Source organism: Schistocerca nitens, chromosome 1 (assembly GCF_023898315.1).
Source record: "Schistocerca nitens isolate TAMUIC-IGC-003100 chromosome 1, iqSchNite1.1, whole genome shotgun sequence".
Classification (NCBI taxonomy): Eukaryota; Metazoa; Arthropoda; class Insecta; order Orthoptera; family Acrididae; genus Schistocerca; species Schistocerca nitens.
The window spans coordinates 750,320,577-750,447,999 of NC_064614.1; the positions used below are offsets into that span (position 1 = coordinate 750,320,577).

Consider the following 127,423-nt stretch of genomic DNA (forward strand, 5'->3'; position numbering starts at 1 on the left):
TCAAACACATGGGGACCGCCCGGCGATTTGCCTTTACACAAACAACCTGTTCTCGGAATTGTTCATGCCATCGTCAAATGCTCTCTGCTGTAGGATAATCCAAGCCCTCCTAGTACGAAAGTCACGCTGAACAGTTACTATTGACCTGCACTGCGCAAAACGTAGAACACAAAAACGCTTTCTATTGTCCTGACACCATTTTTATTACAACTGAAGCGGGCGCTCACTGCTGCTGCCTAGCGGGAGCCATGTAAAACTCGAGAGTTTGCTGCTTCCAATAGTATGTTGTTCACGCACATATCTCAAATAATATAATAATCATTTTTTTTAAAATCGGATGATTCTTTTTGATACATCCTGTATATTCCAAAATCCTGCTACAAATCGACATTAATGACATGGATCTGTAATTCATCGGATTACTCGTATTTCCTTTCTTGAACTGGTCTCCCTTTCCGGCAATGACACAATTACAGTGTCATGGTCAAACCTCGAAGTTTATATTTCTTTTCCTGAACTTTAATTCCTTTCACAAATTTCTCTTTTCCTTTACTCCCAGCTCAATTCGCACACTGAATAACACCGGGAATTGCCTACAACCTTGTCTCACGCCCTTCTCAACAACTGCTTCACTTTAATGCCCCCCGACTCATAACTACCACCTGGTTTCTGTACAACTTGTAAATAGCCTTTCGCTCCCTACTTTTTGTCCCTGCTACCTTCAGAATTTCAAAGAGGGTATCCCAATCAATATTGTCAAAAGCTTTCTCTAAACAAAAATATCCCCTTCTTTAACCTATTCTCTAGGCTAAGTCGTAGGTCAGTGTTACCTCGCCTGTTCCAGCATTTATCCGGAACCGGAACTGACCTTCCCCAAAAGTCGGCTTCTACTAGTTTTTCCATCATTCTATAAATAACTGGTATCAGCATTTGGTCCATGACTTGTTATAACAAAATTACCTCTTCCAAAGCGACGCCAAACAGCGACGGGAGAGCCCGTAAGTCAAGGTATGTTGATTCCACACGACTGTTATTACGTCCTACTCACATGGCAAGCTGCATCTTGCTGACACAGCCTAAATACTGGACAATAATGGGAAAAATATACGGAATAAAATAACACTGAATGAAAAGTTATCGGGTTTTCAGCCGCGTCAAACGGCTAATATTCCACGAACTTTCGACTAAGCACTAAGTAGTATGACAAGCAGTGGGCTGCTGGTACACCATGTACACACTAGCTGTCGGATGTGACGTCACTGGTGCTCACGCGAGGCCCACGAGAAAGAATGGCCGTGGCTCGTACGTCACAGCACGTGACACTGCGGGTCTTACGAGTACGAGCAGCCGTTTCCGGCGGGGAGATAGTAAATATTTCAGACGAGTTTAATAATTCTTGACTCTGTTTTTAAATGCATGCAAGTTCTCGACAGCACACGACAAAATTAAGATCTTCAGTGGGTACTTTTCAGTTAAGTATTGATTTCCCATGGGCCCTGCACGGAGCCGAGCGTTCGCAAAATGTTGCGGACAAGCCGACTAATATGACGTCAGAAGTTCGTTGCAGGGCCGGTGTCCACGGCATCGCCATCTATGGTATGCGTTGACTCGGCGTCCGTTGTGCCCGCTTCGACCTAGCGAGCCCAGGATCCCACGCCGCGCTGAGCTGCAAGGCGCCGCCGCTATTTAGGGTGTTATCGATGGCTTCTTTAGTTACACGATGCTAGAAGTGAGAGTCATGTCAGAGGTTTCATCAAATTTGATCCGGTGACCGTTTTCTAAAGCATGCTCAGCGAAGCCGGATTTCGAAGGGCAGTATAGGAGCTTAAACATCTCATGCTCCTTCCTGCGTTGGTCTACAGAGCGAAGGAGATGCAGACACAAGTGCAATGTTTGCACATAAGAAGGTACTTAAATTCACACCTTCATCGCAGAGCATTCCTGTCCGTGAAATAATATGCGGATTCGTACAGGCAGTCCGCAAACTCGCTATTAAAACAGAGAATGATATACGGCGTGATACGAACCGTATTCTCACGAAAACAGTGGTACCAGCATCCACAATGATCAGGGCCGAGCGCAATGGAGTGCGCTCGCTGCGCAATGATTAAAGCACTATGGTCCTTCTCGCTGACAAGGCTATTCAGCCGTAAATATGGAATACGCGAACGACAATACGAAAATTTTCACGCTGCTGGACGAAGATACGGAATCTCCTACGTAACCAAACACTGAGAATAGTAAGAAAGAAAACTGAACTTTTCAAGCACTCTTCGATGGAAGAAAATGTGATCAAGAATCTTCTCCCTCAAGCACGTATACCACCGACTGCTTATGCTTTACTGAAGAATCACGTGGAAGGGACGTCCTTTCGCCTCACCGTATTCACCACTGGTTCACCGACATACAAGCTAGAAAAGTAGTTAGCCAGACTCGCCGCTCCACGTGTAGGACACTGTGAACATCATATTAAAAACTCCCGCAGCCGAATTAACAATCTTCGTCTTAGTGATGGTGACATTATGGTCAGTTTTGATGTGGTGGCGCTGTTTACTAATGTGTCTATCAAAGTATCCCAGTTCCCGTAAGTGACGTTGTCGAACTATTTAGGCACACTCCTAACACTTCTTATTTTCTGTACAACGGTCAGCATTACGGCCTTGAGATGGGAAGCCCGTTATCTCCAGTTGTTGCAAACCTCTTCACGGAGAATTTATAGGATATTGCCTTAGGCACGACATCATTGAAGCCTAGGTGTTTCTTCCTGTAGGTTGACGACACGTTCGTAATTTGGCCCCACCGATGTGAGAAACTTAATGAGTTCTTGGAACATCTCAGCAGCATTAACAGTAACACATAATTAACCATGGAAGTAGAAAAAGACAATGTACTGCCCCTCCTCAACATCATCGTTCGCCGCAAACGATAGAGATGCCTTGGCCACAGCGTCTATAGAAAACATACCGACCGCGACCTGCACTTGCACGCCATCATCCATCATCGACTGGCACAGAAGAACACAGTGTTACAAACATTGGTCCATCGTGCAAGAACGATTTCAGATGCCGATAACCTGGTCCAAGAGCTGAGCCACACATGCAGTGTCTTCAGTTACAGCTGTTACAACGTTAACCAAAAATCTGAAGTTATCGCAACCAAGATTTTCAATAAAACCAACGACGAGGAGCAGGAAAACAAACTTGCTTTCTTGCTGTTCTGTGGCTCCGTGTCAGGCAAGATTAGTCGCCTCCTGAAAAAGACACAAAATTAGATCGATCTTCAGGCCTCTGATAAAAATTCGCTAATTACTGAGACCAAGTAAATATGCAACAGATCTCAGAATATCTCTAGTCTGTATTGGGAGTGTGTCCAGTCTTGCGTTGGACAAACAGTATCTACTGTACAAGAAAGCAGGAAAGAGCATGAGATTTTTTATAGCCTACACCGAGAAGTCCAGTTCAGCTGAGAAAGCTTTAGAAAACGTTCACCGAATCAAATCTGGCGAAACCTCTGTCATGGCTCGCGCGAACGGCTGGGTACTTAAAGTAGCCATCGAAATAATAGTCACCGACAACATTCTTAATAGAGACGGCGGCCTGTAGCTAGGCGCGGCGTGGGATCCAGTGATGGCGTGGATGAAGCAGGCACCTCTAACGCAGAGTCAAATGGTTCAAATGGCTCTGAGCACTATGGGACTTAGTATCTGAGGTCATCAGTCCCCTAGAAAGGGATCAGTGATCATGATGTTGTCATTACGAGTATGGTTACGACAGTTAAAAAGTCGGCCAAAAAGGCTAGGACAGTTTTCTTACTAGAAAGAGCAGATAAGCAATTGTTAGCATCTCACTTAGTAAATGAATCGACTTCATTTACTTCCGGTACGATGGATGTGGAAGAATTATGGGCATATTTTAAGCACATTGTAAATCACGCATTGGACAAGTATGTGCCGAAAAAGTTGGTTAGGGACGGAAAAGACCCACCGTGGTTTAACAGCGCAATTCGGAGAATGCTCAGGAAGAAAAGACAGTTGCACTCGCGGTACAAGAAAGATTGGGAGAATGAGGAAAGGCAAAAGTTAGTAGAGATTCGTGCTGCTGTAAAAAGAGCGATGCGCGAAGCATACAACCACTACCACCGTCATACCTTAGCAAAAGATCTTGCAAAAAACCCAAGGAAATTCTGGTCTTACGTAAAATCGGTAAGCAGGTCGAAGGCTTCCATCCAGTCACTCACTGATCAGTCAGGCCTGGCAACGGAAGACAGAAAAATGAAAGCTGAAATTTTAAATTTAGCATTTGAGAAAACTTTCACGCAGGAGGATCGTACGAACATACCGCCGTTTGAGTCTCGTACAATTTCCCGTATGGAGGACATAGTGATGGGCATCCCTGGGGTTGTGAAACAGCTGAATGAGTTGAAAATAAATAAATCGCCAGGTCCTGATGGGATTCCAATTCGGTTGTACAGAGAGTACTCTACTGCATTGGCTCCTTATTTAGCTTGCATGTATCGCGAATCTCTTGTCCAACGTAAAGTCCTGAGCGACTGGAAAAAAGCGCAGGTGACGCCTGTATATAAGAAGGGTAGAAGGACGGATCCTCAAAATTACAGACCAATATCCTTAACATCGGTTTGTTGCAGGATTCTCTAACATATTCTCAGTTCGAATATAATGAATTTCCTTCAGCCAGAGAAGTTGCTGTCCATGCATCAGCACGGCTTTAGAAAGCATCGCTCCTGCGAAACGCAACTCGCCCTCACATCATATCTTGCGAACCATGGGTGAAGGGTATCAGACGGATGCCATATTCCTTGACTTCCGGAAAGCGTTTGACTCGGTGCCCCACTGCAGACTCCTAACTAAGGTACGAGCATAAGCGATTGGTTTCCAAATATGCGAGTGGCTCGAAGACTTCTTAAGTAATAGAACCCAGTACGTTGTCCTCGATGGTGAGTGTTCATCGAAGGTGAGGGTATCATCTGGAGTGCCCCAGGGAAGTGTGGTAGGTCCGCTGTTGTTTTCTTATTCTTATTCAAAATATACGGAATATTCTTATTCAAAATATACGGAAGTTTTACCTCATGTAATGTGATAAAATGTCATAATTTAGGCGTGTTAGATTAAGCTGTACGGAAGCGAAGACCGATTTACCCATCGGTGCGCAAAAAAGTTGCGGAGGCTGCTAGAACTAGCGGGATAAGGAACTGCGTAGGTAGACGGAAGCGGGTGCGGCCTGTGCTACGCGTAATTTGAGGACCGCTGTTTGCTGCGCACACAAAAAGCGCCGGAAGACGGTGGCTGCCCGCGGCCCGCGGCCGGCTGCTCGGAAAGTGAAGCCAGAACCTGTTCCCTATCTATAAATAGATCTCCCACCTGGCCATTACTCAGGAATGCAAATAGCCTCTTGGATTACGCCGCGCTCCCTCCTCCTCGCCTCGCTTTGCTTTATAATTGCGTGTAGCATGATCTACTATAAAGATGCGTCTGGCGTCCTTCCCCTCGATCGTCGTTTTTTTCCCCTCAACCCCTCCCCTCCATCGCGCCACGCTAGCCAATTAAACGGTGGCTGCCGAAGCCGACCAGCGACCTGAGGATAACACGGCTCTCGGGAAATTGGAGCCTCGGGTTCGTCGGCTTCCGTCGCGCTGTCAACGAGTTTGCTTCAGCGGATTACGAATAACATATGATAGGAAGAACATTAAGGTTTAACGTGACGTCGACTGAGAGGTCTACCACTAGCTCTGCTTGTGGGATGGACGCGAAAGTAAGTAGGCTGTATTCTTATCATAGGAATCATCCCGGTATCGATCTGTGGAAAACGATAACGTCTGACTCGCTATGTGCGTCTCCGTACTCGCGCGGTCAGCGCGACCGACTCTCGTGCGGGGGACCCGGGTACTATTACAGGTACAGTCGGGGATTTTTCCGTAGTGGGAGGACTGGCCGGGAGTGCACTCGGCCCCGTGATAGCAGTTGAGGGGCTACTTGATCGAGTACAAGCGGTTCCAAGGCCGGAGCATCGTCAACGACCAGGAGTGCGGTGTGCTGACCCCGGGCCCTGCATACCGCACCGATGATGGATGAATAGGGATGACAGAGTGGCCGGTCGACCATCACTTCAAGGCCTGATCGCGTTTATGTTGTGACGTTCCTGTCAACAGCCTTAGAGGCGCATTTTCAACGCCAGAGCTCAGTATGACACGAACGTCAGTTTCGGCAAGTGCACAGAGGTTGAACCAAATCAGTTAAAAGAAAGAGCTGGTCGAGAGAGTCCAAGGGGGTGTTAAGCAGCCTAGTCGGAAAGCGCTTTCTTCCTCAACGTACAGTGGCCTCTATCCAGGCGATGTATGAGTGTAGTGTCTGAAGTCTGACGTGTAGAGACTCTGTTGACTATAGATGTGTGTGTGTGTGTGTGTGTGTGTGTGTGTGTGTGTGTGTGTGTGTGCGGCTACCGAAACCCGCACGTGGGCGTAGATAAGTGCAAACGATTTCACAAACTGTAGTGAAACATGGTGTGGGAACCGACTGCCGGTTTTTGGACTTCGTTTACTCACGACCTGCTGGCGTACTGGCTGCGTGCTTGTATCAGTACTATCCTGCGTTGTATTGTATTGGGACTGATGAACACAGGATGCACGTAAGATCGGGCAACAAATTATGTTCGATCATATGTAAATGTGAGTAGCTTTTAATCATTTTGCGGCCGCTGTGGCCGAGCGGTTCTAGGCGCTTCAGTCCGGAACCGCGCGACTGCTACTGTCATAGGTTCGAATCCTGCCTCGGACATGGATGTGTGTGATGTCCTTAAGGTTAGTTAGGTTTAAGTAGTTCTAAGTTCTAGGCGACTGATGACCTCAGATGTTAAGTCCCATAGTGCTCAGAGACATTTGAACCATTTTAATCATTTTATGATGTATTCTACATCGTCTACTCCCACCTTCAGATTTTTAGTAAAATTTTTAATCTATAAATTATCGTGAAACAATGTTTATGTCTTGAAAGATTCTTTGATATGGTCCCTGGAATAGTCTGCAAATGCTCAGGGAGGCTAAATTGTTTAACAGCAGAAAATAAAATATAGAACGGAACTACACCGTACGTGGAACAATATCCTACAACCTAATCACCTATTGATGAGAAACCCCTCTCTTGTCCTCTTCTACAGAACGGTAACACTCCTTCCTGCTACATGTCCATCAGTGCTCCGCAAGGTGACGGTCTCTAGTGGAGGATACTTCTGGCACCAGTAACTGTTCCATTCGCGAATGACGCTTGGAAAGAATGATTGTCGGTAAGCCTCTTTGTTAGCTCTAATTTCTGAAACTTTCTCGTTGTTGTCATTTCGAGAGACGTTAGTGGGAGGAAAAAATATGTTGTCCGACTCTTCCTTGAAAGAACTCTCTCGAAATTTCAGTAGCAAACCACTCAGTAACGCACAACGCCTCTCTTGTACCGTCTGCCACAGGAGTTCGTTGAGCATCTCTCTAAGACTCTCCCGCGGGCCAAACGATTCTGTGACGAAACGAGCCGCTCTTCGGGTGATCTTTTCTATCTCTTCTATCACTCCTACAGTTAGGGTTCGCAGAGAGAAGAATCGGACGAACAAGCACCTTGTAAACCACTTCATTCGACGATGAGTTACATTTCCTCGATTTTATTCTTCTAACGAATCTCAGTCTGGCATCTGCTGTTCCTACTATTTGTTTTATGTGGCCATTCCACTTACGTTTGCTCCGGATAGATACTCCTAGATATTTTACGGTAGTTGTTGTTTCCAGCAATTTATCATCCTACACTACTGGCCATTAAAATTGCTACACCAAGAAGAAATGCAGATGATAAACGGGTATTCATTGAACAAATATATGACACTAGAACTGACATGTGATTACATTTTCAGGCAATTTTGGAGCACAGATCCTGAGAAATTAGTACCCAGAACAACCACCTCTGGCCGTAATAACGGCCTTGATACGCCTGGGCATTGAGTCAAACAGAACTTGGATGGCGTGTACAGGTACAGCTGTCCATGCAGCTTCAACAGGATACCACAGTTCATCAAGAGTAGTGACTGGCGTATCGTGACGAGCCACTTGCTCGGCCACCATTGACCAGACGTTTTCGGTTGGTGAGAGATCTGGAGAAAGTGTACAAGACCTGCAACATGCGGTTGTGCATTATCTTGCTGAAATGTAGGGTTTCGCAGGGATCGAATGAAGGGTAGAGCCACAGGTCGCTAACACATTTGAAATGTAGCGTCCACTGTTCAAAGTGCCGTCAATGCGAACAAGAGGTGACCGAGACGTGTAACCAATCGCACCCCATACCATCGCGCCGGGTGATACGTCAATATGGAGATGACGAATACACGCTTCCAATGTGCGTTCACCGCGATGTCGCCAAACACGGATGTGACCATCATGATGCTTTAAACAGAACCAGGATTTATCCGAAAAAAAGAAGTTTTGTTATTCGTACACCCAGGTTCGTCGTTGAGTACGCCGTCGCAGGCGCTCCTCTCTGTGATGCAGCGTCAAGGGTAACCGCAGCCATGGTCTCCGAGCTGATATCCCATGCTGCTGCAAGGGTCGTTCAGATGGTTGTTGTCTTCCAAACGTCCCCATCTGTTGACTCAGAGATCGAGACGTGGCTGCACGATCCGTTACATCCATGCGGATAAGATGCCTGTCACCTCGACTGCTAGTGATACGACGCCGTTGGGATCTAGCATGGCGTTCCGTATTACCCTCCTGAACCCACCGATTCCATATTCTGCTAACAGTCGTTGGATCTCGACCATCGCGATCAGCAATGTCGCGATACGATAAACCGCAATCGCGATAGGCTACAATCCGACCTATATCAAAGTCGTAAACGTGATGGTACGCATTTCTCCTCCTTACACGAGGCATCACTACAACGTTTCACCAGGCAACGCCGGTCAACTGCTGTTTGTGTATGAGAAATCGGTTGGAAACTTTTCTCATGTTAGCACGTTGTAGGTGTCGCCACCGGCGCCAACCTTGTGTGAATGCTCTGAATAGCTAATCATTTGCATATCACAGCATCTTCTTCCTGTCGGTTAAATTTCGCGTCTGTAGCACGTCATCTTCGTGGTGTAGCAATTTTAATTGCCAGTAGTGTATATACAAATGATATAGTAAAACATGTTGGAAGCTAAATAAAGCTTTTGAAGATGCAGTTGTCTGGATGAAGCTAGCAGCGCTAGAAGACTGTACAGATGTGTAGGAGGATCTGCAATGGACTCATGAACAGGGCAGGCACTGGTAGTTCACACCAAACGTTAACAAATGTAACTTATTGCGCATACAGAAGAAAAGATATCCATTGCTGCACAATTACACATATGATGATAAATATCTGGAAACAATAACTACCGTAAAATATCTAGGAGTATCTATCCGGAGCATACTTAAGTGGAATGACCGCATAAAACAAATAGTAGGAACAGCAGATGATTAGCTTTTCAGAGTATTCACACAAGGTTGGCGCCGGCGGCGACACCTACAACGTGCTGACATGAGGAAAGTTTCCAATCGATTTCTCATACACAAAGAGCAGTTGACCGGCGTTGCCTGGTGAAACGTTGTTGCGATGCCTCGTGTAAGGAGGAGAAATGCGACCGACTTTGATAAATGTCAGATTGTAGCCTATCGCGATTGCGGTTTATCGTATCGCGACGTTGCTGCTCGCGTTGGTCGAGATCCAATGGCTGTTAGCAGAATATGGAATCGGTGGGTTCAGGAGGGTAATACGGAACGCCGTGCTGGATCCCAACGGCTTCTTATCAGTAGCAGTCGAGATGACAGGCATCTTATCTGCATGGCTGTAATGGATCGTGCAGCCACGTCTCGATGCCTGAGTCAACAGATGGGGACGTTTGGTAGACAACCACCATCTGAACGACCCTTGCAGCAGCATGGGATATCAGCTCGGAGACCATGGCTGCGATTACCCTTGACGCTGCATCACAGAGAGGAGCGCCTGCGACGGCGTACTCAACGACGAACCTGGGTGCACGAATGACAAATCTTCTTTCTTTCGGATGAATCCAGGTTCTGTTTACAGCATCATGATGGTCGCATCCGTGTTTGGCGACATCGCGGTGAACGCACATTGGAAGCGTGTATTCGTCATCTCCATACTGACGTATCACCCGGCGTGATGGTATGAGGTGTCACTGGTTACACGTCTCGGTCACCTCTTGTTCACATTGACGGCGCTTTGAACAGTGGACGTTACATTTCAGATGTGTTACGACCCGTGGCTCTACCCTTCATTCGATCCCTTCGAAAGCCTACATTTCAGCAGGATAATGCATGACCGCATGTTGCAGGTCCTGTACGGGCTTTTCTGGACACAGAAAATGTTCGACTGCTGCCCTGACCAGCACATTCTCCAGATCTCTCACCAACTGAAAACGTCTGGTCAATGGTGGCCGAGCAACTGGCTCGTCACAATACGCCAGTCACTACTCTACATGGTGGTATCGTGTTGAAGCTGCATGGACAGCTGTACCTGTACACACCATCCAAGCTCTGTTTGACTCAATGCCCAGGCGTATCAAGGCCGTTTTTACGGCCAGAGTCGGTTGTTTTGTAATCATGTGTCAGTTCTAGTATAATATATTTGTCCAATGAATGCCCGTTTATCATCTGCATTTCTTCTCGGTGTAGCAACTTTAACGGCCAGTAGTGTAATATAAACAGTAACGATCATATCACAGTTCCTTGTGGTACTCCTGAAATTACATTTACGTCGGTCGATTTTTCCTTCAGAACAAGCGTGTGTGTACCGCAAAGTTAAAAGGCGTCCACGGTAAGAGTGTGTAGCAGTTGGCGCGGCGTGGCTGGACGCACAGTGTAGACGGCGGCGGCTACTGGAGTGGAGTGGAGTGGAGTGTCGGGGCGTCGCGCACGCAGGACGCGCACTTCCTGCCGGCTACGTGCATCCGCCGCCGCGCCGCTCCCACCGGCCGCAGACGCAGCGCCGCTATCATTCGTTAAACGCCACGCCACATCTTCCTGCGTCTTGACACTCTTGCCTACGTGTTACACTGGCTTCAAAAAATACGCCAGCTCTAACCGTTAAGACCATATTTGGCCGCCACACAGGCTCACAAGTGAGCGCTATCGGTATTAGCACCCACGGCATTAAACAACATTTATGACTATTTAAATCGAACAGGGCACACCCTTTCGGAATTCGAATCATATTTTTTGTTGACAATATCATGAGATAGGTGAAATACCTTCAGACTCTCTGGGAGCGACTGGCAAGTTTTCATGTACCACGACGACAATGGTGCATACTCAATTGGATCAGATCTGACTAGGGCAGGTACGGAGCATTGCTGCACCATTTAGGATGGAAGGCCTCACCTGTATGTTACTGCAGGCGGAGAGTAGCAAACTGTATATACTGTAGCACTTCAGTGTTCCTTCAGAGCATCAAAGGAACAGTGGAAGACCTTCACAGTTTATCTGTGGAGGCTTCTGACAGGATTTCAAACCTGGATTTAGAGCTATTACGAACTTGATATTGTGTGTATCTGTGTACAAATTTTTTCTCTTGTCATAATAAATGAATCATATCCTATTCGCCTATCCCTGCCCGCTATTCTAGTCGCTTGAACCAGTATCCAGCTACACGGGTGAGAGGGCCTTTCCTTCAACTTTGAGCTGATGATCCGGTATTTCCCTAATTCTCCTAAATGGTTCGTGGCCGGAGCCTACATGGCTGGCTTACAGGGAGACTAATTTCCTAATGAGCGCCGGTGTTTCCAATATCCGTTGCAGAAAAAGTTCCTGCCGGAAGGCAGCACATTGCCGAATCTCGGTAAGCAGGAGAAGGAAATGGCCAATGAAAACTTTTACATTCCGCTCACGACTCTCACTGGTTCAAAATCCTAGGTGTTACATAATTCCGTGGAGCGGTTTTGGCAGCTCGTGAAATCGAGAGGTCAGGCGGCACCATTTATGGGATTGTAGCGGCAAGTGGTTGGCCCTCTGGGGCAAAGTTTGTGCCTCAAACTGGTTGTCATTGCGGAAGTCTGGAGTTTTTAAGCTTGGGGACTGATGACCTTGGCCGTTAAGTCCCATAAGATTTCACACACATTTGAACTTTTTTTTTGTACCGGACTAGTGAGCTTCAACGTGTTCCGTAAAATGAGAGACGTCAGAACAGAGCGTCGAGCCATTACCTAGCGCAGATGGTGTTACATGTACGGTCTAGTCACGTTAATATGACGAGAGCCTATATTCGACGCCAACGTCCAATAACCACTCACATACAGCAAGTGGTAACAATAGCAGTGAGCGTATATAAAGCGTATTCGTCGGACGGGGAAAACAATGCAGTCGTTGTCGTAATGCGGATAGTAAGCGATTTATCTGACGTCCAAAAGAGCAGATCATTATGTTTCTGGCCAAGGGCGGAAGCATTTCTGAAATGGCTAACTTTGTAAACTGTGGCTGCTCCGTTCGGTCGATGAGACTGAGAACTACTGTACCATCCACCATACTCCCCGGACTTAAGTCTTTGTGACTTTGATTTGATTCCGAAGATGAAGGAACAACTTCGTGGCATTCGCTTCAGAACTGTTCCAGAGATTCGACAGGTAGTAGACCGCTCCATTCGCACCATCAACAGAACAGGCTCTGCTAACGCTGTACTACGCGTTCCACATCGCTGGCAACGGGTTCTACACAACGCTGGTGACTACTTTGAAGGCCAGTACCAGATACAAACATGTAACTCTTTTGTATCGGTTCTGAATAAATAGTTGCCACTATTGAAGTTCCAGCCCTCGTACAGTGTGCTCATTGAGCAACCAGTAAAGAAAACCAAACGCAAGTAAGCGAATTGCCGATGAGACTGTAATTCTCTTAGAGAAGGGAAGTACTTGGAAGAGGGTTGAACGGAATGGATAATGTCTTCAAAAAATGTTATGAGATGAACGTCACCAAAATAAAACAAGTATAATGAACATGGTTGAATTAAATCAGATGATGCTGATGGAATTATATTAGGAAATAAGATACTAAAAGGAGTAGAGGAGTTTAGCGACTTGAGCAGTAATATAACTGACAATGACCGAGGTAGAGAGGATATAAAAGACAGACTGGCAGTGGAAAAGAAAAGGTTTCTTGAAGAAAATAAATTTGTTAACGTCAAGTATAGTTTAGGACATCTTTTCTGAAGGTATTTGTCTGGAGTGTAGCCTTGTATGGAGTGAAATTTGGACGACTAACAGTTCAAACAAGAAGAGAATAGAAGCTTTTGAAATGTGGTGCTACAGAATAATGGTGAAAATTAGATTACTGTGTCGAATAAATAACGATGAGGTACTGAAACAAATTGGGAAAAATGAAGTTTATGGCACAAGTTACTAAAAATGGTTCAAATGGCTCTGAGGACTATGGGACTTAACATCTGAGGTCATCAGTCCCCTAGAAATTAGAACTACTTAAACCTAACCCAAGGACATCACACACATCCATGCGCGAGGCAGGATTCGAACCTGTGACCGTAGCAGTCGCGCGGTTCCAGACTGAAGCGCCTAGAACCGCTCGATCACAACGGCCGGCAGTTGACGAAAAGAAGGGATCGATAGACAGGATACCTCCTGATGAATGAAGGAATCGTTAATTCGGTGCTGGAGGAAAGTGTAGGGAGTAAATATTGTAGAGAGAGATCAAGGCTTGAATAAACTGGTCCAAATGGGTGTAGATTTGCCGGCCGGTGTGGCCGTGCGGTTCTAGGCGCTTCAGTCTGGAACCGCGTGGCCGCTACGGTCGCAGGTTCGAATCCTGCCTCGGGCATGGATGTGTGTGATGTCCTTAGGTTAGTTAGGTTTAAGTAGTTCTAAGTTCTAGGGGACTGATGACCACAGCTGTTAAGTCCCATAGTACTCAGAGCCATTTGAACCATTTTTGGGTGTAGATTGCAATAGTCATTCTGAGATGAAGAGGCTTGAACAGAATAGACTGCGTGGAGAGCTGCCTCAAATCAGTCTTTGGGCTGAAGATCACAACAGTGCCGCCATATAAACTTCTTCCCTAGCTCATATTTATCGTGAAACGCTTCCGCAGGGAACAGTCGTTTGTGACAGGAAAAGAGCAAAGGTCACTCATATTTACAAAAAGGGTAATGCATCTGGTGGATCCGTTGCAGTATCCTAGACCATAGACCAAGTGAAACCGTTCTTACGTTTCTATAAAAGAACCAGCACAGATTCGGAGAAAAACTGCTCGTGTGACCACACATTGCTTCATTCATACACGATATATTTCAAGCAATACGTGTAGTTGAACACGGTCTCCCTAGATTTCCGAGAGAGGTTCCGACATGATACCATGTCTTCGACAACCAACTAAATTACGATTCTGCAGAGTGTTTTCTCAAATATGTAACTGACTCAATTAATATCTGACTAATACAACTTCATACGCTATACTGGACGGCGAATGTTTACAGATACGAAAGTAAATGATACGAATAGCGGCATTTGCGGTGAAGAATGTTCAATATACGGTCGTCTGGATTACTTCACGCTAGAGGGACACATGCCTGGTACTAATAGCCTTGACCATTGTCAAAAAATTTTTATCTTCCAGTGGATGTACCTCCCTTGGAACACATTTCCGGCCGTATATCACCTGACTGTATTTGCTCCTTTTCGTCTCTCAGGGATTGGTTCTTGCGGTTTGTGTGCATTTAGCAAATTCATCCTGTATAAGACTTGGTAGAAAACGTTAGCTCCCCGAGCCTTTTGCAGACAGTGAAATTGTGTATTGGGACCTGGAACCATTGACATATGATGGTGATCAGTACTTAGTGCAAACGTTGGCATCTGACTAAATGCAATTACGCTGACGGACAAAAATTGCAACAGCAAAAAATAATTAGTTTAGAATAATCAAATTTCAGAAATACATTTGTATACGTAAGATATTTGATTAACATTGAAAAATCACAGGTTGATGTAAGCGCCAGATAAGCCATCACAAATGTGAAATGCTGGTACATGAATAAGCGGTGTAACCGCTAGAATGCAAACATGCAAACATGGGTGCATTGTCGTACTGGTGACGGATATCAGTTTGTAGGATGTAGTGCCATCCCTGTTGCACTTGGTCATTCAATACAAGGGTGGTTAATGGTGTTTGCGGATGACGCTGGGGTTGTCGTCTGATGTCTCGTATGTACTCGACGAGGCAGCTCTGGTGATGGAGCAAGCGATGGCAATATATCGGCATTCTATAGAGCATGTTGGGTTACAGCAGTGGTATGTGGGCGAGCAGGAGCAAAGCACAACCTACAGTGCTGTTCATGAATGGCAGCACAATAGTTAGAAGGATAACGACGAGTGTGGTCCTGCAATCATATGAAATTGCAACCCGGAATAAAAACTCCAGGTGTTGATCCAGTATGTCTAATACGCAGACAGGTTGGTTGCAGTCCCTCAAATGACCCTCATCACTGGTGCCGAGGCAGAACCAGCTTTCACCAGAAAATACATCTCCACCCTGCCCTCCAATGAGCTCACTTGACGTCACTGAAATCGCTTATAGTGGCGGTTTGGGGTCGGTTTAGTGCACGCTACACGGCGTCTTGTCGGAGCTGTCCTTGATATAACCTATTAGTAATAGTTGTGGTGCCAGCTGCTCTTCAGATTGCTGCTATTAGTGCAGTATCATTCGTCAGAGCCCATAGGCCGAACTCGTTGATCTTCCCTTTCCGTGGTGCCACGTGGCCATTCGGAGCGCAGTCTTCTTGTGATCGTACGTACCCTTGACCACCGGTGCCAGCAGTCATGTACAGTGGCTACATTCCTGCCAAGTCTTCCTGCAATCTCGCAGAAGGAACATCCAGCTTCTCGGAGCCTTATTGCCCGATCTCGTTCAATTACAGTGAGATGTTGTTAATGGCGTATTTGTCGCCTTACAGGCATTATTGACCAACATCAACTCACCACGTCCAAGCTTAAAGGTAACTAACACTAACGACCGTTACAGCGTGTATTTAAAGCAAATCTGATACGCACCCTCATTGTGACACTACTAGCCCCACTCTCATGCGACTGGCTAGAAATGTGAATAGAAACCATCTTCCAGATGTAGAAACACGCCTAGCAACCTCCGTTTATGTCGCACAACTCGTTCCTGGTGTTGAGATTATTTTTCCGTTCGTGTAAATGTAATGGGATGTAGTGCGCTTATGAGAACGAAACATCGTCTGACTACGGGATCGGCGGTCGGACACTGGAATCAGGCGCAACATTAAAGAATCTAGAAGTTTATGTACGTAATGATTTAAGGTGGAAAGGCCACACATATACATCGCAGGGAAGGTAGATGCTTAACTCAGATATAATAGAAAAATGCAGATAAGAATAATTCAAGAAAGAATGAGTAAGGTTCTTCAGCCTGGGATCCTTACGAATCGGTCTATCGGAAGGGAAAGAAATGACTAAAAGAAGAGCTGCACGATTCCTAACGTGTTCGCTTAATCATATAAGAGTATTACGGAAGTCCTCAACAAATTTCATGGAGAGATGCTGCAGTAGCGAAGATGTGCATCACAGAAATAAAAAAAGTGGTTCAAATGGCTCGAAGCACTATGGGACTTAACTTCTGAGGTCATCAGTCCCCTAGACTTAGAACTACTTAAACGTAACCAACCTAAGGACATCACACACATCCATGTCCGAGGCAGGATTCGAACCTACGACCGCCGTAGCAGCAGCGCGGTTCCGGACTGAAGCGCCTAGAACCGCTCGGCCATAGCGGCCGGCTCACAGAGATCCTTACTCGTATGATTCCGATCTCTCACGTTAGAAGATAAGCCGTGAAACATACTAATTTCTTCAACAAACAATTCTCGTCATTAACACGACTTTAAAATCAGAGAAATTTGAGCGAGTTTTGAAGGCTACCGACAGTCTGTCTTGCCGTATATCATCCGCGAATGGAAAAGGGCGGGGGCAAATGAGCTGGTACACTATGTTCCCTCCGCCACACACTGTACGATAACATCCGTGGTACAGACACAGCTGCTGAATTCTGGCCAAAATTCTCTGATATGCAAGCGACAACTCCTACGATTAAAATTACTGCAATTCAGCTTTAATCACGGAAGAATCCTTTCCCATCTGCTCGCGATACGAAAACATACATTACATACCGCTCGCTCGTAAAATGTTACGCGTCTTCCTCGAATTGAAACATGAACCCGGCGATAATGGTGACCGCGACAGGTTTCCGAATTTGGTTTTGCGCGTGGCTCCACGCACGCTCTGACGGCTCATTCCTCCCAGTTTGGGCGCCAGGAAAATGTAAGCACCGTTGCAGCTAAGAAAAGCAATGTATCCTCTCTTTTTTTTCTGCGAGACCGCTTTCGGTGTTCCCGAAGCCGAGAACCGGCTGGCCGGCATTCTGCAGGGCCGGCTCTCGGCGCTGTACGTCATATTTGCTTCCCGGTCCATCTGGTAGCGCACTTCTTGCGGCGAGCCGCCAGCGGTCAGCGACGACTATTTCCAGCTTGGCGCCTTCCGCAAGCAGACAAGAACGAACTCTTCGCGCGAGAGCTGTTGCTGGAACTTGGACTGCATGTCTGGGCGCCGACATGTAATTGCTGCGGCGTGTTTCTGTTCCAAAGCGTGACCGGGACGAGGCACGATGCTTTACTGTTTCAAGTTCGAGTAAATGAATTTCCTAGAGACAAGGAAATACTTATATTCGTAAAGAAAGAGAAAGATTCGGATGGCATTAATAGATGGGAGACCCCGAGGAGTGGGTTCAGCCACCCAATCATAAAGATTTATCATCCACCGCGCACAATGCATCCTTTGCAATGGAAGTTTTGTATCGATTGCATCTATACATGAAATGTATTCGCAGTTGCAGATGTGTGTAATCGTCAGCTACATAATGGAATGACGACAATGAAAATTTGTGAAGGACCGGGACTCGAACCCGGATTTCTCATTTGTCGCGAGCGGTCGCCTTACCATTAGCGACTTACACAGCCATTCTCTTTACCAAACAGAGTAACAAATGCCGTTTATACCGATTTCTGTGCGATAAATTACCAGCGCTATTGGAGAACGTTACCGTTAGGGAAAGACAACGACTATGGTTTGTACACGATGTGGCACCACCCCATTTTCTACCGGATCGTGCGACATCACCTCACCGCAACGTTTCATGATTCATGGATTGGCCGAGGAGATCCGGTAGCGTGGCCACGCTGTTCAACGGATCTGAAGCTGTTGGATTCCTGGCTAATTGGGACATTTAAAATCAGTGGTGTATGCCCATTTCATCGACATTGTTACAGGAGTGTGTGACCAATGGATGTGACGCAGTCTGAGTGGAACCTGGTGTACCTGAAAGAGTGCATTATTCACTGCTAAGAAGGGCCGAGGGATATGTCAGGATGCGTGGTAACGATATGCAGCACTGCCTATAGTGTCTTCCTCTATGTAACAGGCAGGTGGGAATGACGGGACAGATTAGCCTGTATCTCAACTGGTATTCGTTTCCGGACATATCAGTACACAGCTTTTTCCTCGTTTTATGCTGTAGGAATATGTGACACTAATTTTAAACACCTTGTTTAAATGGTCTCTCGGATACAGCGTATAGAAATCTGATGATGCTATTGTGTACGGGGAAGTGTCGTGCCACGTAGGTCACCTACGATAGTCAGGCCATCAAGAGCGTTATTTCCCTGCAGTTTTCCTCAGACTGGTGACAGCTGATCTAGTTGTTCTGAGTACAAGCAAAAATTATCTGTATCAGTATTTACTCCCACCACTCCACACCCCCCTCTTCAGATCGGTTACCACTTAACCAACTGTGCAGGACTGTGCTCTGCTCAGTACCGGTCAGAAAAGTGTCTGAGTCACGGAAGTCGTACTAGATAGTCTTTGGCCTTTATGCATTTATCCGAATGGCCCGGCCATCGCCTCCGCGTATACCGGTAATGATTACTTGGGTCTGTGTACGAACCTTTAGGTGGCAATCCCCCGTTACAGATGGTTAAGTTCTGCCCTCGGAAATACGGTGCTAGAGACAACTTAAGAAAGTGGAAATGTCATCATGAAAAAGCTTGAAATTAGTGCGTTAATACTGAAAAATAGAAGTACATGAGTCAAGAGCGACATACGTTAATGAGCCAAAATTAAGCGCGAGACTGAATGCCGCCCGGTGGCGCTGCGGGCACTGACGAAGTAAGGAACGTGTGTAAGCGGAGCAGAGACGAATGGGGAATGATTCTAGCAACGATACGAACTAACATTTAGGGAAATCCACTTACGTAAGCGACTTTGATCCAGTGCTAGGGAATCAATTTCTAGTCGGTTTGATGAATAGTTAATGAGGATGAATTGGAGAAACAAACCCATAATGTTCGAATACAATATTAGCAGTGTGCTGCTTGATGCAGTGACGTAGATTAAATATCTAGGCCTAACGTTGAAAAACAATATAAAAAGGAATGAGCATGTAAGGACTGCAGTAAAAAAGTGGCTCTGAGCCCTATGGGACTTAACATCTGAGGTCATCAGTCCCCTAGAACTTAGAACTACTAAAACCTAACTAACCTAAGGACATCACACACATCCATGCCCGAGGCAGGATTCGAACCTGCGACCGTAGCAGTCGCGCGGTTCCGGACTGAAGCGCCTAGAACCACTCGGCCACACCGGCCGGCGAACTGTAGTAGGGAAGCAGAATTGTCGACTTCGGTTTATTGGGAGAAATTTAGGAGCGTGTGGTTCATCAGTAAAGGAGACCGCGTGTAGAACACTAATGCGACCCGTTGTCGAGTACTGTTCGAGTGTTTGGGATCCGCACCAGTTCGATTAAAGGAAGACACCGAAGCAATTCAGAGGCGGACTGCTAGATTTGTTACCGGCAGGTTCGAACAATACGCAAGTTCTACGGAGATGAATCGGGAATCAAATGGGTATTACTGGAGGGCAGGCGACGTTCTTGTCGAGGAACACTATTGAGAAAATTGAGAGAATCGGCATTTGAGGCTGATTGGAGAACGATTCTAATACCGCCAAAGTATATTTCGCGCAAGGACCACGAAGATAGGAGAAATTAGGGCTCACACGGTGGCTTATAGACACTCGTTTCTCCCTCGCTCTGTTTGTGAGTGGAACTGAAAAGGAAATGCGTAGCCGTGGTGCAGGGTACCCTGTGCCACCCACAATACTGTGGCTTGCGGAGAGTAGCGGAGACGTAGCTGAATGATCACCTCGCAAACGGCGAAGTTGATCAGCTGTTTGGATGCTATTGTCGTAAGCAGATGTAAAGTGGTTGACGACGCTGAAGCAAGTGTTTCGCAGTCAACGCTCAGCGTACAATATTGAACATGGGAATACACAACAGACGACACCTATGTGTTTCCATGTTGGCCGAACGACATCTTCTATTACGTTTACAGTGCGCAAAGGAAACCAAGATTGAACCGAGTATCATTGGAAATATCTCGCGTGGTGATGAGAATAACGTTTCTTGTTACACCAGGTTGACGGCCATGTCCAGATACGCCATGCGAACGGCTCCTCAAAACTTACAGGCTGGTCAGAAACAGTCTGAAAAGCTAGTAAGGGTGTTGCAGGGTACGCTGTATGCTAAGTAATTGTTAAGAAAAAAATTCGGTACGTTGAACCATTTCCGAATTAATTACCATCGAAGTTAGCCAATCAGGCCGTTGCGCGCTCATATTCAAGAGGCCCGCCGATACAATTAGTGACCGTTGTTCTTTCTCACAGCCGGCCGAAGTGGCCGTGCGGTTAAAGGCGCTGCAGTCTGGAACCGCAAGACCGCTACGGTCGCAGGTTCGAAGCCTGCCTCGGGCATGGATGTTTGTGATGTCCTTAGGTTAGTTAGGTTTAACTAGTTCTAAGTTCTAGGGGACTAATAACCTCAGCAGTTGAGTCCCATAGTGCTCAGAGCCATTTGAACCATTATTTTTTCTTTCTCACAGCGTAGATGATGGCGCACGAGACTGCTCGGGTTATGGGTCGGGTTCGATCTGTACTGCCGTCTCATGTCCAATAGTTGTATCGTCCTCTTGTTCGGTGTTATGAAACCAAACGATGATCACTTTTGGCGACAGCGTCTCTGCGCTTGAATTTGCGCGCAAAACGGCCTAATTGGCTAATTTCAGTAGTAATAAACGCGGAAAGGCGCAACGTATCGAATTTTTTTCTCAACAATTGCTTCTCAGTACAGCGTACCCTGCAATACTCTTACCATCGTTTGAAACTGTTTCTGACCAACCTGTATACCGTGCCAAGGACGCAGGCCACTGGGGGCAGTATTACGCTACGGGGGACTTCCGTGTGACCTGTGATAATTACCGAGGGCACCATGACAGAGTAAATAGAGTAATACAAGCGTTAAATCAAGTAGTGTTTTCATTTTCATTACAGAGTGCAGTTTTTTTTTTTTAAGTTTGCAACTTGAAATATGAAATTACAGGACACATTATCTGAAAAATAGCTGAACTGTACACAAAACTACAGTTTTTTATTTATGCTCTTCTTCCAGCCATTTTGTCATGTGTTTATATTGAAAATTATGTAACGCTCTATTCACTCTATTACCATCTTTTTAAATAAGCAATTTTATCTTGCTTTTGTAGCAGGGTGTTTTCTTGAATGCTGTTGGAGGTATTTCTCGAACACATAAATTTCAGACTTCCCTCTATTATTGTCCTGTTTATCAAAATACTGCCAATTATAACTTTTCTGCCTGCTAATTCAGTAATTATTGTACCTAAATTGTTTCAAGTAACAGCAAAAAGAAAGAAAAAAGAAAAAAAAGTGAAATTGTGAAAACAAGTGTGTTCCGCGTGCGCGCAAACACACACACACACACACACACACACACACACACACACACATACATACGTCTGTGTGGGTCCGTTGGGGCTCTCTCATTCAGTTGTTGTCAGTACTGTGTCATGACTCCCGGATAGCTGCGGGCATTAGCACTCCCCCTATATCTTACAACTTTCACAAGTGATTAGAATTTTAAAAAAATTCGTCGTTTTTATCAATAGCTACCAATCTTCAAAGATATATCCTCTCTCTGCTGTACTACGAGCACAGAAAAAATATCGATACTTCTTGGTATCGAGTACGTTGACCTCACTATCGATACTTTTTACCCGATACTTTTCAAATGATACGTTTACTCTTATCAGCACTTTATAGCAAGTATCGTATCGAATGATCCTAGCAATGATTTATTACATTTTTGTTATATACCCAAAACCTTGGCCACGTGATCCGGAACTGAATTTACAGAGCGGATAATTAATTTAAAATTTGGAATTTTGTCTTTAAGAAATTTCATTCTTTGAAAATGTGGGGGAAGAGGCTTCTAGTGATAATTTGTGAATATGAAAGAAGACATGATACCCCAGGGTCCGGATATTTATTATCTAAAATACTTCGAAAATGACATCAAAACATCGAAAAAATGACGTAAAATGATACGAAATAAATGTAATGAAAAACTTGGTAGGAAGTTGGAACTGAATTAACAGAACGGATAATTAATTTAAAAGCGATATATTTTTCTTTAAGAAATCACATTCTTTCAAGATGCACAAAAATTATTGTAAAACCATCTTAGAGGTATTGCAATGTATGACAGTCAGCATGCAGGGATTCTCGAAAGTGATGGAATGTCTGTTGTCGGACAATACGTGCTTTTAGTCGGAAAACTCTTTCAAGGTTTGCTGAAACAACTGGAGCGTACTCTTTGAATTTTCCATAACTTTCTACGTCTACACTACATAAATATCCCGCAGTCCACCGCATGACGCCTGACGGAGGTTATCCCGTACCACTGCTAGTCATTTCCTTTCCAGTTCCGGTCGCAAACAGAGCGAGGGAAGGACGACTGTCTGTATGCCACCGTACGAGCCCTAATTTCTCGTATCTTATCTTGGTGGTCCTTCCGATGTTAAGGGATATTGGTCTGTAACTTGAGGGTCCGTTCTTTTACCCTTCTTTTATACAGGTGTCACCTGCGTTTTTTTCGTGCTGGGCGAGAGCTTCATGATAAATGCAGGCTAGGAAAGAGACCAATGCTGTAGAGTATTCTTTGTAAAATTGAATCGGGATTTCATCTGGACCTGGTGATTTATTTGCTTTCAAGTCTTTCAGTTGTTTCTCTACGCAGGGATGCTCGTTACTATGTCGACCATACGAAAATTTGTTCGATGTTCAAATGACGGTATGTTTCTCCTGCGTGAACGATTTTTTAAACGTGAAATTTAAATCTTCGGCTTTCATTTTGGTATCTTCAACTGCCACTGCAGACTCGTCAACAAGTGGCTGGATGGAAGCAGACCCACTTAACTGTTTTACATGGGACCATGGTATGACGGTGGTTGTTGTTACATACTTTGCGCGTAGAACTTTTCACACACGCTCGAATCTCTATTAACCTTTACTTGTCGTCATTTGCGCGTTCTCTTTTGAACCGAGAGTGCAACAGCCACTGCTTCCTTAGAATTTTTCAAGTCTCGTTATTAAACCATAGTGGATCTTTTCCGTTCTTAATCCAGTTACTAGGCACATAATTATTCAGACCAGTATTTGTGATCTGCATAAAATTTGCCTTGGAATTCCTCTAGATCCATGTTACTGGAATTAAGTGATGTCAGTTCACTGTCTATGTGAGACGCTAACAACTGCTTATCTGCTCTTTCTAGCAGAAACACTCTCCTAGCCTTCTTAACTCGTTTATTAACATTCATAACCATAGCTACTACAATGACATCTTGTTCGCTAATCCCCGTTCCTGTACTGACGTTGTCGATAAGGTCCGGCCTGTTTGTAGCTACAAGGTCTAAGGTATTTCCATTGCGTGTGGGCTACCGAACCAACTACTCAAGATCGTTTTCAGAAGTACTTCGCAGTTCCAAAAACGAATCTAGAAAATCGATTCACGAATATCGGAGTTTCATAATTGGACATTTAGTTTCATACAATATCGACATTTTTGTGTCAATACCCACACCCGACACAAATTAACAACAGAAAGTGACGCGACGATGAAAATAATAAGACGAACCATCAATTTATATTCGAGACGCGTAAATACACTATAGAGCTACTTTTTTTGCTATTTTCATAGAGACGTGCATTGTTCTTTCTTGCCTGTTTCAAGAGAATGAATTTCTTGTCATAAATGGACGTTAAACAAGAACATGTAAAAAATGAAGGAAAATCTTAAAAATGACACCATCCTTGAAAATTTAAATACAACAAGGGGCCTATAAGACGAAAAATGGAAAATTGAGTTTACGTTTCTACGGTCAGCATATTCGTGATTTTAATACTCGTTAACAATGCGTATTTCATAAGGAAATTTTCTCTGCCTCGTGATGACTAGGTGTTGTGTGATGTCCTTAGGTTAGTTAGGTTTAAGTAGTTCTACGTTCTAGGGGACTGATGACCATAGATGTTAAGTCCCATAGTGCTCAGAGCCATTTGAACCATTTTTCATGAGGAAAGAACGACTAAATGCAAGCAAATTCTGGGCGTTACCGATAAACTATAATAAAATGAAATAAAGCTTCCGATCGAGTGAATGACGAAACTACTACAAGTGTGCGCGGTGCAACTCAGAAACCCTAATGAAGTACAGGGCATGTAACGCTCGCCGCAAGACTACGTTCTGTAGCACTTGCAGCTTATGTACATTGTCTGAAGCAGTCATAATGACAGAAGCAGTGTAGTCCCGCAAGGAACACGCATATTCCAAGATGGACAGTATAACCCAAATGGATTACGAATGAGCATTGCAAGTGAAATCGATGTTGAAGTTTGTGTTAGTGGTTCAAGAACACAAAACATAGGAATTGTTTCCAGAATGAGATTTTCACTCTGCATTGGAGTGTGCGCTGATGTGAAACTTCCTGGCAGATTAAAACTGTGTGCCGGACCGAGACTCGAACTCGGGCCCTTTACCTTTCGCGGGCAAGTGTTTCACCAAGTGAGCTACCCAAGAACTCCTCACTCCCCGTCCTCACAGCTTTACTTCCGCCAGTACCTCGTCTCCTACTTTCCAAACTTCACAGAAGCTCTCCTGCGAACCTTCGCTTCTGTGAAGCTCACTGACGCGTGATAACCTGGATCACAAGTTCCGGTGCTTGCTTTGCTTCCGAAGTTCCTAGTGCGATCATGAGTATGGAACCACCCGCGCGTTCAAACGATGTGAGGAACGCTCGTTTCAAAAATGTTTTGGTTTCGTTTCGAAAAAGTGGCGATTTCCGAGATGGTTGTTAGGTAGGAACCTAAGAGTATAGACTGAATGTAATAATTAATGACGTAAATGCATAAAGTTGAAAGTTTTGGTATTATACTGAAACGCCAAAGAAACTGGTATAAGCATGCGTATTCAAATACAGAGATATGTAAACAGGCAGAATACGGCGTTGCGGTCGGTAACGCCTATATAAGACAACAAGCGTCTGGAGCAGTTGTTAAATCGGTTAGTGCTACTCCAATGGCAGGTTATCAAGAGTTGAGTTAGAACGTGTTGTTACAGTCGGCGCACAGCATCTCCGAGGTACCGAGGAAGAGGGGATTTTACCGTACGACCATTTCAAGAGTGTACAGTGAATATCAGGCATCCGCTAAAACATTAAATCTCCGACATCACTGCGGCTGGAAAAAAAGCCTGCCAGAACGGGACCAACGACGACTGAAGAGAAGCGTTCAGCGTGACCGAAGTGCAACCCTTTCGCAAACTGCTCCAGATTTCAGTGCTGGGTCATCAACAAGTGTCAGCGTGCGAACCGTTTAACGAAACATCATCGATATGGGTTTTCGGAGCCGATGGCCCACTCGTGTATCCTTAATGACTGCACGACACAAAGCTTTACGCATCGCCTGAGCCCGTCAACATGTAACGTCCCTTAGAAAAAAGACATATTTTGTAGTAAAGAGAAAATATTGTGCATCGTATTCTGTTATTGTATGGAGTTATGTATTTTTTTTATTAATATTTATTTTAGATAATATCTGTGTCGGCGAGTACTGAAACCGCACAGACGATAAATATCATACAAAGATGAAACAAAATCACTAGTATAAATAATACAGAATGAACATTAATTTCTCTGTCTTCTTCTTGGAGTTACGGGAGTAAGATAGCCTGTGTCGCAGTTGTACATGCTAACGTAGTCTTCTTTTGTCATGGTTAATCGATGTACGCCATTACGTACTCATTTTTGAAAAAGGTGTGTATTGTAGATAAGTTAACATATTTGAATGTTTGAATAGAGTTATTTAAATGAAAACTTGCATTATTAATTGTTATAGCTTGCTTGCCTATTATCCCATCCTGTTGAGACATTTTTCAGTTATTTAAATATTATCCGTGGTGCAGAGCTGCGCTACGAACGAACAAGCCGCTGCCGCGGCGCATTCAAACTGCATTAAAAGAAATCGATCATACCGCAAAGAAGCGGGAAGGTAATAGTGAAATAAAATCATTTCTTTCAGCTTCCGGACTTGCAGAGCAGAGCAGCAGATTTTATGATGTGTTTTGCAGGTTGACGCGGGCTGCTGATAATATATTGCTAACAGTACAAAAGAGATAATTTACCTTCGTAACATAATAGGAATTTTGTTGTGCATAGTTCTGGTCTGGCAAACCTCATAGTGAAAACGTATTTTTCTCCGACAATAGTCTCATGTTCTTGTGCTAGTCGTGGTAATTATTGGTGTTTTACGCTTAACAAAAATCCACTGCAAAATGTTGAACAATCTTTGCGAACTGTAACATCAGTATTTCATAACAAAGTAGTTTTCATTTTCAATAACTATAAAGTAGGGAAGATATGTTGATTTTTATAGTGAGTTACAGTAGCCAAAAAATGTTCCTTTAATAGAAAGCCAGATACAGAACAATAAGAACCCAATATATTCTGTTTTGTTGAAAATTAATGATTATAAAGAAATTCTTGGCACAGCACTACTAAAAGGTATTTCGCGGCTCTTTTCGTATATGCGTTATTACGCGAGCAATAACAAAAACAAAACCAAAATAAATAGAAAAGAGTATATTTAATTAACGAGTTACGCGAAAAACACCGACTTTGGAGTAGTAGGAGTAATCCACTTAATTACAGGCCCATATAATTAACGCCGATATGCAGCAGGACTCTGGAACATATATTGTGTTCGAACGTAATGAATTACCTCGAAGAAAATGGTCTATTGACACACAGACAACATGGGTTCAGAAAACAATGTTCTTGTGAAACACAACTAGCTCTTTATTCGCATCAAGTGTCGAGTGCTATTGACAAGGGATTTCAGATCGATTCCGTATTTCTGGATCTCCGGATGGCTTTTGACACTGTACCACACAAGCGGCTTGTAATGAAATTGCGTGCTTATGGAATATCGTCACAGTTATGTGACTGGGTTTGTGATTTCCTGTCAAAGAGGTCACAGTTCGTAGTAATTCACGGCAAGTCATCGAGTAAAACAGAAGTGATTTCTGGTGTTTCCCAAGGTAGTGTTACAGGCCCTTTGCTGTTCCTTATCTACATAAACGATCTAGGAGAGAATGGCTCTGAGCACTATGGGACTTAACATCTGAGGTCATCAGTCCCATAGAACTTAGAACTACTTAAATCTAACTAACCTAAGGACATCACACACATCCATGCCCTAGGCAGGATTCGAACCTCCGACCGTAGCAGCAGAGCGGTTCCGGACTGCAGTGTCTGGAACAGCTCCGCCACAGCGGCTGGATAAAATAAGGGAAATCAGAGCTCTTACGGAAAGATATTGGTGTTCGTTCTTTCCGCGCGCTATACGAGATTGGAATAAAAGATAATTGTGAGGGTGGTTCGATGAACCCTCTGGCAGTCACTTGAATGTGAGTTGAAGAGTATCCATGTAGATGTAGACTCTGATAGGTGACACGTACATAAGCAACCTGTCTGATCACCTGCATCCATTCATGTCCATTCTGTATTCCGATGGACTTGAATAATTTCAGCAGGACAATGCGACACCCACACGTCCAGAATTGCTACAGAGTGGCTCCAGCAACACTTTTCTGAGTTTAAACACTTCTGCTGGCCACCAAACAACTCAGGCATGAACGTTATTGAACATGTCTGAGATACTTTGCAACGTGCTGTTCAGGAGAGTTCTCCACCCACTCGTACTCTTACGGATTTATGGGCAGCCCTTAGAATTCATGAGGTCAGTTCCCTCCAGCACTAGTTCAGACATTAGTCGAGTCCATGCCACGTTGTGTTGCTGGACTTCTGCGTGGTCGCTGGGGCCCTACACGATATTAGGCAGGTGTACCGGTTTCTTCGGCTCTTGAGTGTGCGATTTTGTGGTTACCAGCCAATACTGACTTGACTCTGTGTAAACACCGCATGCCGGTCTGTGGTGTGGTCTTTGTTTACACTTTAGAGATGTGGAGTTGTAAACAGAACGGACACGATATAGTACAGTGAGAGTGCTACTAATGCCAGGTGTTTGCAGAACGGCAGTTGTGTTGTACGGGTGTTGGTGGTAACTTGGAACATTACAGTTACGAGGACTATGCGGATATGTATTTCATGTATTGTAGGGCTAACGGCAATGCACGGGAGACTACATGCCTATGCCAAGAAGCATACCGTGCCCGAAGCTGCGCCGAGAGTCGAACGTTTGCAAGGTTGCATCAGTGCCTCCGAAAAAATGTGAACTTTGCACATACTGCGGAAGCGGATAGGTCTGCACGAATTACACATGTACTTGAAGATGTGGTGCTGGAAACAGTCGAACACTCTCCAGGAATCTGCACAAGGAGACTTGCCACAGAAATTCCTGGAATGAGCGACAGTAGTGTTTGGAGAATAATGCATCACAGTGTAATTTACCCGCTCTACCTCCAACGAGTTCAGTGTCCTAGTGAGACGAATTCTGTCATTGGATGCAACAACGTGCCGTAGGCAACCCTTAGTTTGAGAATAACATTTTATTTACAGGTGAAACAGGGTTCACTCGTGGTGGTGTATTTCATTATCACTTTTGGATTCATTTGAGCTCTAACGCATATTCTATGCACGATTCTCCACATCAGCAACGTTCCTCATTGAATGTGTGCTTAGAGGTATTGGGTGATCGTCTTACTGGGGCGTACGTGTTACCCAAACCAACCCAATGGACGGGATTACCTTCAGTTTCTGTGACTTCATCTTGCAGGACTCCTTGAGGATGTCCCCTCAGAAGAACGGAATAGGATGTAATTAATACATGATGGTGCATTGGCAAATTTTGCTGCTGTGGCGAGACGACACCTAATGTGGTGATATGGTGAATGATAGATCGGGCGAGGAGGATCTGAACCCCATGCATATTTGGGTTGGGGCACCTGAAAGGTGTATGCTCCAATTCTTCAAACTCTTTAACCGGACTGGCGTAGATGAGACTTGTCAGTAATTTCTAAATGATCCAGGCGTGCATGAAGGGGCGACAGGCACAAAGTCGACACTTCGAACACCTCCTTTAACTACTAGTACAGTCATGTAACTGTTGTGGCGTTCATTCCAAAACCCGCAATTGTGCCAGAGTGTCTGTAAATGCTTTTCTTATTATTGTACAGTGCTGTTACCTTTTCCTAACTGGTTCGACGTTAACACAGTATCAAGTCAGCGGTGGCTGGTAAGAACAGAGTCGCAATTATCTCGCAAACTGTTAGTTTGCGGGCCTACGTTTGCTGACACTTTGTTGCTTCTAGTATCGTATACTTCCAACAGTACATCCTTACGCCATTATCTCGGCAGTGGCGCGTAGGAGTGCGGTGCTTCCCATATTACAAGAGTGTTTTTGTAACTTTAGTTGTGAACAGCATTTCCTGAGATACAGCTGAAACAAGTTTGAGCATGCTGCTATTTGTGAAACCCCTTCACACCTCTCACGTCCAATAAGAAGAAGTAAAGGAAGCTATTTCACTGTTTTTTTGTACATATTTGCATAAGATGTGACATACGACCGTATAATTAATAGCAAATATTGTATACAGTATATGGATTGTTATGAGCCAGAAGGGGACAAAGTGCGAGTATTGATTGATGTCTTACTTCCGTAGGGACCAATTAATTCCGATCGTGGAGATGAAGAGGATCTGTTATTGTTAGTGATCGCTACATATCATCAGAGCAAGAACGAGGTGAAAACGATGAAGGTGAAATCAGTGATAATTATTATCTGGGGAAAGATGGAACGACTAGATGGAGAAAAGAAGTTTTACGACCTAATGTTAGAACAAGATCGACAGTATTATTACCCATTTTCCAGGCGTCGTCAATGATATCCAACAGTGTGCTACACCTTTAGCGTGCTTTAATATCTTTATATTTCCTGATATTATTGAACAAAATTGTTTTGTTTACCAATAAATGCACAGTCAGAGAAGTATACACAAAAAAAAAAATACTAAAACCTGTAACGAAGCACGAAATGACGACTGATCCCCTATATTTAGCAGGAGCCTACAATGCAAATAGATTGAATTTGGAAGACATATGGGCATCTGATGGAACTGGCATAAAGATTTTTTGCGCTACTGTGTCGCTCCAAGGATTCAGATCATCCTCGCGCTGTCCTCGCTTTGATGACCAAGATACTCGAGCAGCCACGAAAGAAGTTCAATTAGAGACGTTCTATGGAACTTTTCTCTACCAGTGTATATGTTACATTGGATGAGAAATTAGAAGCGTATGACTACAAATTTGTATGTGATTAATTATTATTAAATAAAATTTCATTTTGAAACTTTCTGGCCGATTAAAACTGTGTGCCGGACCGAGACTCGAACTCGGGCTGTGGCTAAGCCATGTCTCCCGCAATTTCCTTTCTTTCAGGAGTGCTAGTTCTGCAAGGTTCGCCGGAGAGCTTCTGTAAAGTAGGATGTAAAGTTGTGAGGACGGTGCGTGAGTCGTGCTTTGGTAGCTCAGTTGGTAGCCGGCACGGTAGCACAGCGTGTTCTGTCAGAGGGTTGCGTGCTCTCTGTAATAAATAAAAACTGAGTCAAAGAATCAACGATGAACTTCAACGGATGTCTTGTGACGTCCGCCCAGACCAAACGAAACGAACAATATGGAACAAAATGAAGCCGGAACGGTAGCTCAGCGTGTTCGGTCAGAGAGCCGGTTGGACTTTGTAATAAAAAAAACTGAGTGGAACGATCAACAAACGAACTTGAACGGATGTCATTGTGACGTCCGCAACGACCAAACACAACACTCTACAACGAACAAAATGAAAAAAAAAAAGAAGAAGTTGGTAGAGCACTTGCCCGCGAAAGGCATAGGTCCCGAGTTCGAGTCTCGGTCCGGCACACAGTTTTAATCGGCCAGGAAGTTTCATATCAGTGCACACTCCGCTGAAGAGTGAAAATCTCATTCTGGAAAATTCCATTTTATTATTGTCACTGTTTAGTAATATACAGTATTATTACTCCATAGTAAGAGCTCACAGTTCATTAAGGGGATACGGAATCACCTATCCCCGCAATGTTAATATATGCCTACTATAGGGAACATTTTCTCACAAACTACTGGAGACAGAGAGGTAAAAATTTTACTGTATGTGCATTCATATGTTACAACAATAGTGAAACAACAGTTTATTGTCAAAGTATTTTCTTACAGAGATATTGTACATTTATTTTTAAGTAAATTTTTTCCATCGCTTTTTACTAGACTATCACCCCTAAGTCTTTTGTAAATCAAGTAATTAAAAAATCGTTGTTTCAGTATGTAATAGGGACCTATGTCACTACGTCATAAAAATTTCAGACTTCTAGGTTGACCAGTACCTGAGATAATGTTCCTAGATGAAGTAAAAAGTAAACTTACGGGAAACGGAGAAAGAAGATTAAAACATTCCTGATCCGTAGCTAATACCCCCTTCACAGTCTTCATAATCATCTTCAAGTCTTCTTTTGGCACCTGTCTTGCTTTTTTCACTAATGTCTTGATTATATTATCAGCATGCCTTAGTCTGTGCTGATCTAAAAAGAACATAGCACGTACCGTACGTGAACCAACACACATACCCAACTTTTGAAGGACCTGGCATTTAGTTATATTTCCAAGATTGAAGGTTGCCACAGCATCATACACACCAAAATGTAGTGTATTAATTCCGACAAACACTGTTTTTGGGATACGATGCCATATCACACTATTCAAGCACTCGTTGGGGTTCTGCGTTTTTCCGTGAAGACATTTCATCAGAAGACTTCTGTCAGCCAGATCTCTGAAAATGGGCTTTATTTCTGCCATGATGGCTGATGGTAGACTGTGGTGGTGAATGTATTTCTCTCCTGTTGTTAGTCCCCTATTGTATTTACACCAGCTGTTTTCACCTTTGGGGCACAAACCATGTTGTGGATGCTCATCCGTGGATGCGGTGTGGAAATATAAAGCCCATATAGCTCTCCTCATTTCTTCAAGATTGCCTGTATTTTGCCTGATTGCAAGGCCATAGCAGTTCTGAATGTGGTCTATTATGGAATCAGTCAATCTTCCTCTGCCATCCAAGGTTTTCCCATCATCTAGTTTTTTCCCTTTCATAACTGATTTTAACCTTCTCAGCCTGGCACCCATTCTCTTCTGCACATGTCCTATACATTCAAGTTTGCTTATATTTACACTGTTCCCATATGGTTTGCTTTCCAAAACTTCTTTGAATGCTTTAGAGTCACCATCTCCCAGATATTTGACATAGCGAACATTATACCACTGTGAAGAGCGATGAAAAATTTTCTTCACCCCAGCAACCTCCATGCCACCACTACTACCATAATAATTAGCAATACAGTCATCACTGTGTTCATTTTTCAGCCTGCCTGTGCACCTACAGTATTTAGACATTATTGCAACATCAATAACCTTGCCAGTATCAACACTAGTTGCTGTTACAACACCATTGTTGGAGGTGTGGCCCCTTTTCTGCCACGTGCCATCAAACGCCACTGTGAGGTCACGACTGCCGTCATTTTCTTCCACTGCTTCTTCCACAGCAACCTGCATTGACTTCTGTGCTACATCTTCAACTGCAGATCCTAGTACATAATTGTAAGCTTCAAACTTTGAAGGTGCACTTGGAAGATTTAGAACACCACATAGTATATCACCAGCTGCTTTGCCCTTACCAATTGCTCGCAATCCATAAACTAACCTAATATTTACACTATAAAGTTCAGTTTTCTTGTATCCATTATTTACAGTTACTGAAACCGAACTTGGAAACTTACAGCTGTATTTACAAACACTGCATATTAAATTAAACTGGGCAGCCAGGCCAACATGGGATTCTACTTTCAGAGAAACGTTTCCATGACATTTTTTGCAGCACAAACTGTTTTCAAGAGCTTCACACAAAATATTCGTATCAATGAGTTCAAAAACTTCATTCCCTCTATCAAGTAAATTATATTTCTCTTCCAAATCTCTTAGTTTTTTATGAGAAGCACTGTTTTCATTTGGTGTAAGTTCGTTCGGCAAATCAGTAATAAGTGGATTCACATTTTCCAACAGTGATGATGATGAACTGCTTTGCTTTGCTAATGAATCATTATTTCTTTTCTTTTGCCAGTTCACACGCTTTTTAAATACTTTTGCTTTAGCTCTAGGCATTTTCACTGCGAAAAATGAAGCACTAAATACGAAATAACTCAACAACAACTACTTTCTTATATCACACTGTTTACAAAACAGTCCCGCCACAAAGTCAAAGAGTAACTTGAGGAAACCAGAGAGAAACATTTTCGGGCAACTAGTGTATAAATAGTCGCTGGAAACCGGGATATTTGAATTCATGTCACTTTAAAGGTACTGCCAAAAAGTTCATGGTCAGCCACGAGAGACGTGTATAACTAAAGCGCAATACCCGATCTCACAAATATATAAAAATAAAATAGTTATAATTGTAGTAGAGCTATGTATGATACGTCATTTTAAAGAGGAAACATGGCAGAATATAATACGCCAATAAAAAAAAATTCGATTTTTTAACCCAAAATCCGATTCCGTATCCCCTTAAACCACTAATTTCGATGTTAAAATATTCAAAAAAATAAAAAAGCTACATGGTATGTACTACACCCCACACAGCATTACTGTTAGAATTCCAGGCCACACCGCTGAAGGGACAATTTGGGTACACTCTGTATACGGGCGTTTATTTTGACGTCACTCCCTTAGACCGTGCGGGTGTAAACTGCCTCTCCGCAAATCTCCGGCATTCCGGTTAGTTCGCTTGCAATTGACACGGAAGCGACACGAGCGATGAGTGGGGGCGAGCAGCTGGCGGCTGGGTCGGCGCGGCGCGGCCACTGCCGCTGACGACTGCGGCCTCGGCCCGACGAATGGCGGTCGCGTGTCCCGGCCGAGTAAGAAGCGGCGAGCGCACCGGTTCCCAGGTGGATCGGACTAGCCGCCTCGGCGCTAAATAAGGGAAATGGCTGCAGAGGTTGTTGACACAGCGCGGCAGGGCCGGGCCGGGCTGAGCTTTTTGCCGCGGGCTAACGGCACGGCGCCGCTGCCTGCGCGCGGCACGCACCGGACGCCAGCCGCAGCCTCGCTGCAGGGTAGCGCGGGCTACGACGGCGCCGGACGGCAAGACCGGCGGCTTCCATTTGGACGTGGCCGCTAGGCTAACGGGGACGCAGAGATCCGCAAATAACGCCTGACTGACGGAAATAGCTGTGTGCGTGCTCGTCGAAAGGGAATTAACCACTCGTTCGGCAACTTCTCCAGTGCGATAGCTACAGGTGGTCTCAAGACTAGGATCAAAAATATACAGATGACGTTCTCGTTGTCGTTGTTGTTGTTGTGGTTGTGGTCGTTTCAAGCAGCAGCTCTCTGCGGTTGTCCGCCGTGGACAAGTATCTTCGATGCTACATATCTACAACTTACACCCACTTGAACCTGCCTACTGCAGTCAATCATTGCTTTTCGTCAACAATTTTAACCCCCCAACCAACCCCCGCCCCACCCACCCACCCACCCACCCACACACACACACACACACACACACACCTCACCATTGCCAGACTGATTAGCCTCGACGCCTCAGGATATGTCCTGTCGACCGATCCCTTCTTTTAGTCAAGTTATGCCATGAACATCTTTTCTCCCCAATTCGATTCAGTACAAACTCTACTGGCAAACGCTGCAAGAGAAGCGTTCCGCTTCGAAGAAAAGTTTGCTGCTCAATATTTCTACTTCTGTATCTACATTTATACTCCGCAAGCCACCCAACGGTGTGTGGCGGAGGGCACTTTACGTGCCACTGTCATCACTTCCCTTTCCTATTACAGTCGCGTATGGTTCGCGGGAAGAATGACTGCCGGAAATCCTCCGTGCGCGCTCGAATCTCTCTAATTTTACATTCGTGATCTCCTCGGGAGGTATAAGTAGAGGGAAGCAATATATTCGATACCTCATCCATAAACGCACCCTCTCGAAACCTGGACAGCAAGCTACACCGCGATGCAGAGCGCCTCTCTTGCAGAGTCTGCCACTTGAGTTTGCTAAACATCTCCGTAACGCTATCACGCTTACCAAATAACCCTGTGACGAAATGTGCCGCTCTTCTTTGGATCTTCTCGATCTCCTCTGTCAACCCGACCTGGTACGGAACCCACACTGATGAGCAATACTCAAGTATAGGTCGAATGAGTGTTTTGTAAGCCACCTCCTTTGTTGATGGACTACATTTTCTAAGGATTCTCCCAATGAATCTCAACCTGGCACCCGCCTTACCAACAATTAATTTTATATGATCATTCCACTTCAAATCGTTCCGTACGCATACTCCCAGATATTTTACAGAAGTAACTGCTACCAGTGTTTGTTCCGCTATCATATAATCATACAATAAAGGATCCTTCTTTCTATGTATTCGCAGTTTCGAGTGCTTACGTTCCAAGAAAAGTCGGAGAAGGTATTACTTCCTCCCACGTTGTTGTTGTTGCTAGTGTCTTCAGTCCGAACATTGGCTTGATGCGGCTCTCCACGCTACTCTGTCCTGTGGAAACCTCTTCATCTCTGCGTAACTACCACAATTTACACCCTTTTGAACGTGCTTACTATATTCACCTCGTGATCTCCCTCTACAAGTCTTACCCCCACTTTTCTCCCTACTTATTTATGTAGCGTATGGCTGGAGATACAACATCTATTATGATGTATGTCTAGATTACGAATGTAGTCTATAGTTTGTGGAGTCGCGAGAGCAAAGGCACTAGCACTGCCATTATACTTTCTTGTCCTATATTCGGTGATGATGTGCTGGATCGTCTGTTGTGTAGCACCACAGTCACACGCAGGCGTTGAAGTTATGTTCCACCTGAAGTGGGGCGTTGCAAAGTTTCCATGGTTGGTTCGGATTCTGTTTAGTGTGGACCATTGTCTGCGACGGAGGTTAGAACCAGGAGGCGGCGTCTTCTTCACAGGAGGCATTATTGGGCAGCATTTGTCGTTAAGTTTCTTCTGCCACTCAGTGGTAGTTAGGTAGTTGCTGTTCCCCCTACTACTAAATTGGTGATCCGTTGATGTCTCAGAATGTTTCCTATCAATTGATCTTTTAGTCAAGTTGTGCCACAAATTTCTTTTCTCACCAATTCCATGCAGCACCTCCTCATTAGTTTTTTTGTTGAGTGCAACCGTAGCTGAATTAATCCATGTTTCCGGTTTACCTCGTCATTAGTTACATGATCTACCCATATAATCTGTAGTATTATTCTGTATCACGAATATCAAAAGATTCTGTGCTCTTCGTGTTCAAACTGTTCGTGATTCACGTTTAGCTTCCATACAAGGCTACATTCCACACAGATACTTTTAGAAAAGACTTACTAACACTTCAATCTGTGTTCTGCGTTTACAAATTTTTCGTCTTTTATTCCCATCGCCAGTCTATCTTTTATATCCTCTCCACTTCGCCCATCATCATTTATCTTACTGCCGAAATAGCGAAATTCATCTACTACTTTTAGTGCCTCGTTTCCTGATCTCATTCTCTCAGAGTCGCCTGAATTTAATTTTACTGCATCCTATAACATCGTTTGAAGACACTATCCATTCTGTTTAAATGATCTTTCAAGCGGTTTTCCTCCTTTGACATAGTTACTCTCTCACAGCCAGAGTTCAAAGGTTTTATTTCTTCTTTATGCTTAATTTCGTTTACTATTTCGTCAGTGGACAGTTTGAATAACTTGTATGCTTTATGCTACACCGCTTGTAACTATTTATTAACAAGACATGTTGCTGTACACCACAAGCCGCATGTAAAATATTTAATAGCCAGACTGGAATTAGAGCTTAGAGGCAGATATTGTGCATGTCCGTATGAAACGACGTGCTTGTGAATTACAAAATCTCTATGGTGTCAAAATGGATGTTGATCTTGAAAACATGGATCCCCGTGGATATTTAAAATCTAATTGTAAGCCCGTCTGTGTGATCACGATAGGACCCATCATCTGTCCCCATCTCTGCAGTGCACAGATCTTCCTGCGTACACATTACACTTCTGAAACGCTGATTCATATTGGACATTTATGGTTCCTTTGGACACGACTCAATGTGACCAGAAAAAGTGGCTGTTTAGTGTTTCACAAGTATAATGTGTACGCAGGAAGATCTGTGTACTGCAGAGATGGGGACAGATGATGGGTCCTATCGTGATCACACAGGCATCGTTAAAATTAGATTTTAATTATCCACGGGATTCTATGTTTTTTATATCCACACCAGTTTTGACACCCTGGAGATTTTATAAATGACAAACATGTCGTTTGACATGGATGTCCACAATGCGTATACGACACTGAGAAAGAGCTATATGGACGAATACCGGCCTGGCAATTAAATACACTGCTTGACAATTGGTAAGGAACAGAGGCATTGTTGGATAAGCGGTGATGGCTGACATGAAACACAGTGCATATGTAATAATGGTAGAGTGGTGTATTTATAAGGAAAATGGTACAGATTTCACCACATGGGAAAGAAGAATAACAGACGTAAATAACATTTATGTTTGGCACTGTGCGGAGTCCCAACGTAAAGGACAATATCTAGATCAACATCTTACTGCGCAAGCCACCTAATGGTGTGTGGTGGAGGGTACTTTCGGTACAAATATCCGTTCCCTCCAACCCTATTCCACTCGCGAATAGCGCGTGGGAAGAATGATTGTCGGTAAGCCTCTGTATTGGCTCTAATTTCTCGAATTTTCTCAAAATGGTTCAAATGGCTCTGAGCACTATAGGACTTAACATCTGAGGTCATCAGTCCCCTAGAACTTAGAACTACTTAAACCTAACTAACCTAAGGACATCACACACATCCATGCCGAGGCAGGATTCGAACCTACGACCGTAGCGGTCGCGCGGTTCCAGACTGAAGCGCCTAGAACCGCTCGGCCACACCGAACGGCTCGAATTTTCTCCTCGTGGTCAATACGCAAGATGTATGTGTGTGTTGGGGGGGTGGGGGAGAAGTAATATGTTATCTCACTCCTCCTGAAAAGTGCTGTCTCGAAATTTCAATAGTAAATCTCTCCGTGATGCACAACGTCTCTCTTGTAACGTCTGCCAGTGGAGTTTGTTTAGCATTTCCGTAATGCTCTCTCGCCAGCTAAACGATCCCGTGACGAAACGCGCCGCTTTTCGTTGGATCTTCTCTATCTCCTCTATCAGTCCTACTTGATAAGGATCCTTGATAGATGGGCAATACTCAAGAATCGGGCGAATAAGCGCCTTTTAAGCCACTTCTTTCGTGGATGAGTTACATTTCCTTAAGATTCTTCCGATGACTCTGACTCTCAGTAAGAAATATGCCATTCTCGTACACTACTGCACATTTTGCACCTGTTATTCATGGTGACCACCAAACTGTTGAGGTGTCCTTTGGGAATGATGATTACCTGACACTGTCAGCTATATTGGAGGCGATCTCAGAATCTAAGCACGGTAGTGCTTCTTATTGCAGAAATTTATTCGCCCTTCGCGGAGACTGTCCCACTCCTCTCTCAAGGCGGTTTTCAGTTCTTGCATTGTTTCTGGAGAGGGTTTTCGCCTAGAAACACGTCTGCCAAGAGAATTCCATACTCGATCCATACGGTTTAGGTCCATGGAGTAAGCAGGCCCTTTCATACGTTCAACATCTTCACTTTTCCGTGTGTCCGACACCTTAGCGGTCGTCCATAAACCAGAGAGTTGGGATCTGCTGCACCGCTAAACAGACAGACATGACTCAGAATAACCTCCCTGCAATACCGTTTTGCTGTAACGATTCCTCGCGCAAATACAGGGTGTTACAAAAAGGTATGGCCAAACTTTCAGGAAACATTCCTCACACACAAATAAAGAAAAGATGTTATGTGGACATGTGTCCGGAAACGCTTAATTTCCATGTTAGAGCTCATTTTAGTTTCGTCAGTATGTACTGTACTTCCTCGATTCACCGCCAGTTGGCCCAATTGAAGGAAGGTAATGTTGACTTCGGTGCTTGTGTTGACATGCGACTCATTGCTCTACAGTACTAGCATCAAGCACATCAGTACGTAGCATCAACAGGTTAGTGTTCATCACGAACGTGGTTTTGCAGTCAGTGCAATGTTTACAAATGCGGAGTTTGCAGATGCCCATTTGATGTATGGATTAGCACGGGGCAATAGCCGTGGCGCGGTACGTTTGTATCGAGACAGATTTCCAGAACGAAGGTGTCCCGACAGGAAGACGTTCGAAGCAATTGATCGGCGTCTTAGGGAGCACGGAACATTCCAGCCTACGACTCGCGACTGGGGAAGACCTAGAACGACGAGGACACCTGCAATGGACGAGGCTATTCTTCGTGCAGTTGACGATAACCCTGATGTCAGCGTCAGAGAAGTTGCTGCTGTACAAGGTAACGTTGACCACGTCACTGTATGGAGAGTGCTACGGGAGAACCAGTTGTTTCCGTACCATGTACAGCGTGTGCAGGCACTATCAGCAGCTGATTGGCCTCCACGGGTACACTTCTGCGAATGGTTCATCCAAGAATGTGTCAATCCACATTTCATTGCAAATGTTCTCTTTACGGATGAGGCTTCATTCCAACGTGATGAAATTGTAAATTTTCACAATCAACATATGTGGGCTGACGAGAATCCGCACGCAATTGAGCAATCACGTCATCAACACAGATTTTCTGTGAACGTTTGGGCAGGCATTGTTGGTGATGTCTTGACTGGGCCCCATGTTTTTCCACTTACGCTCAATGCAGCACGTTATCATGATTTCATACGGGATACTCTACCTGTGCTGCTAGAACATGTGCCTTTACAAGTACGACACAACATGTGGTTCATGCACGATGGAGCTCCTGCACATTTCAGTCGAAGTGTTCGTACGCTTCTCAACAACAGATTCGGTGACTGATGGATTGGTAGAGGCGGTCCAATTCCATGGCCTCCACGCTCTCCTGACTTCAACCCTCTTGACTTTCATTTATGGGGGCGTTTGAAAGCTCTTGTCTAAGCAACCCCGGTACCAAATGTCGAGACTCTTCGTGCTCGTATTGTGGACGGCTGTGATACAATTCGCCATTCTCCAGGGCTGCATCAGCGCACCAGGGATTCCATGCGACGGAGGGTGGATGCATGTATCCTCGCTAACGGAGGACATTTTGAACATTTCGTGTAACAAAGTGTTTGAAGTCACGGTGGTACGTTCTGTTGCTGTGTGTTTCCATTCCGTGATTAATGTGATTTGAAGAGAAGTAATAAAATGAGCTCTAACATGGAAAGTAAGCGTTTCCGGACACATGTCCACATTACATATTTTCTTTCTTTGTGTGTGAGGAATGTTTCCTGAAAGTTTGGCCGTACCTTTTTGTAACACCCTGTATATGCAGCGGAGTTCGGCCATTGTGCGTACTGCCTACCCACACCATAACAGCTAGGGCGCACTGTTCATAAACATTCTGTGGTGTGGACCTTGTTCGTCTCTCTCTCTCCACACCAACTAGTGGCCAAAATCAGTTCCTACAGTGAAGTGGGATTCGTCGGAGAACATCATTCTGGACCTCTCTTGCTGCATGCTTTCTACACCAACGAACTCAGTCTTGACGGTTGCGTGGTTGAAGTGGGATGCATTTAACAGGTTTTTCGAGCGTACAAACCGGCCTAGTTTAATAGTCGCGAAATGGTTCTGGCAGAGACACGTATACCGGTAGCGGTTGCAAAATCTGCAGTGATGTCTGCCCGTTTTCGCCATTGCGACTACACATCGATCGTCTTCCAGTGCGATAGTCCGTATATGACCACCGGTATGCTTTCGCATAGCATATCCACTTTCAGCGGCCTTTTTTAATCCGAGATGACACTTTTGGACACACCCATTACTGTGGAGTAAAGACAAATTGACCGGCTCCGAACAAAAATGTTCAAATGTGTTTCAAATCTTATGGGACTTAGCTACTAAGGTCATCAGTCCCTAAGCTTACACACTACTTAACCTAAATTGTCCTAAGGACAAACACACACACTCATACGCGAGAGAGGACTCGAACCTCCGCCGGGACCAGCCGCACAGTCCATGACTGCAGCGCCCCGGAGCGCTCGGCTGGCTCCTAACAGTTCATCTGCTCGTCCAGATCGTAGGCACTCAAAATAATGTCTTGCAGACATGTTGCCTTACCTCACGGAATTTCGGTTCCATAACAACCTTCGTCAAACACCACATTGCATCAACTGTCGAATGTGTACAGTGTATTTGTGCAGATTTTGCTGCAGTTAACACGTCCCGACCTCTACATTTCCTTTTATTATCATTGATCCTGGATCCCGTGCAATTATCAGTTGTTCCGTAGCAGTCGGCAGATGTCGCTTAGCAAGTGACAGTTGTTCTTTAGCAACTATCAAGCGGAGTATTGTACATGCGGCTTATGGTCTACAGCAGGATGCCTCTTAACAGACTGAATAACACTGGAGAGGGGGGGGGGGGGGACGGGGGGGGGTAGGCTACAAACTTGTCTCACTTCTTTATCAACTACTGCTTCCCTTTAATGTACTTTGACTCTCGTAATAACAGTCTGTTTCATGTAAAAGTTTTAAATTACATTTCGCTTGCTGTATTTTATCATTGCTACCTTCAGAATTCTAGTCAACATCTCAGAAAGCTTTTTGTAATTCTTTCTTTCTCCTACCTATCTTCTAGGATAAATCGTAGGGTCAGTGCTGCCTTGCTTGTTCTCACACTTCTCCGGAACCCAAACTGGTTTCCCTCGAGGTCGATTTCTACCAGTTTGCCCTAAGACTCAGCTGCGGAGAGGAGAGGAACCAGCGATCAGAAATGCATATTTCGGCCGTACGAGGTCTTGAATACCTCATTCTTATGAGTCACGTACTTGGAAATTGCTTAAGTTTCAGAACATTTAATTGCCAAACGCGTCGACTTTAGTGGCATTTCCTTGGCAAACGATACACAGTCGTCTATGATGTGTCCACTGTGGAGTTTACCAAAGATTGGATTACTGTAGTCTTCATGAATTACATAGTTTACAGTGAGCTACGACTGAAAAACGGACAGACGTCTTCGCTGTTTCTCCTAATTAGCATCATTAATGTACCTTCATTGTCTTCTTCTTCCTAATCATCCTGAGGTTCGTCTTCATAATTATCTAGGCCTTAAATACACTTTCTTTAGACCTTTACGCATTCGCCTGGGATGTCCCTATCAGCAAATGCTCTCTCTATATAAAGCTTCTTACAACATATACGAGGCTTGTCTTTTGTATGTGGTTCAGCCTTTAGCTTCGTCTTCACAGTGCGTGTAGGTACGGGATTCCGCCCCCCTCCCACCTCTCTCTCTCTCTCTCTTTCTCATTTCTGGCGTGTAGCCTGTCGTTCAGGAACCACTGTTTACAAAGTTAGGCACAGTTCAAATGTGGGTGAATTCCTAAGGGACCAAACTGCTGAGGTCATCGGTCGCTACATTTACATACTACTTGAACTAACTAATGCTAAGAACAACACACACACACACACACAAACACACACACACACACACACACACACACACACACACACACACACCTGCCCGTGGGAGGACTCGAACCTCCGGCGGGAGCGGCCGCCCAATCCGTGCCATGGCGCTTCAAACCGCGCGGCCACTCCGCGTGGCTAGGCAAAGTTATTGTATTTTATGTTGGTTGACAGAAGGCCTTCGTACCGCCACAGCCGTCAGTTTCCCTAACAGAGGGAAGTCGTGTGCTCAACCTGTCTCTGAACCATGTAAAGTGTGTTTTGCGTGATATCATATTTTAACTGTTTGTGTGTTGTGTTTTCTGAGGCTTTGATTTGAAGCAGTCCAGCATTTGTCTAAGCGAACGTCGAAAACTGCCTAAAAAGTGCACTCAGCTTGTCCGATGTGCCATGCCAACGGGCATTAATCCTCCCCGTGGATTCGATCCGCAAGTGGCTTGTCTCCCTGTCTCGAAACTTAGCTCGCTGCACGTTAAGCTATACGAGCTGGTCTACTCATCGGATTATCTTCTTTTTCTGTTTTAGTATCAAGATAGTAGTTAAAATATTTCTCCCAATGAAACAAAAACGGGTTGAAATCAAATAAAAATCGAATTGAAAAAAAAAGACAATAATCTGCCGTAAGATTATTAGCTCATTATTTTTTTTTTTTTTTTGGTCTGCTTTCTTTTTACATCGTTATCCATTTTGAAATGTGGGTAAGGGAAATTTTGCGTTGGAGTTTTTGAAATATATACCGGAACTCTACTGCACTTGCCGATTTCGACTAGTAGGTATGTTTTGAAGTTGTGTCGCGATTCGTATTTTTCTGTGAATGTATACGCTACAAAGTGAGCTGACTGATCACGCCTCCAGGTCTGACTGATGTTTCCTCCTGTGATTTTCGAACTTTACTGCCAGAAAGAAAAAGAGAGAGAGAGAGACAGACACACACACACACACACACACACACACACACAGAGAGAGAGAGAGAGAGAGAGAGAGAGAGAGAGAGAGACAGAGGAGACAAGGTCGTCAGGTACGGAAGGCAAGTTCGGATTAATGAAGGAAATAGGCCGTATCCTTTTCCAAGGAATTATACTGGCATGCGTCTCAAGCGATGTAGGGAAACCACGGGTAGCCTAAATTTGATGGGCCAATTGGGGAAGTGACCTGGAATGTGACCACAGGGGGATCCACAAAATTTCAGAGGCTGATCAACTTTATTTGTTGATTGTTTTGATGTAAGAGACTCTTTGTTCTCCAGTGGCTCATACGAACTCATTCGTTTGGTAGCTTATCCGCATTACCTGCACCAAGAATACCTGCATATCACAGCAGACACCTACAATATGGAAAGTGCGTCGCAGTTATACAACTGATCCATGGTACTATGAGTTGTCCGCAGCTCATGGTCGTGCGGTAGCGTTCTCGCTTCCCGCGACCGGGTTCCCGGGTTCGATTCCCGGCGGGGTCAGGGATTTTCTCTGCCTCGTGATGACTGGGTGTTGTGTGATGTCCTTAGGTTAGTTAGGTTTAAGTAGTTCAAAGTTCTAGGGGACTGATGACCATAGATGTTAAGTCCCATAGTGCTCAGAGCCATACTATGAGTTGACGACACGAAAACTTACTAAGCGAACATCAATGGAACAACGGTGCTGCCGTACATTGCAGAACATATCCGTAGAGAGCTAACTATGTAGAGAAGTTGCTCAAAATATGACCACCATGATCATGACATAGCGTATAGCTACGCAACATGCACCGTCTTAAAGTTTCAACAATTACAAGTAACCTGATATGTGTCACTAATTACTTACTGGTAACCCTGCCAGAAAGAAAACTCAGGACAGGACCGATTGACATCTGACAGCGAAGAGAGCATTCACCAGTGCATTATAAATGCGACACACATACCGTGTTAAACCAACTTCCATAGACGAATGGTCAGCGTCGCTGAGGTAGGGATGTCTTGAACAGTATCCAGTCAACTTCGCGAGCCAAATGAGAAAGTGGTTGAAATAAAGAAATATCGTCGTCACTAGCATTCATCTATTGACAGAAAACAGCTGGAGAGATTTGCACAGGTCAGCAATCAGTATAGTCCTAAGGCCTAGTCCGTGAATGGTATTTACGTTTCAACATACCGCATTACACCTCCTTGCACCGATGTGCAGATTGCAGAACAAAGGTAATTGAGGCAACAAACCAAACGATTTACACTTTAAATGAAATTATCGTATGGCATTGTTGGCCGGGAGCCGGCCGCGGTGGTCTCGCGGTTCTAGGCGCGCAGTCCGGAACCGTGCGACTGCTACGGTCGCAGGTTTGAATCCTGCCTCGGGCATGGATGTGTGTGATGTCCTTAGGTTAGTTAGGTTTAAGTAGTTCTAAGTTCTAGGGAACTAATGACCACAGCAGTTGAGTCCCATAGTGCTCAGAGCCATTTGAACCATTTTTTTTTTTTTTTTTTTTTGTTGGCCGGGAGGCCCCATGCGGGGAAGTTCGGCCGCCGTATTGCAAATCCTCTTTAGTTGACGCCACTTCGGCGACTTGCGAGTCAATGATGATGAAAAACACACTACACCAGTCATCACGAGGCAAAGAAAATCCCTGACCCTGTCGGGAATCGAACCCGAGCCCCGTGCGTGGGAAGCGAGAACGCCACCGCAAGACCATGAGCTACAGACTTACACTGTAAAAGACCACCGCAGAGGTATGGTTGCTGGTTTCAGAATATGGAGCAAACAACGCTGCTCAACTGCTGAAAGTTTCTCGATAGATGTCGAAATGACCCAATTCTTGACACTGCTAGAATTGTAAAACGGTCCAAACAGTCCTAGTAATGATCTCCAGCGTCGAAACAACAATATGTTAGCTCATAAACTCACTTTTGCTGTCAAAGGAGTGACCTAACAGCGCAACATTGACGTTCTGTGGCATCGTAAGATGGCAATTCCAGGCGTGGGTTCCCATCTTTAATTCGTTACCAAAAACACCCTCTACAACCCTTCGAAGTTTGTCGGTATCGCTTTGTTACACCCAGTATAATTGAAGGGCGAAACAGTGGTCAGTAACTGTTACAATCAAAAATATATCTTATCTAAGAGAACATCGTAGAGATGTTTTCTGAAGTCAATTTGTTGATTCAACAAATGTTCTGGTTTATTGTTATTGCGACTGTAAATCTGTTTCGTGAAATCATTGTACCAAAAGACCGGATATTTGCTCATTGGAAGTCTAATCATAACAGGATTGTAAATGACATGCAGCCGCTATCTTTCCATGAAACCCATTTCCCACAATTCTTACAGACTTGTATTTTGACTGATCGTGTCGAAATGTCCGCACCACATTCTAGTTTATACCGCATTCTAGTTTATATGGTGTATAAACTGGATTAATAAAACAATGGATTAATAAAAAAAGAAAAATTAAGAATGTGGTTTTAATGAGTCAGGTGTTTACATACTCTCCCTCCACTTAATTACAACGCACAGAGCGTTCGTAAAAGCTCTTCTTTCGAATGTTTTCAACTCTTGCGTCTTAGTGTCTTGAATGTCGGTTTCGGTTATGTTGTCCGACCGGGATGCATTCATGTGATTTTCTATACTGTGTCGTTTTTTGGTAGGTTCGTATTAATAACATCAAGTCTCGTCACCCGTGATAATTTTTTCCGGAAAATAGTTGTCCCCGTTTTACATTTCAGCCAAGGCGTGCTAAGCGCCGATGCATCGTTGTTTATGTTCCGATGTCAAGGTGTGTGGGGGGAAATTTTGCACACTCTTTTCTCTTCTTCAAAACAATTCTGAAGAATTTCTTGAATGCTTGATTTCGAGATGTTACTCCTTTACGATTTGTGGCACAACAGCGTTGACACACTACGCTCGCATATCCCGTGCTTGACACTGCCTGATCACAACTGACTGCATCTGTTGTTTACAGCTGCTGTTTCAACCTGCCTGCTGACGTCGCCTTTACACAAGGAATAAATCAGTCTCCGTATTTGTTGCTCGGACAGTGTACATTATAGAAAGAAATAAAAGGTCTATGACATTCTTGGCTTCCTCATCTGCCCAATCGGAAAGGGTTTTCTTCCCCCACATATGTGGTCCGTTTTGTCGCGGTATGTGACAGTTGTGTCCTTAAGTGTATGTGTTAAGTGGAGGCAACTGTAATGCATGGGTATAGTGTGATGGCAGAAGGGAGAGGGTGAAACCTGGCGCCGGCACATAACCTACTACTATCGGTTAACACGAAGTGAACTGCCAGGCTTGACCCACACCCGACGGACTGTTCACCATCAACAGTTTGATGTGGTGCTGCTCAAGTTCCTATGGGACCAAACTGCTGAGGTCATCGGTCCCTAGGCTTACACACTACTTAAACTACGCTAAGGACAACACACACACGACCATGCCCAAGGCAGGACTCGAACCTCCGACGAGGGAGCCGCGCGAACCGTGGCAAGACGCCTAGACCGCGCGGCTACACCACGCAGCCAGTCATGTGACCTCATTTCATGAGACTGAGGGGAGGTTTGGGCTTCAATCCAGGACTCTGACGCAAATACACCACCAGCACTCGTCTTTCCGGAGGAATACTGGCGTGAAAATCTGTTCCAGTACCAGGGTTCAAACCAGGTACTTTCGAGTCGGGCGCCAAGTTGTAATCAGACGTTAGCGATCTCGACTGCCTTTTTTCATCTTTATTTATAATTTTTTTTTTATTTTTAGGGTCTCTATTTACCCTTTACAGACTGGAATTAGGCTGCCCAAGTGTGCCTGCTTCGACGGGGTTCTGTGCCGTGGAAGCTTATCGTGGAAAAGGAATTGTGTTAATGCCACGCGAAGCGATCTCGACTGCCTTTTTTCATTTTTATTTATTATTTTTTTATTTTTAGGGTCTCTATTTACCCTTTACAGACTGGAATTAGGCTGCCCAAGTGTGCCTGCTTCGACGGGGTTCTGTGCCGTGGAAGCTTATCGTGGAAAAGGAATTATGTTAATGCCACGCGATGTGCCAGAAGAACATTTCCTTTTGTCACTTCACATTCTTTTTCTTCTGGAGCAACCTTACTTCCATAAATAGGACAGCTGTTAGCTGAAATGCAGAAATACTCGTCTTCGAGAAAATAATTAGTCTTTTTCCGCAAACTAAAATATATCGTATGACTTATTAAAGCCCTTCTTGGGAAAACCAAAACTCTTGGTAGTCAAATTTAAAACTCTTCTTCGAAAGAAATTAAGTTCTTCACTAAAAAAATTAAGTGTTCTTCGTAAAAATCACAGCTATTCTTCGAAAAAAAAGAACTCTTCTTGAAAAATGAATACTTCTTCGCAACAACTAAAACTCAACTTCCGAGAAAATTAGACTGTTCTTGAGAAAGAAAACTAAAAATTCATCGGGTAAAAAACTTTCCTGCAAAGAAAACTAGACTGTTCTTCTGAAAAAACTACAAATGAAAACTCTTGTTTGGAAAAATTTAAATGTTTTTTTCGAAAAAAAAATGATACTCTTCTCACAAGGATCAAACCTTTTCTTCAGAAAAACGTGAAAAAAATTCTTCTTTGGAAAGAACTAACAGCCAGAGCACATGGCAATCGTTTTTTCGTATTTACTAGACTATATTTATGGTACGTGAAGTGCAGAACTCAAGTATCAACCAACGAAAGCAGTTCGATGCAACTCTCAAGAATTCTCTTGGAAATGGACTTTGAAGCTTTTCGAGCGTCTTTAATTTCGCAAATCAAGATCCAATTTTCAAAGGTATATGTGGTTTACTGGTAGAAAGTTTGCTTGTGATATGGGCAGTCTGGGTTCGATTTCCGGGTGATGCAAACTTTTAAACTAAGGTACATGTTCTACAATTATTTCCTTACAAAGATGCAAAAAGGCGTACCGATAGCGTTCCAGACTGATAATCGCTGGTTCGAGCTGATTTCGATCTTTTTTTTTTTGTTTGTTTTTCATTCAGGTGAATTACATGCATAAAAGGCCATGTCCCGGCCGACTGACTCACTCGCTGACTCATCATCTAACAGCCCAAGTTGAAATTTGGAGATGGTGCCAATCTCACGGTGAAGGCGTCGTTTAAGAAGGAGTTTTTCGAAATAGAATATGAAATATTTTTTTGAAAAATGTCGTTATTAAGGCAATTTCGAAGGTAGACTACGAAAATTGGTATTTGATTTCTCGGTCAGAAATAAAGAAATACATGTTTCAGCATTTTTGGAAATTTATCCTTTATGGGGATAAAATAGTGGGTGAAATTTTGTTTGAAAATAAATCATTATTAAATAACTACTAAATCAGTTTTAAAGCTACATCTCTAAAAACTGGTATTTGACTTCTTGGTTAGAAATAAAAAAATACGTCTTTGAGTATTTTAGGAAATTCAACCCCCTAAGGGACCTAAATAGGGTACGAAATGTTTCATGAAATATTTCGTTATGGATGTATTTTCAAAGCTAGATCTATGAAAATTTGCATGTGGTTCCTAGGTTAGAAATAAAAAATACGTTTATCACTGTTTTTGCAAATATGGGATGAAAGGCTTTTTGAAAATATATCTCTATTAATGCAGTTATAAAGAGAGAACTACGAAAACTGGCTCTTGGTTTTTCACTCAGCAGTAAAAAGATACTTGTTTCAGCCCTTTTGGAAATTCAGCCATTAAGGGGTAAAACAGTGGGTAAAAGTTTTTTTGGAAATAAACCATTATTAAAGAATTACTAAAGCATTTTATAGCTGCATCAATGAAAATTTTTATATGACGTCTCAGTATTTTTGGAAATTCAGCTGCCTAAGGGAATGAAGTATGGGATGAAAAGTTGTATGAAATTATGTCATTATGAAAGCAATTTCAATGCTAAACCTATGAAAATTTGTGTTTGGCTTCTCTATTAGAAATGTACAAAAAACTTGTCTCACTATTTTTGGAAATTGGACCCCTTAGGGGGTGAAATATGGGACGCATATTTTTCAGAAAAATGACGTTAGCTTTAAAAAAATACTTGTAAAAGTAGATGGACGAAAACAGGTATTTCACTTCTCGGTTGAGGAAAAGAAGGTGTTGCAATTTGTGAAAAACATAAAAAATGGATTAAAGAGAAACAAAAAAGCACTGTGCAGTCCATGTAGTCTACCCGGGCGAAGCAGCGGGCGATAAGCTAGTGTGGTAACTGTTACGTATCTAATTGTCATTTTCCATGAAAAATTCCCATCTTCTCATTTTTGATTACACATCATGCACAAAAATGTTCTTTTCTCTGGAAATATAAATTCTTAATTACCGATTTTTATGACAAATTGTTAACAAACATTGTTTAAATTAAAAAAGCATTAAAATTAAATTTATTTATCTTTATTTCACTTTAAAGTAGATCTCAAGAATTTGGAGAATTGTATCGGACTGCTTTGGGTGATTTAACGTACCATATATACTGCTGCCTAATTTGTGTAGGGCCTCCGCAAGCACGCAGAAGTGCCGTAAAACGACCTGGCATGGACTCGAATAATATGTGAAGTTGTGCTGGAGGGGAATTACACCTTTAATCCTGCATGGCTGTCCATAAATCCGTAGGAGTACGAGGGGGTGGATATATCTTCTGAAAAGCATGTTGCAAGGCATCCCAGATACGCTCAGCAGTGTCCACGTCTGGAGAGTTTAGTGGCCATCGGAAATGTTTAAACTCAGAAGAGTGTTCCTGGAGCCACTGTGTAGCAATCCTCAACTTGTGGGGTGCCACATTGCCCTGCTGGAATTGCCCATGTCGTCGGAATGCACAATGGACATGTATGGATGTTGGTGATCAGGCAGAATGCTTATGTACGTGTCACCTGTTACAGTGGTATCTAAACATATCAGGGGTAGCATATCACTCCAACTGCACAAGCCCCACACCATTACAGAGCCTCCACCATCTTCAGCAGTCCCCTGTTGGGATGCAGGATCCATGGATTCATGAGGTTGGCTCCATACCCGTAGACATCAGTACGCTCGATACAGTTAGAAACGAGACTCGTCCGACCAGGCAACATGTTTCGAGTTATCAACAGTCCAGTGTAGGTGTTGACGGGCCCAGGCGAGGCGTAAAGCTTTGTGTCGTGCAGTCATTAAGGGTACAAGAGGCTGGTCCCGGCAGAGGTTCGAGTCCTCCCTCGGGCATGGGTGTGTGTGTTTGTCCTTACGATAATTTAGGTTAAGTAGAGTGTAAGCTTAGGGACTGATGACCTTAGCAGTTAAGTCCCATAAGATTTCACACACATTTGAACATTTTTTGGGTACACGAGTGGGCTTTCGGCTCCAAAAGCCTATATCGATGATGTTTCATTGAATGGTTCGAACGATTACACATGTTGGTGGCCCAGCATTGAAATTGAAACGTCCCCTTAGAAAAATTATTGAATTACTGTGCTGGTAAATCTCTTACATTATTTGATTGTCAAACAGCTGAGCAAAACTGAACGTACTCAGACATTTCGCTCTTTACCTACTCTGATCAACACTACACTGACACACAATATTTTTTAGCGCAACGCAATCTGACTTTCAATAATCCCTACAAAAGAATGGCCCTGACTAACATTAACCTATACCTTTCACAAATCACTTACCTCACAAAAATCTTCGTTACTCAAGCTACCGCAATACAGCGAGCGCCACTACTGCCAGCTAAATAAAAGACTCGAACTACTGAAGGCACTAACTAGTGATAGGCATAGTTAGCAAATGAAAGATTTTGATAGAGAACAAACAATATATTTACCTTGATAGTGTTCAAAAGTCATTATATATATATATATATATATATATATATATATATATATATATCAGTTCATGATATCCAGTCTTACAAATTTACTGTCTCTGTCCAAATCATCCCCTCTCAAAAATCCGCCATGTCTCTCCCCACATCCATCACTGCTGGCGGCTCACCTCCAACTGCGCAACGCTACGCGCTGTTAACAGCCAACTGCCCAACGCTACAATAGCGAACAACAATGCAAAACAGCCACAGACTGCACACAGCACAGTCAGTGATTTTCATACAGAGCGCTACGTGGCGTTACCAATGAGAAAACGTAAACAGCCTACTTACAAAATCTGCAGCAATCTGCGGAAGAGTTACACTTCTGTCAAGTTGAACGGTTATCTTCAGTCGTTGTTGGTCCCGTTCTCGCAGGATCTGTTTCCGACCGCAGCGATGTCGGAGATTTCATGTTTTACCGGATTCCTGTTATTTACGGTATACTCGTGAAATGGTCGTACGGGTAAATCCCCACTTCATCGCTGTCTCGGAGATGCTGTGTCCCATAGGTGGTGGCGACGACTACATTATTACGTTCAAAATCACTTAAAGCTTGTGAAAGGTCTCTGTTGGATTCCTTTCATGTTTAATTTCTCAAATTTGTTGTCTTTTATGGAATAAATTCCTCTTCTAAATTTACTGTGGCGTTTCTGACTATCTGGGAGGAGACTGAGTAGAGGAACGTGTTACTTTTACACGTAAACAAGAACGATCTGTCACACTACTACACTTTAAAACACAGTTAATATGTAATTCATGTCACACAGTCTCATACGGAACCTACATCCGCTTTCTTTTATATACTGTATATGATAAGATACTGTCATCCCCCTTCCCTTCTGTGTGAGAGGATGAATGATCAAATGTATTTGTAGTTGCATGCTTGAGGGTAGCAGACAAGGCTGTCTGCTAGAGAACAGTAGGACCAACGTCGGAACAGGTAGCTACGGTTCCTAAAAGCAAAGAGGTTTCTATTCTTAGTATGGTCCGGTCCGTCCGTTGTCATGTTGGTATAGGAAGTTGCCCCTCTGGCCCCTTCCGTTTGTCTTTGTGAGCCACCCTCAGGAAGCACGCTCGGCAATAGCGAGTTGCAGTTGGTCCGCGGCGAGCGTCTGAAGTGGTAAGATCTCCGGCTAAGCGCGTGTCTGCTAAGTCCGTAGGACAATGGATTTGTTAAGTTCAGCGTAACTGAAAATTTAATCACCTTTATTTCGGGTTTAGCTCTAAAATATCTAAGGTTATCTTAAATTGCAGCGCAGTGCAATTCTCGTGTGAAGTTCAGATTATTTTCCGGTAGTTGCTTTGTTACTACTTTGTGAGTAAAGTGGAACCACGTGTTGATCAGTAACTCTAACTAAGATCAATCTTAAATGCAAATGCTTGTGTGATTATAACGTCTCGTCTTGACAATATTTTGCAATATAGCAACTTTTCTTTATGTTCAACCCACGTGTGGTGTACTTTGCGAGACCAGTACCACGTGCTTATATAACTGTTTGACCCGTCAGGTTAACAGTAAGACGTTAGTAACCAGTTCGAGGTTTTTCTTTTGTAATTTGCTTTTCGATCTAATTTATTTTAATTATCAAAATTATTGTGGAGTTATACGCTTTGTGTAAACCAAGTTGACCACGTGAAGCATGTGGTGTAATCATCAAAGTAGCCCTCAGCTATTCTTTTCGCGAAGATTTCACAAAGAGTTAATATGAATTTAGTATACCAGTGTGTGATAATTACATGACGGACAGGATTGTGCTACGAACGTAATTTCTTTGGGTAAAAATTTGAATCTGTTTGTAGTGGTTAACTTTCTCTTGCATGCGTTTCAACGTTCTTCGTGTGTTATTTTATGAATGCAGTGTTGTATGCAGTCTCCCAATCTTGGCTCTATATTTGATGTGTTCCGTAAGATTTTCACAATCCTAAATAAGGCACCAGCTTGTTACGAATAGAAATTAATATGCTGAAATTTCATGATCAATCTTAAAATAAATTTCTAAATATAAACTGAATTCTTTCTTTTCATTTAAATTCTCCTTTTTATATATATATTACCGGTTGTTGTATGACTATTAAAAGATTATCATTAATGTTAGTCTGTTTGGGAATTTAGTAAACCTAGAGTAGATACCTGATGAAACAGTTGGTTAGTAATGCAAGATTAACTTCCCCAGACAGCTCACAGCTTGTACCCCGGTTTCATTGTCCATCAGTACCGCTTTCATCATAGCAAAATTAAAGTAGCAAGCTTACACTTGATAACTTGCCATTGTAGCAGCAGTAACCGATCTAACAAGTGCGCCAGACATTTGTTGTCTTATATAGGCGTTGCCGTCTGCAGTGCCGTATTGTAGCTGTTTACATGTCTCTGTATTTCAATACTCATGCCTACAACAGTTTCTTTGGCGCTTCAGTCTAAATCCAATAGCCGAGTGATTTCGTTGCAAAAAATTGAAGGAAGATCAAACTGAAAACTTGTTCAAGTGAATAGAGTAGGATTGGAAAATATTCTGCAGCGGGCTTTCGGAACGAGCATTGTGTTTTTGAGTTGCCTGAAGCAGAAGCGTGTTGTGAGTGCGCGTCCCGCGCTGTGTCTGCAGTACCCGGCGCCGGGCCTGTCGCGCACGCCGGACTGCGAGCTGGCGACGCCGCTGGCCGAGGCCGGCCCCGGCGTGGCTGGCCCCTCTTCAGCAGGGGGCGGCGGCGGCGGCGGCTCTCGCGCCCCCGGCTCCCTGCCGCCCGGCTGCGCCCTCAGCCACGGCGCGCGCGCCCTGCTCATCCGTCTGCTGGAGCCGGAGCCGCGCGCACGCCTGCGCTCGCTGCTCGCCCTCCAGCAGCAGCCCTTCTTCAAGGACTTCTCTTTCGTCGACGCCAGGTCCAAGAAGGTACACCGAGCACCGCCTCACTCTGTTTACTGGCAATGAAATTTATTATTTTCTTAACATTGACACAATCAAGTACGCACCAGCTTAACGTAAGTAGGACAAAGGAACGTATTTTCGTGACACATGTAATTTTGCTAACTCTCTTCGATCACACCTGTTGGAGCTGCAACGTAACCCCTATCACAAAATTACGTGAGACTTTTCATAAATAATGCACACTATTTTTCTTACTTCCACTTTTTTGTCAATAACTCTTTACAGTCCTTCAGGATAGTCTCACTGCTTCTCTATGACTGAATCCCAACGTCTCGGAAGTTCTACACTATTGGCCGTTAAAATTGGTACACCACGAAGATCACGTGCTACAGACACGAAATTTAACCGACAGCAAGAAGATGCTGTGATATGCAAATGATTAGCTTTTCAGAGCATTCACACAAGGTTGGCGCCGGTGCCGACACCTACAACATGCTGACATGACGAAAGTTTCCAAGCTGTTTCTCATACACAAACAGCAGTTGACCGGCGTTACCTGGTGAAACGTTGTTGTGATGCCTCGTGTAAGGAGGAGAAATGCGTACCATCTCGTTTCCGACTGCGATAAAGGTCGGATTGTAGCCTATTGCGATTGCTGCTCGTGTTGGTCGGGATCCAGTGACTGTTTGCAGAATATGGAATCGGTGGCTTCAGGAGGGTAGTACGGAACGCCGTGCTATATCCCAACGGCCTCGTATCACTAACAGTCCAGATGACAGGCATCTTATCCGCATGGCTGTAACGGATCGTGCAGCCACGTCTCGATCCCTGAGTCAACAGATGGGGACGTTTGCAAGACAACAACCATCTGCACGAACAGTTCGACGACGTTTGCAGCAGCATGGACTATCAGCTCGGAGATCATGGCTGCGGTTACCCTTGACGCTGCATCACAGACAGGAGCGCCTGCGATGGTGTACTCAACTACGAACCTGGGTGCACGAATGGCAAAAAGTAATTTTTCTGGATGAATCCAGGTTCTGTTTACAGCATCATGATGGTCGCACCCGTGTTTGGCGACATCGCGGTGAACGCACATTGGAAGCGTGTATTCGTCATCGCCATACTGGCGTATCACCCGGCGTGATGGTATGGGGTGCCATTGGTTACACGTCTCGGTCACCTCTTGTTCACATTGACGGCACTTTGAACAGTGGACGTTACATTTCAGATGTGTTACGACCCGTGGCTCTACCCTTCATTCAATCCCTGCGAAACCCTACATTTCAGCAGGATAATGCACGACCGCATGTTGCAGGTCCTGTACGGGCCTTTCTGGGTACAGAAAATGTTCGACTGCTGCCCTGGCCAGCACATTCTCCAGATCTCTCACCAATTGAAAACGTCTGGTCAATGGTGGGCGAGCAACTGGCTCGTCACAATACGTCAGTCACTAGTCTTGATGAACTGTGGTATCCTGTTGAAGTTGCATGGGCAGCTGTACCTCTACACGCCATCCAAGTTCTGGTTGACTCAATGCCCAGGCGTATCAAGGCCGTTATTACGGCCACAGGTGGTTGTTCTGGGTACTGATTTCTCAGGATCTATGTACCCAAATTCCGTGAAAATGTAACCACATGTCAGTTCTTGTATAATATATTTGTCCAATGAATACCCGTTTATCGTCTGCATTTTGTCCTTTTGTAGCAATTTTAATGGCCAGTAGTGTATTTTCTTAACATTGTCACAATCAAGTACGAACCAGCTTAACCTAAGTAAGACAAACGAACTTATTTTCGTGGCACATGTGATTTCGTAATATTTTTTTGCTAACTCACTGCGACCACACCTGTTGGAGCGGCAACGTAACCCCTATCACAAAATTACTAGGGACATTTCATAAATAATGCACACTATTCTTTTTACTCCCACTTTTTTTGTCAATAACTCTTTAGAGTCCTTCAGTAGAGTCTCACTGCTTCTCTGTGACTGAATCTGAACGTCTCGGAAGCTCTGTTATTCAATCCAAGACACCATTTGTCCGCATGTGTCTAATGGCTCTCGTAACGGTCGTAGAAAGCTCTTCCACTGAAATATAACGACGCAAACTCGTAGTTTTTTCCCACTTCGGGAACAATTCGACGTCTGGTGGACTGATGTCTGGGCTGTAGCGAGGATGTGGCAACACTTCCCACCCGTATGCGCTCAGTTTTTGGGCTACTACTTCCCGATATGCGGGCGAGAATTGTCGTGGGGAGTGAGTGGCCCAGCCTCGAGCGACTGAGGTCGGGTTTTGCGCATTTTTCTGCGCAGATCTCACATGAAGTTACGATAATACACTGCTGTGACACTTGTTCCACACGGGACTCTGTCATGATTTTATTTATTTATTTACGCGTCATGTTCCATAGGACCAAATTGAAGGACTACTACTTTCCGATATGCGGGCCAGAATTGTCGTGGGGAATGAGTAGCCCAGCCTCGAGCGACTGAGGTCGGGTTTTGCGCATTTTTCTGCGCAGATCTCACATGAAGTTACGATAATACACTGCTGTGACACTTGTTCCACACGGGACTCTGTCATGATTTTATTTATTTATTTACGCGTCATGTTCCATAGGACCAAATTGAAGGACTACTACTTTCCGATATGCGGGCCAGAATTGTCGTGGGGAATGAGTAGCCCAGCCTCGAGCGACTGAGGTCGGGTTTTGCGCATTTTTCTGCGCAGATATCACATGAAGTTACGATAATACACTGCTGTGACACTTGTTCCACACGGGACTCTGTCATGATTTTATTTATTTATTTACGCGTCATGTTCCGTAGGACCAAATTGAAGAGCATCTCCAAGGTCATGGGACGTGTCAGTACATGAAATTACTACATAAAAGTAATAACAGATAAAAATAAATTTTCATGAACCGAAAAAAGTCAGTCCATAAATTTAAGTAAACGCAGTCAACAATGCAACGAGAATCAGCTTAATTTTTCAAGGAGCTTCTCGACAGAAAAGAAGGAGTGACCCATGGGGAAACTCTTCAGTTTCGATTTGAAAGTGCGTGGGTTAATGCTATATTTTTGAATTCGAGTGGTAGCTTAATGAAAATGGATGCAGCAGTATACTGCACACCTTTCTGTACAAGAGTTAAGGAAGTCCGATCCAAATGCAGATTTGATTTCTGCAGAGTATTAACTGAGTGAAAGTTGCTTATTCTTGGGAATAAGCTAATACTTTTAACAAGAAACGACAGTAAAGAATATATATATTGAGAGGCCAATGTGAAAATACCCAGACTCGTGAAAGGAGTCGACAAGAGGTTCGTGAACTTACACAACTTATTGTTCGAACTGGGCGTTTCTGAGGAAAAATTATCCTTTTAGAATGGGAAGAGTTACCCCAAAATATGATACCATACGACATAAGCGAATGAAAATGAGCAAAGTAGAATAATTTGTCTGTCGAACGATCACTTACTTCAGATACATTTCGAATAGTAAAAATGGCAGTATTAACTCTTTCAACAAGATCCTAAACGTGGGCTTTCCTCGACTGTTTACTATCCATCTGAACACCTAGAAATTTGAACTGTTTAGTTTCACTAATCATACGCGTATTCTGTGAAATTAAAATGTCAGGTTTTGTTGAATTATGTGTTAGGAACTGTAGAAAGTGAGTCTTGCTGTGATTTAGCGTTAGTTTATTTTCTACAAGCCATGAACGTATTTAATGAATTGCACCACTGTTTGAAATCGATCCAGTGTTGCACGCAACACCCATTACTACCAAGCTACTGTCATCAGCAAACAGGAATGTTTTAGAGTTACCCGTAATACTAGAGGGCATATCATTTATATAAATAAGGAACAGGAGTGGCCCCAACACTGATCCCTGGGGCACCGCCCCCCCCCCCCCCCCCACTTGTCCGTACCCCACATTACAGTCATTCTCAACATTGTAAGTAATGACCTTTTGCTGTCTGTTGCTAAAATAAGAAGTGAACCAATTGTGAGCTACTCCCCGTATTCCGTAATGGTCCAACTTCTGGAGCAATATTTTGCGATCAACACAATCAAACGCCTTAGTTAAATCAAAAAATATGCCTGGCGTTCGAAACCTTTTGTTTAACCCATCCAGTACCTCACAGTGAAAATAGAATATAGCATATTCAGTCGTTAAACGACTTCTAAAGCCGAACTGTACATTTGATAGCAAATCGTGTGATATAAAATGATCTATTACCCTGACATACACAGCCTTTTCAATAACTTTAGCAAACACTAGTGGCATAGAAATAGGTCTAAAATTGTCTACATTATCCCTTTCTCCCTTTTTATAAAGCAGCTTTACTACTGAGTATTTTAATCGTTCAGGAAACTGATCATTGCTAAAGGAAAAATTACAAATATGGCTAAATACAGGGCTAACATGTGCAGCACAGTACTTTAATATTCTGCTAGGCGCTCCATCATAGCCATGAGAGCCCTTAGTCTTCAGTGAATTAATTATTGACCCAATCTCCACCTTGTCTGGATCACAGAGGAGTATTTCAGACATCAATCTCGGAAAGTCATTTGCCAAGAAAAGTATATGATTCCTTGTAGAAACTAAATTTTTATTTACTTCACTAGCAATGCTCAGAAAATGATCGTTAAATACTGTACATGTATCTGATTTATCAGTAACAGAAATATTTTTACTAAGAACTGACTTTATATCGTTGATCTTGTGCTGCTGACCAGACACTTCCTTCACAACTGACCATATGGTTTTAATTTTATCCTATGAATTATCTATTCTATTTGCATACCACATGCTCTTTGCCTTCCTAATAACATTTTAAGCACCTTAAAATACTTTTTGTAATGAGCTACTGTGGCTTGATTGTGACTACTTCTAACATTTTGCTATAACTCCCGCTTCGTTCTACATGATATCCTTACCCCACTAGTCAGCCACTCAGGCTGCCTATTACTGCTACTACACCGTTTAAAATGTTGTAATGAGAATCAACTCTCAAAGAGCGTGAGAAATGTGTTAAGGAAAGCATTACATTTATCATCTATGCAATCGGCACTATAAACATCCTGCTACTCTGGTTCCTTGACAAGGTTTAAAAAACTCTCTATTGCTGTTCGATTAACTTTCCTACATAGCTGGTAATTAAATGTGACATTTGTTTGAGTACATAACCCTTTTAGTGTTAAAATTTGTGCATCATGGTCTGAAAGGCCATTCGCACTTTTACTAGCAGAATGCCCATCTAGTAATGAAGAATGAATAAACATATTGTCTATGACTGTGCTACTGTTCCCCTGCACCCTAGTTGGAAAAACACCGTCTGCATCAGATCATATGAATTTAGGAGATCTACCAACATCCTTTTTCTTACATTATCATATACAAAATTTATTCTGAAGTCACCACATGCAACTAATTTCTGGTACTTCCTACAAAGTGAATCAAGAACCCTCTCTAGCTTGAGCAGAAATGCTTTGAAGTCAGAATTAGGGGGCCTATAAACAACAACAGTCAGCAGTTCAGTTTCGCTAAATTCAATTGCCCCTGCACAACAATCAAATATCTGTTCAGCGGAGTGCCGTGATACGTCTATGGACTCAAATGGAATACTGTTTTTACATACATTGCCACTTCCCCAATCCGCTAGGATCCCCTTGAAAAACAGCCAGCTAATCTGTGTCTTGGTCAAGGAAGCCTCTGAATTGTCAAATTATTTAAGTGGTGCTCCAATATACCAATAATTTGAGTGTCAACATCTACAAGCAGTTCATTAATTTTGTGTCTAATACCTCTTATATTTTCACGAAATATGCTAATTCCTTCTCTACTTGGAAACTTAACGTCCTCTGAAGGTGAGTCCCTAGTTAGAGGGACTTCCCTTAAGCAGGTATACCTATCAGCTGACTTCAATCCAAAAAGGTGCAGCTCTAACACCAACTACTACAGGAATTTTTCCGTGAGTGATCCCACCAGCACCCACTACACTGTCACCTGTAAGCTTTGCCAGCCACCCCTTCCCACACCTCTTGAGGTGCAAGTCATGTCTTGTGAAACCCGATCTGCTGATAGACTCAATTGGCACCACTGAAATGTGACCCATGCCCTCTGCCATCAGCGCCCTCTCCAGCCCCACGTTAACGCGTCTAACAGCCACATTAAGATGAGGCCGATCATGACGCTGAAACAGTTGCACGAAAATCACATTAGTGCCACCAGTTTGAGTAGCTATCTTTACCAGGTTACCACCTACATCATATTCCCCGTCCCTGTCAAGACTCTTCCCTGCCGCACCCACTATCACTACCTGATCCTCCTTCGTAAAATTCCTACATAACTCCCCTACGCTGTCAGTCAACTGAGCCAACCCTGCACTAAGCTCCACAATGCTGGCGACCTGGTACTCACTCCCCAACACTTCCTGCAAGTGCTGGCCCACACCTCTACCCTGAGAACTACCTAGCAGCAGAACCTTCTTCTTTCTGTTAGACTTTGCAACTGACCCAGATCTCCTACTGCTACAAGAGGCTCCTCTCCACTCAACTCGGACAGTTGATCAATTTTATTGCATCTACGCAAAGTACAACTGAATACCTCCTCCTTCTAGCTGCCTTCTTGCCATCTGGCGGTTCCCATTCCCCATCACCCTTCATCCTCCTCGACCTATCTAGTTCCTCCTTTGCGCGTTGTAACTACACCTGAAGTGCACAGATCTTACGCTCCTGCTCCTCTATCAACTTATTTCTACCACAGCTTCTACATTTCCAGTAGAGGATCTCGCTAGAATTCCCACTGGCTTCCCCACTGCATTCCCCCCAGTGAAACTACTTTGAACAAATCCCACACCGTAACTCACTGCTCAGAAAGCTACGACAGATCCACAATTCTCACTCATGGTAAAATTTTGCAGTTACTGAAAAAAACTCTACGTCTACGTTACCTAAGTTCAGTTATACCAGTAGAACTATTTATAGAACTAACAATAGCGGACTCGAAGTTCTCTGTCTACTAAGGAAGCAACTACTTGTATTAATACTACTACACCACAGGTAATACCATTTCCAACAAAACTTCACAAAATTACTAGCTAAAACCAAAAATTCAAGCGGCCGCTGGAGAACTCATTGAAGTTAAAACACTAAATGAAAATTTGACTGAAATATTTCACTAGAAACAATAAGAAACGTCAGCTGAAAACTGAAGCACGAAATTTTCTAAACGATTGCAACACACAGAAAGCTCTAAAAACACAGCGAGCGAACGTTTCCAAAAGTTTATTGAATCGTTATTTCGCCACAAACAGCACGAAATACCGCTGAAAACTATAAAATGTAATAACTGTATAACAGTGCACAAATAACTTCGTCAGTACTTAGCTTTATAACCGCTACAGCTGCAACTGCACGCCGCAAATTGTAATTCCTTGGTGATCATAAGCAGAAATCCTAATTTGCTTGAGCTTTGTTTAACCACAGCGAAATTTTTTTGGACATGGAGAACCTGAAACTTTCTACTGTGGACTGTGATTTCAACTCCGGTTCAAAGTTTCTAACCCACGTGTCATCGGTAGCGACAATTTGACACAAGAATCCTCGACCTTCAGTGTCGAATCGCTGTTTGAGCAGGGTTGCTTGTTTTCGGCAGTCAAACAGTGTGGGACCCATCTCGCAGAAATGTTTCTCTTCTTTAGATCATTTGTCAGAATATTGATGTTGGGGGGATTCCCGTGGCTTCAGAGAGTTTCTCACAAGTCGCACTGCGATCTCCTTCAAGAGCATCTGGCACAAGTTTCACACATCGTTCAGCTGTTGACGTTTTTGGCCTTCTGGGTCTTGATTATGGTCTATGCTCGTACGACCACCACGAAAACGATTAACTCAAAGTGAAACTATAATTCATCATAATAAAATGAAACTATAATTCCTCACAAACTTCCCTTAACGGGAGGGGGAGGAGGAGAGTAGGGTTAACGTCCCGTCGACAACTAGGTCATTAGAGACGGAGCACAAGCTCGGTTAATGGAAGGATGGGGAAGGAAATCGGCCGTGCCCTTTCAAAGGAACCATACCGGCATTTGCCTGAACCGATTTGGGGAAACCACAGACGACCTAAATCACGATGACTGGACGCGGGTTTCAACCGTCGTCCTCGCGAAGCCGAGTACAGTGTGCTTATCACTGCGCCACCTCGCTCGGTTTCATTTAACGCCCTGTGGATATCTGTCGCGGTTTTGCCAAGTAAAATTTTGGTCTTGATGTACGACCTCTGGTCTTCAACAGTCACAGTATCCGAGAACCTGCGGAGTCCGTGTCTAACTCTCGCCAAATTTATATTAGAGCGCACAGCGAAGAATCGAGAACACGTGCTTCTTCCTCAAGTTTCGAACTACATCTGACGTATTTTTATTGTTGCTGCATCAAACAGTCCGCACTAAAGCCAGCCTGTGCATTATTTATGAAATGTCCTTCGTTCCTACCAATATCTGGGCTACTTAATCATCATTTAAATTCCACTCGTTCTTTTGTTTATTTATTTATTTGTAACATGTTCCAATGCAATATTTGAAATACTACATCTATGTATGTTGTGTGTGTTTGTGTTGGATAATGATGATGATGAAGATGACTATGACAAAGACAAGAGAAGGGAGAGGGTGAACCCCAGTGCCAGCACATAGCCCGCTTCTCGCAAATTGCACCAAGGGTGCCACCAACATTAACATCCCCATCCAATGGATGGATCACCATCAACAGTGTCACATATCGTCACTTCATAAGCTGCGGTATTTAAACAGGACACTGGCACAGAGTCTGATGATCAGAACTTTATACACCATCTCTCCTCCCTTTGCAGGCCAAATACTTACAGTGAAAATATTTCCCACCACCAGGATTCGAACCGTTCACTTGTAACATAGAAATTATTACATCTCTATTTGTGGTTGATCCTGCTGACATGACGCGTACACTTGACTGCAAAAAAAGTTAGCCACTGCTGAATTCAACCAACGCAGCACAGCTGTGTCGCTGGTCCTCTAAGTGCCGAAACCCTGTGGAGTACAATCTACATGGATACTTTACACAGAATCTCTGCAAATCATATTAAGTATAGAATCATTTGACTATAGACAATGGTTAGCACAAAAGACCACTAGAGAATACCGCTCGCTATGGCAGTCAGTCCAGATGTGAACTAATACTGTGATACAACAAATATTAGAAAACATGCTATTACAGATGAGACAGCCCTTAACGTTTGTAAATTAAACATCTTTAGAATAAGTGACACTTCAGAAGTCTTATCATATTCATTAAATGACATGATGAGATGCTGCTAGTGATCCGAATTTGAACCAAACAAAGCTTGCGTGTCTGTTCGAGACTTGACTAGGCACGTTACTGTTGTTGTGCTCTTCAGTCCAGACACTGGTTTGATGCAGCTCTCCATGCTACTTATCCTGTGCAAGCTTCTTCGTCTCCCAGTACCTACTGCAACCTACATCCTTCTGAATCTCTATAGTGTAGTCATTTCTTGGTCTCACTCTACGATTTTTACCCTCCACGCTGCCCTCCAATGCCAAATTGGGGATCCCTTGATGCCTCAGAATATGCCCTACCAACCGATCCCTTCTTTTAGTCAAGTTGTGCCACAAATTTCTCTTCTCTCCAATTCTATTCAATACCTCCTCATTAGTTATCTGATCTACCCATGTAATCTTCAACATTCTTCTGTAGCGCCACATTTCGAAAGCTTCTATTTTCTTCTTGTCTAAACTATTTATCGTCCATGTTTCACTTCCATACATGGCTACACTCCATACAAATAGTTTCAGAAACGACTTCCTGACACTTAAATCTATACTCGATGTTAACATATTCCTCTTCTTCAGAAACGCTTCCTTGCCATTGTCAGTCTACATTTTATATCCTCTCTACTTCGACCATCATCAATTATTTTTCTCCCTAAATAGGAAACCTCATTTACTACTTTAACCGTCTGATTTCCTAATCTAATTCCCGCAGCATCACCCGACTTAACTCGACTACATTCCAATACCCTCCTTTTGCTTTTGTTGATGTTCATCTTATATCCTCCTTTCAAGACACTGTCCATTCCTTTCAATTGCTCTTCCAGTTCCTTTACTGACTCTGACAGAATTACAATGTCATCGGCGAACCTCAAAGTCTTTATTTCTTCTCCATGGATTTTAATTCCTACTCCGAATTTTTCTTTTGTTTCCTTTACTGCTTGCTCAATATACGGATTGAATAACATCGGGGATAGGCTACAACCCTGTCTCACTCCCTTCTCAACCACTGCTTCTCTTTCATGCCCCTCGACTCTTATAACTGCCATCTGGTTTCTGTACCCCTGCCACCTTCACAATTTGAAAGAGAGTATTCAGCATAGTCAAAAGCTTTCTCTAAGTCTACAATTGCTAGGAACGTAGGTTTGCCTTTCGTTAATCTTTTTTGTAAGATAAGTCGTAGGGTCAGTATTGCCTCACGTGTTCCAACATTTCTACGGAATCCAAACTGATCTGCTCAGAGGTTGGCTTCTACCAGTTTTTCCGTTCGTTTGTATAAATTTGTGTTAGTATTTTGCAGCCGTGGTTTATTAAACTGATAGTTCGGTAATTTTCACATCTGTCAACACCTGCTTTCTTTGGGATTGGAATTATTATATTCTTCTTGAAGTCTGAGGGTATTTCGCCTGTCTCATACATCTTGCTCAATAGATGGTAGAGTTTTGTTAGGTCTGGCTCTCCCAAGGCTGTCAGTAGTTCTAATGGAACGTTGTCTACTCCCGGGTCTTGTTTCGACTTAGGTCTTTCAGTGCTCTGTCAAACTCTTCACGCAGTATCGTATCTCCCACTTCATCATCATCTATAATATTGTCCTAAAGAACATCGCCCTTGTATAGACCCTCTATATACTCCTTCCATCTTTCTGCTTTCACTTCTTTGCTTAGAACTGGGTTTCCATCTGAGCTCTTCATACTCATGGAAGTGGTTCTCTTCTCTCCAAAAATCTCTTTAATTTTCCTGTGGGCAATATCTATCTTACCCCTAGTGAGAAAAGCCACTACATCCTTACATTTGTCCTCTAGCCATCCCTGCTTAGCCATTTTGCACTTCCTGTCGCTCTCATTTTTGAGACGTTTGTATTCCTTTTTGCCTGCTTCATTTACTGCATTTTTATATTATCTCCTTTCATCAATTAAATTCAGTATTTCTTCTGTTACCCAAGGATTTCTATTAGCTCTCGTCTTTTTACCTACTTGATCCTCTGCTGCCTTCACTATCTCATCTCTCAAAGCTACCCATTCTTCTTCTACTGTATTTCTTTCCCCCATTCTTGTCAATCGTTCCCTAATGCTCTCCCTGAAGCTCTCTACAATCTCTGGGTCTTTCAGTTTATCCAGGTCCCATCTCCTCAAATTCCCACCTTTTTGCAATTTCTTCAGTTTTAATCTACAGTTCATAACCAATAGATTGTGGTCAGAGTCCACATCTGCCCCTGAAAATGTCTTACAATTTAAAACCTGGTACCTGAATCTCTGTCTTACGATTATATAATCTATCTGAGACCTTCCAGTATCTCCAGGCTTCTTCCATGTATACAACCTTCTTTTATGATTCTTGAATCAAGTGTTAGCTATGATCAAGAGATGCTCTGTGCAAAATTCTACCAGGCGGCTTCCCCTTTAATTTCTTGCTCCCATTCTATATTCACCTACTACGTTTCCTTCTCTTCCTTCTCCTACTATCGAGTTCCAGTCACCCATGACTATTGAATTTTCGTCTCCCTTCACTATCTGAATAATTTCTTTTATTTCATCATACATTTCACCAATTTCTTCGTCATCTGTGGAGCTACTTGGTATATAAACTTGTACTACTGTGGTAGGCGTGGGCTTCGTATCTATCTTGGCCACAATAATGCGTTCACTATGCTGTTTGTAGTAGCTTACCCGCACTCGTAATTTTTATTCATTGTTAAAACCTACTCCTGCATTACCCCTATTTGATTTTGTATTTATAACTCGGTATTCACCTGACCAGAAGTCTTGTTCCTCTTGCCGCCGAACTCCACTAATTCCCACTATATCTATCTTTTACCTATCCATTTCCCTTTTTAAATTTTCTAACCTACCTGTCCGATTAAGGGATCTGACATTCCACGCTCCGATCCGTAGAACGCCAGTTTTCTTTCTCCTGATAACAACGACCTCCTGACTAGTCCCCGCCCGGAGATCAGAATGGGGGATTATTTTACCTCCGGAATATTTTACCCAAGAGGACGCCATCTTCATTTAATCATACAGTAAAGCTGCATGCCCTCGGGAATAATTACGGCTGTAGTTTCCCCTTGCTTTCAGCCGTTCGCAGTACCACAACAGCAAGGCTGTTTTGGTTAGTGTTACAGGGCCAGATCAGTCAATCATACACACTGTTGAACATGACGGAAGGTGAACTACTCGCTGTTGAGAGGAATGTCGTTACACGTATTGTTGCCCCTGCAACTGCTGAATCGGCTGCTGCCCCTCTTCAGGAACGACACGTTTGTCTGGCCTCTCAACAGATATCCCTTCGTTCTCCGTTGTGGTTGCACCTACGATACGGCTATCTGTATCGCTGAGGGACGCAAGCCCACCCACCAACGGCAAGGTCCATGGTTCATGGTGGGGGGGGGGGGGGGACATAAAGAGACGTAAAACATGGAAGTGTTCAGCAGTATCAGTTTACAAGACCGCTTGTTTGAACCTGGTAATAAATAACGATACGTTTAGCACCGCAGTGGGAACCCCATGAAGCTTATATTACACCTGAGCGGTAACCACGAAATATACAGGGTGCTACAAAAAGGTACGGCCCAACTTTCAGGAAACATTCCTCACACACAAAGAAAGAAAATATGTTATGTGGACATGTGTCCGGAAACGCTTACTTTCCATGTTAGAGCTCATTTTATTACTTCTCTTCAAATCACATTAACCATGGAATGGAAACACACAGCAACAGAACGTACCACCGTGACTTCAAACACTTTGTTACACGAAATGTTCAAAATGTCCTCCGTTAGCGAGGATACACGCATCCACCCTCCGTCGCATGGAATCCCTGATGCGCTGATGCAGCCCTGGAGAATGGCGAATTGTATCACAGCCGTCCACAATACGAGCACGAAGAGTCTCGACATTTGGTACCAGGGTTGCGTAAACAGGAGCTTTCAAATGCCCCCATAAATGAAAGTCAAGATGGTTGAGGTCAGGAGAGCGTGGAGGCCATGGAATTGGTCCGCCTCTACCAATTCATCAGTCACCGAATCTGTTGTTGAGAAGCGTACGAACACTTCGACCGAAATGTGCAGGAGCTCCATCGTGCATGAACCACATGTTGTGTCGTACTTGTAAAGGCACATGTTCTAGCAGCACAGGTAGAGTATCCCGTATGAAATCATGATAATGTGCTCCATTGAGCGTAGGTGGAAGAACATGGGGCCCAATCAAGACATCACCAACAATGCCTGCCCAAACGTTCACAGAAAATCTGTGTTGATGACGTGATTGCACAATTGCGTGCGGATTCTCGTCAGCCCACACATGTTGATTGTGAAAATTTACAAATTGATCACATTGGAATGAAGCCTCATCCGTAAAGAGAACATTTGCAATGAAATGAGGATTGACACATTTTTGGATGAACCATTCGCAGAAGTGTACCCGTGGAGGCCAATCAGCTGCTGATAGTGCCTGCACACGCTGTACATGGTACGGAAACAACTGGTTCTCCCGTAGCACTCTCCATACAGTGACGTGGTCAACGTTACCTTGTACAGCAGCAACTTCTCTCACGCTGACATTAGGGTTATCGTCAACTGCACGAATAATTGCCTCGTCCATTGCAGGTGTCCTCGTCGTTCTAGGTCTTCTCCAGTCGCGAGTCATAGGCTGGAATGTTCCGTGCTCCCTAAGACGCCGATCAATTGCTTCGAACGTCTTCCTGTCGGGACACCTTCGTTCTGGAAATCTGTCTCGATACAAACGTGCCGCGCCACGGCTATTGCCCCGTGCTAATCCATACATCAAACGGGCATCTGCCAACTCCGCATTTGTAAACATTGCACTGACTGCAAAACCACGTTCGTGATGAACACTAACCTGCTGATGCTACGTACTGATGTGCTTGATGCTAGTACTGTAGAGCAATGAGTCGCATGTCAACACAAGCGGTGGTGGTGGTGGTTAGTGTTTAACGTCCCATCGACAACGAGGTCATTAGAGACGGAGCGCAAGCTCGGTTTAGGGAAGGATTGGGAAGGAAATCGGCCGTGCCCTTTCAAAGGAACCATCCCGGTATTTGCCTGAAACGATTTAGGGAAATCACGGAAAACCTAAATCAGGATGGCCGGAGACGGGATTGAACCGTCGTCCTCCCGAATGCGAGTCCAGTGTGCTAACCACTGCGCCACCTCGCTCGGTTCAACACAAACACCGAAGTCAACAGTACCTTCCTTTAATTGGGCCAACTGGCGGTGAATCGAGGAAGTACAGTACATACTGACGAAACTAAAATGAGCTCTAACATGGAAATTAAGCGTTTCCGGACACATGGCCACATAACATCTTTTCTTTAGTTGTGTGTGAGGAATGTTTCCTGAAAGTTTGGCCGTACCTTTTTTTAACACCCTGTATGTAATAAAGTGTAACGCAAAAGTGTGAAACGCCATGAAGTAAAGTTGTGCTAATGGACGGGGAGTAGAACCCAGTACCTATATGAGGCACAATCAGATGTCAGATTTTAAAAATGTTCACCAATAGCGTGATATTGGAACCTGAGAAGACGATACAAATTATTATTCCCTGACTTGTATTCGAACCCGGCAGTTTTCACTACTGTCTTATAGCTACAAATAGATGTGTGTTGTGGTCTTCAGTCCTGAGACTGGTTTGATGCAGCTCTCCATGCTACTCTATCCTGTGCAAGCTTCTTCATCTCCCAGTACCTACTGCAACCTACATCCTTCTGAATCTGCTTAGTGTATTCATCTCTTGGTCTGTGTCTATCTTGGCCACAATAATGCGTTCACTATGCTGTTTGTAGTAGCTAACCCTCACTCCTATTTCTTATTCATTATTAAACCTACTCCTGCATTACCTCTATTTGATTTTGTATTTATAACCCTGTAATCACCTGACCAAAAGTCTTGTTCCTCCTGCCATCGAACTTCACTAATTCCCACTATATCTAACTTTAACCTATCCATTTCCCTTTTTAAATTTTCTAACCTACCTGCCCGATTAAGGGGTCTGACATTCCACGCTCCGATCCGTAGAACGCCAGTTTTCTCTCTCCTGATAACGACGTCCTCTTGAGTAGTCCCCGCCCGGAGACAAATATATATGAAATAGTTATTGCTCCTTCACATTAGCGAGATGTGCACATGTTCGGCTAGAGGAAACGCGACGAATAGTTCTGTGGCGCATGGGACTCCAACCCCACACATATCATCATTGTTGACACCACGCGAAGAGGTGTCAACTATCAAATTCCCTCTCACTGGTAGTTAATAACGTGCCGTATGTAGACACCTGGATTCATCGTGACGAAACAACAAAATTGTGGGACAGTATCATCTCGTAAGGTTCAAATCCAGAGAAACATTGGAATCGTAGCTCGAATTCCAGTCCAGTGCCAATAATTTCAAAATCTCATTGTCACTTAAAATAAGAAAGAAAAATCGTATGACATTATATGAGGATTGGTTCGTGAACTAAAGTACCACTACTAGTGTAAGAAGGCTTACTAGGGACAGAGTTTCTGCAAATAGCGACTTCTGCCTCTGACAGCCAAAACTAATCCAAGTTTATTCGAGTCAGTAGCGAATGGACATCTTTAATGTTAATTTGGAACCCCAGCACAGTCCTGTGGCTGTTCGGAACTGATAACCCCGGAACTGATAACCCCGCGGGAATTGAACCCACACCTTAGCCGTTTCAAGGTAGCTTTATTCTAACGTTTTGCACTTTGAAGCTATATTTTCGACATCATTTTGTAATTCGCTTTGCTCTTCTGAGATTTTACTGTACACCAGCATCACCTTCCACAAATCTAAGAGAAATGTTCTGATTGTCCGCTAAATAGTCTAAATGTAATGTGAAGAGGGCCATGCGAGAGGCGTTCAATGAATTCGAAAGTAAAGTTCTATGTACTGACTTGACAGAAAATTCTAAGAAATTTTGGTCTTATGTCAAAGCGTTAGGTGGATCAAAATAAAATGTCCAGACACTCTGTGACCAAAATGGTACTGAAAAAGAGGATGACAGACTAAAGGCCGAAATACTAAATGTCTTTTTCCAAAGCTGTTTCACAGAGGAAGACTGCACTGCAGTTCCTTCTCTAGATTGTCGCACAGCTGTCAAAATTGTAGATATCGAAATAGACGACAGAGGGATAGAGAAACAATTAAAATCGCTCAAAAGAGGAAAGGCCGCTGGACCTGATGGGATACCAGTTCGATTTTACACAGAGTACGCGAAGGAACTTGCCCCCCTTCTTGCAGCGGTGTACCGTAGGTCTCTAGAAGAACGTAGCGTTCCAAAGGATTGGAAAAGGGCACAGATCATCCCCGTTTTCAAGAAGGGACGTCGAACAGATGTGCAGAACTATAGACCTATATCTCTAACGTCTATCAGTTCTAGTATTTTGGAACACGTATTATGTTCGAGTATAATTCCTTTTCTGGAAACTAGAAATCTACTCTGTAGGAATCAGCATGGGTTTCGAAAAAGACTATCATGTGAAACCCAGCTCGCACTATTCGTCCACGAGACTCAGAGGCCCATAGACACAGGTTCCCAGGTAGATGCCGTGTTTCTTTACTTCCGCAAGGCGTTCGATACAGTTCCCCATAGTCGTTTAATGGAGAAAGTAAGAGCATATGGACTATCAGACCAATTGTGTGATTGGATTGAAGAGTTCCTTGATAACAGAACGCAGCATGTCATTCTAAATGGATAGAAGTCTTTCGAAATAAGAGTGATTTCAGGTGTGCCGCAGCGGAGTGTCGTAGGACCGTTGCTATTCACAGTATACATAAATGACCTTGTGGATGACATCGGAACTTCACTGAGGGTTTATGCGGATGATGCTGTGGTATATCGAGAGGTTGTAACAATGGAAAATTGTACTGAAATGCAGGAGGACCTGCAGCGAATTGACGCATGGTGCAGGGAATGGCAATTGAATCTGAATGTAGACAAGTGTAATGTGCTGCGAATACATAGAAAGAAAGATCCCATATCATTTACCTACTATATAGCAGGTCAGCAACTGGAAGCAGTTAATTCCATAAATTATCTGGGAGTACGCATTAGGAGTGATTTAAAATAGAATGATCATATAAAGTTGATCGTCTGTAAAGCAGATGCCAGACTGAGATTCATTGGAAGAATCCTAAGGAAATACAATCCGAAAACAAAGGAAGTAGGTTACAGTACGCTTGTTCGCCCACTGCTTGAATACTCCTCAGCAGTGTGGGATCCGTACCAGATAGGGTTGATAGAAGAGATAGAGAAGATCCAACGGAGAGCAGCGCGCTTCGTTACAGGATTATTTAGTAATTGCGAAAGCGTTACGGAGATGATAGATAAACTCCAGTGGAAGACTCTGCAGGAGAGACGCTCAGTAGCTCGGTACGGGCTTTTGTTGAAGTTTCGAGAACATACCTTCATCGAGGAGTCAAGCAGTATGTTGCTCCCTCCTACGTATATCTCGCGAAGAGACCATGAGGATAAAATCAGAGAGATTAGAGCCCACACAGAGGCATATCGACAATCCTTCTTTCCACAAACAATACGAGACTGGAATAGAAAGGAGAATCGATAGAGGTACTCAGGGTACCCTCCGCCACACACCGTCAGGTGGCTTGCGGAGTATGGATGTAGATGTAGATATTATATTAGGAATAGCAGAAGGTCCATTAGTTATTGCGAACTGTGACCTTTCACACAGGAAATCACAAATCCAGGCGCACAACTGAGACGATAGTCTATAGGAAAGCAATGTGGTTTTACGCCGCAGCCGGCCGCGTTGGCCGTGCGGTTCTAGGCGCTGCAGTCCGGAACCGCTGAACTGCTACGGTCGCAGGTTCGAATCCTGCCTCGGGCATGGATGTGTGTGATGTCCTAAGGTTAGTTAGGTTTAAGTAGTTCTAAGTTCTAGGGGACTGATGACCTAAGATGTTAAGTCCCATAGTGCTCAGAGCCATTTGAACCATTTTTTTTACGCCGCCTATGAGGAATGATATTAAAAGCCTCTTTGGAACTTTATAAATACGGAATCAATTTCAGAACCACTGTACGCAGTACAGGGTGCAAATAAAGTGCCAGCGGTGTCTCACAAGAGTGGTGCTTTCCAAATCCTTGCTGGTTTGATGTCAATATTTCGGGGTGTTTCATAAGAGTGGAATAAAGTATTTGTTTACACGGCCTACTACACGTCGATATCAATGAAATGGTTCGCTAACTAAGTGGATTAGGTTTATTTTCTTTCGTATGTATTGCGGCGGTCTGTGCGACTCTACCGTTCTTCTCCCTCACCATGAATACTAGAATACTCCTCGTCAAGTCATAGGAAAAGTAATGAAGCCGCTGATGCACAAAATGCACTCTGAAATTGTTAGCCCACTCAAGAAAGACATTGCCTGTAGAACCATAATAGACCCGCAATGATGGGGCCATGACAACATGTCTGGTGACGGTGTGATATTTTTGTTACTTCCTAGAATGACAAATAATTATCTTTTAAGATTCACTTGATATATTCGAGGTGCACCAATCAAAAATTCTGAGTGACGTCCACTTTGGTGTACCATCGATTCATCAAATATACGTTTCCAGTTAGGGCAGGTTACTTTCATGCAGCAACTATAACTAGTCGCGTTGTCTACATTGTGAATTATCTGTATCAGCCATCACAGGGGCAATGAGGAGTCGATGAACGCTGCAGTTGGTCGCTTGCTCCATAAAAGTGTTGACGCACTGTGAAGAGTAGGAGACAGTAGCTCTCAGTTCCAAGCTGGTGCGAGAGTAACATTTTACCTCCTCTGTGACGAACCACAAACAGTTATATCGAATACAGAACGACATCTTCAGAAATTTTCTCATCATAAGATTTCTCGTTACGTCCAGTAACCAGCACATCTAGAGGTAAAAACTAAAACGAAACTCCGTCCGAACAAGCCTTGGAAGGCCCAACGACGCCGACCGGCCTCCGTGTCATCGTCAGCCCACAGGCGTCACTGGATGCGGGTATGGATGGGCATGCAGTCAGCACGCCGTTCTCCCGGCCGTATGTCAGTTTCCGAGACCGGAGCCGCTACTTCTCAATCAAGTAGCTCCTCAGTTTGCCTTACAAGGGCTAAGTGCACCCCGCTTACCAACAGCGCTCGGCAGACTGGATGGTTACCCATCCAAGTGCTAGCCCAGCCCCACAGCGCTTAACTCGGTGATCTGACGGGACCGGTGTTACCACTGCGGCAAGGCCGTTGGCACATCTAGATGTTGGAAACATAAAATACTGCGGAACTGATACTGAAAATACATAAATTTGTTAATGAAATCTTATCACTGATTACACTGTTAACTGTGTTTCGTTCAGCAACTACATTCACAGCCTCGTTGTCGTATTGATGTTGTAGTCCGGTAAAGCCACTTGAATATGACAAAAGACTTCACGTTTAATTAAGGTAGCCATTCACTGTATGGCATTATGATGACACACCAGTTGTATTAGTGTAGTGCGTATTAATAATGTTTCCCGCTAGGTTGTTGAACAAAATAGACACAAATATCAGAGAAATTGTCAACAATATAGTCCACCTGTTATCGAGAACTGCCTGAAGATGCAAACTTGGCGGCTGATCGACAAGGAGCGACAAAGGTAAACACTTGAGGTGCCATATTAGATGATGTGTGGTAGGTATGTTTGCCAACCAAGCTTCTAGATGCTGTCTTCTAGGTCGCATTTGTTACTCTGCAACTGCAAGGCATCTCGTTTGTTGGCAACAAGTGTCAATTACGAAGGACACTTCCCTGTGAAGCAGTTCGTATCACAAAACACCTTCTTTGTGAAACTAGATGTCTAGATGATATTTCATGGACGTATTTAGAGATAATGTTTGTTATGGCTTACCCACCATTTTCTCCTTATGAAGTTAACATACGGTACTTCAAATCGCCAACAGGTAGCACTGATTTAGATTTACGTTGGTTGGTTTGGGGAAGGAGACCAGACAGCGTGGTCATCGGTCTCATCGGATTAGGGAAGGATGGGGAAGGAAGTCGGCCGTGCCCTTTCAGAGGAACCATCCCGGCATTTGCCTGGAGCGATTTAGGGAAATCACGGAAAACCTAAATCAGGATGGCCGGACGCGGGATTGAACCGTCGTCCTTCCGAATGCGAGTCCAGTGTGCTAGCCACTGCGCCACCTCGCTCGGTTTTAGATTTACGTAGACCTCCTTAAATATATTATGGAAAATGGTAGGATCAATCCTTTGAAAGGGCACAGACGACTTTCTTCCCCATCCTTACCTGTTCAAAATTCTGCTTCGCGTCTAATCTGGTTTTCGGCCATACGTTGTACCTTAATCCTCCTCCCTTTCTTTCAGCCTCAGTATGACTACTGAAGGCAAGTGTCACACGCAAGTTGGTCGTCACACTTGCCAATTATTGGATACACTGTTATTGACCGTAGTAGTAAATCGCAGAAACGTTCTTCATCAGTGCCTGTTTGTCTTCCTGAAAGTGGTGATTTATGTCAAAACGATTGTATTTGAAACGATACAACTTGACTTTCTCGATAGTACTCACTCCATACAGTACACAGGTGTTTCGAATTGTCTCCACTGCTTTCACCCTCTTATTAAACATAAACGGAACACAATGTTTGTTTTAGACTCCATTTTCTAATGCATAAACGACGCTCCTCAAAACATCAAAAATGAGAAACGTTCAGATTGTCATGGCACGAGATATACTACAAACTTGAAGAAAATGAGACCGTAGTTAAAAACGCATATAGTAACATGCCGTATAAAAATCGCCACGGAGCATGATGAAGCAGTATTATATTATACATAACGTTACATAATGGTATACTTGCTAATTCGAGTGCAGAAAAGTCTGCTGTAGATCATAGGCTGTATGCCCAATGCGTCGCGATCACTTGGGCGCATGTCGGTCTCTATCAAGCGGATGATAGCTGAAATTGATCTTATCATTACAGACGCCCTCGAGCCCATTCACAAACGTGTTTACATAACATTTTTCTATTACTAGTTAGTTAGAAAATGAACGAAACTGTCTCTGACCTTCTGTAAGACTGATGCTCACAGTAGATGGACAGAATACGGTTTAAAGGAGAAGGAAAAATGTTGTGTTTCAAATGGTTCAAATGGCTCTGAGCACTATGGGACTCAACTGCTGAGGTCATTAGTCCCCTAGAACTTAGAACTAGTTAAACCTAACTAACCTAAGGACATCACAAACATCCATGCCCGAGGCAGGATTCGAACCTGCGACCGTAGCGGTCTTGCAGTTCCAGACTGCAGCGCCTTTAACCGCACGGCCACTTCGGCCGGCAATGTTGTGTTTGTTATCATGGCTTTGGGTTCGCACTGCATGACACTGGCCACTAGACCACGAATAGGTTATTCACAACAGCTCAAGTGGAAGTCGAAGCTTCTCGTACCATGTGCTGCGTATCTCATTATGATAAAAATACGATGCTAACACTTGTGAAATTCAGTGTTTCGTTGGACTTAGGCTAGTTTGTAATGGCTGAGGTGTGGGTTCGATTCCCACGGGGATATCAGTTTTTAACAGCCACAAACGTACCCTCTTCACCTCCAGTAACGCCAAGTAAAGACCCCAGGACTGTGCCTTGGTTCCAAATCAAGATTAAAGATATCCATTCGCTACTGACTGCAATAGATTTGGATTAGTTATGGCTGTCATTGGCGGAAGTCGCTGTTTGCAGAAACTCTGTCTGTGGTAAGCTTTCTTACACTAGTAATGTTATTTTAGTTCACGAACCAATCCTCATATAAGGTCATAGGACCTGCCTTTCTTATTTTACGTGACACTGAGATTTTGAAATTATTGGCACTGGACTGAGATTCGAGCTGCGATTCCAATATTTCTCAGGATTTGAACACTTCCAGATGATACTGCTCCACCATTTAGTTCTTCCCTCACGATAACTCCATTTGTCTGCAAACGTCACGTTGTTAACTACTAGTGAGATGGATTTTGATAGTTGACACCTCTTCGTGTAGTATCAACAACGACGATATTGTGGGGTTGGAGTCCCATGCACCACAGAACTATTCGTCGCGTTCCCTCTAGCCGAACACGTGCACATATCGCTACTGTGAAGAAACAATAACTATTTCATGTATATTTGTAGCTATAAGACAGTAGGGAAAAGTGCCGGGCTCGAATCCCTGCCAGGCGAAAATCATTTGTACCGTCGTTTCAGGTTCCAATATCACGTTATTGGTGAACATATATAAAATCTGACATTTGATTGTGCCTCATATATGTACTGGGTTCTACTCCCCGTCCATCAGCACAACTTTACTTCATGGCGTTTTACACTTGTGCGTTGCACTTTGTTGCATACCTTGCATGGTCACTTCTCAGGTGCAATATAAGCTTCATGGGGTTCCCACTGCAGTGCTAAACGTATCGTTATTTATTACCAGGTTCGAACATTCGGCCTTGTAAACTGATACTGCTGAATACTTCCATGATTTACGTCTCTTTATGCCTAGTCAAGTCTCAATCAGACACGCAAACTTTGTTTGGTTCAAATTCGGATCACTATCAACAACTCATCATGTCGTTTAATGAGTGTGATAAGACTTCTAAAGTGTCACTTATTGTAATGAAGCTTAATTTACAAATGTTATGGACTGTTTCATCTATAATAACATGTTTTCTAGTATTCTTTAAGTCGACAATTAATCCCTCTCTTTCCTGGGAAATCGCCCCAGCCCCCTCTGCCACCTCCATTTTCCTTCCCTTCCCCCATCTGGAAACTGGCGGAAAAAGGACTCAGTCTGTGCTGGGGAGGAGCGATCTCATGACAGGAAATTCATTTACGTAGCAAAGGATGTACTGTTTATTTGTAAAATTCAATTTGTAGGGGGTCGTTCTCCCTTGTTTATCATTCTCTGCTGTATTGGATGATGCAGGTCTTATAAAATACATCAAAAAGAAGTAATTAAATAGATCGCTTTTGTCCATTGTGCAAGAAATATTGTCACAAAATTGATGACAACATAACGCGTCACAATTGCTTCGCTGGGCTGCACCATGCGCCGGTGTCCCAAGACACCGCACGACACCCGCTCAGGTCCCGCGACCACTGTCAGCGACCCGGCTCATGCGGCGCGCAGACCGGAAGTCGTGCTAATCCCCAAGCAAAGCTTCACGTTGTGGCAACCCTTTGATATTGATAAGTCTAGCTCCCTCTCCCTCCCCCTCCCTCTCTCTCTCTCTCTCTCTCTCTCTCTCTCTCTTTCTCTTTCTCTCTCTCTCCCTCCCTCTCTCTCTCAACTGGCCACACGCTGTTGCGTGCCACTGCTTGTTGGGAGAATTCCGACCAACATATCCAAACCAGCAGTCCATAGTGTCTCAGAATACTGAGCTCTTTTTTTTCTAACTGTCTGGCAGCCAGGTAACCCCACAACTGCTGTCCCCTTTACCCATGGTGGTGTCCTTTGCAGTCTCAAGTGGCTACTTCTGGCTCCAGCACCTGTACAATCTGCTCCCAAACACACACCTTCCATACCAGATCAGTGGAAGCAGCTGCTCAATATGATCGCTCTGCTGTGCAGATACTGACTGAATTAGTTCCCAATACTATCGGCAGAGGTCACTTTGACAGCAACCCTCCAACCTCTCCTCACTCCAATTCCGTCCTCTCCTCCCCTTCAGTCTTCGGTTACCACCAGTGAGACAAGGAATCAGATGGCGCACCTCTTTGATGTTGATACCTGGGAAATTCCTCTCGAAACATATGCTCCCCCTCTCTCTGACTCTCTCTCTTTCTCTCTCTTGCCCCCCCCCCCTCCCCCCTCTCTCTCTGTCTCAGGTTGCTATTTCAATCCCAACGAGCTTTTATATTGTGTCATACTAACCATTCCTTTGTCCCGTACAAAGTGGTGGATACCCTTAAATCCCCAGCAGTGTATGACTCGGAAATATTCCCTCACTCTGTCAGATTAATTAATTGATTAAATCCATACCCTTTGTGTGAGGGAAGTTTTTCCTTGCATCCTATTGGTGGATACTAGAACTGGTATGTGTGCTGGGATTCAATGCCACAACTGCCTGGTTTTCAAACCCTTCTTGATTCTTTTTCCTTTGCGTCCTGTTGGCGAGTAATGCTACAGTTAGATCATTTGTCAGGAGGTCCATCACGATGAAGATAGCTGAGAATTTCAAATTTTAGCTCAGTTGCATGATATGTACTTAAACAATATGTGGAGGGGTTGGATTGATGTTTGTGCTCTCATTATCACTATTAGAAACAATCAGTTGGCCAATTGGGGATTTGACATCTTGATTGGAAGCAGTACTGTATAAAATGATACCTGGAATTTTAAATTTCTGCATGAGTTTATACCACCATGGTTGTGGGATTACCCACTACTACAGGTCTCCTAAGTGTATTTCATAAAGAACTGTAGAATTCCTAAGCTTGTTCTCTCAGCTTCGATAGGACGAAGGATAAGGAGGAGGAGAGGGTGTACCGTGTGATAGGATGGTAACAACAACAATAACCGTTAGCGCCGCATGGGGTAGCCGCGCGGTCTGGGGCGGCTTGTCACGACTCGCGCGTCTCCCTTCGTCGGAGGATCGAGTCATCCCTAGAGCATGAGTGTGTGTTGTCCTTAGCTTAAGTTACTTTAAATTAGTTTAATTAGTGTATAAGCCTAGGGACCGATGACATCAGCAGTTCCTTACCACAAATTTCAAAATTGTAATAACCATTACAAGACAGAGTGTATTGCAGTTTATTGAGAAGCAATAAACCACAATCCTATTAGTTGTCGTAGATAGATGTCTGAGATCGCTGAAAACACTTGTACATACAGCCCAATCCCCCCCGCTCCCCCCCCCCCCTGCTCCACAGATGTCCGCACATAGTGTGCCTGTCGTCTCGTGCAATGCCATTGCCAATGCTCAGAGGTCAGTGGAAATTGCCATCATGACCGCAGCTGCAGTTGTGGACGTGCATGTATGCCGGATTACACCACCCCAGACATGGAGGGTATCCAGAGATAATTGGAGTGGTAGGAATTCGGATGTTGTCAATACATCCAGTGACAACACTGGGCGGCGATCGATATTGATTCGCTCAATTTTCTACAGAGAATACATGCAACACACGCGACAGCCCTATACATGCTGAGTATTAGTTCACTATTCAGCTATCCAGAGCGTGTCGCAAGGGCCACCACTGGATCTTGTCCCCACTGCTGCAGACAAGAACCGACTGGCCTGCTGGTCGGCACTCTACGACCTCTGGTACTTTCAGTTTATCCAGGTCCCATCTCTTTAAATTCCTACGTTTTTGCAGTTTCTTCAATTTTAATTTACAGTTCATAACCAATAAGTTGTTGTTAGAGTTCACATCTGCCCCTGGAAATGTCTTACAATTTGAAACCTGGTTCCTAAATCTCTGTCTTACCATTATATAATCTATCTGAAATCTTCCAGTGTCCCCAGGCCTCTTCCATGTATACAACCTTCTTTCATGATTCTTGAACCAAGTGTTAGCTATGATTAAGTTATGCTCTGCGCAAAATTCTACCAGGCGGCTTCCTCTTTCATTCCTTACCCCAGTCGATATTCACCTACTACTTTTCCTTCTCTTCCTTTTCCTACCATCGAATTCCAGTCCCCTATGACTATTAAAATTTTATTTCCCTTAACTATCTGAATAATTTCTTTAATCGCATCATACATTCCTTCAGTCTCTTCATCATCTGCGGAGCTAGTTGGCATATAAACTTGTACTACTGTGGCAGGCGTGGGCTTGGTATCTATCTTGGCCACAATAATGCGTTCACTATGCTGTTTGTAGTAGCTTACCCGCATTCCAATTTCATTATTAAACCTACTCCTGCATTACCCCTATTTCATTTTGTATTTATACCCCTGTACTTACCTGACCAGAAGCCTTGTTCCTCCTGACACCAAACTTCACTAATTCCTACTATATCTAACTTTAACCTATCCATTTCCCTTTTTAAATTTTCTAACCTTCCTGCTCGATTGAGGGATCTGACATTCCACTCTCCGATCCGGAGAATGCCAGTTGTGTTTCTCCTGATAACGATGTCCTCCTGAGTAGTCCGCACCCGGAGATCCAAATGGGAGACTATTTTACCTCCGGAATATTTTACCCAAGAGGATGCCATCACCATTTAACCATACAATAAAGCTGCATGCCCTCGGGAAAAATTACAGCTGTAGTTTCCCCTTGCTTTCAGCCGTTCGCAGTACCAGCACAGCAAGGCCGTTATGTTTAATGTTACAAGGCCAGATCAGCCAATCATCCAGACGGTTGCGCCTGCAACTACTGAAAAGGCTGCTGCCCCTCTTCAGGAACCACAAGTTTGTCTGGCTTCTCAACAGATACCCCTCCATTGTGGTTGCACCTACGGTACGGCTATCTGTATCGCTGAGGCACACAAGCCTCCCCACCAACGGCAATGTTCATGTTTCTTGTCAACACCCAGTGCAAATGCACTGTTTCTGTGATCGGACAGTATAGTATAGTGTAGTACTTTACTCGATTGCATCCAGTCAAAAATGGTTCAAATGGCTCTGAGAACTATGGGACCTAACATCTGAGGCCATCAGTCCCTTAGAACTTAGAACTGGCCAGCAGCATCCAGTCACTTCCAACCACATATTGTACAGCTGCAGAGCATTTTCTCTGTTTTCTGTGTGTCTGTGCATGTGTCGCGGATGGCTCCCATGACCGAGTCCTATCGCTGGTTGATCCACCTTTGGAGACAGAACACATCTCAATGTAACCCATGGTGGATCCATCTTCGAACTGTATCTTGAACGTAGCATAATGTGGATGCGCGTCTGAACATCACTCTGGATATGATGCACAGCGAACTACCTTCAAACCCTATCCCAGACGTGCCATATTGAGGCTCTGCATCTGAACATTGCTCTGGATGTAATACATGGTGAGTCCACACATGAACACTAACTCAGGTCTACTCTGGGTCATGCGAGCCATCCGTGACATATGCACAGACACAGACATATGGAAGACAGAGCAGACGCACTGCAACTGTAGAATACAGTCCCGTCGCATTAACTCAGCTCCCCTCGTTTCTCCATGGGACACAAAAAGTCGTAGATATAGCAGTCTCCGATTGTCTCTCAGTTCTGACTTCAATTGGATCGATCACTACTGGGGAGGCATGGCAAACGCTGAGGAACAGTAACAAAATGCAGAGTGCTGTCTAAAACCATGCTTTAGTTATGCTGCATGGGGACCTTAGCAAGTAGGTTCGGAAAGGTGCCTCGTTTCGAGATATGAGAGTGCCATGAATGTGATCACCAGTGGCTGTAATCATTAAATACTCTCCATAGGATCCAATGCAAGTATGTGGTTGAATGGAGAGACTTTATTCCAAATCACAGACAGCATTTCCACCAGAAAGCGTAACACTATAGATCAGAAAAGCCAGCTTATTGGTCAAAGGATTTTGTACATTTATGACTCCAAGCTAGCGTCCTCACATAGCATTCCATCTGCTGTATATCTACTGTATGTGATCATTCACAATCAACCATCATCCTCCCGACCTAATACCCCGAGAATGTATCGTAGAACCTCTGTTACAGTGTCTACAAGCTATTGAGAAAGAATGCGTTACAAATACTGTTTGTCAGCGTGGGAGATATGTAGCAGCGGCATGAGGGGGTTCCAAATGTCGGCTTAATATCATGTTCCTTAGCTGAACATGTTTCTAAATTCGGTGATAAATACGATGTTATTAGAAACTTACACTGCTGGCCATGTGCACCAGCACTTTCACTCTGTTAATAAACACCCGACGATCAGTATCTTTATTGAATGTCATGGTATTTGTGTGGCAGACCACTTCATTTGGAAGCAATACCTTACCCCGATTTATAAAGGATATATAGTTTTTAACTTGGATATCGTTAGCGATACCTGCGTGTGCCTGTGGAACCAAGACCGCCTTGTTGCAGTGTCCGCAGCTCGTGGTCGTGCGGTAGCGTTCTCGCTTCCCACGCCCGGGTTCCCGGGTTCGATTCCCGGCGGGGTCAGGGATTTTCTCTGCCTCGTGATGACTGGGTGTTGTGTGATGTCCTTAGGTTAGTTAGGTTTAAGTAGTTCTAAGTTCTAGGGGACTGATGACCATAGATGTTAAGTCCCATAGTGCTCAGAGCCATTCATAACCTTTGATGCAGCGTGTCATCAAAATGGTCGTTGTGATTGTGTTTTTAATAGCTGGTCAGTTATAAGACGATCATTTCTCCCGTACTAGGATCCACTGGTACCACTCGCAAGGATGACAAATGTAGCATGTCCATCGATCTCGGATTTTCACTCAATATTCTTTGGTGTCACAAGCATTCAATTATTGGCAAAGTATTTTACTTAGTAGAGGACGTGTGGTAGATTCGCTGTGATCAGCGGGTTTATAAAGTACATTTTGAGATGTAAAGTTACTGTGCTCAGTGTTCTGACATGTGCAAACAAAATGATTATGTGTGGTCTTAAGGGAGGTACGGATCTGACGTGGAAAACAGCAATTTCAGTGGATCGATAGCCTTACCAGGGAACGAAAATGATAACCAGTCATAAGGAGGATATAGATAATGATATTTCAGCGTGAGATTCGTCCCAGAGGCACAGCCGTCAGAAGGAGGTATTTCTGATACTTCGCTCATTATTGCATGTCACCAGATTGGCGCTACGACCTTAATATGTAATTGTAATTACACTGATAAATATGTGATTGGTTTCCGAGGACAGCTCTGCGTAGAGTCCAGGCGTGTGGCAGAGGTAACCGATAGCCAGAAAGAATGGGAATTTCTGGTTTAAGGCTCTTACTAGCCGGCTAGTCGGTTCTTGCCCGCAGTTGCTGGCGCGAGTTCTGGCGCGGCGCCCTCTCGATAGCTGAATAGCTAACTAATACTCAGTATATATTGGTCTGTGTACACGATCGTGTGTGTTCTACATGGAAGATTGAGCGATTCAATGTCGATCACTGCCAAATGTTGGCACTGTACTTATTGACAACATCTGAATTCCTACCACTCCAATCATTTCCAGATGTCCTCCACGGCCTGGGTAGTGCACTCGGGCATAGGCACATGTTCATGACTGTGGCTGCAGTCAAGGCGACAGTTTTCTCTGACCTCTGAGCGCTGGCACTGGCGGTGTAGAAAGGGATGGGTGCGCTGCAGATAGATGGACGCTGGGACATGAGCATGTGGCATGTATGAATGTTTCCACGATCGCCGACATCTAGTCATGACGACTACTGCTACGGATTGGATCGTGATTTAAGTGTGTCGTGTTTATTGCTTCTCAATACATCGCAGTGGACTCTGTCTTTCAGCAGTATTTGATGTTGTCTCTGTCTTATCACACAGTAGGTCCTTCCTCCTCCTTCCGAATATAGTGGACAGAACCAATTCAGGAATTCTGTAGTGCTTTGAAAACACAGTCACACCATCAAATTCTCTATTGACACTGATCTCCGACATCTAGCCATGACAACTGCTACTACCAACTGGATCATGGTTTTTGTGTCGTCTTTAGTGCTTCTCAGTACATTGCAGCGGACTCTGTCTTGCAGTGGTATATGCTGTTGTCGCTATCCTATCAAGCAAAAGGCCCTTCGTCTTATTCCTTCTGAATGTAGTGGAGAGAATCAATTTAGGAATTCTGTAGTGCTTTAAAAACCCAATGACAATGTCAGATTCCCAACTGATCAATTTATTGTTTCCAATAGTGGTACTGACAAGGGAACCTCCCCATCGTACCCCCCTCAGATTTAGCTTCAAGTTGGAACAGTGGATAGGCCTTGAAAAACTGAACACAGATGAATCGAGAAAACAGGAAGAAGTTGTGTGGAACTATGAAAAAAATTAGCAAAATATACTAACTGAGTAGTCCACGTGCAACATATGCAACTACAAGGGTAATGTGCAGTCAGGATAGCCGTGGTCCTGTGGTTAGCGTGAGTAGCTGCGGAATGAGAGGTCTATGGTTCAAGTCCTCCCCCGAGTGAAAAGTTTACTTTCTTCATTTTCGCAAAGTTATGATCTGTCCGTTCGTTCATTGACGTCTCTGTTCACTGTAATAAGTTTAGTGTCTGTGTTTTGCGACCGCACCGCAAAACCGTGCGATTAGTAGACGAAAGGACGTGCTTCTCCAATGGAAATTGAAAACATTTCATCGCAAGGTCATAGGTCAACCGATTCCTCCACAGGAAAACACGTCTGATATATTCTATACGATACTGTTGATGGCATGTGCGTCACATGACAGTAATATGTTGTCGACCCACCTAACTTGTACTCTTGGCGAATGGGTAAAAAGATTCTTCTACCTTGCCCGATTTAGGTTTTCTTGTGGATGTGATTATCACTTCCAAAAAAGTGATCGCATCGGACGGACAGATAATAATTGTCTGAAAACAAAAAATTAAAATTTTGAGTCGAGGGAAAACTTGAACCAAGGACCTCTTACTCCACAGTTCCTCACGCTAACCACAGGACCACGGTACTCCTAGCCTCATATTATCCTCAATGTTACATATCATGCACGTGGACTACTCAGTTCGTATATTTTGCTAATTTTTTTCATAGTTCCACACAACTTCTTCCTGTTCTCTCGATTCATCTGTGTTCAGTTTTTCAAAGCCTATCCACTCTGCCAACTTATAACTAAATCTGAGGGGGGTGCGATGGGGAGGTTCCCTTGTGAGAGCACACATATATATCCAACTCCTCTGCAGAGTGTTAAAGCACATAGCATGCAACTGAACTAAGATTTGAAATTATCAGCTACCTCCAACATAAAGTACTTTCTACCAAACGACCTAACTGTGCCCATATCCACCAATAGGAGGCAAGAGTGTAAACATGCAAAAGGGTTTGCAAACTGGGCAGTTGTGAGTTAGAATCCTGGCACATGTACCAGTCCTGTTATCCACCTATAGGATGTAAGGAAAGAATTGGCAGCACACAATCGATTTGGTTAATTAGTCAATCAGTCTGATAGAGTGGGGGAATATTTCCAAGACATCCACAACTGGAGTTTACCAGTTATCGACTACTTTGTTCAGGACGAAGGTTGTGTTAATGTGGCACGCGACAGATGCTACCTACCTCTTCTCGAATGTCTTTGTTTCATCTGCTACAGCTTTCCATAGAAGTGGGGATGCACCGACTGCCAATGCCAGGTCTGCATTAGTGTGTAGGGCGGCAGGGGAGGGGTGGAAGGGAGGAGGGGTGGGTGGGACATCTTGGTCTGTGTGTTTTTGCATATATTGGTTCACACAAATAGGAAGCAACCACTCGAGTGAGAGAGAGAGAAAAGTGTATGCTGCACAGTCCAGCTGGTGGAATGGCAGCCAGCAGCTGTTGCTGGGTCTGAGCGGGTATAGTCTAATCTCTTGGACACTGGTGCATGGTGCAGTCTGACGAAGTGGTAGGGCTGCAGTTGCGTAATGCCCTGAGGTCAATGCGAAAGATTTTTAACATTGTAATTACATGTGGTGAGTTATGTTGATGTCAGTTTCAAGGCAGTATTTCTTGTGCGATCAGTAAAAAGTGATCTATTTAATTGCTTATTTTAATGTATTTTACAAGACTTGCACTTTCCAAAACAGCAGCGAATGATGAGCAATAGAGACCCAACCCCTGCAGACTGAATTTTATATGTAATTGAATTTTGTAGAGTGAGATCCTACCTCTTCAGCAAAGGCCCACCAATTTCCATATGTAGGAAGGGAAGTGGGAAGTGGTAGGGAATGGGAAGCCTGGGGGGTTTACCAGAGGGGGAGGGGTTAATTAATTGACCAATTTAATGAATTAGTCAATTACTTTGATATCACGAGTGTGCTTGTATTGTTGAGGGGGTTTTCCCGAGGGGTTGGGGAGGTGGAGTGGGTGGAGGGGGGAGGGGTTTTCTCAGAATAACAGATTATCCACATGCGGTCGTAAATCAACCGCCAGGCTCTCCACACCATTGTGCCAGGAGTAACACCTCTGTGCTTCTCTAAAACATTCGAAGAATGAGATTTCTCCCCAGGTCAAGACCATACTTTCGTGTGATGGCCATCCACAGTAGTACAGAATCACAATTTATCGCTAAATACAATATGATACCATTCGTCAGTAGTTCCATGTTTTTCAGCCATGACACCATTTCAAATACAATTGTTTATGCTATGATCTTAATAACAACCTATGTATGGGAAAATGATAGTGTAGCCCGGCTGCTGTTAGTATCTGACAATGGTGTGGCATGACACAGAGTGTTGCTGGGTGTCCATTACTTGTTATCGAATGGTAGGCTCAGATGTGGAGGGGTTATGATGTGCGATTATTATGTTTTCGTGTACAGGACGGTACAATACAGTTAATTACAAGGTAAAATTATACAATACGACACAATATCTACAATATAAGCATTAGACTTTGTATATGTCAAAATGATTTTGTGGCCCAAAATTCAGCAGTCTTGATTGCTGGGACATTTGCTGTAACCAGGCCCTCCAGTGTGCAGGCTTCAGGCAGACCATAAGGTGTTCACTATCTTGAAGTTCTCGAAATTTTCATGTTGCATCTCCAGTAATGTAGCCCCACCACTTCGAGTATTGTTTGCACCACATCACTCCAGTTCACATTATTTCAAAGTTTTCCATGTGTGGTAGGGTAGTTAGAAACTAACAAGGGGTTCTTCCTGTAGGTTTTTTTTTTTTATTTCCAGTTGCCCTATTTAACCGCAGTTCCATTCAGCAAGCGGAAGGTGATGATGTAATGGCTTCAGTTGGTTGGAGAAAGCTCTTTCTCGACTTCAGCGTGGGACATAATGGTTCGCTTCCAAACATGGAATGCCTGGAATACTTTTCTTTTTCTTCTTCTCAACCTCTTTCGCTGTTCTTCATCTGACATCCGGGGGTGCCATGACTACAAGACGGTAGATTTTGTCAACTGGAGTTGGTTGTAGGCAACCAGTTATAATGCAGCCTGTCTCGTTAAGAATGGTGATATCATACCTGGTGTGTACAGAGTTCTGCCAGACTTGTGCAGAATATTCTGCTGCAGAAAAACATAGAGCCAGAGCAGACGTATGTAGAACATTTGGTTGAGCCCCCCCCCCCCCCCCCCCCCTATGTGCTGTTAGTGAGCTTGCGTATAATTTTGTTTCTGCTGCAGACTTTGAGCTTCATTTTCTCGCAGTAATCTTTGAAAGTAAGTGTGTGGTCGAGCTTTACTCCAAGGTACGTAGTAGAGTTGTGGCGATTCGTGAATGAGTCGTTCATTTGAACGACTCTAAATAAAGAATCGTAAGAATCGAATCGTGATACGGACGAATCGTCGTTCAAAAGAATCGTAAGAACGATTGCGTGTTTCCGAGTCGTGACGATTCCAAGTTCCAACGATTCATCGATTCTTAGTACGCTATGCTACGAAGGAACCTTCCGAATCATGCCGAGTCGTGCCGAATGATTACGACCGCCAGATGGCAGTCAAGTGGAGGATGCGTGTGAACAAAGGAGCTGGGAAGGAACAAACGAAGTTTGTGGGCCGTGAAAACCAAGCTGACATTTGGCGGGGGCTGACGGGAACGAGCGTAATTTCCCATTTGCTATCCGTATGTAGTGCACATGCGCGGATTCGTATCGTCCTACGTTTTTCTGTGCTCTTTCCAATTCCACAGCATCTTATATTTCACAATAAAGCAACTGTCAGCCCTCACTCACACACTGCAAATTTAGCTTAACTTTTGTTTCGTCGAAATACAAAGCATAGGTATTTTGCTTTTAATTTGTCTGAGAACTTGCTTCTGCCACTACTATTTATGTGAGAAGACGACATACATCTAAAGTGTAGGATACAATCGCATACAGCGACATTACTTCACTGCTAATTTGCTAATTCTGCTAGTTCCACCACTGCCGCCACTAAATGGCTGTCGAACTAGACCAATATTACAGAGCCTATATAGAGAGAATGTAGGCTCTCTAACCATTACCTTTCTTAGCGGACCGCCGTGTAATACCGTCTTGAAACAAAAGCTTTTTAATTAATAATTTCAATTTCGAGTTTTCGAAAGTTATCGTGTTCAGATTCATATTAAATTTTAGTGAAGTAATGTCGCTGTATACGATTGAATCCTATTGTTTAGAAATATGTCGTCTTCTCACGCAAATAGTAGTGACAGCGGCAAGTTCTCAGACAAATTAAAAGCATAATACCTATGCTTTGTATTTAGAAGAAATGAAAGTTAAGCTAAATTTGCTGTGTGGGATGGCTGTCAGCTGCGTTATGAATTACAAGGGTGATGTAGACTTCGAAAAACATCTTAGCACAGAAAAACTTAGGATGATATGAGCCAAACCACGTCTGCCTCACTGCTAGATTTTGTTACTATAAAACAGACGTCTGTAGTTAGATACGTTCAAGCCACACAACCAAACTGGCATACCACGTAATTTTGCACCACCTTCCACACAAATCGACCCCTCTTTCCTGGCACACTGAAATAAAACAATAGATGCAATCAAATCAAACGTGACCTTTCAACAATTAAGGCATTACACGTATAAATCGAGAATCACACTTGTGACGTCATATGCATGTTTACTCACAAATAAACTATTTCTGGCATATCTTATCATGACAGTTCGATTCTAACCCCATTGACAATTTTAGACATGTCCTGCCATCTGTGAGTAAGATGTAGAACGTTTCGCATTCCGTAAGAATCGTGCCATCGCAGACTAGAATGAATCGTGAAAGAATCGTGAACGAATCGTAGGAATCGATTCGCAATGTGAGATTGAATCGTAGGAATCGAATCGAGAACAAGAATCGTGTTGCCCAACTCTAGTACGTAGGGTGTCCAAGTGTTGTAGTTGCTTTCCCCTCCAAGTTATTTACAGTTTTCTCCTGGCTTGTCTGTTCCTCAATTGAAACGCACAGACCTTTGGTTTGGATGGATTAGGCTCTTGGTGGTTATTGTCATGGTATTCTGACAGATCTTCAAGGGCTCTAGTCAGTTTCACTTCTACCTCCCTGAACTTTGTTCCTTGGGCTGCAGCTGCTGTGTTTTCGGCATATATGAAAGATCATGTGTCTGTTCCGACAGGTTGGTCATTGGTGTAGATATTGTACAACATTGATACTAACACACTGCCTTGAGGAAGACCATTCTTCTGGATTCTCCCTCGCTTTTTTTTTGTGCATGTTGTCATGCGCCGCTGTTAGGTCCATGAATGCCACACTTGTAGTCTGCCCTCTCTCCTATCTATTCACAGTATTCTGTGTTAGGTTGATGATCTGGCCACAGCATGATTTTCCTGGTCGAACCCTGCCTGTTGTTTGATAATGGTGTGGTCCGCATATACAGATATGTGGTTCAGAATCACTCTATAAAACAGTTTGTATAGGTTACAGAGAAACGAGACAATGATTCGCTTAGTACACAATATGGCAATTCTATCTTGAGGTGGTCAACCAGAACCTTGATGACGAGTATGCCTGCCCTTATTTTCCATGCGGTCTGACATCAGTCCATGGTCACATCTGAATGCCCCAGAAATCTGGATACTGCACGATTTCACTAGCCGTTCAAATTGAGACCTGCAATGAGGCCTGTTCAATCTCAGTCAGTTGCTGATAACTCCGAATCATATGAACATGTCTCTCCATGTCATTCACAATGATCACTCAACATCTGTTGGTGTTCATGGCATACCATGAGTGGTAACAACACTAGACACAAATGACACTAATGGATACTGGTTGCCATACAGCAACTCTTATAATTTACGTATTCATATATCCGCCAGTGGTGTGTATGTATATGAAGTCACACAGACAACTGTTCATGTCTTTTGGATGCTCAATGCTTTTTGTTCAGCAGTGAATTTCAGAGGAAATATGGTGACTGCAGACTAATAAATAATACTGTCCCTGAGACAGTGGCCACAGTTCTCATTTCTCATAAAATATCTGACCTTTGTGAACAAGTAATTTCATATATTACAGCAGTTAATTTCTTCTTCAGTATTATTACGAGAGCATGCTGAAAAGTATCGCCTCACTTTTTATTTTGTTCTCAATATCGATTGAGGTGTTACGTGTCATGCACATTACTCAGTCGAATTTCTTTCTCTGCTGATGCAATGTGCAACCCTCTGCCACCACAGGGCTCCGAAATGTATTGTGTAACATGGCGGTGTGTAACATAACTATGCCAGTGTGTGAGAAACAACGTGCTGCAGCCGAGTTTTTAACCGCAGAAAACTTCTGCACATGGGGCAAACTCTTCTTCAGCTTGGTAATACCAGACACCACACAAGCGCTGCAACATCTAGAACAGTGTCGATGCCTTGGATTCATTGTCACTGATAATTCTCCATAAAGTCCCGACTTGGCCTCATCAGTTTTTCGTCTGTTTTCAGAACTTAAAGAACACCTTCGACGACTTCATTTTGATAGTGATGAAGCAGTGCAAACAGAGTTGAAGTTGTGACTGTCAACAAAGTCAAACGTTCTACAGTGACGGTATCAAGAAACTAATCTTCCGTTGGGAGCAATGTGTTACTCATCAGGATGACTATGCTGACAAATAAATTCATAGACGTGAAGAATAAAGACGTTTAGATGTTAATAACGTTTGTTTCATTTAAAAAGATTTGAGAGTTTTCTCATAAAAACTGGGAGCATTGCTTTTCAGCACACCCTCATACACTGAAAGATTGATGATCATTAAAATAGTTACACAATGAAGCAATATGTAACAAACGTCAAATTTGCGTGAAGTCTACTAAATTTTTGTATATGCAAGATGTTTGAATTAGCATTTCAGTGCAACCACGTGAAGTAGGTAGGAGTAACAGCTTCTAATTTCTGCATATGAAGAAAGAAAACACAGCAGGTTTCTCATTCAGGAATCACATTTGTATGCTTTTTGTTTGTGAGAAGTTCATGTTACAAGTTGGATGAAAGGGAGAAACATCTACCAGCATATGTCACAATTCGATAGTAACATGGTCGTGGCCTGTCAAAGCTGAGTTATTGTTCCATGCTATTTCTGCTCACATTCATTGAGTTCCCCCAACTGTGATGAGAATGTGAAATCAATAGGCTATGTAGGACCATATTCAATGCATTGCAGCATTTCAGTGGCCAGAATTCCCAAGAGGACTGAGGTATTGTTCATTTGGCTGTGCAGGGTCTTATAGCCATTTCACACACTCTTAGTTAAGAAATGAATTTGTTTGCAGCAAGACAAGGAACCACAAACTGGAGTGACATCTGGAGCATGATGGACAGTCAACTGGAGATCATTGTCGTGGCTTCAGACGATGGGGCAGCAGACAAAGCATGCCCAATAGTGGTGCTCAGTGACAGCTCAGGGTGCAGAAGTGGCTCCATGACATCTTTTCAGATGAGTCCCAGTTCTACATGCAGTATCATGATGGATGTATCCATGTATGGAAACTTTCGGTATAATGAATTTTGCCAGATTAATCGCATTTGTCAATGTCACGGGGGCTCAGCAAGTGCCATGATGGTATGGAATGCCATTGGATGCACAACACAATCACTTGTGTTCTATGTAGCCAATAATCTGAGTAGTTATACTTCTGACATGAAAAACCATGGGCTGTGCTGTACCTTTGAGGCCTCTGTGATATTATATTTGAACAAAATGGTATTTTTCCAATGCTATCCTGACCTAAATCACTACGGAGAAGATTTAACTCTTGCCATGGCCATCATGGTCTCCAAATGTATCATCAGTTGAAAACAGCTGTACTTCGCATCCTGTATAGCTCCAAATCACCTAAAAATTTAGTCATGGGCTATACTTTATTGTTCAATAACTAAAAATTTGTTATTTGATATCTTTCTCATTTTGCATTATTTATTATTTGATATCCTTCCTGATTTTGCAATGTTAACGGCTGGTAGTGTGAATCAGACATGAGACCTTGAAGATAAATTGAAATATTCAGTAGTTTCACTGCGTGGGTTTGATACGTTTTTAGTCACAGTTTTCACATTATGTTCTCCCTGTTTCTGGTGAATAATAAAAGATTTACAGTATTCATTTTTTTTATAGTTTCATCCACTCCAAATACTGGAAAAATACTTTCCTGACGGGCCTGTAACATCATCTGATTTTGTGTCAGATGATACTTCATTTAGAGATTTTTCTCCAGACTCAAAATGATGGTAAGTTATTTAATATGTTGACATTTTTAAGACATATTTAAAGATTGTCATCATCTTGCATGCATTAGAATACTTCAAACTTTTTATTTAATTTGTAGATAAATGTATGTATGACATCCAAATGATTTACATCAGTACTTTGATGACATCTTGATTGATTGATTTTTTATTTGGTCCCATTTGATTACATTATGTTCAGGGTGTGTACTTGTAACAGAGGACAGGTCAACTTAAACATAATAACTTAAAATATTGAACATACATTTGCAGTATGAAACAACATACTATCAACCTGTTTACTTACAGTATATGATACTACAATATTTTCAACTGATTACAATACATACGTACATGCAAGTATTGCTAGCATTCCTCACTCTTTACATATACACTCCTGGAAATGGAAAAAAGAACACATTGACACCGGTGTGTCAGACCCACCATACTTGCTCCGGACACTGCGAGAGGGCTGTACAAGCAATGATCACACGCACGGCACAGCGGACACACCAGGAACCGCGGTGTTGGCCGTCGAATGGCGCTAGCTGCGCAGCATTTGTGCACCGCCGCCGTCAGTGTCAGCCAGTTTGCCGTGGCATACGGAGCTCCATCGCAGTCTTTAACACTGGTAGCATGCCGCGACAGCGTGGACGTGAACCGTATGTGCAGTTGACGGACTCTGAGCGAGGGCGTATAGTGGGCATGCGGGAGGCCGGGTGGACGTACCGCCGAATTGCTCAACACGTGGGGCGTGAGGTCTCCACAGTACATCGATGTTGTCGCCAGTGGTCGGCGGAAGGTACACGTGCCCGTCGACCTGGGACCGGACCGCAGCGACGCACGGATGCACGCCAAGACCGTAGGATCCTACGCAGTGCCGTAGGGGACCGCACCGCCACTTCCCAGCAAATTAGGGACACTGTTGCTCCTGGGGTATCGGCGAGGACCATTCGCAACCGTCTCCATGAAGCTGGGCTACGGTCCCGCACACCGTTAGGCCGTCTTCCGCTCACGCCCCAACATCGTGCAGCCCGCCTCCAGTGGTGTCGCGACAGGCGTGAATGGAGGGACGAATGGAGACGTGTCGTCTTCAGCGATGAGAGTCGCTTCTGCCTTGGTGCCAATGATGGTCGTATGCGTGTTTGGCGCCGTGCAGGTGAGCGCCACAATCAGGACTGCATACGACCGAGGCACACAGGGCCAACACCCGGCATCATGGTGTGGGGAGCGATCTCCTACACTGGCCGTACACCACTGGTGATCGTCGAGGGGACACTGAATAGTGCACGGTACATCCAAACCGTCATCGAACCCATCGTTCTACCATTCCTAGACCGGCAAGGGAACTTGCTGTTCCAACAGGACAATGCACGTCCGCATGTATCCCGTGCCACCCAACGTGCTCTAGAAGGTGTAAGTCAACTGCCCTGGCCAGCAAGATCTCCGGATCTGTCCCCCATTGAGCATGTTTGGGACTGGATGAAGCGTCGTCTCACGCGGTCTGCACGTCCAGCACGAACGCTGGTCCAACTGAGGCGCCAGGTGGAAATGGCATGGCAAGCCGTTCCACAGGACTACATCCAGCATCTCTACGATCGTCTCCATGGGCGAATAGCAGCCTGCATTGCTGCGAAAGGTGGATATACACTGTACTAGTGCCGACATTGTGCATGCTCTGTTGCCTGTGTCTATGTGCCTGTGGTTCTGTCAGTGTGATCATGTGATGTATCTGACCCCAGGAATGTGTCAATAAAGTTTCCCCTTCCTGGGACAATGAATTCACGGTGTTCTTATTTCAATTTCCAGGAGTGTATATGTAAAGAGTCCTAACCGCCGTCTGCTTCACGTCTGCTGTGCAGCGAGCTACCTTAATTTGAGTATTAACTGTATTTTTCTTACTTGTCACTTCTTCTTCCGTGTGTTTTTGCTTTTAGGAAGCTTTAATTGTCGAGTGCTATTAATAGTGTTCCATAGATTTCGTGTTTGTTTTGAATACAGTCAGAGAGAGTCCCTTTAGTCAACCATAGTGCCAGTAGTGCTAGTGTTTGTTTTCAATACAGTCCAGAGACAGATAGTGCTATTTTCATTGCTTTCTACAAGAAGTGGCTAGCAATCACAGTTTAGTCAATAATCAGCCGCCTTTAGTGAATTAGCAGTCTAGTTAAAAGTTGATTAACTCTCTTCAGTAAATAGATTCCTTAGGATGGATAGGATGTGTGACTGCTGTGTACGGACGCAGGAGGAGCTGGCCACTGTTCGCGAACAGCTGAAGGTGTTGATGGCCGCGGTCAGCCGTCATCAGGCTGCTGCCTCGGAGTGTAGCGGCAGTGGGGAGTCTGGTGCGTCGCAAGGTACACCCCAGGTGTTACATGCTTCGCCCACTGTCCCTGCTGTCGAGACATCTTCGCGGGTACCGGGCGCAGTTGGGTCACCCTCCCCCAAGGGGAGTGGCGGGTTCAGCGGCGTTCGCGGCGCACGAGGCGGAGGGTAAATGTGGAGGCTGGCCGTGTGGCATCGCCCGCTCTGCCTGTGAGTGGACATGTGGCTGCTCCTTCAGCAAGGTCCGAGCAGGAACACGGGGGGAGGGGTTTATTAGTTATTGGGAGCTCCAACGTTAGGCGGGTGATGGAGCCCCTTAGGGAAATAGCGGAAAGGTCGGGGAAGAAGGCCAGTGTTCACTCTGTCTGCTTGCCGGGTGGTCTCATCCGATATGTGGAGGAGGCCCTACCGGCGGCGATAGAGAGCACTGGGTGCACCCGACTGCAAATTGTTGCTCATGTCGGCACCAATGACTCCTGCCGTCTGGGTTCAGAGGTCATCCTCAGTTCGTACAGGCGGTTGGCGGAATTGGTGAAGGCGGAAAGCCTCGCTCGCGGGGTGGAATCAGAGCTAACTATTTGTAGTATCGTTCCCAGAACCGATCGCGGTCCTCTGGTTTGGAGCCGAGTGGAAGGCCTAAACCAGACGCTCAGACGATTCTGCGGAGATCTGGGGTGCAAATTTCTCGACCTCCGCTATCGGGTGGAGAAATGTAGGGTCCCCCTGAATAGGTCAGGCGTGCACTACACGCCGGAAGCGGCTACAAGGGTAGCGGAGTACGTGTGGAGTGCACATGGGGGTTTTTTAGGTTAGAGAATTCCCTCCCTAGGCCCGACAAGACGCCTCCTGAGACGCGGCAAGGTAGGAGTAGGCAAAATGCAACAGGGAATAACAATATTAATGTGCTAATAGTAAACTGCAGGAGCGTCTATAGAAAGGTCCCAGAACTGCTCTCATTAATAAACGGTCACAACACTCATATAGTACTAGGGACAGAAAGTTGGCTGAAACCAGATGTAAACAGTAATGAAATCCTATACTCAGATTGGAATGTATACCGCAGAGACAGGCTGGACAGTGAAGGGGGAGGCGTGTTTATAGCGATAAGAAGTGCAATAGTATCGAAGGAAATTGACGGAGATCCGAAATGTGAAATAATTTGGGTGAAGGTCACGGTTAAAGCAGACCCAGACATGGTAATTGGATGTCTCTATAGGCCCCCTGGCTCAGCAGCTGTTGTGGCTGAGCACCTGAAGGATAATTTGGATAATATTTCGAGTAGATTTCCCCACCATGTTATAGTTCTGGGTTGTTGTTGTTGTTGTTGTTGTGGTCTTCATTCCTGAGACTGGTTTGATGCAGCTCTCCATGCTACTCTATCCTGTGCAACCTTCTTCACCTCCCAGTACCTACTGCAACCTACATCCTTCTGAATCTGCTTAGTGTATTGATCTCTTGGTCTCCCTCTACGATTTTTACCCTCCACGCTGCCCTCCAGTGCTAAATTTGTGATCCCTTGATGCCTCAAAACATGTCCTACCAACCGATCCCTTCTTCTAGTCAAGTTGTGCCACAAACTTCTCTTCTCCCCAATCCTATTCAATACCTCCTCATTAGTTACGTGATCTACCCACCTTATCTTCAGCATTCTTTTGTAGCACCACATTTCGAAAGCTTCTATTCTCTTCTTGTCCAAACTGGTTATCGTCCATGTTTCACTTCCATACATGGCTACACTCCATACAAATACTTTCAGAAACGACTTCCTGACACGTAAACCTATACTCGATGTTAACAAATTTCTCTTCTTCAGAAACGATTTCCTTGCCATTGCCAGTCTACATTTTATATCCTCTCTACTTCGACCATCATCAGTTATTTTACTCCCTAAATAGCAAAACTCCTTTAGTACTTTAAGTGTCTCATTTCCTAATCTAATCCCCTCAGCATCACCCGATTTAATTTGACTACATTCCATTATCCTCGTTTTGCTTTTGTTGATGTTCATCTTATATCCTCCTTTCAAGACACTGTCCATTCCGTTCAACTGCTCTTCCAAGTCCTTTGCTGTCTCTGACAGAATTACAATGTCATTGGCGAACCTCAAAGTTTTTACTTCTTCTCCATGAATTTTAATACCTACTCCGAATTTTTCTTTTGTTTCCTTTACTGCTTGTTCAATATACAGATTGAATAACACCGGGGAGAGGCTACAACCCTGTCTCACTCCTTTCCCAACCACTGCTTCCCTTTCATGCCCCTCGACTCTTATAACTGCCATCTGGTTTCTGTACAAATTGTAAATAGCCTTTCGCTCCCTGTATTTTACCCCTGCCACCTTCAGAATTTGAGAGAGAGTATTCCAGTTAACGTTGTCAAAAGCTTTCTCTAAGTCTACAAATGCTAGAAACGTAGGTTTGCCTTTTCTTAATCTTTCTTCTAAGATAAGTCGTAAGGTTAGTATTGCCTCACGTGCTCCAACATCTCTACGGAATCCAAACTGATCTTCCCCGAGGTCCGCTTCTACCAGTTTTTCCATTCGTCTGTAAAGAATTCGCGTTAGTATTTTGCAGCTGTGACTTGTTAAACTGATAGTTCGGTAATTTTCATATCTGTCAACACCTGCTTTCTTTGGGATTGGAATTATTATATTCTTCTTGAAGTCTGTGGGTATTTCGCCTGTCTCATACATCTTGCTCACCAGATGGTAGAGTTTTGTCATGACTGGCTCTCCCAAGGCCATCAGTAGTTCTAATGGAATGTTGTCTACTCCCGGGGCCTTGTTTCGACTCAGGTCTTTCAGTGCTCTGTCAAACTCTTCACGCAGTATGTTATCTCCCATTTCATCTTCATCTACATCCTCTTCCATTTCCATAATATTGTCCTCAAGTACATCGCCCTTGTATAAACCCTCTATATACTCCTTCTACCTTTCTGCCTTCCCTTCTTTGCTTAGAACTGGGTTGCCATCTGAGCTCTTGATATTCATACAAGTGGTTCTCTTCTCTCCAAAGGTCTCTTTAATTTTCCTGTATGCAGTATCTATCTTACCCCTAGTGAGACAAGCCTCTACATCATTACATTTGTCCTCTAGCCATCCCTGCTTAGCCATTTTGCACTTCCTGTCGATCCCATTTTTGAGACGTTTGTATTCCTTTTTGCCTGCTTCATTTACTGCATTTTTATATTTTCTCCTTTCATCAATTAAACTCAGTATTTCTTCTGTTACCCAAGGATTTCTATTAGCCCTCGTCTTTTTACCTACTTGATCGTCTGCTGCCTTCACTACTTCATCCCTCAGAGCTACCCATTCTTCTTCTACTGTATTTCTTTCCCCCATTCCTGTCAATTGTTCCCTTATGCTCTCCCTGAAACTCTCTACAACCTCTGGTTCTTTCAGTTTATCCAGGTCCCATCTCCTTAAATTCCCACCTTTTGGCAGTTTCTTCAGTTTCAATCTGCAGTTCATAACCAATAGATTGTGGTCAGAATCCACATCTGCCCCTGGAAATGTCTTACGATTTAAAACCTGTTTCCTAAATCTCTGTCTTACCATTATATAATCTATCTGATACCTTTTAGTATCTCCAGGATTCTTCCAGGTATACAACCTTCTTTTATGATTCTTGAACCAAGTGTTAGCTATGATTAAGTTATGCTCTGTGCAAAATTCTACAAGGCGTCATCCTCTTTCATTTCTTCCCCCCAATCCATATTCACCTACTATGTTTCCTTCTCTCCCTTTTCCTACTGACGAATTCCAGTCACCCATGACTATTAAATTTTCGTCTCCCTTCACTACCTAAATAATTTCTTTTATCTCGTCATACATTTCATCGATTTCTTCATCATCTGCAGAGCTAGTTGGCATATAAATTTGTACTACTGTAGTAGGCATGGGCTTTGTGTCTATCTTGGCCACAATAATGCGTTCACTATGCTGTTTGTAGTAGCTAACCCGCACTCCTATTTTTTTATTCATTATTAAACCTACTCCTGCATTACCCCTATTTGATTTTGTATTTATAGCCCTGTAATCACCTGACCAAAAGTCTTGTTCCTCCTGCCACCGAACTTTACTAATTCCCACTATATCTAACTTTAACCTATCCATTTCCCTTTTTAAATTTTCTAACCTACCTGCCCGATTAAGGGATCTGACATTCCACGCTCCGATCCGTAGAATGCCAGTTTTCTTTCTCCTGATATGACGTCCTCGTGAGTAGTCCCCGCCTGGAGATCCGAATGAGGGACTATTTTACCTCCGGAATATTTTACCCAAGAGGACGCCATCATCATTTAATCATACAGTGAAGCTGCATGTCCTCGGGAAAAATTACGGCTGTAGTTTCCTCTTGCTTTCAGCCGTTCGCAGTACCAGCACAGCAAGGCCGTTTTGGTTAATGTTACAAGGCCAGATCAGTCAATCATCCAGACTGTTGCCCCTGCAACTACTGAAAAGGCTGCTGCCCCTCTTCAGGAACCACATGTTTGTCTGGCCTCTCAACAGATACCCCGGGTGGAGATTTAAATTTGCCAGATATAGACTGGGAGACTCAAACGTTCATAACGGGTGGCAGAGACAAAGAATCCAGTGAAATTTTTTTAAGTGCTTTATCTGAAAACTACCTTGAGCAGTTAAACAGAGAACCGACTCGTGGCGATAACATATTAGACCTTCTGGTGACAAACAGACCCGAACTATTTGAAACAGTTAACGCAGAACAGGGAATCAGCGATCATAAAGCGGTTACGGCATCGATGATTTCAGCCGTAAATAAAAATATTGAAAAAGGTAGGAAGATTTATCTGTTTAGCAAAAGAAACAAAAGGCAGATTACAGAGTACCTGACGGCTCAACACAAAAGTTTTGTCTCAAGTACAGATAGTGTTGAGGATCAGTAGACCAAGTTCAAAACCATCGTACAATATGCGTTAGATGAGTATGTGCCAAGCAAGATCGTAAGAGAAGGAAAAGAGCCACCGTGGTACAACAACCGAGTTAGAAAACTGCTGCGGAAGCAAAGGGAACTCACAGCAAACATAAACATAGCCTAAGCCTTGCAGACAAACAAAAATTACGCGAAGCGAAATGTAGTGTGAGGAGGGCTATGAGGGCTATGCGAGAGGCTTTCAATGACTTCGAAAGTAAAGTTCTATGTACTGACTTGGCAGAAAATCCTAAGAAATTTCCGTCTTATGTCAAAGCGGTAGGTGGATGAAAACAAAATGTCCAGACACTCTGTGACCAAAATGGTACTGCAACAGAGGATGACAGACTAAAGGCCGAAATACTAAATGTCTTTTTCCAAAGCTGTTTCACAGAGGTAGAGTGCACTGCAGTTCCTTCTCTAGATTGTCGCACAGATGACAAAATGGTAGATATCGAAATAGACGACAGAGGGATAGAGAAACAATTAAAATCGCTCAAAAGAGGAAAGGCCGCTGGACCTGATGGGATTGCAGTTCGATTTTACACAGAGTACGCGAAGGAACTTGCCCCCCTTCTTGCAGCAGTGTACCGTAGGTCTCTAGAATAGCGTAGCGTTCCAAAGGATTGGAAAAGGGCACAGGTCATCCCCGTTTTCAAGAAGGGACGTCGAACAGATGTGCAGAACTATAGACCTATATCTCTAACGTCGATCAGTTGTAGAATTTTGGAACACGTATTATGTTCGAGTATAATGACTTTTCTGGAGACTAGAAATCTACTCTGTAGGAATCAGCATGGGTTTCGAAAAAGACGGTCGTGCGAAACCCAGCGCGCGCTATTCGTCCACGAGACTCAGAGGGCCATTGACACGGGTTCACAGGTAGATGCTGTGTTTCTTGACTTCCGCAAGGCGTTCGATACAGTTCCCCACAGTCGTTTAATGAACAAAGTAAGAGCATATGGACTATCAGACCAATTGTGTGATTGGATTGAAGAGTTCCTAGATAACAGAACGCAGCATGTCATTCTCAATGGAGAGAAGTCTTCCGAAGTAAGAGTGATTTCAGGTGTGCCGCAGGGTAGTGTCATAGGACCGTTGCTATTCACAATATACATAAATGACCTTGTGGATGACATCGGAAGTTCACTGAGGCTTTTTGCAGATGATGCTGTGGTGTATCGAGAGGTTGTAACAATGGAAAATTGTACTGAAATGCAGGAGGATCTGCAGCGAATTGACGCATGGTGCAGGGAATGGCAATTGAATCTCAATGTAGACAAGTGTAATGTGCTGCGAATACATAGAAAGATAGATCCCTTATCATTTAGCTACAAAATAGCAGGTCAGCAACTGGAAGCAGTTAATTCCATAAATTATCTGGGAGTACGCATTAGGAGTGATTTAAAATGGAATGATCATATAAAGTTGATCGTCGGTAAAGCAGATGCCAGACTGAGATTCATTGGAAGAATCCTAAGGAAATGCAATCCGAAAACAAAGGAAGTAGGTTACAGTACGCTTGTTCGCCCACTGCTTGAATACTGCTCAGCAGTGTGGAGTCCGTACCAGATAGGGTTGATAGAAGAGATAGAGAAGATCCACCGGAGAGGAGCGCGCTTCGTTACAGGATCATTTAGTAATCGCGAAAGCGTTACGGAGATGATAGATAAACTCCAGTGGACGACTCTGCAGGAGAGACGCTCAGTAGCTCGGTACTGGCTTTTGTTAAAGTTTCGAGAACATACCTTCACCGAAGAGTCAAGCAGTATATTGCTCCCTCCTACGTATATCTCGCGAAGAGACCACGAGGATAAAATCAGAGAGATTAGAGCCCACACAGAAGAATGCCGACAATCCGTCTTTCCACGAACGATACGAGACTGGAATAGAAGGGAGAACCGATAGAGGTACTCAGGGTACCCTCCGCCACACACCGTCAGGTGGCTTGCGGAGTATGGATGTAGATGTAGATATACTCTTCTACACCATAAAATTCTTTTTCCATTCAGTAATCCCTTAGAAGTCTCTTGAATCCTTTTTCACATCTACTGTCCTGTTGACTCTTGGGAAGATGCTTTATAAATGGCGCACCAGAGTACTGACGACCTTCTACAGCAGCTCTCAGTCTTTGAGGCATAGTTTTCAGGTGGACTTTATTTCTTGTCATGTACATGAACATCTGCATTTTTTTCCTAGTAATGTATTGCCCTTGATTAATAAAACTATTGTTTTGTGTATACAAAGGAAAAGTCAATATTTTTATATTATGGAAGGTAGTTCTACGTGAATATGTTTTCTTTTTTAATTCAGAATGGCCCTAATGGTTTTTTTCTGCAATAGAAAAATTATTTTTTTGTTATTGGTGTTGGAGTTTCCCCAGACAGTAATTCCATATTGTAAGTTCGGTTCAAATAGTGGAAGGTATACTGTACATAGTTGTTTATTAGCATAATGTGCAACCTGTTTCATAGTAAATATTACGGTGCTTAATTTGCAAGAGACATTGTATGTTATCTCCATTGGAGCTTAGGCCTATTATCACCTGTATTTCACAAAAATTTTACAGAAGTAATTTCTTCTAATCTTTTTTAATCTATGAATATATGTGGAGATATATAGAGATGAGAAATTGGAATGCAATATCTGATTACAAGCTAGTTTCATTATCCATAGTAAATTCTAAATCTTTTCCCAGTGATCAGTCGACTGATGGCAGGCCGGATCTGGGGAGGTGAGGGAGGTAAACCGGGGTACCTGCCTGGGCGACAATTTCAGGAGGCGCCAAATTCATATTCTTGAATAAGAAAAAAAAAACGTTTTTCACAAAGCGCCTAGCATCGAGCGCACGTTGGCCTATCGGATATTCATATGATTTTGAAATGCAGCCCTGTTGATTTTGAACATTTTTGAACACATTCCAACTTGATTTCTGAACGAATCATAAGTTGATTTTTGAATGCGTACATACTGTACATGTAGTTTCTGCCTGGGGAATCCCCGTCTCATCAGAAATAGAAAACTTTTCCGCAGACAGCAGTGGAAGAGGCTATGCGAGCCGAGCTGAATAAAACTGAACCCGTGAGTGTCAATTGCTGTTTGTTTATGTGGTTGACTGGGTTTGCGAACAATCAGCTTTGTCATAATCATTAACGAAATCGGTAGATTCTGACTACCAGAGTGGAAATGAATGATTAACAGGAATAACAGGTAAGAAAGATTTCATATTATTTTCTTGTGTATCCAAAAAATGAAATTTTGACAGAAAATTTTTGCCAGATCGTTGCATTGCTAATGGCCAGTTGTACAGTCCTCGGTTAGAAGTCGCATATGTTCTATTCTCGGAATAGCGCGGAAAACGCGTTGTGTGCACACGTAATAATGGCTAACAGGAGAACAAACGTGGGATTCCTGAAATGGTGATTCTGACAGAGTTATCGAAATAAACCGGAGAATAAGTTGTGACAATGGCAAGAATACGTACACAATTGGGGAAACAAGATTGTCTGTTAGAACGAAGAATGAGAAAAAATGGGGACATCACTCAAATTATATGGAAGAATATGACGATCCCAAATTTATATGAAAACCTCGTACTACAACTTTTCGAACTCATGCATATGAATGAAAAGTGAAACTACTTACATAATATAAAACTTTTTGTGTGTGGAAGGCCTGGTAGGCATTTGATATTGGTATTTAATGAATTATATTCTGTTGTCCTCATTTATCTAAATGAGGTAGATGAAAATGCCTATTTGTGCCAAAACAGTCTTGCTTACTTGGCGTGTGTTACAATTGCTGCAATTTTAGAAAGACCTATTTCGTTTTATCTAACAGACTGTGACAAAATAGACGTATTAATCAAATCGAGAAACCATACCAGTCGTGGATACTATTTGTATTAACAGCTTTTTCAGTATTAGATTAATATTAGATTAGATTAGTATTATTTGATTTTTGATGTAGCAAAACGTTTGACGAACTTTGACGAGGTAAATTCTTTCGTAGAAAGGAAACACAACATGTAAAGCTGTAGCGAGACAGAGAGAAGAAATGCTGGGACCTAAGGAATGAAGAAATGTGTGTTGTCTTGCTTGTCTCTTGTCTTCGCTGATTTTATTTTTTCTATATTTAATTTTATGTCACACAAAATAGACAGTAATTAGCTAATATGCAGTAAAGAGTGCAAATATTTTGAAGAGTTCTTATGCTCCCAGTCACAAATAATCCCACCCAGCATTGTGCGATTTTTTTAAGGGCTAGGATGTGAAATCCGCCGACTGGGAGGAGGAGAGGCACCACAAGACACTTTAATTTCCACTGCCCTGAATATATGTTTGATGGCTTCCATTACAAAATATACACGATTAAATTTTACATAGCGAAATGCAAGGAAGTGCGATAGAAGAATGCTGCGTGAAGAGGCCTCACACTGCACTTTGGCACACTTACGACCAAATAACATGGCTTACATTTACATATGTTTTGTACATAAAATTCTAGTAATAGATGTATGTTTTTTTTAAATTGACGTTTTCTTTTAGTGTTAACCAACATAGATATGCTCCATTTAAAAATCGGATTTAGGCCTCTTGTTTTCTTTCTGATCCATTTTTCTTCTCCAATGACTAGGGGACAGGAAAAAATAGTTTTATTTTATTGTTAAATTCGTTGTTATTTTTAGCCAGATTCATTATTATTTTTTACCTAACTCATTGTTAATGATGGCCAAATTCGGTTTTTTTACAGTTTTAGTGTTATTTTTTGCCACATTAGGTGTCTTTTTTCCCCAAGTCAACGTTGTTTCTCGCCAAATTCATTGCATTTTCTATCAAATTCAGATGTATTTTGGTGCCAAATTCAGTATTTTGTGTTGTTTTTTGCCGAATTCGGTGTTTTTTGGTCAAAAGGCAGACGTTTCTCTGCCAGATCCGGTTTTTTTGCAATTTCCGTGTTATTTTTTTGCCAAATTCGGTGTTACTTTATTTCCAATTGTGGTGCTCTTCTCATTGCCACAACGAAGTTCGTTACACTGCAAGTGAACTGTCATTTTGAGATTATACACGATGTCAAAATGCATTTTTAACACTGAATGACTGTCAGTTACGAATATTAGTAAGCAGTTGTCCTCGGCTTATATGTGGCTAAATTTAAAATTTCACGATATGTCACAAAAGTCTCCGATTTCGTGTTGTTTCGCTAAAAACTGTTGATTTGGTTATTTTTCGCGTTTTCGTTTTTGAGAAATTTTCCCCAGCCTACCAATAACAATACAAACACAATGTTCCATTTCACTGTCATAGCTACCATTCATGCTATACACGAGAATGTCAGATGTACAGGTTGGAGACAATGGGTCCGCAAACACCAATAGTAATAATAGTAATAAATATACCGGTACTCTACTACAATGTTGGTGAACCTACAGTACAAACAGACATACATTGTGCATAGCTTCCTGTTACTAATTGCACTGAACTTATTTTAGTGTTGCCTTCTTTCAGCAATTATTCAGAAGAAATGACTTTGTATTATGATTGTTACTTTTTTTTCAAGAACCAGGAATACGGTTATCAAAGTTAGTTTGAACACATCAGTGCCTTAATGGACAAGATCGTAATCAACATCAATATACACACTTTGCAATCCTCTACACACTGAATGATGGAGGATACAGTGTACAATTGTAGTCATTGTCGTTCCTGTTCCATTCGGAAATGGGGCAAGAGAAAAAAATGATTGCCTCTATGCCTCTGCAATACCTCCGATCCCCCGTGTTTTGGACAAGGGCGTCTGTAGAATTAGTCTGCCATCTGTCAAAATACGGTAGTTTTTCCACAGTAATGCACTGTGTAAAGAAAAACTTTCTCTCCAAAGATTTTGGTCTGTTTTCGTGAACATGTTCGTTCAAACTGACTAGTAACATGTCTTGCAGTATTCCTCTGAGCTAATTCGGTGCTTCCTTTTTTATTCCTACCTGATGGTAAACATAAGCACTGAAGCAGTTCTCTGTAATGGGTCACAGTGTAGTTTATGGATATACAACATTTTTCCAGAAATCTCACAGTAAATCATAGTAGGTCATTTGCTTTACCTACAAACGACTTTTATGTATTTGTTCTATTTCACATTGTTTGGCAGAATTATACTTAGATAATTAATCACCATATCTGAGTCCAGCAGCATACCATCAATATCATTGCACATTACCTGAATGTTTATCTCACCCATACACATAACATCCATTTATCCATATTTGAAGTGAACTGCATCAAGTATAACTTCTATCCTATTCATTAATGTAGCTGTTATGCCTGTATGTTCCTCCAACATGGCTCATCCATCCACATTCAGAGGGAGCTACAAATTGCTATAAAAACCAAACCATGAAGCAGACTTCTTAACATAACCTAGACATAAATTTCAAATGGTTGTCAAAGTAATTTTCTCACTTGTATATGGACAGAAATGCATTTCAAATTTTCGTCCGGCTTTCGGCAAGAGGTCTTCTTCATGTAGTAGCTTTATGAAGGCCTTAAATTCACAGATATAGTTCCAGTCAACCGGGGTTCACAGAGAATAGTAACCGATTCTTTGTGGAAAAATTTCGCTAAAGACATTGCCGATATGGATAGATCCATCCTAACATCAAACTGCTGGTCTGTATCTGGAATATTTTTATTGTTCATTGCCTTGTAACTACGTAACATAAATGAGCTATCTTAAAGTTGATAGGCCAACCAGTGTGGCCGAGCAGATCTAGGCGCTTCAGTCTGAAACCGCGCGACCGCTACGGTCGAAGGTTCGAATCCTGCCTCGGGCATGGATGTGTTTGATGTCCTTAGGTTAGTTAGGTTTAAATAGTTCTAAGTCTAGGGGACTGATGACCACAGCTGTTAAGTCCCATAGTGCTCAGAGCCATTTCAACCATTTTCGTAAAGTTCATAAAACAGTTCTTGTAGGTAAACATCAAGTAAGCCTTGAAAATATTTTTGTAACCATGTGTCATGGTATATCACATGTAGCAATAGAGTTTAAAGCTCTTTCCATGAGATACAGGATGAAAATGTAACTACCTTACGTGCAGTGAGCACTGCCTCTTTCATTGGCCACTGTTAATATGATATTTCAAGTTCACAACCTCCCACTGGAACCCCACATTGCATATTGTGGCTAGTGATAGCAAAAATTTTCTTCCCTTTCTTCTGTATTCTTTAGGCATAGCTCTACACTCAAAGTGGGGCTGTATCAAGCGGATTTTACGTTTATTGAAGGTTTATGGCAGCTGCTTAGGCATGGAAACCAAATATACTCCTCATGCAACTGAACAGACTTTGAAAAGCAACACAGTTTCAGTCTGTTGGTGATGGCAATGATACGCAGTTGCTGATTTCTTGGGAACACTTTGTTAAAACATTAGGTAGTATGTAAAGCGGCTTAGACATTCATTTCTGATTTGCTGTACCGAAGTCATTCTACTATCTGACAATGACAGAGATCTGTTAAATCATTCGTTTTTTGAGATTGTTGGCTCTCAATATATCTTACGAAGTTAGTGATTTAGCATTATCTACAACTCTCTTCTTACGTTGCTTCCAAATTTCTAAACTATGTGAGTTATTAATTGTCATTAAAAAAAAGTCTTTAATTCAGGACAGACACAACAAGAGTTTCTTTGGCATAACAAATCTTAGGAACATTCATTTGTACCTTACCAATATTGGTTTGGTTTATCTTTGTCAAATTATTTGCTTTAATCTAAATGTGCAGATTCTGTATCAGAGGTGTTCTTGGAAAGTCAATAAATGAAGCAAAATAATCTAAATTCTTAGGTATTTATATTGATAAGACCCTGAGCAGGAGTCTTACTTTATATGAGATAGCTGAAGTCAACACTACTTGCCATTAAAATTGCTACAACACGAAGATGATGTGCTACAGACGGGAAATTTAACTACAGGAAGAAGATGCTGTGATATGCAAATGATAAGCTTTTCAGAGCATTCACACAAGGTTGGCGCTGGTGGCGACATCTACAACGTGCTGACACGAGGAAATTTTCCAACCTATTTCTCATACACAAACAGCAGTTGACCAGCGTTGTCTGGTGAAACGTTGTTGTGATGCCTCGTGTAAGGAGGAGAAATGCGTACCATCACGTTTCCGACTTTGAGAAAGGTCGAATTGTTGCCTATCGCGATTGTGGTTTATCGTATCCTGACATTGCTGCTCGTGTTGGCCGAGATCCAATGACTGTTAGCAGAATATGGAATCGGTGGGTTCATGAGGGTAATACGGAACGCCGTGCTGGATCTCAACGGCTTCGTATCACTAGCAGTCGAGATGACAGGCATCATATCCACATGACTGTAACGGATCGTGCAGCCACGTCTCGATCCCTGAATCAACCGATGGGGACGTTTGCAAGACGACAACCATATGCGCGAACAGTTCGACGACGTTTGCAGCAGCATGGACTATCAGCTCGGAGACCATGGCTGCGGTTACCCTTGACACTGCATCACAGAAAGGAGTACCTTCGATGGTGTACTAAACGACGAACCTGGGTGCACGAATGGCAAAACGTAATTTTTTCGGATGAATCCAGGTTTGTCTTAAATATCTAATCTCTTGTGTTATGATCATTGGATGAAATAAAAAAAATCAATAAATGAAACAAAATAACAGCCTGAAATGGAAGTAACACGATTTAAATTTTCTTAAATGTTTAAGCACTGCAACATTTCCATTATAGAAAATGACAGACCTTTTTAGGGAGGGTGGGCGAGGGAGGAGGTGTAGCTCTTTACTGAAGGAGGAATTGTGTATCATACACAAGTGTATAATAAGGAAAGCGAATAATAAGGATAATATGTGTTCACTCTAGAATCCCATGAAGGCACAACAGTAAGTTGACAGATCTACAATAGCTTCACAATGCATTTACTTTTTAACACAGGCTGAAATCATATCTGCGTTACAGCTTAATAGAAGAATTTTAATGCATAAAAGTATGTTAATTGTGTCAAGGTGTATATTTATAAAGAACATTTGTAAATCTCACACAAAATTCATACTATATCATCAGTTGTAATTAACAGTATACATGTTTTTTTAAGAACTCAAGTGTTGGGCAGGCAGTTACAAAAAGGTAAAGGTCTGTTAACCATCAGAAGTTCGAACGTTACAGCGAATAATGGTACCTCTTAGGGAAGTAGCTAGTAGGGGTGGGAGTGATGATATTGTCTTCTCAGTGTATATGCCTGGGGCCTCTTTAAACACGTTGTGGAAGCTGGTCAGATAGCTATTGAGAGAACAGGTTACACCCAGTTGCAGACTGTGACATATGTTAGGGCAAACGATGCCTGTAATCTGCTCACCTAGATCGCATTTGGTTGATTCCAGTGACTGGCAGAGAAGATTTGAGAAGACCAGCCTTGCTCACAGAATTTCAACAAAGTTCACAGTCCACATCATTGTCCTCAGAAGTGATAGTGGTCCTCTAGTTCTGAGCTAAGTAGATGACTTGAAGCACAGACTTCGAAGATTCTGTGACTTCCTAGGCATTCTCCATTGGTATGAGAACTGTAAGGTCCTCTGAAATGTACCAGGGGTCCACTACAAACCAGAGGGTGCTACCCACTACCCAGGAAGTTCACTCTGTGTTGCCCCCCCCCCCCCCCCCCCATTTTAAAGAAGTCCTGAAAGGCGTTGGAGTTCATTCACTGATAAGCCAAAACATTATGACCACTGCCCACAGTGATGTTGTATGCTGTCTGGTGGCGTTGTAGGTAATAAAAGTATGTAAGTGGAGCAGAGTACCTCAAAAATGGCAAAGCAAGTTGGAAGTTCATGTGCTACTGTCATGAGCATCTATAGAAAGAGGTAGAAGGACAATGGAACTACCACTAAACACTAAGTGGTTGGACGTACATGACTCTTCACAGAACATGTGATTCAGAGGCTTGTCTGTTCTGTAAAGTATGGTAGATGGTGATATGTGGCATCTCTGCTGAAAAAGCACAATGCTGGTACATGCACAAATGTTTTGGATTACACAGTTCATTGTACATTGTTGAACATGGAGCTCCACAGCAGACCACCTCTACCGTATGTGCTCACATGCTGACTCAACGACATCATCAATTATGATTTCAGTGGGCATGGAACCATTGGGATTCAACTGTCAATCAATGGAAACATGTCAGTCTTCAGGGGAATTACATTTTTGCTACATTAGGCCGATGTTTGTCTCCACAAACATGGTCATTAAGATGAACAATGGCTCAAAAGTGCAGCACACTGTGGACACTGTGGCTGGTGAGAGCAGTATTATGCTATGGGAGACATTCTTCTGCCCTTGCCAAGGACTTGTGGTAGTAGTAATCAAAGACATACTGACAGCAGCAAACCACCTGCATCCCTTCATGCTTGATGTCTTGCCCGACAGCAACGTCCTCTTTTATCAGTCTGTGTCTCAGAGCCAGAATCATTCTACAGTGGTTTGAGGACCATTATAGTGAATTCACACTGATGTCTCGGTGACCAGATTTGCCTGATGTAAATGTTATGGAACCCATCTGGCTCGCTATTGGACTCTTCGTTGTGTATGCAAATAAGTGCCCCTTTATTTATGCGAATTACTTGACCTGTGCTAATGCCACATACCTCCAGAAACCTACCAAGAGACTGTTGGATTCCTGATATGCAGAATCAGTGATGTACTTCATTCCAAAGGTGGACAAACAAGCATTAAGCAGGTGGTTATAATGTTTTGGCTCTGTGTGTGGTACTAGGCATAGAAAGCTGGATAAAATCCAGATGTGATAACAGTGCAATTGTTGGTTAGTTAGTGAGCTACTTGTTCCATAGGTCAAATTCATGATAAACATTATGATGCGGCATGTGTCAACAGAACAAACATAGAATACCTATATACGAGTCAAGAAAATCTATTATTTATGTGGCTACATGCTAGTCATTTGCAATTTTTAATGGCTAATTATCTCTAGTCAGGAATCTCTCCATGGTATAGAAGGAGTTGTCATCCCTTTCTGTGCCAAAGCTAGATTTATTAAAGGGTAATGCAGATCATTTTAGTTTCTAGTGTTGTACTTGTGAATATCTTGGTTACCGTCAAACTTCTGTGGTTTGCTAATAACAAATTCCATAAGTGAATAAGTGAACTGTGAGAATGTGGTTAATATTCCCAGCTGCTTAAAGTGATAACTGAAAGATGTAAGTGTGTGAACTCCACACATAATTATTTTAATTACTTTCTTTTGTGCAGTGAACAATTTTTGGCTAAGTGAGGAATTTCCCAGAATATTATCCCGCAAGACATTAATGAATGTAAATTTGCAAAGTATGTTAACTTACTCACTTTTGTATTGCCAGTTTTAAGCAGTTATTCTTATGATAAAAGTAGCCAGTCTAGTATATTGTTTTTCCAGTTTGTTTTCAACAATATGCTCACCCAAGAACTAAACATTTTCTGCTGTGTTTATTATTTCTTGTTATGCTCGGTTAATAGGAGGGGGGGGATATTTCTGACAGTACAGTACTATCTTTAAAGCTAGCCCATTAGTGCCAAACCATATAGTAACTTTCACAGAAACATTATTTCTACTTTTTCACTTGATGATTCTTTGCCCAGTTTCACAGCAATGCTTTGTATCACCTGCACACTGCACTATTTGTGCCCCTGAGTCAAATAGAATGGCAGCTCACTAACATAAAGAAAGAACATGACTCCCAAAATAATTTTTCTGCATGCAGATTATGTGGCATCCCTTTCTGTATTACTCAAACAACCTAAGGTAACTTTCTGCATTCTGTTTCTTAAACAAGAACTAAAACAATCATTTCATGAACTACATATTCCACAAAAACTTTACTTCTCTAAAAGATTATTATGAGTGACACAATCAAGTGCCTTTCATAAGTCACAGGAGATCCCTATTGACGATATTTTATGATTCAGAGATTTTATTATGTACTCAGTAAATGTAATAAACAGCTGATTCATTAGAATGGCCCTTCTCAAATCCAAATTGTGATTGGTTAAGTATCCCATTACCACACAGGTGGCTGACAACCTTGGAATACATTACCTTACCAAAAATTTTAGGAAATGATACGAGAACTGACACTGGCAGTAGTCATTGATGTCTGTGGAGTAACCCTTTTTATAAAGATCTCTATCAATGACATATTTCAATCTTTCTTGGAAAACACCCTGAGTTAATGATGCATTACATAAATGACTAAGAACATTACATATTGTAGGTCCACAACACTTTAGTGTCTTATTGGAGATATTATTCATCCAATATGATCCTTTAATTTCTGGAGTCATGATGATTTTCATTACTACAGATGGGGATGGGAGATTAATTTTTAACTAACCAAATGTTCTCTGTATTGTTTCATCAGTGCACTGTTTTGCTTTCGCTTCTGAGCTATCTGCTCCAATTTTCTCATCTATTTTTAAAAAGCAGTTATTAAAAATATCTGTTTCAAATGGACTTCCTTTTACAATGCTTTCCCTCTTATTGACAAACTAGCTTTATCTTCTATGGATACTTTTCCTGTGTCTCTGTTAATGACATTCTGTACTACTGATTTTATTATATTATCTGATCTGTCAATTTCTGACAAAATTTGTATGCTCCTGGATTTTCTTACAACTTTTCTTAATATGTTACATAACTGTATATAATAAGAGTGTCTCAGGTTGTGAGAAAATCACACTTAAAGTTCTTGATACACAGCTAACTCAAAATTGACAGGATCAATAGATAATTGAAAACTAAGCATTTTTTACCATCATATGTGGGGTCTGCAAGTGCAGATTTTTCTATAAATAAAGAAAAGGAACTGTTATGACTGCCATTTTGTACCCATAAGGTGTATACTGTTAAAGAAAAGCACCATAGGCACAGTGGTCAAGGCACCTGACTGGGGAGCAGAGAACCTGTTTTTGATTCTCAGATGCATTCTGCCATTTTTTTTATTTGTATTTTTTTCTGTACTGAAATTAAAGAATAGGAGATTTAATAGATAATCAGTGAGGAACAGTAACAGGATTGGCAAATGAATTTCTCAAATGACTTGGAGTATTTATTTATCTAAAAACAAAGGTGATGTGACTTACCAAACGAAAGTGCTGGCAGGTCGATAGACACACAAACAAACACAAACATACACACAAAATTCAAGCTTTCGCAACCAACGGTTGCTTCGTCAGGAAAGAGGGAAGGAGAGGGAAAGATGAAAGGATGTGGGTTTTAAGGGAGAGGGTAAGGAGTCATTCCAATCCCGGGAGCGGAAAGACCTTGGGGGGAAAAAAGGACAGGCACACACACACACACACACACACACACACACACACACACACACTTGTAAAGGCAAAGAGTTCGGGCAGAGATGTCAGTTGAGGCGGAAGTACAGAGGCAAAGACGTTGAAAGACAGGTGAGGTATGAGCGGCGGCAACTTGAAATTAGCGGAGGTTGAGGCCTGGCGGATAACAAAAGGAGAGGATATACTGAAGGGCAAGTTCCCATCTCCGGAGTTCTGACAGGTTGGTGTTAGTTGGAAGTATCCAGATAACCCGGACGGTGTAACACTGTGCCAAGATGTGCTGGCCGTGCACCAAGGCATGTTTAGCCTCAGGGTGATCCTCCAACAAACACTGTCTGCCTGTGTCCATTCATGCGAATGGACAGTTTGTTGCTGGTCATTCCCACATAGAAAGCTTCACAGTGTAGGCAGGTCAGTTGGTAAATCACGTGGGTGCTTTCACACGTGGCTCTGCCTTTGATCGTGTACACCTTCTGGGTTACAGGACTGGAGTAGGTGGTGGTGGGAGGGTGCATGGGACAGGTTTTACACCGGGGGCGGTTACAAGGGTAGGAGCCAGAGGGTAGGGAAGGTGGTTTGGGGATTTCATAGGGATGAACTAAGAGGTTACAAAGTTTAGGTGGACGGCGGAAAGACACTCTTGGTGGAGTGGGGAGGATTTCATGAAGGATGGATCTCATTTCAGGGCAGGATTTGAGGAAGTCATATCCCTGCTGGAGAGCCACATTCAGAGTCTGATCCAGTCCCGGAAAGTATCCTGTCACAAGTGGGGCACTTTTGTGGTTCTTCTGTGGGAGGTTCTGGGTTTGAGAGGAAGAGGAAGTGGCTCTGGTTATTTGTTTCTCTACCAGGTCGGAAGGGTAGTTGTGGGATGCGAAAGCTGTTTTCAGGTTGTTGGTGTAATGGTTCAGGGATTCCGGATTATTTATTATTGCATACCTTTTCGATATCCACCACCTGAAGTCTGCCTACTACACATAATGACCCTCTTCAACTGTCAGCAGTGTCTGTCACTCAACAGACGAGGTCGGCCTGTACATTTTTGTGCTGTACATATCGCTTCACATTTCCACTTCACAATCACATTGGAAACAGTGGACCTAGGGATGTTTAGGAGTGTGGAAATCTCGCACACAAGTGGCACCCAATCACCTGACCACATTCCAAGTCCGTGTGTTCTGCGGAGCACCCCATTCTGTTCTCTCACAGTGTCTAATGAGTGCTGAGGTTGCTGATATGGAGTACCTGGCAGTAGGTGGCAGCACAATGCACCTAATATGAAAAAAATATGTTTTTGGGAGTGTACGGATACTTTTGATCACATAGTGTATTGTTATAGGGAAGTTTGCTGCTCTAAGACTACCAACGCATTGCCATCCTGACTGACTGGTAGCATGCCTCAGCAGAACCCCAGTCAACCAGATAACAATAGCTAGCTTTTTGTCCCTTACATGTAACCAGCATGATAATGTGAGGAAGTGTAATCAATTCTCTGTATGTCTGATTGAGCTGCCATTAATTGCTGGGCCAATCTGTAACACTGTGCCTTTACTTGTAATGTGATACTCTTTTGGAATTTCATGATGTGCCACACCTGCTCCTTCTGAATAGTGGCTGCCTCCCCTAAGCTGACGTAGTTGGTTGCCTGAAGCACTGGCATAGTGTCTGCTTGATCTGTTATCGTGTACATTCCTCAACCATACATGACATAGTTTACCTCTTCTCCACCGACACTCCTAATATGTAGTCAAAACTCCAATAGCATTCTATCACCAGTACGCTCACTCTGTAACATCTGTTGCATACGTTGGTCTTATGATTTGCACTTTCGGCTGCCTAGCATTTCCCTAAAATGGAAGTAGTTTTGCTCTGAGGATGGCTTTAGAGTAATGCCCAAGATAATTGCTACTGCTTGGAAACCTAAGTTGTTGATGCCTACAGCAAACTTCATGCGGTCAGTGGTGATTTTCTTTTGCATAAATGCCACGTCCAGTATTGCAAACCACAACTTTGTTTTTTATGGCAAAAATTGAGGAATCTGCCCTTTCATTCATGTATTAAGAAACTGTGTTAGACTCATTGAATAAACTGTTTGTCATGTTTTCAGCCCATCTTGCCATTTGCAGAGATAACAGTATGATTTTTCACATTCTGCTTTGAGCTTGAAAGTAATTTATTTGTCTTTGCAGATCTTCTTGCAGCTATAACAATTGCAGTGTAATCTGAACCCACACGTGCTTTGACACATCATCACTGTCTTCCTTTGCACATTTTCTGGGGTCTCTGAGCTAGTCAGTTTCCCAGGGGTCACCAATTGGTAGTTACATTTCACTACTCAATAATAATGATACAATAAGTCAGCAATATTTAATTTAACTGTTTTGTTTTACACAGTTAGGTAAATGAGACTTGACAAAAACCCAAGTAAACAAGGAATTGTCAAACATAAAAACAAAGAGTAAATATAAAAGTGGTAATACGTGCCTGCAATCCCAAGAACAAATAAGATACACTTTGCATCTTAATACGAAATTGGTGCTTTCCACAATGTTTTTAAAATCATGGTGTTTTTAAAACTGCGTAAAAAAGTTTTACACACACACACACACACACACACACACACACACACACACACACACACATATCACTCCTCTCACATGCCACAATGCCTGTTTTTACTGGTAATGGAAGCCACCTCAATCACAAGTGACATAAAGTCTTATCATTTATTTGTCTTTGCAGATCTTGAAGTTGTAACAACTGCAGTGTCATCTGAATCCATTCAGTGTTTTAGGTAATTATATGTATTCCAGTTTTAAAAACACCAGAAAAATAATTTTCTTTATACCTGCTGGAGCCCCTTGAATATCGAGTAGCTACTCTGTGACATTTTCTGATTTTTGTGATCCTTTAACATGTTTTCGTCACTTTAATTTTAATCTTCGTTTCTAAAAGAAGAAAACTGGGACTCTAGAACAAGATTCAGCATCAACATCAAAGTTAGTCAATCATTGATGCAAAGATCTTATTTTTTCTGAAAGGCAACCTTTTGTTATCTAATTCTCCTCGTAATATGAGTCTCTTAGATTTTTTGCTGCACAAAAGTGCTTTCTGCAAATTATATTAATAGAAACGAAATATATTTGTACACTTGCCAATTGTATGTTGTCTTTAGTATTTTTCTGTTATTTATAATATTATCATTTATAAATATGATTAATGTTTTGTATTTTTGTAGGTATTTTGATCTGTGTTTCCTTCAGAAGTGGCAGTTCTGCATCAATAAGGAGGTATCATTTATTTTTATGTAATCATACAATACAAACAGTTTCTGCACTATGGACAGAAATTGTCATCTGTGAATACAAGAAGTTACCAAAAGAACTTTTAGGTACTAATAAAGTGTAACTTTTGTCAATTATCCTTTCTTTTATGGTTACCTCTTTTAAATGTTACCAAATGTCTAAAATAATCCAAACCACCAATGCAATAGGTCTATATTTTCCAAACAGTTTAAGTAATGACTGTGGATCATAACATTTTTTTCTTTTATGTGTTTGAGCTTTTGGTTTCAGTGTTTTTGATGTTAACTATTATTACCATCATTATTTTGTATTTAGTTAGAAGAATGAAGAATTTCACAGTACTAGCTTTGCCTCTTCTCCTCTGTTTCCTTTTCCTTGTAATTTGTCATACTGACAATTCTTGTTGAAAAAAATTTGGAATCACTTTTATTAGCATATCCAGTGGTGTAATTGTTTATGCAGGCTCGGTGTTACTTGTAGAGATTATTTGAAACACTGTAATTTTAATGTTTTGTACCTTTGCTTGAAAAATTGCACATAGTAAATTTTTAAGTGGACTTGAAAGCTACTGATTCATGTACGTATAACATATAATCATATGAATCTTATGCTGTCTGTTATTTCATGACAAAGGATCTGTACTACTTTTCGTAATTTATCAAGCCAGTCTGTAAAAGAATAAATGCTCATTGGTTTATGGAAATACTGGTGACACAGAATTTACTCTGGCTGCAGTATCGTAATAATGCTCATTTTTCTAGTTTTTTTGTATCCAATGCTTTGTATTGTGTTTCCTCTGAATATCGGATTTTCTTATCTTTGTACTCATCCCACAGCATTTCTGACTGCCATTTCGAGTAGATATTAGATTCATAAATAAATGTCTTTGTTTTTTTATCTCAGTGTGTGTTGTTGACAGATATTCATAAATATTCCCTAGTGTAGATTTATAAGTTCCAAAGTGATTAACATATGTGTAGTATATGTTAAGTAGCTCCAAACCAGCTATTCAGAGGAACAAAATATTTATAGTCACTGTGTCATTATATCAATGAATGGTAAAGTTTTTGTTTTTTTTGTAATGGAATTAAACAGGCATACCTGTAATGCAGCAGTTTATATAGTATAACAATGCCTATTGTAAACCACCATACCATTCAGTCACATATCATATAGTGTAAAGTAGAAATGAAAGACTTCCTTCAGCTTCAATTTTTTTGGTTGCAAAAATTCTGCACATCTAGCAGACATATGAGGCCTTATTCTCAGGGATTATTTTACTATTGTATGTTTAACTATGGTATGGAAAAAATGTGTGAGAAATATGCAATATATATTTTAACAATGCATGAAGCACAAATATATCTTATGCCACAAAAAGAGAGCAGTTGGGACAGTATATTCACTTCTATTAGAGGAATGTAACATTAATTTAAATTATTGTAAAACTTTTGAAATTGTGCAAATTAGGTACAGTAATCCACTGTATTTGCTCATGTAATTCTGGTAATTTCCTTTGACAGCAATGCGTTATGGTATGCTGGTTTTTAAAATGTCTTCTTTCTTGGTGTTTGGATTTTTTGCCCTATTTCAGTATTACTAATTTTGTTTCCGTCCATCAAAATTACATGTCTGAATCATTCCATAAGAAATGTCAATATTTCTATACTTGATGTTTTTGATGATGATTCCTATATTAGTACCTCATTATGGTAATACTCAGTCTTGTGAGATTACTAGTATTAAACATATAATTTTAAGCTTATATCTTACTACACTACAATGTTGCAATGTATTTAAATTATAATGCTTGTGGATGTGATATTTTCAGGTTGTGTTTCACTATAGGGGCAATTTTACATTTGTTACAGTGTGTGGCAGATCCTTAATCTATGTGTTCTGTACAGTATTAAGGTCTACCGCTTTCTCCACTTGGACAAGTTCTGCACTTTTTTTCATAAATACTAAGTATTTTATATTGTTTCAAGTTCTATATTGTTCATTGTGAGAAAATAAAGGTTTATGTACACTAGTAGACTCTTCACTGAAATAATAATGTGGATTTACCTTTCTGATTTTATTTATTTATATTTTTAATGTAGCTCGTGAGTTTGTATGCCAACTAGCTCTGCAGATGATGAAGAACTTGATGAAATGTATGATGAGATAAAAGAAATTATTCAGGTAGTGAAGGGAGACGAAAATTTAATAGTCATGGGTGACTGAAATTCGAGAGTAGGAAAAGGGAGAGAAGGAAACAGTGGGTGAATATGGATTGGGGGAGATAAATGAAAGAGGAAGCCGTCAGGTAGAATTTTGCACAGAGCATAACTTAATCATAGCTAACACTTGGTTCAAGAATCATAAAAGAAGGTTGTATGCATGGAAGAATCCTGGAGATACTAAAAGGTATCAGATAGATTATATAATGGTAAGACAGAGATTTAGAAACCAGGTTTTAAATTGTAAGACATTTCCAGGGGCAGATGTGGACTCTGACCACAATCTATTGGTTATGAACTGTAGATTAAAACTGAAGAAACTGCAAAAAGGTGGGAATTTAAGGAGATGGGACCTGGATAAACTGACTAAACCAGAGGTTGTACAGAGTTTCAGGGAGAGCATAAGGGAACAATTGACAGGAATGGGGGAAACAAATACAGTAGAAGAAGAATGGGTAGCTTTGAGGGATGAAGTGGTGAAGGCAGAGGATCAAGTAGGTAAAAAGACGAGGGCTAGTAGAAATCCTTGGGTAACAGAAGAAATATAGAATTTAATTGATGAAAGGAGAAAATATAAAAATGCAGTAAATGAAGCAGGCAAAAGGGAATATAAACGTCTCAAAAATGAGATTGACAGGAAGTGCAAAATGGCTAAGCAGGGATGGCCGGAGGACAAATGTAAGGATGTAGAGGCTTATCTCTCTAGGGGTAAGATAGATACTGCCTACAGGAAAATTAAAGAGACCTTTGGAGAAACGAGAGCCACTTGTATGAATATCAAGAGCTCAGATGGAAACCCAGTTCTAAGCAAAGAAGGGAAAGCAGAAAGGTGGAAGGAGTATATAGAGGGTCTATACAAGGGCGATGTACTTGAGGACAATATTATGGAAATGGAAGAGGATGTAGATGAAGATGAAATGGGAGATACAATACTGCGTGAAGAGTTTGACAGAGCACTGAAAGACCTGAGTCGAAACAAGGCCCCGGGAGTAGACAATATTCCATTGGAACTACTGACAGCCTTGGGAGAGCCAGTCCTGACAAAACTCTACCATCTGGTGAGCAACATGTATGAGACATGCAAAATACCCTCAGACTTCAAGAAGAATATAATAATTCCAATCCCAAAAAAAAAGCAGGTGTTGACAGATGTGAAAATTACCGAACTATCAGTTTAATAAGTCACAGCTGCAAAATACTAACGCGAATTCTTTACAGACGAATGGAAAAACTGGTAGAAGCCGACCTTGGTGAAGATCAGTTTCGATTCCGCAGAAATGTTGGAACACGTGAGGCAATACTGACCCTACGAATTATCTTACAAAATAGATTAAGAAAAGGCAAACCTAAGTTCCTAGCAATTGTAGACTTAGAGAAAGCTTTTGACAATGTTGACTGGAATACTCTCTTTCAAATTCTAAAGGTGGCAGGGGTAAAATACACGAAGCAAAAGGCAATTTACAATTTGTACAGAAACCAAATGGCAGTTATACGAGTCGAGGGGCATGAAAGGAGAGCAGCGGTTGGGAAGGGAGTGAGACAGGGTTGTAGCCTGTCCCCGATGTTATTCAATCTGTATATTGAGCAAGCAGTAAAGGAAACAAAAGAAAAATTCGGAGTAGGAATTAAAATCCATGGAGAAGAAATAAAAACTTTGAGGTTCGCCGATGACATTGTAATTCTGTCAGAGACAGCAAAGGACCTGGAAGAGCAATTGAGCGGAATGGACAGTGTCTTGAAAGGAGGATACAAGATGAACATCAACAAAAGCAAAAAGAGGATAATGGAATGTAGTCGAATTAAGTTGGGTGATGCTGAAGCAATTAGATTAGGAAATGAGACACTTATAGTAGTAAAGGAGTTTTGCTATTTGGGGAGCAAAGTAACTGATGATGGTCGAAGTAGAGAGGATATAAAATGTAGACTGGCAATGGCAAGGAAAGCATTTCTGAAAAAGAGAAATTTTTTAACATCGAGTATAGATTTAGTGTCAGGAAGTCGTTTCTGAAAGTATTTTTATGGAGTGTAGTCATGTGTGGAAGTGAAACATGGACGATAAATAGTTTGGACAAGAAGAGAATATAAGCTTTCGAAATGTGGTGCTACAGAAGAATGCTGAAGATTAGATGGGTAGTTCACATAACTAATGAGGAGGAATTGAATAGAACTGGGGAGAAGAGGGGTTTGTGGCACAACTTGACAAGAAGAAGGGACCGGTTGGTATGACATGTTCTGAGGCATCAAGGGATCACAAATTTAGCATTGCAGGGCAGCGTGGAGGGTAAAAATTGTAGAGGGAGACCAAGAGATGAATACACTAAGCAGATTCAGAAGGATGTAGGTTGCAATAAGTACTGGGAGATGAAAAAGCTTGCACAGGATAGGGTTGCATGGAGAGCTGCATCAAACCAGTCTCAGGACTGAAGACCACAACAACACAGGGAAGATTATAATCATTGAAAGATACACACCTTTACAGCAAGGATAAGGACTAGTGACAAGAAGTTTATAAAGTTGTAGATGCAGTCAGTTTGATTTTTGTTTCTCATTTAGCTCTATAGCACTTCCAAAACACTGACAGATGGAAATCAGACAGTGCCATCTTGGTGGCAGATGAAGAGGAGCATGACAAGAGAAACAGAGGAAGTATACAACATATAAAAAAATTCTGAATGAAGTTTATTTATGTGAAAAGGATTCCTTTTGGTACAGAAATGGGGAAACAAGGGAGGAAATGCAGGTGAAGAAAAATGTAAAGATCCTGAGGTAGATCATAAGCAAATACAGAGACATACCCAGAAACAGGACATAAAATTAACAAAGTTATGAGAATACAGATGGAAGACAAGCACTCCGAAGTAAGTTAACAATTTAGAAGTATTAGGGAAATGAGGGGCTAGAGGGACTAAGACACCTGAAGATTCAGATCATGGAGCTATGGAAATGTAAAATCTGTTAAATGGTAATTGTGACCTAACATGTCACTGGAGAATACAGAAATTTGAAATAATTTCTATAAAGCTGTTCTTTGTAGGTATCCACACTTTCAGAAACTGAACAGGAAGAAGTAAGTAACTTGCCAATGAATGTGGCAGAGTTCTGGTTTCATGTTTTCAGGAAATGTGCCACCATTGAATACATCTTAATTGACTGATCATGACAGTAGCTCAAGAGGATTTGTGAGTTGGCTTCCTCCTCTGCTCACTCAAATATTTAAAATAAAACTTTACCAGGAGCATCCCAGATTGATTTTGGGAGCAGCACAATGGAGGATCTGGACCAATGGTATTTTAGAAAATGTAAATTGCATATAACGATTTGATAACCACTTTGTGGTGTATGGTTCTTTTTAAAAAAATCTTTGACTACTTCTCTTAATGACTGTAGGCTATGGTCATATGATAAGCAAAAATGAACACTGTAAATTAGTAATAATATCATGCCAGTGACAAAATAGTGCTACATCAAAGTGTTGCATCTTCCCTGCAAAAGAAGCTGGAAAATAAAACTTGTTCATAATAAATTTTGAGATAAACATGTCATTTGGTGTATTAATAAAGATGCAACACATTGATAAGTCAAAATCAGTTCCTTATATAAGAAATCATTTATAGCTACGGCCCATGATTGTTACATTCTGATGGCTGGAAGCTCAAAGACAAATGTGAACAGCCAGGCATCTCCTAGCTACTCTCTAAAAAGTTTGAAGGTCACACCTTCCTTTATTACACAAGCATTTACACATCTCTGTCTGTTAATCGATACACAGGATTCTTACACACATACAAATATATTTTTTTAGAAAGTGGTATTACAGTGCCCATTGAATGTGAGTCATAATTCAACTTTAATACATCTAGAAAGAAAAGTTAAAATATGCATACATTTTTTACTTGTTTGATAAGGAAAATTTCAATAAGTGTACAATCTGTTCATTATGAAGTCCTTGCCACAGGCTTCTCTATTTGCACATGTGAACATGGTATATAGACAGCATAATGTTCTGAGGGTGAATATTGATTCCAAAAACTTGTCAGTTTCAATAGGCATTGCAGTGCTGGCTGTTGAGTCCGTCATATGAGTGACATCAGATGCCAGATGCAGGGTTGTGGCATCAAATGTGTGACATCACCCAGGCAGTATCAGGCTGGCTGGTTTGATCTCATCGGTACACCCACAGTCCATGCACATAGTGTTGCCTTATTGGTTCTCACCCCAGTGTCTGCTTGCATATATGCAGCAGTGCTGAGGCTCCATGATTTGTGAAATATTTGTATCATTACATCTATTTTTTGAAAGGATGCACTACTATGGTGCATAAAGAGTTAAAATAAATGGATAAATACATATACAATAGATAAAAATTTAGATTCATTTCTTAGCAATAGATAACAACATAAGGTCAGAATGTACAATTATTCATTTTTTTCCTCAATTTTTTGTCATCTGGAAAGAGCTGGACATTGCTCACAGCATAAGAATAATGTAAATTCAGACGAAGTTTAAAGTTTATTCTTTCTTTGGATAATTCATTGCTTAAATACAAAGTTCAAAAGTTGTTAAATTCACACAAATATCAATGTGTCTATAATTTTGTTCACTTGTATGTGTATTAGCATATACATTTGAATGTTCAATAATGCACACACACAGATGTCCAGCGACAATTACATTTTGTTTCTGGCATTCCAGTGGCTTAATTCAGCCATGGTTACCGAATGTGTCACATCATGTTTATATGTGATGTTAAGTTTTCTTAGCACCCCACCAGGAATAAGGGTTAAGGATAATGCACTAATTCTCTACCCCCGTGCACTGTTGGTCACTGTTTATCACATATGTACCACTACTTTGTTTTTGACTATAACAGAAGTCTAGGTACTTTCATATATAATTTCTTATTTACTTTGGGCTTTTATATTTACTGGTTATTTTATCTCCTAAAATTTTTCCATTAAACAGTCATTTGTTTTCACAATCTTCACTTAAACCAAGCTCCAGCATTTTGAAATTGCTTTAGAATCCCAGTGTAGGATTCATGTATCATGAAGCCAATATTTCATGTACTTATCTACACAAAAAAGTTGGATCAGTGAAAAGTCACTACGACACATCACTGCCTAAAGTGAGTGCAAAATAACAAAGCACCTATTTTTAGAAATGATTCAGTTACAAAACAAACAAATGCTCATCCAAAAGGAGCACAGGAAGTAAATTGTACTACTGATATTTACTTTGAGAGTAGGCTAGTGCATAACATATTTGTGTGTCATCATGTTGCAGTTAGATGGCACATGGCACAGAGTGCAGCGCACAACAAAAATGTTTTCACCTGTTGACAGGACATCATTCTCTGGCATTTTACTATTCACTCAGTTTTATCAGTTCCTGTCCATCTTTTACTCTCTTCACAAAATAAATGGCAGTATTCAAATGTGCTAAGCATAGAAGATATTGAGCCATGTGTAAGTCCAAGGTCCACTTTTGCACACAAAGAAAACAGCCTTATACCTAGACAAGTGAAAATACTTGGCATTACAATAAACATAGGAAAACCATAGATAAAAGTGAGTTGCTCTTACTGCATATTATCTTCAAATTAATGCATGTATATGTATGCAAATGGATAAATACAACCCCAGATAGTTTAGATCTTGTCCGACTAATACATATGCATGTGTTAAAAATTTAATGCTCATTCCAAAGAAGTTCAGATATATTATGTTTCATATATGCATGTGATAACGTACTTCCTAACTTTTGTTTAGTGATCAGTATGATGAATATTCTCATAACTGGTACCTACTTTTTGTAGTCTTTTCTGTATGTTTTGTGTATGCTGAAACTTCTTCAAATCCCTGTGTGAGTACAGACTTGCAATCATATTGGTTTTAGGATTTGTAAGTATATAATGACCTGGGCATGGAATGCATGTGTGTTTGCAAGGTTTTATTTCCCTGTTTTGGGAATGTAGCCATAGTGGGCTTAGCAGCATATAGCTTTACAAACTTGGAAAAAAAGTCGTATAATGTGATAATGTATTTGATACCTCGTGAGCAGTCGTGCATGGATCAGCAATATCAACAGCTATGATATCAAGCGGTTTGCTCGGCAAAATACAGTGCAATTCAGTTTTACTAGATTTGTTGATGAAGTTTGCTTCCTGACATACAATACAAGTTCTTCATAAGCAATACACTTTTCGTCACATATTGGGAAAGTAGCTAAATAGATTAAGTTTGCCTTCACACTTTGCAGTACCGTAGTGCCCCCAGGCATGATGTGTATACCAAATAAGTTTATCTACAGAATAAAATCTTCTTGGTTTTCAAGCCATGTCAAATCGAATAAAAATCTTGAGCTTTCGATTGCTATCTCCACCATTACTGTCAGGAGTAAAACCACTGACTGCCGAAGCTGGCACGGTTTTCTGCTTATACAGCCTTGATTGCAGCCTCTTGTATCAAACAGAGAGACCAAAATTATGAATGCACAGAAGTTGTTTGGGCAGCTCATAGCAGCTCCAGCCTGCCATGGGACTGAATGACGTCATGTGGCATGATGCACTGGCGCCACATTTGAAACTGCTGCTCCCATCTGTCTACAAGCATCAAGCATTTGTCATTGCTTCTTTTTGACATCCAAAGCCCACCCTGCTGCCCAAATAAGTGTGTACGGCAGGTCTCTCTCAACCACCTCTTTTATAACAGAATCCCAATATGTTTGTGCATGAGGCTCTCACGTTTTCAGACAGTATTTTGTGTCTGTTTTCTGGGAAATGCGTAGCTATGGCAAATTTGTCAAGTTCCCATTGTTAAATATGTCCCTTGTGCTCAGTACAGTGCTCTACAACTGTGCGAATTGTCTGACCTATATAGATGCTGTCACATTCTCAAGGGACAGTATACACACTGGGCACACAAAGAGCTATTTCAACAGGACGCAGCATGTCTCATATCTTGGGAGCAGGCCAGAATACTGGTCTCATTCATGTCTCTGCAGCACACATCCTAACTTGCTGCTTGTTGTCCCACAGTATGACAGGAAAGCAGCCCGCTTGGCCTCTTCTGCCAACTCGTAAGGCGTTCTTCTTTGGTGGCATCTGAAAATGTTTTGTAATGTCTCTCTTAGTATAACTATTCTCTTTGAACATGTGTCTCAAGTGCTGCAATTCATATTGTATGTGATCATTGTCAGAAATAACATTTTATCTGTGTATTAACTTGTTCAGGACTGCTTTCTTGTGTACTGGGTGGTGAAAACTATTAGCATTCAAGTATCGGCCAGTGTGCGTTCGTTTCCTGCACAGTGAGTTACCAAACTGGCCTCCTGCCTTCTGCTCAACTGAAATATCCAAGAACAGTAGCTTTCCCTCATGTTAATGCTGGGATGGACACCGTTCATGTGATCGACGAACTGCTGCAGTGTATTTTCACTGTGCTGCTCCTCAAAGTGACCTGTGAAGCAATTCATATCTGCTGGAGACAGTGGTGAACTCATGGCTGTGCCATCTGTCATTTCATAACATTCATCACAGTACAATAAGCACTTTGCCTTTAGAAGTCAGAAAATGGACACAAAGTACAATTTGAAAACTCGGGCATCTTAGCTCATGCATCAATATACCAGTATTCAGTTATAAATGAGGCAGATGAGATTACATGAACAGCAATAGTTTCAACAGAGACAAGAGAGACACACTAAGTAGGCTGTCAGAAAAGGAAGCAATAACGAATGCTTAATGCTTGTAGTGAGACAGGAGTGGCAAACATGGTGCCAGCCCCTCACACCAACTGACATCACTCAGTCCTGTAGTGGGCCAGAGCTGCTATGAGCTGCCCAACCAGCTTCCGTGCACAAGTCATTTTGGCCTTCTCTGATTGGTGCCAAAGGCTGCAATCAT

General features: G+C 42.6%; 1 long non-coding RNA gene across 1 annotated transcript; it reads left to right on the top strand.

Annotated features, from left to right (window-relative positions):
- Positions 1-54,700: 54,700 nt before the first annotated feature.
- On the top strand, positions 54,701-117,480 carry LOC126260654 (uncharacterized). Its single transcript, XR_007546645.1, has 3 exons — positions 54,701-54,813; positions 93,265-93,377; positions 117,232-117,480. It is a non-coding gene; the product is annotated as an uncharacterized LOC126260654 (long non-coding RNA).
- Positions 117,481-127,423: the final 9,943 nt, after the last annotated feature.